Below are 144,179 nucleotides of genomic sequence, written 5' to 3' on the forward strand. Positions count from 1 at the left end.
AAGGCACAGTTTTTTTGCACAAACTGTGATCTGGTGCAGCTTAATGAGCTGTGGAGGCTTGCTGGAGCAGCCACAGAGCATGAAGTTCAGTGAAGTTTGTACAAGTGACTGCTGGATTGCAGAGTGTCATCAAAGCCAGAGTCCTGTCTTCACCTTCTCTGTCTCTTTCTTCCACAGTGATATGCTTTATTTACAGGGAAGAGGAGAGAGTCAAGTTGCTGGTTGTGAGCTGGCTTGCTGTAGGATCAGGAAGTGCCCTTCTGTGTTTAGGAAAATGCTGATTATAGACAGTGAGTGCCAGGATAGCCAATAGTAGTCATAGTGTTGGCTGGAGGGTCACCTTGTCATCTAGTAGAAATGCCTTTCTGCTGATACTTGAATAATGCTTCCCCTTATCTAATTTCTTGGTGTGTACAGAGAGTAAAAATGTTTGATAACTGACATCTTAAAGTGCAGTTAAGTATTAATATAAAAACATATATAATGTTTTTATATTCCATTGGTTTATTTTCTTATTGTGGTCCTTCTAACATATCATAATAATTGGGGAACCCATGCTGTAAGATGCTTAAATTTATAATGTTGAAAAAATTTGAATATATGACGGTCCCATAATTGACAACCAGTAAATAAAATATTGGGTGAAGAATATCGGAATTATGTATTTCAACTATGGCTGAAACCTCTGCTGCAAGTCTTACCAGTTTGCATCACATTACAATATATGATTCTATTAAATTAACTGCTAAACTGGATGCTGAGAAGGGGTTTTTTTTTGTGTGTATAGATGAATTCTGCTACTGCTGGCATTGGCAGCGTGGGCAATGTCTGAAACCAGACCTGTTTGTTAGATGCCTGTTGTGCTGGTTTCTTTGTCAGAGGCACAGATGTCAGAGGAAGGGATCAGGTGTTGCTCTGTGAAATAATGTGCATTCATGATGTTGGGAGCTTGACCCTGCCCTTGCTGTGTGGGGTAGGACACTGCCTTAGCACTGGAGAAGATTTGTCTGCGTGGCACCTGGTGTGCATTGGGGGCCCAGCCTTTTGTGACATGGGCAGTTCTTTGCTGTACAGAGGAGGTGTATGGTGAGTAGTAATGTGATGCATGTGATGGTGTCTCTTTCAGTCCCTCGATCTGAAATGGAGGTTGCACAAGCACTGTGCCATAGCCAGAGCTGAGTATTTCCTCCCCGCGTGCATCCTCTTCTTCCTGCCTCTCCCAGCCACTTCCAGAAGCCAGGCTGAGTTACTGTAAGCCCCAGACAGAGAAAAGATGTGAGCCATTCATGTGATTTTTTTTTCTAAATAACCAGCGTTCTTCAGAGTGTGAGAAAAGCAAAGGAAGCCAGTTAGTGCTGTGTATTGATAATTATTGATTCTTCTGCAGAAATCAATGAGTACCATTAGGTACTCCTTTGCATCCAGGAATCCATTGTAAGCTGGTTTGTCAGGCAAGTACACAGGGAAAGTACTGATACTCTTTCAGCATGGTTCAAGTCAGTGCTGTATGAAAAGCCTTGGTTCATTCTGATGAGCTTATTCATCCACTCAGGATTCATGTTGAGCTAGGTATCTAGTATTTCCGCTTGCTCAGGCTCCCAGGGGATCCACAGTGTGATGCGAGCAAAGGGTGAAGGGAAGCAAGGATGGCGTCATCTCTCCAGTGAGTTGTGTTTGTATTTGTCAATACAAAACAAGTTTGTTGTGCTGATGATGCAATTTTTATCCTCCAGAGGAAGAGCTAAGTTATGTTTTCTTGCTCACACTTTCTTAGAATAGGTAGACTAGACTGGATACCTGCCTATCTCATCCTTGCAGAGGAAGTAGATGTTGAGATACATCTCTTAAGGCTTTGGAGGTCAGAATAATCATTTGACAAAAGCATCCAAGAGTAGTTCTTACTCGCTTGGCATGGTATAATGATTGGAATATAATCATGTTTTCTTGCAGTGGAGATGGTGGATTTTAGTTTGGATGTGTTCCTTTAAAGACTGAGAACCATTGTAGGTGGAGGAGTTTTATACACTGGAATAGAGCAATGGTGTCAGATGGCTGATTGATGTGCCTCTTGTTTCAGACAGCCATGAAGTGATGCCCACTTCAGAAGAGCAGCAGTAATTGTGAGGTCTGGGATAGATATTAATATGTGTCATCTATTCTGTCAGTTAACACTTGTGAAAGATTCTACCTTAAATTACTCCTTGTGGAGCTGATGTTACTGTTTCTTAACTTCTTTTGTTACCCTGTTTTCTTCTATACCAACAGGGCTGTGCTTCCCGTGCTGCTGCTCTTAAGGTTGGGCTCAGGATGCTGTTGCTGGAAACTGCAGAGCTTTGTTTGTTGAAGTGAGGTGCCTTGGAGTCAGCTGGAGGATACGTCCTTTCTGCACAGAAAATAAGAAACCCCTCTGTCTGAATCTCACTGCTGAGTAGGCTGGCTGGATTAGTGTTCGCCTTGATATCTTTCTCTTAGAGTATGAAAGGTTTGGATGTTTTTGGCTGAATCTTTGTGACCAGTGATTTTGTAAAGGATTTTGCCTTGTTTTAGAATGCAGGGATGTGTGGATTTGTGAATGTACTTGAATTGAGGGGCACCAGAAGATGAGGATTAACAAATTTGAGGTTTAAAAGGACTATATGCATGGATGGTGGGTGGGTAATCTTTGGCTTCAATTTAAGCCATGCATTTAATTTCTGCATTTGTAGGCAGGGAACTTCTCAAATCCTATCTGACTCATACAATACTGCATGTATACATTAACATGCAATGAGCTGCACAAATGTGTTGTTTTTGGAAACTGTTCACCTGTAAAAACAAGGCCACATCTGAGCTGAGACAGCCCTCTCTTAAGACAGGCTTCTTTTTTGTAGCCTGTTTCAGCGAGTTGAAGAAGACTTGTGCATACTGGGCTCAACAACTATTGCTGCTTGTAAAGGTGTTGCTTCTGGTATACTTTTCTCATTTGAAAGGAGTACTACTTTTAGACTGTGAATTTTGAGGGTGTACTGAGTCTCAAATAGAATTATGGAAATCAGAGTTGCTGTGATGACTGTTGTTGTATTAGATCTGGTGATGACTTGCCTCAGTAGTTTACTATTTATTGTAGTTAAGGCAACCTGCCTTGGGGATGACTTCTATGAAGTTGCTTAGAAAAATCAACACTAGACACTTGGCATATTGGTGGGGAGTAAAAGTTGCTATAATGCAGTTCAAGTTCAGTTTTTTACTTCTAGAGATAAATGCTGAAATTCCCACTACTTAATTGGCTGCAGCTAGGAGTGTCTCAGCAGCTGGGGTCAGTTTGACCTGGTTTGTTCACTGTTTCTATTATCTGAAATGCGTGCAACATGTTAGCCCAGCCGCCCCTCCTCCAGCCTTACCTAGGCATTATTTCACCAGTGTTTTCTCATTCTGGGGTGATTTGGGCATTTGATAAGCTTAATATCCTTTCCCCCTTCCCCCCCACAATTCTGGAAGATGTTGACCTAGTTTGCAGACATAAATTGTACATTATATCAAGGCCTCATCATGGGTGTGTAGTAATTCCACTGATTTATTCTGTTTGTAGATGCTGTGACAATGGAGTTAAGCTGCTTTGAAGTACCTCTTTATGTAAGTCCAACAACACTAGGCTTCTGCCTGGAGAGTTTTTTTTTTTTGGGTAATAGCTCATTCAAAATCAGGATGAATGAAACAAAATCCATTCTCTGGTTTTCTGAGACTGCAGGCTGTTGAACGTTGCTGTCTGATGAGGCATGTGTGAAAGGAATAATTTCCAGTAGTGCAGCTCAGCTGTCTGAAGGAAGTTTTAAATTATTTCCCCTTTGTGATAATTATTTTGTTCTCCTTTAGTATTCTCAATTGCAGTTTTCAACTGCAGTTTTACTGCCTGTGAAGGTGTGAAGAGACATCTCTCATTCACTCTCCCACAATTTTTAGTTGTTTTTTTCCTTACAAAATTCCAATCTACGATTCTTTCAGTTTCCACAAATAAGGAAATTTTGTGTTTAGTAAAAAAATAAGTTGAAATGTATAACCAAATTGATATTTTTTCTGCAAAACCTGAAATACTTGCTTAAAATAGATGAACTCCAAGTTAAAAAACAAGTAGTAACATGAGTGAAGACATATGTTAGATAACTTAAATTTATTTCAGGCCTTCAAGGGGATGTGATTGTGAGTATTAAAACTTGGGAACTCTAACAGTTATTATTGAAAAAAGCAATTGTGTTTTTTCTACCTGTTCTGCTTTGCAATGAGAGTAGCAGGAGTACATGGATGATGCCTAGTGGGAAGATGAGAGAACACTGAATGGTTTTCAAAAGGGGGGTAGAAGATGAAACAAAGACAGAAACAAAACAATTATCTGCTCATTGTTGTGAGATGGGGATGGAAAAGGAGGAATACAAATAATCTCTACCCTGGAGTATTGAAGGAATATATGATTGGTAATGCACCAGCATGATTTTTCATTGTATTTGTCAGCTTCAGACTTGGAACCTCAGGCTTGCAAAAATTAGATGCAGTATCTTCAAAGGCATCGGAAGAAAAGTATTTTTGAGGCCTGCTCATGTGATATTTATTGTGTGGTGCAAGATTTTAAAAACAAATTTTTATAGGAAAAGTTATAAGGGACATAGTGATACCTGATCTGACTTATCTGGTATCTTCCCATAATAAGGTAACTGACCACTTTGCAAAGGGCAGTGCAGTGGTTTTAATCCAGGTTGCTGAAAATGAAACATTTGATACTGCATCTTGCAGGAAATTCTTATGGACGATAAAGGAGGAGAAGATTAATATAAAGAGATAAAGATATACGGGTACTGCAAGAACTCTTAGGCTAGAGAGAGCGATATGACAAGTGATAGTCCTTAGGTGTCATACTTAAGGCTACTTTAGTACTTTGATTATAACCCTATGAGTCAGATGTAGGCTTGCAAAATATATGTAAATTTATTGACATCGTAATTTTGGGAGATGCTGCTTAGTACCGAGAAGAATTCAGTAATTATATGGAAAGATTGAATTTTCCCACCTGTTATTTATACCAGTAAAAGGGTGGAAAGAATGGTAAAACTGTGCATTTGAAGACTAATAATGGTACATCTCTTATGAACAAGGGACTGACTGGGGAAGGCTTGGAGTGTATTAGTCACTTGTTGTGTGGTGGATGGGAAAATGTGATTTTAGTTGAGAACATTCACTCCAAGCTTTGCACAAGTGAGAGTCTGTATCAGATCTAAGCTTTGCTGGTTGTCATCCTGTGCTTTGATAATTTTCCAGTTGTGGTCTTCAGCCTCTCACCAACCCAGGTGGGTAAATCCCAGAGGGGACTCATAACTTGCTAGAAACCCAGTGAGAGCAGTCTGAATTGTCACCAACTCATTTTCTTGTGGGGGCAGCAGATGGAGATGGTGTCTTTCTTCTGGATCCCCAGTGTACTAACATGCCTGAGGTTAGTGGAGAAAAATGGACTACCAGGGACTTGCAGTGGGAGCACCTGGGATGAGTCTCCCAGAACCTGTGATTGTAGTAATTTTTTAACAGTCTCCCATATTTATTTCTGTGTGTATGCATGGGAAAGATGAAAAGTTTTCTTTCAACCCGCATTTGAAACTTGGAGAAATCTTAGCAGACCTTATACTGATCATTTGATGTTGATGTACTTTATCTAATGAGTTGGTGTCTGAAAGTGTTCCAGCTTCACAATCTTGCCCATCACAGTACTGTTCATAAGCAAAGTGCCTTTGCAGTGTGTTTGGGAAGATCAAAGATTTCTGACTGTCCTGAAAAAGTCCTTGAGTGAGGGCAGTTATCTTCTTTAGTTAGATCCAATTATTTCATAAGTTCTGGAAACTCCTTTCAACAGCTTCTGCTTTATTTGTGTGACTTTGTTGGAAAACAATCAAATCAGCATTTAAATTAAACATGAAAGCCCTTTCTGACTATTCAGTTCCTTTGTCAGTTTTCATTAAGCAGTTCTCTGACAAGCTGAGCTTGTCTAAATGCTGTTCCATCTCCATTGCCTGAATGCTGCTTTCATGTCCCATAAGCTGGGATAGAGAAACCTCTCTGGAAAAATGAGGGAACATGACAAATACTTGCACTGTTGTGAATTTAGGTATTTCTTTAATGTATTCTAGTCCCTTCTAGAAGGCCACAGTGGAACTCCAGGATACCATGTCATGGTAATTGCACACTGTTCACATGCAACTTCAAAGATGTCAGCACGTGGTTCTAACACATTGTTTTCCACAAGAAAAGTGGAAGAGATCAAAAGATTAGGAAGTAATCTCTTCTTTCCAGCTTTTGTGAAAACACAGGTTTTGTTCATTGAGAGAGGGAGAAATCTGCTGTATGCTGGGTCCAAAATTCGGATGCTTTTCACACTGTATGTAAACATTCTTAGCATCTATATCCACTGGATTTTACCCTCTTCTTTGTGGTAAGAATGCCTGTTTTGAGAGGCTTGTATTTCATGTCAGATTATCTGAGAATAACTGCAGTTTTGTGTTTATAATACACATTTTTAAAGATTATATGCAGGGTACTTTGTTGCCTCACTGTATGTGGGCAGCTGTTAACACAGCTGGAGCATGTGTCCATACAGTGTGGCTACTTCAAACTGAAACACTTGAGCATGAAGTGTGACACTGAATTACTGAATTTCTTGGCAAATCTAAAATAGTATGTGTAATCTTCTTGGCCTAGTGATTGCTGCTCTGTTTTGTCACATGAGAGGGAATGCTTTCTGAAAGCTCAAGGACCTTGCTGATTTCATATAATTTTTGTGAAATATAATTTAAAAATACTCTATCCAATTACTCCATTTTGAAAATGCACTATTTAATACACTTCTTCTGTATTGAATTTTGGTGGCAGCGGTACATTAAAATCTAATTACAACACACATCTATGCCATGATTTAAAAAAATATTTGAAGCACATTTCCTCAGTTAATTTTAGGAGCCTGTTTCTGGCTTGTAGACAGCAAATTACTGTTAACCATTCTACAGAATTACTCTTTATAAGCCAATTTAATTTTCAGGATTAAGTAGCCAAGAATACACCGTCAGTTCATAGACATCTCTTTTTTCAATACTAATAATACATCATTTGAGTATATAGAACTTTAATGTAAGTAGCTTTTGCTATCCTAAGTTATACTTTTTTTTTAACTGATACAAATAAAATTATATTTAGCCAATTCTATCTATAAGAAGAGCGGCAAGCTCACTTTTTAATTTAATTGTGTGCTAAAGACAGTATGTGGAATAAGACCTCACTATCTTCAGGCAGACACTGGTCTCATTGTAGATGGAAAAAAGGCTATTCATGAAAAATGAAGATAAAAGCAAAATATTTGATGAAACACTCTTCAGATGTTAAAGAATTTATGTATGTCAGTTGTTCCTCCTATTGTAAGCAGTTTTTAATGTGGAGAAACAAATCTGGAAAATCATGGAAAATCATTCCTTCTTATTTAATGGTAGGTAACTGGATTTTATTAGTTTTAAAGAAATGTTACTGATTACCAACTTTGATCTTTGACATTGGCAAAGAAATACATTACTGCCATGGGGCAAACATACTGTGGAAGTAGTGAGCTCCCAAGAGCAATAAATAAGTGTTCTCAGAAGTTTGTAAATTATTCCCTGCTGGGAGCCTTATAAATGTTTTCCATGGAAGCAGGAGAGATAAATAAATAAATGCTGAGCCACAGGGTATATTCCCAGCAGTTTCGTGAAGACACCAAAGGGATCTCATCTCCCCAGGAGATGGTGCTGAAGGTTGTGTATCTGTCTTTCCAAAGGAACTTTTGGATGTTAATCCTTTGGGAAGAGGCAGAAACACAGGCTCCTGCCTTTGAGGCTCAAGATCTCCTGGAAATTAAAACTTCCACTTGCTCTTATGCTGCAAGGTGCTTACTATTCTCAAAATGTATATTCCTAAGGTATTGCATGCTCTGGAGCTGGCTTAAAGTCTTCAAGGTCTGAGCTTAATTAACTTCTCTTGTGTTCTGTTATACAAAGTTTCCCTCTTAAGGTGTCCCTGCTCCAATATTTTTACCTGGGGATAGTTTTGTATCTGATGCTGTTACAGCTTCCTGGGTGAAGCGTAGGTGCCAAGGAAAGAGAGAGGTGCTTAATGCTGATGTACGGAAGTATTCCTATAAGGAAGTTCTGGAGGGTTTCTCTGGCTGGATTGGGAAAGGCAGAGAGTAGGCTGTGGCACCAGGCTGCTCACAGCCATGGTGTCTGAGGGCCTGGAGACTCTCAGACTTTGGATAAGCTTTGCCTGGGCTGGGTCTGCAAGGTGCCAAACACTATTCCAGCATGCTTTTGCATGATTTGAGTGGGAAGAGGCAGTAGGATGTAGGTATTGATTGTAAGTAGCTGATTGTCTCCCTTGCCAAGCTGTCTTCATTCCTGTTCCTTCATGCTGCAGTTGATGTTTGGAGAGGAGTGGAAAGAGATAATTTTCCATGGTTGGATACAGCTTTTCTATTTGTTGCTCTTGCCAGGTATTCAGTGTATTCTAGCCAGCTCCTTGTGGAAAGAAGATGATTTCTAGCCTGTCTTGTCCATTCTGTGCTTTCACGTTCTTTGCTCTTGCAGTGGGTCTGGCCATAATTCTGGGCCTATCTGTGTATTCTATGAGGCTGAAATGACTGTCTTACATAGACTTCAAAACACAAAAAGTAAGCGTGGTTTAAAATGTAAACGTGTATTGGCCTTTCAGCATGCCTTTGCTAATGCACAGGGCTGTGTTGGCCTGATCCAGCTCTGGGAGTCAGGAGTAATTTGTTGTTATCTGCTCTGGGAGCTTGGTCAGGTCCATCATGGGAAGCCTGCATGGGAATGCACAAAAGAGTATGCACAGGCTGGCCTCTGGATGCAGGCTTGCTGCCAGAATCAGACTAAGAAAATGTATCTGAAAGAATGGGACCTGTTTTAAAAGATATGAAAGAAAAGAATGGGTGCTTCAAAGGGTGTCCATCAGCAGGCAGATAATTTTTGTTCCACTGGTATATTAATTTTTTTCCCCTCAGTCCTTAAACTGAGATTTTTCTGGGCAGGGACTTTGTGCTTACATGTTTTTGTGTAGTGTCTGGAACAGCAGAGCCCTGATATTACATAGGACATGAAAATAATAACTAGTCTGATTTGTATATTTTAAATCAAATCAACTGAAAGAGATTACTCCTTTTCTTTTAGTTAGCAGTTGCATGTCAGAAGGGAAATTAATTTTCTTATTGCAGAAATTTTCTGACCTATGTTAACAGCTCTTTCTTACGCTTCCTAATTCCACTGTATTACTTTACGCATGAACATAAGTTGTTGTGTCCCTGGCAGCAAAACACTGAATGATATTTTCAGTGATAGACAAGTAAGAACATTAATGTATGTTTTGGCAATGGGTTTAAAATTTTTTCTATTTCTTCTGCTTTCTCCCCTCTCCTTTCTGATAAAAGCATTCCAGATATTTTTATTTTTATCCACTGCTTCTGGAATTAAAAGATGTCCCATTTATTTATTTATTTATTACTTGTTTATGTTATGTTGTTGGGACTCTGAAAATTTTTCTCCAACTTAGCTGTTGTCACAGTTTGATAATAAGCTAAACACAGCTTTAAGGCCAGTGTGGCAAGGTAAGGAAAATAAAGTCAGTTTGATGTAAAGTGATGATTTCCTATAGACTTGCTCAGTGGTTCAGATTGTTTTAAAACCACTGGTAGATTAATTCTGCACAAATGGTCAGTTCGATGACTGTCTGTCATACTGCTGCTGACATAGAGCAGGCAGAAAAACCACAAAGCCAGCATAAGCTTTGTATCATATGTTCTCACTGATGCCTTAGGATTTTAGCTTTTACATTTTTCATATATTTGTAATCCTGCAGTTCTTTAGTGTATAACTCTAAACTCCATAGAGAGTGTTAGCTATTGCTTTCCCATTTTGATCAGACAAAACAATTCCTCTCCAGGCCAGGGAATCAAGGACAGCTCACTGTCTCAGACCCTGAGAAATGTAAACAAAAGTGAGTTGTGGGGAGCGAATTTGGGGTAAACTACTTCATTACCTGAAACAGTAATTGGAGGATTAACCCCCAAAATGCAAGTGAACCAAACTTATAAAAGTGTGAAAACCTGTGACCGATCGTCCATTTTTTGGGTGTAACCCCTGGAGAGGCTTTGTCTGCCCTAAATGTACCTGAAGGCCCTTCAATAAATATGACTGCTTTTTGTTGCCTTAATTTTGTCTAGCCTCTGTTTTTAGGTAGCCCCACAAGGCATCATCACTAATTCAGCAAAAATGAGATTATGTTCCCAGGTCTGACATGGGTCAGGTTAGTGTGGCTGGATGTTGCTTATGGTGACATGGAAGTGGTATTGCTGCCACCTGTATCTTAAATTGAGTAAAAGACACCATCTCCATCTGCTGCCCCCACAAGAAAATGAGTTGAGAGGGTTAAACAGAAGAAACAGGAACTAAAGAGAATAAACTCCTCAGGAGTGAGGAGGACAATTTTTTTGTGATATCATAATGCCATAGAAAATAAAGACCTGGAAAGCATCTGGACATATTGCATGTGCACTGAATGAAAAGCATATGTCTAATACATGATTTTTAAAGTGGGTAATATTAGAGGCAGCTTAAGAGTGCGCAGTAGTGTAGAGACTTGCAGACATAAGTATATCATGACCTGTTACTTTGTTTCTTCTTTTTAGAGGAATTTTTTTCTTTCTTTTATTATTTTTTTTTAATTCAGTTGGATTCTAATTCCTTTTGCTGGAGGCAAATCTTACAGTTCTCAACAAAACCCCTTGTTTTTCTGTCTGTGTCTCTGAAAAGAGTGAACCTTTGTTGAGGCTAGTGAGGAGGTAGAAGGTGTAACTCATTTTGAGACATCAGCTTTGGGTAAAAGCCAGTGTATGCAATTTCAGAAACTTCCAATACAGCAGATGCATTTCAGTCTGTCACTGAAAGGGGAGTATTGCAATAAGCTTGATTGAAAACCCACAAGGTTTAAGGATGGTCTCCTATTAAACGCCGACAACATAAAACAATCCTTTATCTCTCTTCCCCGAATCAAGACCAAAGACTTGTTAAGCCGTTAAAGAAGCACAAAGTATGTACCAGGTGCAGAAGGTGGGAAAGGCTAGACAGGGATTTTTTGGGTGGGAGGTAGTTCACAGTGCTGTGTGTTAGGGGACTGTGTGAGTGGTGTTTTCAAGCAGGGTGGGGAAAATTCATCTCTGAGGAGTAAACTTGGGCGGCTTTTATCCTGCTTTGATGCAGGGGAGTCAGCTAGTTAATTTGTCAGTATCTCCTCCATCCTTCTTTACTTGGAGTGTACTTCTGTAGTCAGTTTGGATGTAACAGAGTGCTTAATTTTTTTCCAGTTTATGTGGGCTACTTAGTCAAAAAGGTGGCTCTAAGTTCTACCAGTACTTACTTTTTCTTTTAAAAAGGCACTGCATCTGAACCAAAATGAGGAGCTTCCTGCTTTTTCATATCAAAAGAGGGAAGCTTATCTGTCTTCATTAGGAAATATCTCTTTTGGTGCTTTTCTATTCAGGACTGTGCTGGGACCTTGCTAGAGGAATCCTTCAGATTTTGTTTTGGTGGTCACTGAACACTTCCTTTTCTCACTTTTTTGATAAGAACAGAGAGCTGCCTCAGCTGCAAGTCAGTGGACTTCCTGTGTGCTCTTTTGCCTTAAGCACCTGTGGGGGTGATACTTCTTACTTGTGCCTGGAGGTGTCTGTGCGAATGCATCCTCTGCATTTCTCAGAAACCTACCACATACTGAAGAAATACCTACAGGTAGTTGATGCATAAAGCTGATGTGGTTTGGAGAACCTGCTGTGGTGCATTTCCCACATGTTGGCTGTGTCCTTTCCACAGGTTCAGGGGCTGAAGACCGGCCTTGCGCAAATGAGTGAGGTTCTCTGGGTGCTGGTGGAGTTGTGCATATGAATCAACAGAGGACTGGCTCTTCTAGAAGCAACTCTGCATGCATACTTAATTTTTATAAAAGTGTATGTGTGGGCTTTTGGACAATATGTAATATTAAATATAACTCTTATCAACACATACTTATCTCCAAGTATGTATGTAGAATTATGCTTATTGCATTACTCTGGATAGAAAAAAAAAATAATACTCAGTTGATTCTTCCCCATAGTTATTAAATGGGGGGAAGATCCACCCTGTTTTTGTTTTGGATATTTTTAGCTATACAGCTAGAAAGTTAATGCTTCTAGAGAAATGTTCAGCTTTTATCTCTTTTTTTTTTTTTTTTTCCAGTTTGTAACTTCTTTCCTTTCCTGCATGCAGTTTCATTATGTGCTGAATCCCATTGCATTCAATTCAGTTGGAGTGCAGGCTTTCTTAAGCAAATCCATAACTGCACTTACTGCAATCTGTAGACAAGATCTGTCTGGTGGACACTATAAAAACATCACAGAACATTGGAAAGGCATATTTATAACTTTTTTCTTGCTATTAATGTTTGGATTTGATTGATTTCTGTTCATTTAGAATTTCCTTACTGCTAAAATTTCCCTATTTTAGCATCTTTAGGTAAAAGTGTTCACAGTTGCAGGTGAGTTGCAGAAGGACTGTTAAAACTGTATGGCTGCTACTGTTCTTGTCCAGGCACAAGTAAAATGTAAACATTTTCTGCAGTGAGTCTTGTCAACAGTGAAAAAATATTTATGTGAAATTGCAGTGGCCAGTAGCAGCTGACATAGAGGAAAATATTCCTATTATTGCTGGCAATACTTCGAGATTTGCATTTACTTCAATGTGTTGGGACTTGTCTTTTGGGAATAATTAAGCCATTGTTTTACCCCAGCACATAAATATTTTTCTTACAGCATGTAATTACAAATTATTGGTAATTACTGGTATTTGTTTGCCCTGTTACATTTAAAGATGATATCCTTGAAAACCCTGGATAAAACATTACTTCTCAAACTATTATGCTACATGCTTAGTTTGGTAAGGAAATTTTTAGCGTACTTTAGAATGTGTTATTTTTATGGTAAAAAGCTGCTGAGAAAGTAGATTTATCCAGGCTATGTATACAAGGATAGAGAGCATTTGCTGAAATTAAGCATGGTGGCCTAGATCTGAAAGTCCTCTAAAGATCTTTTTGTGTTGCACCTGTTTTGCTGGGGCAGGTTCCTGGTGAGGAAGATGGTGGTTTTCACAGTGGAAGAAGCTCAGTTCACATTAATTGTCAGTTATTTATTGAGGCATGAAGTATCTTGCAGCAGACTAGGGATGAGGCACAGTAGAAGTGCCATGGTCAAACCTTCAGCCCCTCCTGCTGCCATGTTTCAGCTGTGAGAGATTGCTACCCACATGTCCTCCTTCTCCTCACAAAGCCTGCCTCAGTCCCTTGCTAGGAGGCAGAACAGGGTCAGATGAGTGTCTGGAGGTGGAAGCTCTCCCAAGTCTGGCCTTTGCTGCTTCCTACCCAGGACATGGGGTTCAGTGGACTCTGCTGCTGCACATGGTCAGTTCTCAAGTGCCCTAGACAAACCAAGGGAAAATGTATGTTTGAAAAACCTGATTTGTGACACTGAAAGAGTGCAAAGATCTGTAAATCTTACTAAAAACACAAACCTTGCTAATCTCCTCCCTGCCATTGCTAGGACAGTGTCTTCTCTGGTAAAAAAAGGTAGGCTTTACTTTATGGATCCCAGAGAGGTAAAAATTAACACTTCCTCTGCCACAGGTTTAATGTGTTCAGAGTTGAGTCTGTGTCTCGCTTAAGGTCCCTTTTAACTGCAGTGTCTTCTCCCCAATTCCTGTGTATGCTTTTCTGGTTTTTATTTGAAGGATTACAATGACAATCTTGGCTTTCATTAAATCAGTGTCAAAACTCCTCTTGGCTGCTTCTTGAGAGCTTCTCCCATGTTTTTTTTCTTCTGTTTTGTGGTATCTTTTTGCAGTCAAAGGTATTGATGCAGCTGCCTGAAGTTCTCTGCTGTGACTCAGGGGTCCAGAGGGCAAAGAGATGATTTGGGAGTTGTGGCCTCAAGCGCCCATGTGGAAGAAATTCTGCTGTGCTCCTGTTTATGAGGCAGCTGTCAGCTGAACCCACTGGAGCAGACTGTGGAGGACCTTCAGAGACTTATCCTATTCCTATCTCCCAGAATAGCCATCCACATTATTACTCAACAGACCAAAATGGCTATTCATAACTACAGTATTTTTTTTTAAAGACTGTTTTAATAACAACAGTAAAAGCAGGAACTGCAATAATAATAACAACACATTCTGGTTAGAATAGTGCAAAACCCAAAAAGAAATAGGAGAAAACACTCTGAAGCTATAATAACACTTCAGGCCACTAAAAAGATGGGTGTTTTCAATGTTTGGGGATGACAGGTATGTTTGCTCTTGATACTGAACTCAATGTTGTTTATATTTGTCCTATCTGAGGAAGATTTGTGCTTGAAACCAGCCTTTGCCTCTTCACCCCAGTTCATTAGATTCATCTGCATTGAAGAGGAAAACACATGCAGAATTTACATTGTTATAAGTGATGAGAAAGATGTCCTTGGGGAAGGCAGGGCAAGATATGAAATTGTTGAATGTGGCAAGAGTCAGCAGTAAAGTGTTTGGCTTATAATGAACAGGGTAAGGACAGTCAGAGGCATAAATGTGGTTTTCAGCCACAGAATTTTCTGTGCTACTGTTTTGTGCTTTGTTTTTTTACAAGACTTGTTTCTGGAGCCAGTGGAGTCAGTGCTGTGGTAACTGTTTTGAATAGAGCAGGGCAGGCATCTTTGGAAATATGGCTCAGCTATTCTTCTGTAGCATATTTTCTGCCAGATTTTGGGGCAATTCTGCCTTATTTAGAATAACTGTGGCAGTCAGGAACTGTGCTGTAGCACACTGTCCTCCTCCTCAAGGAAATGCAGCTTGATCTAAATTTCCTCCCTCAGACTTGTCAGACATTTGTTATTGTTTGCAGCTTCTTAGATCCTTTTCCTGTTCTTTTTTAAAGCTATTGTATGACAGGCTTTTCTTGGCTGGTTGCTTTCTACTTACTATAAAGAAACCCACAGACAGATATCTGGGAACTAGTGTTCTTTGAAACCATTTGTAGAATTGCATTGGTGGTTCTTTTTGAAAACTAAGTCTAAGATAATTTAAATCACTTCTGATTTTTTTATTTTTTAAAACAAAACTTGCTTTTGTAAACAACAAAATATTTAGATTCATGTTATTCTGGTGCATTTTAAATAAAAAAGCCAATTATATTTGTGTGAGATAAGATGAAAGAAATTGCTTGAAAGACGTTATTTAAAGGCATTATTTTAAGACATTATTTAAAGACATTATTTTAAAATCAGCTTTGCTATTGCAGGCATAAAACCAGTATTGTTTTCTAAGTGGAAGTAGGAAACTGAAGATTTGTCACTATATCAGAGCCTCTGTATAGTAGAGTTATAAAGATTACAATAAACTTAGACCTGAATTATACATCAGTGGTGTGTTGAAGATGAGAAATTTACTGGATGTTTCAGAATGCACTTTCAATTTCAGGGACAAGTGACTATAAATGCAAAATTTGACAAAGACATTTACCTCCCAGTGGATGCTGAGTTTTACTTTGTTTATGATGGATCCCTGAAGACACACATAATGTTTGCTGAGCAAGTTAGTGACAACACTCTTCAGTCCATAGTTCCAGGTGAGCCTTAGTTCATGTTTATATTTTTCCACTCTTTGCTCTACCCCAACCCCATTTCAAAGCTGGGCATGACTGGACAGTTTAATAGAATTGTTTTATGTCTCTGTAATGGGGAAAATGCAGGGATTTGAATGATGGCCTTTAGGATCCAGGCTAAGTTTGAGTCTCCATAGATGATCCTGCCTTTTGTAGCAATCCATGCCAACACAATATCGGATTAATCTTTACTGGACTTGCACTATGGGTCGTGCATTAAAGTGCAGTCTTCAGGGATGGCATAATTTTTAATGTGACTTGATTCTGTGCCACAACTGTTTGCCTCTGGTAATCCTAACACCTGCAAAAGTCCTGTTATTTCTGAGCCTTCTGTTGGTGCAGCTGTCAGCCTGGCTTGCAAGACCCTCCTGCTTGTGATGCTCGGAGCTCTACTGGAGCTGCACATGGTACAGAAGTGTCTGGGAAACTGTTCCAGGGTGCCTTGCTGCAAACAAGGGAGACTTGTGTTGCCTCCCGTCTGGCTTTCTGCCTTGGGCTTGTCTCCCTCGTGGATGTAACATACACCCTGCTTGTCACCTTTATTGTGTGCTTTGTGACCTTTTCATTTGTGTGAGTAGGAGGCTATAAGATGTGGTGTACCTGTGCAATAGGATCTCTTTGTTTTCTCTTGTGTTCTAAAGGGGATTTAGAGTCTGAAAGTAAGTGTAGAGTGTAAAAAAGTAAAGGTCATTGCTGTTACATAGTGGCCCCTCTGAACCTGTAAATGCTAAATAATTGTCATGGATTACAACTGGGGAAAATGCAATGCTGGGGCTTGTTCCAAGTGGGTTTTAATTTTGTTTTCAAGATCTCAGCATATTCTGTGACACTGTTAAATGGTTGCTTCTAGGGTAGGAACAAAAGCAGATGGCTACAGGCAACACTTATTCATGACAAAAGGCACGAACAGATTAAAATAAAATGTGACGTTAAACTATATCCCTGCTGATATTAGTCTTATTTTATGGTAGCCAAATTGCACATAAGGGAACACAGAGTGCTTTAAAAACAACTACAGTTGTGGTAAGTACATGCTTCCTTCTGCAGTTATTTGATTGCACATGTACTCGTAGCTTTTCAGAGTACCTTGGAAAATTTAAACTTGTGCCCTTAGTACATCATGGTTAACTGTCCAGTAAGAGGTACAGCTTGACCTCTTTTAGATATCCTATTTTAGGCGTCCACCCCGCCTTAGATGTCAAAGGAGTAGGAGGGAAAGGCAAAATGCTGAAGAGCTTAAAGGGACGAACTCCCTTGGACTTTGAGGGTCCCAGTTGTAAGTAACAGAATTGATACAGCATTTAGTCAAGTTTGCCAAGACTCTGAAGTTTATTAGTTAAAAGTTTCTGGGTTTTGCCTGGGTAAATACAAAATCAGTTTTAGTAAATAGATGTATTACACAGAATTAATTTTGCAGGCCACAACTGCTTTTCAAGAGCATCTAATTTTTCTTAATGCTTATCCAAGAATCTTCAATTCTTTCCACTGTGGTTAAAGAACTCTAACTTAAAAAGACTGCTTCTAGAATTAATTGAGTTGGTATAATTGGGAAGACTGTCAGTTCAAGTCTAGTTGAATCCAAGTTCATCAGTGTAAAATACTTGGTGGATATCCTAAGACAAATCAATATAATGAAAAGGAAGAATAAAATAGTTCTGAATGAGCAGCCACAGCTCTTAGAGGCGGATGAAAATGAAAAATAACTAATGTATTTTCTGAACACAGAAGTGATTAATTTACATTATAATTACAGGCCATGGATACCAAGAAGCAGTTTCTGTGTCTGTGTTATTGTACATGGTGAGTTTCTCACCTGTGGTCCTTGGCAGCTGTCCTATCACGGAGAGAATCTGTCATGCAAGTTGTCTCGCTTTCTGGTTGATCACATAGAATGTGTCACCACTACTAGTCACAAGGTGTTGTTGAATAAGTTTGGGCTAAGGATGAGAGATCTGCAATTACTGGATAATGACTTGATGATGGCTGTTGCTTACGAAAAGTTGCCTTCAACCTGGAACATCCTTGGAAGCTGCCCAGAAGGTGGTAGAGTTTTGTTTGAAGTTAGAAAGCTTTTAACAGTGGTGTGGTGCACAGTTCAGAGCAGAATATCTCACTGTTTGGTCCAGTTTCTTTACTCTTATGCCTAATTTTGTGGTTAATATGAAAAATTGTTCAAGTGCGAGAGGGATAATCAGAGATTTGGTTTGTGCTCAGAGAGTTAAAAAGGATAATGATGGTTACTGTACCTCTGTCTCCCTAGAAGGTTTTTCTGCCTTGACTCACTGTGAACGCAGTTCTTTATTTATAATTAGAGCTGTTTTTAAAAGAAGCAAGGACTGTACCATAAAGCTTTGCAGCCATAATTCTAACCAAGTGAGATATTTTTTCTTTGGAGAAAAGATAAAATATCCTTCATTTATGACTATGGTCATTCTTTGGGAAAAATATCATTAAACAAATTTATAAGTGTTTTTTTTTTAATTGTAGAGGAAGTGGAATGAAAATACCTGTGAAACTTTATGTTAAGGTATGCTACTGAAAAATTTCATAACAAAATCAGGTGGGATTTTCCTAGTTTCAGGTTTCATTGCAAACAAAAAACTGTAGTTAGGATTTGCTGAAGAATATATTTTTCTTTTGCAGAGTGAGCTGATTTATAGCTGAGGGTGGAAACTGTGTTATACTTGATAGCTTCACATGTTTTTAATTGAAAATTTGGTAGTTTTGGCTTTTTTCCTTTTAGTACTTTAAATTGCTGAAAATTAGAAGACAGGCAGTTTCCATGTCAGCCAAACTGAAAGAGATGCATGCAAGCTTTTGGGAAATAAAAACACATCAGTTAAGCTCATTTATTTGGGTAAGGGCTTTTTTCACATCTTAAATCTTTCTAATTCTTAATGACAGATAACTTGAAATCTGAAGAATGGTTTTTATCTGTCTGTTGCAAACAACCCCTTTAACAGATGTAGAACCAAATACCAAGTCTCATTGAAATATTGGCTAGACAGGAGAGGAAAAAAAAAAAAGCCATTTGTTGTTTCATTTTGATGTGGAGTAAATATTTGCTCAACTTCTGGAAAAACTGTTGTGTTTTAGCAATGAAGACTTTGTATGAAAGCCTGAAGGCTGTAGTTTTGTTCACAGGCTTATCTAAGATTTTCACCAGCTGAAACGCAACCCAGAAGCATGAGCAGGATGCTAGGGGTACTGACAGATGCTTGGGCATAGCCAGCTGGGTACCTGCTTGCTTGAAATGGGAAGGGTTATCCTGGTTGTTTTGTAGGCCCAGGGAGTCAGAGATCATCTCAACCAGTATCAGAGTAAGCTCTGCCAGGGCAACTGCTATCCACATTGCAAAATTTCTTAATTTTCAGTTGTGCTAATTGTTAATTTTCAGGTGTACTGCAATGTTGATATGGAAAAAGAATATGTTGCTCTTGCAAGACTTTTGTAGATCTTGTATTTTTTGTTTCTTTGTATTTTTCATAATTTGTTCACTTTTCAAATTAAAATACTATACATAAGTGAAATTTCATTGCAGTCAAAACTGTTGGGATATGTGCCCCTATTGCCATACAGAGTCTTTTTGAACATTTGAAGTGTTAGACAAGCATGTCATCAGCATTCTGCGGTGGGGTTGCTTCGTGGGCACAGTTACACTTAAAGAAGTGTCATCTCTTTTTGTACAACAGATGCTGCTCTCAAATGAAGCCAGGGTCTTTTGCCTGGTTTCTGAATAAACAAAACAAATTTTTGGGACCTGGTAGCAGTGCTCATTTACAGTGGGATCTGTCAGTGCACTCCTGCCTGGGTAGTGCTTGGGCCCACTCTCGATAGAGGGCTCCTGAATGCTTTCCGGACAGCTTTTCCTTCAGCACAAGGGAGGCTCCTCCTTCCCTGTGTCTGTCTCTGAGGTCCAGGCTTGGGCTGGGCCTCATATCTATTTTGCTCTCCTCTAGACGGTTTGTATAATTTTTCTTTAACTTCTGTATCCTTTCTCTCTCCTTTCTGAAAGTGTAGTTTTGATCCTCTCTCCTGACTCTGAGAAGCACTGACTGGAGTTGCTTCCTTCTGCTGTCCCCATCACTGTGTTTTTGTCCCCAAAGCCAAGAAAGCCAAGCAAAGCTGAGGGTTGCCTGTGGCTGAGGGAGACCTGTGCATTGAGGTGGAGGACAGGGAGGGAGAAGGGATGGACTGAGACTGTAGAGCTTCAGATGTCTCAGCACATGAGGAGAAGTCCTTCATCTTCAACAGTGAGGTGATCAAGGGTTATCCCTGTACTCTTCTACATGCTCTGAAAGTTCAAAATGGGTGAGAAACAGGATCTAGAAATTTATGCATATTTAGAAGTAGAACGAGAACTTTCCCTACCTGCTGTCCCTACAACTCCTTGTACCAAAGACTGGAGGTGTCTTGACACTTGACATTGTCAGGATGCTCTTTTTAATACGGATGTTATGAAAGGTGTGGGTGCTATCATCCATCACTGCTTAACAGAAGTGATTCAGTCAATTTTCACAGCTGCAGGGCTATTTTTGTTGGGAAAAATACTTTTGAGTGGAGAAAACTATTGCATCATCTGCTGTTTTTTGACTTTATTCATTTTTATGAGGATTTAGAAACGTAAGGGTTGATGGAAAGACAGGAACTCTTTAGTCAGAGGAGTTTTGGTATTTGGGAAAAGTGTTTGTATTCCTTTTATAAGGTGTAAGAAGGTTTGGATAAAGAGAGCCAAGAGATTGTCTAGAGAGCATTGCAAATAATTCAGGAATTTAGTGTAGTTGCACAGGTCAGGAGTTATTGGTCACATTATAGGAAGCTGAACAAAAGAAACAAGAAAGCATGACCCTTTTTGTAATCCTCACTTGTAATAGATGTCTGTGTGACAGCTGTGACAAGAGCTGCTCACTCCCAAAGTGGTCAGACGTTGAGATCAGCATCTTGGTGCTAGAGAAAACTGGGGACTCAGCAAAGGTGCTATACTTAGACATTTATTTGTTGGTGGGTTTCAGGAAGGAGGGGTAGGGAGGAGGGAGAGGGAGAAGCTGATTTTGTTTATTGATAAAGGATATTTTCCTTCTGAACTGGATTATTCAGTTTTTGGAGAGAATCAGTATTAAATAATAAGCTAAAGAAATTGTTAGTGCTGCTAGAAAAAAAAAAGATAAGTACTTTTTTGTTTAAAAAAAAAAAAAAGGAAAGATGCAAAGAAGGAAGAGAGGAAAGAAAAAATAAAGACTAAAAAGCATCTTCCCTGCAGTTTTTTATCCTTGACAAACACAAGTTTACATTTCTCATCTGTCAGAGGGCGAGTGGGAGCATAGGAGGGCTCTTTGCAAGCAGTGCACTTTATGGACAAGAAGCTGAGGACAACTCAGTTTCTGGTTGTTTTAGGGGCACTGTCAAGAGAGTGAGTTCATGTTGTCTGGGTTACTTAACTGTGCTGGTAAACAAAGAAGAACACTTGCTTCCAGCTTTGCCACCATTTACAGTTATTTTCAAGAGGAAGACTGCTCTTTTAGGTTTTTGTCTATTAATAGAAGCAATAGTGTTACAGCCTGAATTAAGAAAACTAATTGTGGATCGTAGAGAAGGAAACAGTGTTTAGTTCCCTTTTGTGAACAAGGAGATCATAAATGCATTGTAATTGTTTTCTAGGGCTAGGTCTTGTTGAATGAACTGAGCTACCATGTTGCTTTACCTGTTGCTTTAGAGTCTGCCTTTGGGGGACACTTTCCCATTTTCTGTGGCACTTTTTCCTTTATGGCCCTTGCCCTCCCCTTTTCTTTGTAATTAATGTTACTCCTTTCACTTGGTATTGCACATATTTCTTCTAAAGTGCACAAGCTCAAATGTGATTGATGCCTGTCAGGGTTTTGATGTAAGTTAAAGAAAATTCTGTCTGTGTCTTCTCTTCATCTGGAATTTTAGATTACTTTTTTTTTCCATGGAAGGAAATGGAGAGGAGTGCAAAGTGCCTGTTCTCCTTCACAGAATTATAAAAACACTAGGAACAGTGGATAAGTGTGTCTAGGTCTGGTGAGATTTGTGAGGAGAGGTAATTATATTTAGGTCAGAGAATTCAGGGAGTTAGAGAAACAGATAAATCTTTGGCTCAGTAGGAGTTTGTCCTTTTGGAAACTGTGCCTGGCAGAGAGAGGAGGATGCTAGCCTGTGTGTTGTGAAGCAGATGAGTGTCTTCTAGAGCCTGCTGCAGACCCAGAAACCTGCATGGGGCAAGATATTGTCAAGGACACTTCAAGCGATGGATTTCCAGCAAGTGTATGATTCTCATCTCCTTGTCAGTGGAAATAACGGCAGAGAGGAGGCATTTGAGATCCCTTTGACCATGAAGACGCTTTTTGGGTAAAGCACTGAGCACTTGGAGATACGCAGAGTGATAGGAGTGACTACTCTAAGAGATGATACAGGAGATGAGGTTTCCTATTGAAGGTGGTATAAAGAAGAGGGGCTCTGGAGCTGCTCTACTGCTGAAGAGACCAGATACAAAGCTGTGTCCTGGCCCAGACCTCAGCCTTCAATCGGCACTGGGCTGGAGAGCCCTGCTCTCCTCCTGGCTGAAAGGGTGTCCCAGCTTGGTGGTGCTCAACAAACAAGTGTCTTACACCAGACACCTTGAGGGAGTGTTTGGCTATATTATTAAAGGATGAGGAATATCCCTCCCAGCAACAGACACCATCTCCTGTAGTGTTTTGCATCATAGCTGGGGTCACCCAATCAGTAGAATCAGCTGGAACTTCATCTGAGGTTTAGGTGTGGCACCATGATGCATGGGGCTGGTGGATGGGAGCCTTTTCTAGCCCTCCTGCTGCTAAAACTGCTGGGGCAGACTCTCTTTGCAATGGACCTTTACCTTCTCTCCTCTCCTTTTCTTCTGATGCCATTCTCTGGGAGTTGGTTCATGTGGGTGTGCTCTCAGATGGTCTGTCACATACCTGACTTCAAGCATTGCAGCCTGATGTCCCTTAACAAAACCAGTTGTGTGGGTTTTTGCACCAGTGGGGTGCACTGGAGACAGCTTTATAAATAATCTCATTCCTAATGGGGAAACGAAAAAATTAGCAATAATGTATAAAAGTATGAAGCCAGGAAAAAAAATTGATTTGTCAGCCAGTTTTAATGTCTCCCTGCTTTTCATTCTTGGAGTTTTTAGTCTCTTTCCAGGAAATGAATGAGATTCAGAGCCCAGAAGGGGCTTAGTCATTTCTGTCAGAGAGAAATATTTCGTTTAACTTGTTTTTTTGGACATAGGAAGGGATTCAGGTACAAGGAAGAACAAAAGGATTTTTTTTTAATGTTTAAAACAGACTGTTTGGCTCAGCTCTGTGTAACCCAAACAGAATGTTTTGGCTGGAAAACAGGGATGCAATGCAAAATAGTCTTGATAGTGCCTGTTATTTACAGCTCCACTTACCTTGCAGTAGCTGACCCTGTCTGAATCAGCCAGCAATGTGTCCTTCAAATCACAGGAGTGGTTTCGTTTGTGCATTGATGCAAAATAGCATTTTATACAATTTAAATATGAATACGTTGAAGAAGTCTTATTTTTTCCTTATTTTGTTCCAGCTTACCACAGAATGCAGTTGAATTATGTTGGGTTTTTTCCCACAATATGGGTCTGTGTGTATGTTTATTTCTGGATAGTTTTATTTCTGTTGTGTTTTCTTTGTGGTTCCCCCCTCCCTGCCTTTATGCCACACTTGAATTCTTCCCCAAGGGAATGGGAAAATAAAGTGAAAAATGTAGGAAAATGCCACTTGTTTTGCCACAGAGAGGAAGTATAAGAGAAGGTGGTAAAAGAAGAGAACTGAAACTAGAAATTGTTCTTAAGGGAAAGAACTGCTAACTTCCTGTTGTTTCAGAACTTTACCATCTTTTAATGAAAATCTTTTCTTTATAGGCAGGTTTGTTTAAAAAGCTTATTATCAGTCATCACGTCTTTTTGATTTTTTTTTTCCCGGTATTGTTAATTCTGGAATAGGACAACAGCAGATTTTGGATGTAAGTATCCCTGGAGGTGACCAGGTCTAGTGTTCCTGGAGGTGATCTGGTCCTACCCTCCACCTGGAGCCCAGCTAGCTTTAGAGTTGTCTCAGGTTGCTAAGGATCAGGTTTTGAACACCTCCAAGGACAGATAGTTTGTAACCTCTCTGGGACACCTGTCCCAGTGCTTCACCGTCCTTGTGGCAAAAAATCCTTGTACTGAAGAGCATACTTACCGTTCCATTTATCCTTCTGAGTAGACAGTTCGAATTTCAGATTTTACTGTAGTGAAAGTATTAGTAATTGCTTTATGCTGTCAGTTTCTGTTCACTCCTGGGCAAGCCACGTAGGACTAGTAAGAAGAGAGTAGCCCAGCAAACACATCATGTAGACAGGTAAAGGACGGGGAGGAATGTGAGTGCTGTTTCTGACTAAGTGTATCAGGGCTGAAAAGAGACAGTGAACCTGCTGGGTGGTTCAGCTACCACGTGCATTCAAGCTGGCCATGAACAAATTTAGCATAAGGTTAGATGGAGGTTGTTAGGTTAGGCAGATAAAGATCAGTTACTAGACTATTTGTGGTGAGATAGTAGAAGTTATTGGTTTAGATGGCAGTTTCAGAAGACTAAGATTAATTACTGTTATTTTTAAAACTTGTTCTTTTGCAGCAGTCTTAATAATACTGCATTGTTTGTAAGATTTGGCTGCCAGAAGAGTAACTTTATTTGCTGCAGCATTGGAGCAGAGAGAAGGCTATTCCTCATCAGTGAGAGGGCTTTCTAAGGGCCCCATTTTTTTGCTGAGTGGGAAAGTGCTAATCTTATCATCCTCAGAGCAAGCTTATCATCTTTTTTTTTTTTTTTTCACTGTTACAGTATACATTGAAACCCAGTGGCCACAGGCCAACATTCAGAGTAAAGTTTGCCTTTTTGTTTCAATGCATTTAGTCTGAGGATTGAGGTTGCATCTACAGATATTTGGCATGCTTAATACTGAATGATGTATTTGCATGTGCTTTAATTAGATTAATTTGTCTGCTGTCTTGTTACTAACAATGTAGTGTAGTGTAGTGTGGTCTAGTTGGAAGCATCTGAAGTGTCGCTGCAGGCCCCCAGCCAGGTAATAATTAGCATTGACTCCATGATTACAGAAGGCTGATCAACTGCTTTATTATATCATCCTATACTATTATACTATACTTATTAAGAAACTCAGTAACCCTTCCAGCCAGTCTGATACAGCTTTGACCTAATTGGTCAATCAATCCAAACACCATCCACTGTCCAGTTAAGAAATCACCCTTTGGTAAAGAAATCTCCATGGCACATTCCACATGTGCACAACAGCAGGTGCAACAAGTGGAGATAAGAATTGTTTCTCATTCTTTCCTCTGATCTTCTCACAGCCTTCCCTGGGAAAATGCCTGGGAAAGTCTGTGCCTGCTCTCTGTAGCCAGAGAGCTGCTGCCACACTGAAGAACATAGCTTGATGTCTAAAGTGTGACTTTAGCAGAGTTTCAGTATTCCAGATCAAGGAACAATTCTGAAAACTTTTTTTTTTTTTTGCTGTGAATGCATAATATTTGTTCAGGGTGTACATTTTGAACCACATAATTTCCTGGGTATTTAAACTTGAACTCCCTGGTGTACATATAAACACTCCAGACAAGGTTTTCTGCTGGGGTCCAGATGGGTGGCACAGCCTTGATTGAGTCTGCTGAAGTCCTTTCAGAGGAGACTCTGAAGTACAGAAATAGCAATGGGCCAGTGCTGTCTATGCAAAGCACAGATGATGTTATCAATTTCTATTCAGATATACAGCTAGGGAAAGGGAAGATACTGGCACACATTTTCATACTGTGTCTGAATTGTTAGGTCGTTCTCCGAGCAAGTGAGAGATCCGGGCTTTGAGCATTGTTTTTCACTTCTGACGACAGTATAATGAGAAAGGCATCCATATCTAAACAGCAGAGACTTTTATTGTTGCATTGTAGTCAGTCTGCTGTTTTCTTGGTATTCTGCCCTGCATCCCCGGGATTTCCCTCTGCACCATGCCCTATTTTCAATGACTCTGCAATGGAGGGAGCAGGGTATGCTTCCATCAGATAAGCGGAGGAAATTTGAAGCTGTATGTGTTCAAATCACATCTGGCGGAGGGGGAAATTGTACTGTGGTCTCTCATTTTTGAAGCAGCACATCATCCACAGGTTTTGGGAAGCCTTAACTGTGCTTATTTAAATGTTCCTCCATAGAAGAAGGTCTCAGATCCAGGCAGACCAAGGCGTTTGATGAGTAGTGTTTGACTGGGCTTTGAAACAGTGAGTTTAAGTCAGATCATCTGGGCTGTGTTGGTTAAGAGCAGGTTAGATGGTGCTTTGAGAAACTTCCTTTCTGAGGCAGGGTCTTTGGAATTAAACTTTGAACTTTAATTTTGATCCAGGCCTTTCTGTGGTTCCATGTTGCTTATGGTTCCATTTAACAAAGCAGTCTACAAATGCTTGAGTTGGATTCAGTGGCATAAAGGTTGAACGTGCTTGAAAACTTTGAAACATCTGTGCTATCTCATTTCATGGATGTGTAAATGCTATAGATCACATTAGTGTCGGTAACTAAAATGTAGCAATGATCATCCTTTCCAAAGACTGAAATTAGAAACATTTTGTAGACCTTGGAGGGAAAAAACACACCCTGATTCATTACTTTCCTCTGTGGCCTTGGATCCTACAGCAGTTCCTGTGCCCAGATGGACATATATTTTCCTATAATCTGAAATGGGAAGACCAAGAAAAAATTTAAAAAGACTGAAACCTGCGGAGAAAATTGTTGCATAGGCAGGCTAGCAGGTCACATATTGGCTAGCCACAGTAACATGAAGTTTAAAAAAATAGTGGTGTGACATTTTATATGTGTGTTCCACAAATACTTAGGTACATATTATGTAAATGTTTAGTGATATTCTGGTATAAAGAATTCTCCCTGTGTCTTGTTAATGTGTCTACTTCTGTTAGAACTGCAATAAAAATAGTTTTCAGACACTACATTCAGGTGTGCTGGCTGTTAAAGTGCTAGAGTCTGTGCCCTGAAGCTCCCTTTTACTCTGATGCCTGGAATTTCTTTCATTTATTGAAGGAAGCATGGCATGTTTTTCTGGGATTTGACTGTCTGGAAGTTTTGATTCCACTTGAAATGGAAAGGTAAAAAGTCTGGATGGTTGCCACTAAATACTCAATACCAAATACTCAGATAAAAAACTGTATCACCAGCAGAGATCCTACAGTGATTTTCCCTCTGTAGTAGTAGGGAAAGTTCCTTAAGTTCCTTGCAATGCTGGTTCTGTGAGATGTGGAGATAAATAATTTTTTGGAATATAATACCACTCTAAGTCCAACAGTTTTGAAAGAGGCTAATGACTTTTCCTCCATTGCCTCCAGAGAAGACATTCAGCTTCGTGGAAGGCAGCTCTTCTCTTAGAATGTCCAGAGAGGATGTATTTGGCTGAGACATGACAGCAGCCTTCATCAGCCTTTCCTTTTGTAAAAGGAAGCTGTGAAGGGAAAGAAATGGAAATTTCAGTGACATTTCTTAAATCACTGGAAACCTAACATATTTTAGCTGATTGTTCTGAAATCTGTAGAGCAATGGTCCCTAAATACTTGACCCTCGTGAAGGAACCCTTATGTTTAATTTCATACCATAATATCAGTGTAAGAAACTGGTTGAGTGGCACTTGAGAATATTTTATTTATTGCCTTTAAATTGTAGAGACATTTTGAGAATGTATGTATTAAGGCAGATAAATCCTTCCTTGAAGACAGGCCAGGGAATGGTGTGAATGATTATTCAGCATCTAGTGACTAAGTCATGGTTGTGTACTCTGTTATTTTAAACTTCACCCCATTGAACTTGATGATTATGTGCTAAAAAGTGGAGAGGAGAGGAAGGATTGGCACATGAAGTCACCTTTTGAGAAGAGAGAAGCAGGAATTATCCGGCATATTCTACATATGTGTATGTTATTTTATAGCTTATATTACATACAGAGAATGAGAGAAATAATAATTAACAGCTGGAATTAGATAATTTTCTTTGACAAAAGAAATTATATAGCATTTAGATATTCTTTAGCTCTGTATATGCAATTAAGTATGTAACTGCTGTTTTCAGTGAAAGACCTGAAGTCTTCTGCCAAAAGAATTTTGTAAGTCTGAACCTGAGCTGTGTTATTTCTGCAGATGATAGTAAGTGTCTTTGGATGCTTGCCAGCAAGTGAAATGCTTGGGTTTGTTACTGATGATTTTGATCTGCTTGCTGTATTTTTTTAAGAGCCTGAACGAAGAGAAACTCTTCTCCACCTTGTGATGAAGTTGGGCTTGGTTAAGTTTTCCCTGTTCTTGGCAGCCCAGCCTGGAGGGTCATCAGCATTAGCATTACCTAATGAGGATGGAGCAACACCATTAGATTTGGCTTTACAGAATGGACACTCCAAACTTGTTGAGATCTTTATAAAGTGTGTATAATGGTGTGCCCTTTCCTATGAAAATGTCTTGTCATATAAGGGGTATGGGGAGTACTGTTGTTTATCTGGAGAGAGTTGCCTATTTTGTGCTGGTTTCTGCTGCTTTTTGCCAGTATTATCATTTTAAATGGTAAATTTGCATTTACAATTGAAGGAAGTTTATTACTTGTGTCCTTCATTGCATTTGAAATTAATTAATAGTCAATTAAATGATAGAGGATCAGCTGCACCATCAGGTACCTTTCTCAGCACTGTATCAGCTGAATCCTGACACACTAAAAAACAAGTAAAAACATTTCTTAAAAATATATATAAAGAAATATTTATATATGAACAGAACCATAGCACCTGACTTCTGCAAAACCTCAGCAGACTTTGTGACCCCTCTAAAGCTCAAGTTTGAACAAAAAAATAAGGGAGATTCAGCCACAAAGATAGTGATGCAGTTATGACTCTGTTTTGCCAGAGAGCTGCCACACTGATAAATGACTTAAAGGACAAGTGCTTTCTGGCACCTTTCAGCTGTCTGGAGCTCTGTCTGTCCAGTCCTGAGGAGCTGCATGGGGTGTCTAGGGTACCAAATGGTAAGCATCAGACACCTCTTCTTACTCTTGGCTTTTCTTTGCAAATAGAAATACGCAAGATTCGGGATATATTTTTATTTTGGTATGTGGTTCTTTCAGTTCTGGCTCCATGGAGCCTGTAGTTTATGTAAGACTTATCTGTCCTTCAGCTTAAAAAAATACAGCATGGGTACAGTACATTATGTTATGACTGTCTCATTTGTTTGTTATGTCCAAACAATACTGTATTCCCTTGAGATACTTTCTGTTTTTCACTCTTGTGGGATAACAAATCTGCTAGCTGCCAGTTGTGTCCTATTGCTATATATAGCAACATTGACAGGAAAAGGTACTATTGCTCATTTGCAGCAATAAGGAGAAATACGTATTGTCACAGCTTGTTCGTTCTGGCTTCTTTAAGTAGTAAGTAACTGTCTAGAGCTAAAATTGTTTTTTTCCAGTTGATAGCTAGAAGTAGCTCTGTGTTCTTCAGGCTGAAAAAAGTAATTGGTATGTTTTTGTTTGCCCAGCTGTGTTTTCAGTGGATGTTTCAGATTTTCTGACTCTGTTTTTTGCAGTGGGTGTGTTGGGGTCCTGACAGGTTGTGCTGAAGGCAAGCTAGAAGCTCACTGTGGCAGTGCTTTCATTCTTCCTGTGCAGAGAGCATCTTCTCTGGCTAAAAGAGTGTGTAATTTCAGCTTCCAGGGCAGTCAGTCGCTTGACATTTCAGGAGCGGCGATCAGCAAGGGTTCCTGCATGCAGTTTGTTCATTCATCTGGAACTGTGGCGCTGACATTCAGTCACACTGCGCAGCACTTGCTGGAGTCAGACATTAAGCTCTTCAGAAAATATTTCTGGGAAAGACCTCTTCTTTACCAAGTACCACAGACTTTTTTCATGATTTCCAGCTGTAGACTTTTCAGGCTGGATTTGTTTTCATTGAATAGCCTTTTAATTTAAGCTGCCGTGTCACTGATCACCAGTATAATTTTGTGATCACTGTTGTGGGTTTCTCCTTTGTGTAGGTGTGGTACATTGTTATGTCTGAAGCTGGAGCATAAGAGGTGTTGAGAACTTTGTAAAAGCCTCTTTTGCCTCCCAGGTTGTTTTTTAATCATATTGGACTCTAAAGGGAGTATCTTTCCCTGAAATCTCTGTGTCTTCAATTGCATTTCCATTGTATTCATGTTTGTATTTTGAAATATTTAATTTAGTTCCATTCTTCCGGTAGTGTAATGCCTGGGAGCCTTTATCAAGAGCCAACCCTGGTCTATTATTTACAACAGAAATACAGAGTACAGACTTTTCCTACAGTGTTTAGTTTAGTTTTTCTTATTTAATGTAAAATGTCTGAAGCACCGTTGTCATATCCTTCAGGACATCTCTTGATTCAAGAAAATAAGAGAATGCTTGAACGTATGAATTCTTTAATAGCAATGCAGATGCTTACCTGTATTTTTAGATTAAGACTATACAACATACATAAAACTAGTGAGCTAAAAATACACTAAAAGTTGGCTTTTTTTCTGGTGTTGAAATTCAGCTTTTCTTTTCCATTCTTAGCTTTGGGTTTCCTCATTTGTACACTGATTTTCCTTTTATTACCTTTATTTCATACTGCATTTTTTTAAACTTAGAAAATTATTTATATGTTATGTTTAATATAGAAACTTAAGGTGCAGCATAGTGTATAGTCTTTATGTATAATCTTATGTAACTACATTCTTGAGATTCTGATTTGTTTCAAGACAAAAAAGTTACTCTCTGTAGCCTGCAGAATCCCTGCAATTTGTGTGTGGCTTTTCCATTAACAATAATGAACTCAAAAGGAAAACCAAAACTACAATCAAGAATGCATTGTTATTTATATGATTGCCTTTTTCTTGCACTCACAAAGTCATTGTTTTTCATTCGGGCTTTGAAATGGAAAAAGAAAGTGTGGCATGTTAGGTATTTTGAAAGACAAAGACCCTGAAAAGCTAGAAAATTCTGCATTTGGTATTTTCAGGAAGAAGCCTACTGCCCTGGATTGCCCTGCCCTTTTGCCATTCTTCTAGTTGCAGCAGTCTAGGTTCTATTGTGGGGACCTTACTCCCCTCCTGCTTAGCATCAGTGCTGCAGCACTTTCAATCAAACAGGAATAGACCAGAATAATTGGGAAGATCACATGGTTAAGTTAATTTCTTATACGCAAGTTATTGTGTTGAGAATATGTATTATGTCCAAAAGGAAAGGTAAAATTAATTTTACTTCTGTTGCAAACAAGAATTTTGAGCTCTTCAGTTGTATTCAAAGCACTGAGAGGCAATTATAGATTTTTGGTAGGTATTAGAGATTTCACAGTACATGGTTTTTTTTAAATAGAGGTCGAGTTTACTGCTGTCCTGGAATATTCATTTACTCTACAGTAGACTAAGGCTGTATGTCTTGAGACTGTATAAATGACCACATTGCTACTTTATGCTTGAGTCAGAAAGCCATGAACTGAAGAAAGGGAGCTTTGTCTCAGTTATGGTGGCATGTAGTGTTGGATTTGTGTGAGATGATTGCCTCAGACAGCAGCACATCTATTCATGCAAGAAAAGCATTAATCTTTCCAAAGTATATTCTTCGCTCTCTGCTGTGTCGGTTCTTTCAATTCCTGTTCAATTCCTTAAAAGCTAAGGAAGTAATGGAAAAGTTAAAACAAGATGTCAGTAAGCTAAAGTCACTTGTATGGGAGCCATGCCTTTATTCAGCAGTTTAGAAAGTGGAAACCCTGTGGCCACTCTAGGCAACAGAGATGGGGGAGATAGTTGAAATTGCTGAAAAATAATGTGGAATTGCTTAAATTCTGTGTGACCTTCTTGGGGCAGAGATTGCTGTGTGGTAGGGGTGCCTGCCCGTGGGATGATGTGGTTGGTTCATTGTGCACCTCCAGTGGAGACCTAGATAGCAGGAGAGGGTGATCCATGAGTCTGTCTGAGCTGCTGCAGGCAGCACAGCCAGTGCAGGGCAGAGGTCCTCTGTGAGAGGAAGGGAGATCTGGGGACTGATGGGCACAGTTGAAATGTGTAGGGTAATGAAAGAAACCAGAAAGGGCAAGCCAGGATAATAATCCAAAATGACTAAGATAGTTTATGATCATCTAAGTATTTTTTTTTGCCTGGTGATGTACAGATTTAATAGTTCCCCAACTTTCTTTTGACTTTTTCTGCCTGACAGGTGTTCAAGTGGGAAACTGCCTAGCACAGCAAGAGATGAGCAGAGAAAAATGCAACTTGCCCCACTGAGGTGGGGCTTCATGGCTTTTGAATGAGTTTGGCTGGAATATTCAGCCCAGGGTCATCCCTGGCTTTTTCTTTTGTGTTCAGGTTACCATGTCTTGTCTCTGTTTGCAGCTCTTGGTAGTTGGCAAATACGCAGGCAGTCTACTAGAGGGAAAGACTAGAAGCAAGCAGAATAGTAGATGAAAGGACAAAAAAGAATCAATTCTTTCTTCCTCTCACTTTGTTTTTAATTTCTGAGAGTAATTTCTAAAATAGGAGACTGTGTCCCAGCCCCCTCTTCCTTTTGAGCAGGAGTGATGTAGCTGGTGTGTATCTGAGTGAGGGAGCAGCCTGGCCAGGGGCTACAGACATGGGGAGGGGAGTGTCGCCCGGCTTCCAGACTGCGTCTATCATGTAGTTAGCGTTTAGTCCTAGTTTATTCTCTTTGTATTACTTATCCATCAAAATTGCTTGCTTTACAGGGATGCTTTTAATGTAAACTAGAATTCTGAATAGAGCTGTTGCACAAAGCTGTTGTGCTGCTTTTCTCATAGAGAAGAAGGTTGTAAGCAGTGAAGTGCAAATTGTAAATCTGTTCCTTTAGAACTTTCATGTATTGTAAGCAAGAGGTGATTTCTCTCTGTAGTTAAAAATATTTTATTGGTTTTCCTCTTGAGGGATTGCTGTCAGTTTCCTCTGGAAGGTAGCCTATAAAATATTCCTTGTGGAATTTCTCTCAGTCATTTAGTATTGCTCATAACATAAGTGTTCATCAGTCTTCTATATTGTTCTTGAGTTTTCAGATAAATGTCATGGGCATCAAATACAGTTACTGTAATTTTGATTTTTTTAATAGAGTATTAATTCAAATGAAGCTGAGACAGTGGAAGGTCCAAAAATACCCTGCAGTACAGCACGCTCTGTAGAAGTTACAATGTTTTTATTCCATAATGTGGCAATCTTTCAAAGCTCTAGAAAGTTGGCACAGATTATTTATTCAGAAAGATCATGTTTCGTATGGTTTTAGAGACCTGTTAGTAGAGAACAGTGGTATAGGTAAGTCATACATTAAATGAGTTTTGTAAATCATTATAGTGCCTACAGAGCATCGGTTTTCCAATGTTAGACTGAAACTGTTCACAAAATATTATTACGTTTATAGTGACTGGAAAAGCCTTAACTGATTCCATTTTAAGGGCTAGAAAGATGTCAGGTGGTTCCAGGAGAGGGCAGTGTTTAACTGAATGAACTCTCCTGCAAATTCCAGTAAAGCCTAATGTTAATAAAGGTAGGAGCAGAGTAATGATTTGTATGGATAGTTCTGGGATCCAGCCTAAACTTCTTAATGCGGCAAAATCCTCATTTGTTTCCATTAGCTGTTCACTATTTTGGTGAGCAGTTTACCTCTGCAAGGATTGTGGGACTGGGCTTGCGGGTGAGAATGCTCTTTCATTACCAAAATACCCCCCTGTGTACCTCAGACTGAGCATGTCTTAGAGCTGGAGAGAAAATCACAAAAAAGTATCATTCTTCAGCATCAGAAGTATGAGACTTGGGGACTTTTTTTATCTGATTCTTAGGAATTAATTAGAAGTTTTTATTGGTTGTTCATTTGTTTATGTGGCTGGCATTGTATGTTTGGATAAAGCAACAAGCTGAAAATTTAGAGCTCTGTGAGAGGCTCGGTCTTGCTCTTCAGTATCTGCTAGAGACAACCTTACTTGAGGGCAGCAGAAATCTGAGCACCTGCATGAACTGCTGACAGGATCAGGACCAGGACCTGGTGCAGAGAAAGGATGGGGACTAGTTTGAGGGACATCAGCTAGTAACTTCAAGTGAATGGGTGAAATAGGGACACAGTCATGAATTTAAATGTGTATGCTGCCATTACTAGTGCTGAAGAAATAGGTTTATACCCAGCTTTTCTGTCCATCTTCAGGCAACAAGTATTCTGCCATTAGGAGTTAAATTTGCAGAGAAATAAGCAGTTGTTAGCAGTTTCAAGCTACATATCTGTAATTGTAAGTACAAGTGAGAATTTATTATATGGGTTTTGTGAATGACCTTGGTGATAAAGTGTGAAAATGCATTTACTCTGGGGGTTCACCAGAGTACTGTACTCTGATCAGGGTGGCCTTTATGCTGCTCCTTGGGGATATAAAGTGAATGGCTTTCACTGGCAGCATGATATGTGGCAGTCACTTGGCCAGTGTGACTTGTAGGTGATGATTACTTTCATATTTTTCACAAAAAAGCAGCTTAACTTCGTCTGACTTGCACAAGCAGAATGCAAACATCAATGGGTATTCACAGCCCAGAGAGAGAGAGAGCATGAGAATCTCTGGTTCAGAACATCTGCTCTCATTTTGGACTCTGATAAGCAGCAGAGATATTTGGCATAGGCAGACCTCGCTATATGTGTTTTCAATGGAAGCTGTATACTTTTGTGCCTTCATGCATCAGAGTTACTTTGCATATTAAAAAAAAAAAAAATCATTTCAACACCTGGAAAAGCATGTGTTCTGGTTTGAAAGTAAAACCAGTGAGAGACTCCAAGTCAGAAATACAATTTATTGGGAAAAGGGAAAAGAAACAAAATACATGCAATAATACAAAAGGAAAACTGCTGACAAAGTCAGAATACACCTTGACACCCCTTTGGTCAGTGTGTTGGTAGTAGTCCAAACTGGAGTGGCTGCAGTCCTCCTAGAGTGGCAGATGTGGTTCTGTTGGACCAGTGGTCCTGTAGAAAAGGTGTAGTTGGTCCAGTGGGAAACCCCAGCTGTGTCTTCTTGGGAACCTGTGGGAAGGCTACCTCTCTGTCCAAAACCTCAGAATATATCTAGGTGGGGATGCTTAACTCCTCCCCCCTGGGCAGAGCATCTCACAATGGGCTGATGTCATTCTGAGTCATGCGGTGGGTCCTAGAACATAAGCCAATTGCTGCTACAGTATATATTGTCTAGAGAAAATGGCTTTTTATTTCTGATAATTGTGGAACTGAATAATAATAATGCCAAGTGCATGTCAATACTGAAAAAAAATCTTCTCATGGAAGAGAAGATTGTGCACTTACAGTTACAGAAGAAATAGTATGTTCCTACTAGCTGAATGGTGGTGTCTGGAATCTTTAGTTTGACAGCACCAGGGTTTTTGTGCTCTGTGGTTGTGCTGTATTAGAGTGCAAGGGGAGATATATACATGAGTGCTGCAGGATTTAATTAAGGAGAGTGGATTAATTTAAAATGAATGACTGTGGTACTGATCAACAGTCAGTCCTAACTCCTGCCAATGTCCAGGGGCCCTGCTGAAGTCATTGCAATGGGCACATAACTGCATGCCAGAATTTCATGTCCAAGAGACCTGCCTGTCAGATTATGTGATTTAGGTAACAGGCAGCTGTCTTTAAATTGTTTTGTCCCCAAGATGCATTGATAAAACTTTTTTTTTAGACCTTGAGTGTATACTTTGTTCAAAGCCAGTAAAAGTCCCCATACTCCACATACCTGAAGGCACCCTATACTGCCTGCTGAAGCATACTTAGTTTAACTGTTTCCTGGAGCTGGAGAAATAAAGAGGGTATCTGAGAACACATATGAACCTAGAATTGAAAGATTCAGTATAAAATGAAGCATATTTATTTACCATGATGACTCTGTCTATATAATTTCAGTTTAATTTTATTTTAAAATATGTTTACTAAACAATAATGTTCCTGGAAGCATGAATGATGCTTGTGTTTATTTACATACCTGCATCCAAGTTACTCTTCTTTGCTGTTTCACAGTAGTCCTTCAGGCTGCATTTGGGCAGAACTTGAATAGTGTGGGAGGTAGTTTTTTTGGTGGTTTTTTTTGGTATTGCTGTGTCCTTCTCCACATCTCTTGGAAGAAAATATAAACCAAAACCCAAACAAACAAAAAAAGGAGCAACAGTGAAGTGAAGATTTTTTTTATTTCTTGGGTCAAAAATGCAAAGTCTAATTTTAGAAAATGCATGACATCCTTGCAGAAGAAAAGCGGAGTTCAGCTGCTCTGTGGCATTGGTGTGAGGCACAGTCCTTGAGCTGTTGATTTTCTGAGTGTGTGGGGGTTAATCAGCCCAAACATAACTGTGACAACAACACAGCACTTGTGCATCCAGCTTGCATGCTGCCCACAGGATCACTGCTGCGGGGAGATTCATGGGCTGCCCATGTCCATTGTTCTGCTTGCCTGCCTGCATCTTGTGTCTCTTTCCTATCTGAAAAAGGAGAGAAACCAGCAGCAAAAACCAAAGCAGACCCAGGCTGAATTTTCTTGTTATTAAAGACAGCAGTCTTTGCTCTTGCAGGTCCTGTGAGCTTGGCTTCTGATGAGTTGTCCCAGGATGATATGAAGGTACAGATTTTGCCTTTTACCAATAGCTAAGCTTTATTTCGGCTGAGAAGCAGAAACCTCTGCGTGCCTATCTGAGCTAAGAAATAAATTCTAGCCTGTCAGGCAACACTTCCTGCTATTTCTATGCTGCAGGAGTAGTTATGTGTGTAGATGATAATTATTTGAAAGAACCTGTTATGTAGTTGTGGGTTGGAATGCTGGGTTGCAGAAGCAAGCTCTGCTTTTGGACCAGAAAGCTCTTGTATTTATGGTGAAGCTTAGTGCCTTTAGGGAGCTTGAAGCTGCCAGTTTGGGGTCAGTACCAGACTTACATCTAACATAAGTTTCATCCTTGAGACAGCATGGTTCATTACATCTGAGGAGTTAGTCTCTGAGGGAGACCTTGTTGGTAACTGAGTCTTCAACAGGATGTAAATGGGAATAATGCTTGATGAAAAAAAATACTGCATGTTCCCATTGTCATCTACTTGGAGGTATCTAAACAGCTTTTGGGAGAGACCAAAATATGTGAGAAGTGCCATTACAACTGTATTTCTGTCAGTTGTATTTGATCTCTAGTCTTATATTCTGCTTTTTATTTGTATGTATTTGTTTACAAAACTGCAAAATCTTTGTCTTGGTATTTCTTAAACACCTTTAAAACAGGAGCGTGATTAGTACCTCAGTGGGTATGAAGCTAAAATAGTAATTTAGGTTGAGAGAAACAAAATCTGATCAAACCAGGTCAATCTGGTAAAAGTGATATCAATACCAAGTGACTACTGTTTGTTTTGGGTTCTTTTAATAACATTTGAATGTAGTGGAATATTGCTGAGCTGACACATTAGGTAATTTTTATAAATGTGGTGACTATTTAGGCTTTTTTTATTTGGTTGCTTGGGTTTTTTAAATTTTTATTGCCAGCTGTGAGGAAGATTGAGGAAGATTTGTTTGGAATTCACATGTTGGTGTTGTAATCTGTGACATCTCAGAATTAAATCTGCAGTATGCACACATTTTGGAGTCTATACTGAAAGTGTGTGTTGGAGCAGAGTGTTGCAGCTCATGATTCTTGCTGGGGGGAAAAGATTCTGGTCCCATACTGATTGTCTCTTGTTTTGATCTAGCAGAAAGGCTATAATGAATCTTTAATGAATTAACTGAACTGTGACATTTCTACAGGTGTGAACAGCTCAAGCATTAGAAATATTTCTAATCTTAGAAAATATTGCTGTTTTCTCCATAGCACTGTATATTGGCTTGTCAGAGCACAATTAAACTTTGTAAGAGGCTGAAAATCGAAATATGTATGGGAAGTAAGATATGATTTGGTCTCTTTTTTGATTATGGTTAGGATTTGAGTCCTTAGGGTTCATTTGCATATGAAAGTAGCATGCCATCTCAATTGCATTTATGAGAATGGCTAAAATGAAGTGGCTGCTGCTTGATAATGTTTGAACTGAATTCTGAAAGCCTATAGCATAGTTTGCAACTAAGCATAAATACAGTCCAGTGTTTATCTTCAGAAATAGCTCATTTTTTTTGTTTCTAGCTTTTGGGAAACTCTGGCATTCCTTCTAAAGAAAATGAAGATTGTGTCTTGTAGGCCATAGGTAAGAAAGAATTAAAAATTTTTACCTCCCAAAAGCTGCTGATAGGTAATGTCATGTCAGTTACACACAAGAGAGTTTCTTTAAAAGAGGTGAAGGTAATTGACATTGCAGAGTTAACCTGCTGAAAGATCAGCCAGTTGTGTATCTATGTCGAAGAGGGAACCTCTTTTGTCTCTAGCATACATAGATGGTGTATCCAATAGTATCCAGTGATATCAGGACTTTTCAGTAATGTGTTAGGTGTTGTAGGAACAACCACCCTGAAAATAATATCTGATAGAGCAAACATATGTAACTGAAGCCATATATGTGACTGAAGGTGAAATGAAGTCTATAGAAATGTTTAAATGACACAGTGAGTTGTGGGCCTGGTAGGATAATATAGCCAACTATGCTAGACAGCACATTTAGAGACTGAAACTCCACTGGAAAGGTGTTTTCAAGCACTGTGGAAAGCTACAAGAGCAATATGCAAACATGGGCTTGTGAAAAGCACAGCAAGTTGGAAAATACAATGTGTAACTAAACTGTGCAAGTGGGAGCTGCTGTGCTGGGCAGAGACTGCCAATCTGACATCACTGGCCTGTGGTCCAGTGCTGAGCTCAGAAAGAGCAGCCCAAATGGAGGCATTCTGTGTGCAGATTTTGGTGCTGCAAAGTGAAGATTCATTTTGTGTGTGCAGAAAGGAAGGGGACAGATGTGCATGCATAGAGGGGATATATGTTAGAGGGAAATGAGCTGACATAAACTCAGAGACAGTCCTAAGATAAGAAGCTGGCAGATTATTTTATTGCCTCTCAGTAAATCACATCTAGTTCTTTATTGTTTTAGTTACTGTTATGCCAAATACCTGTACTTCAACTATTTGATGATGATTTTCTCACTGTCCCATAGAGGGAATATGAGAGCACCATAAGGGAATTGGGACTAGTAGCAAACATCCTAATAATCACAGTCATTCTAACTGTAGTGGTACTGTAGTAGGACACCGTACCACTCTTTGCCTTGCTCAAAAATGCAAGGTATGTGGGATGTTAGTGCCCATGTGTTCAAATCTGTTTTGTCAAGCAAGACGAAAGTATTGGACTGTATCTCAGTGTAGGAGTGTGTGGAGCCACTGGAGAGTGATTATGGTTTGTTAATATGAAAGCCACATTTGCTCTGGTCTTTGTTCCAGTTATACCATTTGGACAGAACATAAAATAATTTAGAAGCTGACAAAGTAGAAGTTCTCTACCCTAAAATGATAGCTGATATTTCTTTTTCTTACTCCTGAAATGCTTTTTCCTTCTAAGGCATCATTTGCACAGAATTGCTTGTGACAGCTGAAACAGAAGCCAGGCCCTCTGGCTTCAGACGTGCTCATTCTCTGATTCTTGGTTAGGCAGATGCATTAGATCCTGAGTCCTCTTGGAGGAACAAGCAAGTGACTTTGGCCATGGTTCATACTATTAGGAGTGGTAGTGCAGATTTGTACAGGAGCTAAGAGTGTAAAAAGAGTGGTGAATTTGCATATGATTTGGACAAGTTTTAGGTGCTTAAAATTTGATTTAAATAAATTTTCTTAGGCATATTCTTTGCATATAAAGTAAAATTATTATGTGTAGATATACATATATGTGTTCATACATGTATGTATGTGAAGTGTGACCTGAGCACAGGATCATCTTGTATTAAACAAAAAAAACAAAACAAAACAAAACAAAAAAAAAAAAGAAAAAAAAACCACCAAAAAAACCCAAAAAAACAACAAAAAAAAAACTTCCTTCTTGTAACACCTATATGAGAAAGAACCAACCCTCTGTTGCCCTTCTTAATTACTTTAGACTTGTTTCTGGAAAAACTGCAATGAAATAATTTCTACTCATTTCAGAAGTTTCTTTAACTGAGAGTTTGACTGCCCTATGTAAGGACAGGGGCATGGACTCACTGCTGGCCACACTGTGGGCTGTCCTTGCCCATCTCTGGGTTGTGCACTCAAGTTGGCCGAAGCACTCATCCCATAGACATCACTGGGATTTTGGCATTGACTTCAGCAGTGCCTGAAAGGCTTCCTGTGAGCTCTCTGTATGAGATCTGATGGGGCTGAATTGCAGGCTAGGGAATGAGTGGGCTGTTGGGTGTGCAATAAAAAGTGGAAGTGGGGAGGGATGAAGAAGGATGGAAATAGACTTTGGTGACAGCCAGAAATTTTTAAGTTTACCGAAGCTGTATTTACTAGTTTATTTCAATGTAAAAATCAGCATATGTTCTAACCTGACTCATTTAACCATATTGCTAAATATCATGGTTTTCTTACTGTGAACTGTTTTAAAATATTCTAAAAAAGAAAAAAGTTTGCTTGTCAGTGCTGTTAAATTACAGTGGTTTTGGCAGGAAAAGCACACAGTGGAGGATAAGAAGAGAAATTCAAACAGTTGTCAGTGGAGGAGAGGGAAACAGCTAAAGGGGATTGAATGAAAAAGAATAATTAGAAACAAGCAAACTCTGGAATCTCACTAGTAGCTGGATGTACAAATCAAAGAGTACTTGTGAGAGTGAGAATGCGAGTGCTCTTTGAATGGGGGTACAAAGTCCCCCATGTCTGTTTCTCACTTCTTTTCCTATGTGATTCTTGCTTTAGAAATCTCCACAAAAAAATCAATGTTGTCATTGAATGGTTTTCATTGGAAGGAACCTTTGAAGTAGCAGTGGCTACTGGAAGGGCTCTCTGATACTTACCTCTTCGAGCCAGGTCTCATAAGCTCTCAGGGATAAGTACCACACCCAAGATAGCTCAGCTACCTCAGATGGCATAAAAGTAGCAGGATGGCTTCTGTGACAGTGTTGGAAACAGAAAAGTTTTAATAAAAGGCAAAATAACAAAGCTCTTTACAGAGAAAAACTGAGAAAGGGCAAGAGGTTCTTGCTCCTGCTAAAACACTTCACAGAAGCGATTACTTCTTTTGTTCACTTCTTTTTCTAGTGAATTGCTTAGGCGGGACTTTTTGGCTTCTGTCCAATTGTCTATCCTTAAGTTTGAGGTGAAGTCCCCAAGGTCCTATGAGGTGTCTTTTAACCAAATTGAGGAGAAAAGCTTCTGGGCTTTTTTCCTTTTTAAGGAGACAAAAGGTAATTGTTCACTCCGTCAACAGGGGGCACATTCCTACATCTCTCCTGTTCCTGCTGTTTTTGTTCTTCCTCAGACATCCCTTTCAAGCATGTTGATCATTATGGCTCTTTCTCACCAAAGTCTATTTCCATCCTTCTTCATCCCTCCCCACTTCCACTTTTTATTGCACACCCAACAGCCCATTCATTCCCTAGCCTGCAATTCAGCCCCATCAGATCTCATACAGAGAGCTCACAGGAAGCCTTTCAGGCACTGCTGAGGTCAATGCCAAAATCCCAGTGATGTCTATGGGATGAGTGCTTCGGCCAACTTGAGTGCACAACCCAGAGATGGGCAAGGACAGCCCACAGTGTGGCCAGCAGTGAGTCCATGCCCCAGTCCTTACAAAGTTTGGGAAGTGCCTTTGCAGAAGTGCTTTCAGCATTTGATAGGATGCTAAAAGGGCACCACTCTCCTTGCTCCCTGTTTTCTTCATCTTTGGATTGGGACCTGGCTACCTTAGGTACCAGGTCTAGTATTGAGTCTTGTAGTTTGGTTTTGAGAATTGTAGTTCAGATTTTTTGTGTTAAATGTTTCTCATCCTCCAGGATCTCTGAAAAGCCTCAGGGATATCAATCCAGGGAGTGTGATGGGCCAATAAGAAGCCAAGAAGATGATGAGTTTTGGATTTGCACTATTTAAGAACGGAGAAGTAGGAGAAGGGCACAACAAGATGCTAGACCATGCTTAACAGGAGGCTGTAAGGAGACACTCCAGCGCTAGTGATACCTGCTGGTGTTCTTTCCCCTCTTTCTGTCTCCTTTGGAAATTGTTAGAGATCTGGTTTATGTTTACAAAAGAAAAAACTGCTAAATAAAACCCAAAACCAACCAACCAAACCTCCCCCACCCATGCATTCTTTTTCTTTTTTTTTTATTTAAGGTAAATGTGCTGGAAATATTGAGAGAAAATCAATATCTGTTGTGAAGAATGAATAAAAGAAATAAATGGAAAGCAACAAAAAAAAAAAAAAAAAAAAAAAAAAAAAAAAAAAAAAAAAAAAAAAGTATTTTCCCGCTTTCAATATTATGCATGTGTTTTATTGCCAGGCATTGTCATCCTCAGAATCCGCAGCCCTGTACATTTTGGGAAAAGTCTAGGAGGTGACAGCTGTATGCTGTTACTGCTGGGCATGTAACAGTGTGAGCAGGGCATGGGTTTTTGCACATTTATAGTTCCTTTCTGTTCTTCATAGCTGGGTGGGAAAGATAATGTTCACAGGGCCATTTATAAAGCTGCAAAATTTTCTATTTTCCATTAAGAAAAGAGAACCAAACGCCCAGTTTTTCTTCCAAGGAACTACAGCTTTCCTCCCCCCCCAAACTTCAGGAAGGGATGATGATGATAATTTTTCAAAATAATTTCCATGATCTCCTCCTTATATTACCAGCAACCTAGTGGTGTCTGTCTCTTTTATTCTGTTTGCTCTGCCAGTGATGAAAAACTCCTGGAAGCCAAGTTTTGCCAGAGATAAAATTACTGATGCCAAATTTTTTGGCAGTTCACTGTGTGACTAGGTATCTACAAAGTATTTTTAGTAGAGTCTGCCCTTTGATTTTCATGATTCCACAGAAATCCCCATTTAACTACAGATCAGTTTAAGGAACAGAACATAATTGCCTTAATGATCTTTTCAATATACCAGTAGACCTATACTGAAATATGCAGAAAAATCTGCTTTCAGTGTTGCTGTTTTGTTCTTTTCTTTGATTAGATTTCCTCACCGTGCTGGGTAAGACTTAAAAGTGGTAATTTTTTTTCTTTCAAGATAGAAAAAAGCAGATAGAAAAACTCCTGCTGTCTGGAATTCTACCTTTGTGCAGTTTTTGTATTTTATGTACTTACTGTGCTCATATATTTTGTTCTTTTTTTTTTTTTTTTTCCCTTCTGGGATTTTTGGGGCAGAATGTTTGCATTTGGAACTGTTTGAAGTCAAATGTGCCTGTTTTGACATTGGAACGATAGGAAATAATTTTATGGCTACTGATAAGTAAGAGTGAAAGTTAGTGTGTTAAGTGTTGCCTATTTGAGACAGTTACAGGAATCCTCTGATTCAGGCTGTGCAGATCTTTTCTGTTTGTGGTCGTTTTTATATTCTTTTGGCAGCTTTCCATCCTATCTTTGCTTTATCTTTGCTTTGAGAGGGGTGGAGTGATCCAGAATAGCATTTCTAGTCCAGGACCTGCTTCAGTTTCTCTCCTTAACAGATATCTAACAAGACTTTGGGCATATCACTTATCTTTTCTCTGCAACTCATTTTTTTCCTGAAAGAAAGGACTGTAGAGAGCATGGTAATAAAGAGGCACTACAGTACTTGGATGATTTGAGATACGCAAATACTCAGACTGGTTGTGCCAAAGAAGTTCAGTTTGTGGTAAAGGAAGATTTAAACCCCTAGATTTTAGTCTAAAGGTAAATGATTTGAAAGTTGCAGCGAGAAACAACAACTGGAGAAAATTGCACAGTTACCACTGCAGCTAATGATGGTGACAATTGCAGTCTGGGATTTTGGGCTGAAGCTTGGACATCTTTGTGCTGCTTCTTCCACTTCGCAGAATCTTTGCATAGCTCCTTGCACTAGAGACGTACCTTGGGGTTGGTCTGTCACAATACTGCCAGCAACAACCTTTAAACAACATTTAAACATGACAATAACTTATTTCAGTAGACAAAAATATTCACATTTGTTTGGAGTGTCTATAAAAATGCAGTATTGAAAACTGCAGGATACTTAAGAGCTGCAGAAGATGCAGGAAGTCACATTTTCCTGGGAAAATGTTCCATTTATGCTTAATAAATGATAAATAATAAAATGTTTAATTAAAAAGCTAGGGAGAAATCTGGAAGAAGCAGCATTAGGCATTGAAAGAAGCTTGTTCTTGTTGCTTGGAGTTTCCTCCACTCTTGATCTTCTAAGGCATTATAATTCAAGTTAACCTCAAAAAGAAGAAAGAAAGAAAGAAAGAAAAATCAACAAGCTACAAACATATGGTTTCTGGCTTCCCAGAACTTGTTTTATTCCTCTGCCTAAAATCCCAAACAAATTTGCTCGACAAAATAACCCTCCATAAAGGCGCTGTTTAAAAATTGATGTTTAAATTACCTTTTTTTTGGTCAGTCTTCTGCCCAGTTACTTTTCATGCTAACATAAATGAGCAATCTGGGATGTATCTAATGTCAAGTTACTCTGTGAATGTGAAATATAACCCAAAAATATATTGTGAATTAAACAGTTGTAGTCTTGAGAGTCCACACAAGAAAACATTTCTCAGCTCTCTTCCTCCTCAAGAGACAGCCTTCCTTTGAAGCCTTCCCTGAAACATAGAAAATTGGATTTTTAGTGAGGTGGGTCTTTGGTGAACTTTTTGGCATCACAGTCTGCCAGTGTGAGTGTAGACTCAGTAACCAAGTCATTGGCACAACTTCAGTAGAAGCGAGGTCCAAGTCAAACTTTGGTTTACTTTCACATGAGGCAATACGCATGCTCCCTGTTCCTGCTCTCACAGGCCTCCACAGAGCTGAAACAAGGAAGGCTAATCCCTTAGTCCTCGTGCTTTTGCAAATAATATCTTATTTTCATCGGGGAGCTTTTCATCAGGATACTGAACAAAAAAGTGATGGGCTTTCCACCCACATTTGTTCTGTGTTTCCCAGCTAGTCTTTTGATCTGAATAGATACTGGACAAGGAGATAATTTAGACAAATTATCTCTATATGTGTTTTGCTTACTGGTTGTTTCAAGAGTCAGGGCATACTGACCGCGGCCATGTGAAAGTAATATTAATGAGCTTCTTATCCTAAACTGATCTTGCTTGCTACCCTAGAGTGATCTTGGTGTTTTATAAAAAGGAAAAAAAAAAGTAAATACCTGCCATCAGTCATGAAGCAGACATCAGAAAGGTCTGGGCTGGAGGAATGCTGTGAAATCCTAACAGCGCATGAGTGAAGTGGGCAACATGGTGAGTTTGACACAAAACCCAAGGTGAGGCAGTGTGTGTGTCCATGGGCTCTTTGGGGTTACATTGAGTCAGTATTAGGCACAGGTCATGTTCTTGCCTAAGTTTTGTAAAAATATTGAGCCCTTCTCTATCCCAGTCTGGTCAGTGTTTTCCAAGGATCTTGGAGTCCTAGTACAGTTTGTGCAAAGCTGTTTCTTTTAAAATTGTGAAGGTACACTGATTTTTAGTTTATCAGCGAAACAAGCCTGAAGTACCACTGCTTACAAACAGCTGCTTTTCAAAAGAGGTACCTATGGCTAAGACCTCTTTGTAGGCGAATGCATCATTCATTGACTATCACAAACATCATATTTTTATAATTTGTAACAGTGTTATTCTTGTTATAGGTTATTCTTGTTCTAAGTGTAGGTGTCACCCTGCTTTCAAAGAAAGCATTAGAAAAGCACCCTTAACAATTAATTTAGTAATTCACATTACAATTAGAAATGTATCTGCTGGGGAATAGTAAGAAAGTCAATAGAAATTTAGATAGCATGGTCTTCCCTCAGTCTGGATGATTTGCTGCAACACAGTGATTCCATATGCCTTGTCTGGGAATGATAAGAAGAACCATTTGGAAGTAAATGCAATTAAGCATGAAAACTCTTGGACTGGCAGTCGAGCTTAAAGCAATCCAGAAAGCAGTGCACACAAATTGCCTCTGCTTTTCCCGCAGCCTGCCATGATTGCTGAGTGTTTTAGTAAACTTGCTGTATGTCTTAAAAGAGTGCTTTTGGAGATGGATAGGGTGCTCTGCTGCTCTCAATAGAGTGTCTGTGAAGGCAGCAGCTGTTCTGTGGTCCTTTCCAGGCTAGTGTCCAAAAATTGCACAAATAGGTAAATGAAAAACTGACCCAAATTTCTAGTACTGTATGGTTATCTTCTATTTTTCATTATTATTTCTGTTATCTGTCTACAAAGATCTACAGAAGATCTATTTGGTACAGTGAGAGAAGTCCCAAATGTGGGTGAGTTCAGCTGTTTGAATGGAAGAGTGAAGAACAGAGCATGAGGGGGACATGAGAGCAGGAGGTTTGTGGGCTGGTGGTCAGGGCCATTTAATCTCATGTCAGAATGCTTTGAAACCTAAGTTACCCAGGCCTGTGCTTTTCTGGGAGTGCAAATTCTGCTGCTTTAAACTTGTAGTGGGAGGAAGAGGCTCTGTGATGCTGAATGGTTATGATCCTCCACCCTCTTGAAACCTGTGGCTTCATCAGGGTTGAAAGCATGGAAAACAGGCATATTCCTCATTAATGTGTATAAATTATGAAAGGGTAGGTGTCAAGAGGATGGATCAGGCTCTTCTTAATGGTGACAGGCAATAGGACAAGAGGCTGTGGGCAGAAACGGATGCACAGGAAGTTCTACCTGAATTTGAGGAAGGACTTCACTGTATGGGTGACTGTACAATGTAACAGATTGCCCAGAGGGTGTGGAGTCTCCCTTGCTGCAGATACTCAAGAACCATATGTGCTCAATCCTGTGCCATGTGCTCTGGAATGATTCTGCCTGAGCAGTGGGATTGGACCAGGTGACCATTGTGGTCCCTCCCAACCTGACCCATCCTGGGGTTCTGTGATTGTGTTTGCAAGGAAAGCATGCAGTGCAAGAAACTCTGCGTTCTTCCTTCCCCTGCCCTTCCCAGCTCTGATCCCCTCTGAGTGATGATGCAGTGTGGGTGGGTTGCCACAGGGTGCTGGAGAGGGAGATGGAATCCATCAAATATTGCCATAACATTGGGTAGTGATGATGGACAGAGGCTGCCTGCCTGGACCATTTGAAATCCACTGCTGAACAATTTAAATCCCAAACTGCTGTGTTACTTGTGAGAGACTTCTGCTTGCAAAATAAGAAAATAATTGGCCAGTTCCTTAAACAAAATGCCTGAATCTCCCATCAGAAACTTAGCAATAAGGAGGATCATAAGAACAGGTAAAGGAGGTTATCAACTAAGATCTCAAGAATCTGGGCTTGGTCCTATGTTCTTTAGTGATTGGTTCATCAATGATTTGGGAAAGGGAGAGGGAGAGAATAGTGATGTGGCAAAGCTTTTCTAACTATTCCTGTATAGACTTCCATAAGAAAGACCCTGGTCTTTACTAGAGAAGAGAAATGGTAAAATGGCTTGTCACAGACAAGCCATCTTTCAAGACCTATGAGGACGTTGACAGCCACAGTCTGCATAGCCATTGCATCATTGTTGTGGGCAAATAAAGTGTTACAGTTGGAGGGTGCTTGGTGCCTGGCATCTAGTTGGTAATGTTTTCCTTTTAGTTGCCTTTAATTCATATTTGCTGAGTCTTTTTAAGTCTAATGTTGGGTAATGCAGATAGTTTGTGTAGGTACATTGTCTGATCCTCTCTGTGGGAAGATATGCTCTAATGAATAAGAACAATGGAGTGAAGAAGCTAGGGAAGCGTCATGTGCCTGTGGATCACAGAGACCAGTGGTGAAGATCACCTAACCCTTTCTACACCATTTTATCTTGTCAGATGCTTTGAAGTACTTTGGGAAAGGATTGCAGGCTCTGCTGGGCCTGGGACACAATCAAGCTGGGGAAATCAATTTAATTGCTGATACCAAGGGAGACTCTTCCCAGAGCAAAGTGAACAGGCAGAGCTTTTGACAGAGCTTTTGTTCAGGTAGCTCTCATTCTACCTGCGTCTGAAAGTGACCCTCTTCAACTCTGTTTGTGGTTGTTAACCGCATTTTCCATCCTGTATATGTCCCTTCTCCACCTGGGGAGGGGATGGTGGCTCAGGGTTGTTCCCTTCTGCTCTGCCTGAGAGAGAGAACTGCCAGCTGTGGTTTAGCAGTGTTTGGGAGAGGCAGCCCACTCGGTACCATAGTGCTGTTCACTGCACATGCAGGGAGGCAGCAGTGCTCTTGCATGGAGTCTGTGGATGTGGTGACATTCCTTTGCTTCCTTCTGTCTTGCCATGAACCACAGGAATGGTCTGACAATAGACAATACACTGTACTGTCTCTGAAAAACATTTAGATTTTTTGAACATATTTAGGTAAACATTGGTTGAAAAAATTTAAAGCATTACATTATTTATCAAAAGTGTTAGCCCTAGATAATACACATAAACCCCCACAGTTGTTCTTTATCTTCCCACCTGTACCTTGGTGAAGGTACAGATAATGAAAAATATTTTGTCAGTGGAAAGAGAGGTTAATATTTTCCAGCTAAAAGCACCTTTTATCTCATAAGCAGCCAGATCTCTGCAGCAGCTACCTGCAAATGCCACTACTTTGGAAGGAAGGAGTGGCAGGTGAAAAGTGGGTTGGATCACCCTAAAAAGTGCAAGAAACAAAATATTTTTAGTCAAAGACTGTAGGGCAAAGCCCTTCTTTGTGGCAAAGAACAGCATGACATCTTTCATGGCTGCATAAAGGAGTTTTACAAATAAGAAAAAAGAAGTCTTTCACAAGACCCAAACAGAGCAAGTAATGTGAGTGATATTCAATTAACCCTTCAAAAGTAGGGGTTAAGATTGATAATTTATCTGCACTTTCAGACTGGGATTGACAAATTCCTGTGCAAGATCCTATTCAGGAGAGGTTGCAGTGTGCAGGTGAAAAGCCTAAGAACTTGGACAAAAAAGAGATTATAAACAGCAGGAGTGCATGATCAGGGTTTATTACTGCAGAAATTTAGTTGTTGGATTCTCTGAGAATTATGTAATAGGGTTGCTGTTGAAAAATTATTTAACAATCTTAATTACTCATTTGCGTTAGAATTTTAAATGAATGTGGCTTGTTTAAGGAAGGGAGGACAGGCAATAACTGAGCAGTCAGTGCAAACATTTATGCAGTGTACAGAGGTCATTCAGGAAAGTAAATGTCTCAGCATGTAAAATATTTTAGTTCCATTAAATACATTGGCTTCATTTCATCATGTTGAGTGTTTTGTTCAGCTCTAGTTACCCCCCTCCCCCGAACTAAACAGAAGTCCAGAAAGACCAATGAGAATGAGTTCTTTTAGCTGAATCTGTAAGTGAAAAAAAAGCCAGATTTGCAGAAAAGATTCACAAATTGAGGTATCATAGAATTAAGCAAATGTTACCATTTCTCATAAAACAGAACAAAGGAATAATTGATGAAATTGAAAGATGAGAAATTTTACAACAGCTCTCTACATTTAAACTGCCATTTGTCCATGGAACACTGCCATTTGTGCATGTCTGAAATGAAAACTTTTATTCTGGCTGGCATTAAATAGCCAGTGAGCCAGATAGCACACTTGTGTAGGGAAAATTACTGTGTAGGAAATCTCTGTTGGAGTAGTTGGGAAGGCTTTCCTTGATATGCTCTGTCCTATCCATTTCTCAAACTGTGGCCATGGTGGGAGGCAGGCGAGTGCCCTGGGTGGTGTGCAGGTGGGAAGGAGTACATCAGTGTCTGCATTTCTGTATGCCTAGGGGATTTATATGTGCAATTTGATCCTGACATTCCAGGAAGTGGAGATATTTTGAAGTGGATGCTTAAAGTATGTATTTATATCCTCCCTGTATTTTCCATTGTCTGTTGTTATTCCCGGGGCTGTTAATTATACATATAAATCAAACAAAATCTCTGTGAGTGCCTAATATTTAAAGTGAAAGTCTAAGGCTTCCAGTGTCTGGGATGAATTATTCTTTTCAGGCCTAACAAAGCTGGCAGAACTTCAGTTAAGGGACGATGATGTATTTCAACAGTGTTATGTAATTTGTGCACTTTATGAAGGGCTTGTATAATTATTTTATCCCTGAAAATATGATGAATATTTTTCTAATGGGTTTTGAATTAAATTTGCATTTGAATTGCATTACTTCCTTCAACAAATACATTGTTATCACTGACTGAAATGTGGATCAAAGAATCACTTGAAACATAATACGGAAGTAGCACTGCGGACCCTAGCAGCCTGAAAAATAATTGAAGTGAAGTAAGGAATGTTAACAAGCTCAAATGTCATCATCTTCCAAAACCTGACATTTAAGCTGATCCACATTCCCTCTCCTCCTTTATGTGGAATACAAAACCACATACATTGTGGGGTAACTAAAAGAAATGTTTGCTGGAGTTGGTTAAGAAACAGTGGACATGTTATTTTGTATTAGCTCTTGTATAGCCACATATAAGCCTGCTTGAAAAAAAATGAAGTTTTTGTAGTGTAAAGATGTTGGGGGAAGGGATAATGAGCTCCTACTGAATACTAATTGCCTATGAGTTGTTCAGGGAGACTGTATAAGAATGAAAGATTTGTTGTAAATTAGTCACTAGCTGTATTGTGCATTGCAGTGAGGTTAGACAGGGCTGTAAAGGTGCCAGCTCTACAAAATCCTGATGATTCACTGTCTAACTTGGTGACTGTGTGAAGGAGAAATTACTGTGCAGACTAAATATTATTGGAAAAAAATACTCATCTAATGACAGTGTAATCTTTCTTCATGACACTTAAGCTTTAAGCTCATTTGGGCTATAAAGATGGAAGTGACAGATTCTGAGTGAGTTATCACTGCTTTTCCAGCTGCAACATCCCAAGGTCTGCCAAAATTACAAACACTGAGAGAAGGCGTATTGCTCTGGAGTGATATAGACCCAGCAGATTGATTAGTCCTCATAGCTTGGTGTTCATCTTTGGCTTCCTTAGTTCCAGCATTTTACCTGACCTTAATTTGAGATCTTCTAACCCCCTTTGTTTTAACATGGAAACAAAGCTTTGCAACAGTTTATTTACTTTTGTGAACTATTTTCTCTTTCCTTACCCGGCTCCTATTGTTTTCATTTGCATCAAAATGGAAAGGTGAGTTAATGATTCATTGGCACACAATGACCTTTCAAATAGCTCTGGACCACTATGCAGCAGCTCAGCTCGAAGCTCTCATACTTCAGCCTTCTTGCTTGTATGAAGAGGGTCCCACAGAGAGCCAGCCAGAGTAATGACACTCAAATATGGCTAGATGTCATCCTCCTTTATTGTCTAATTTTTTCATATTTTATACCTTATTGCCTTACATAATACAATAGCTAATTAACATTCATTGGCTAATATAATATAATTACATATACAAGTCACTTATTGATTGGCTGTTATACTACAAGCGTCTGATCAGGTTATAGTATATATATAGATATAGTATATATGACAGTTTTCGGCATCCAGCATTGATCCAGTATTTGTACAAAGATTATTGTCTTCTCAAGGACGTCCTAAATACTTCTAAAGTAACTAAAGTATCTCTGTAATCTGCAGGCCAGGGTTGTCCAGTTCCTGCAAAGAAATACCATCAAGGATATCGTGCCCTTGTTCCATGAGAAATTCCTCTACACTTCTGCTTTAATATTTGCAGCCTGATCTGTCTACATGCCTAGACGCCTGAAGAGGGCAAACATTTACAGCTTCTCCCTCCCCTGTGTTTAGTGGGCAATTTGATCCTTCTTCGTCCATTCGTTTATTCCACATTACTCTTAGCCTTGATTTGCTATTGAGAACAACAAAGCACAACTTTGGGAATTTGCTCTCTGTTGATTTAGCAGAAGAATGGACTCAGACTCTGATTCACCTTTTAATTACTCTTGGCCTTCCTTACCTAAAATGAGGATTCGAAGGAGGGCATCCAAACCAGGTAGAAAAAGCTATCTTCTTTTAAATGACTCTTACTTTACAGCTCTGCCTCCTTTTCATTTTCTGCTTCTGTGAAGGTTGCTCTATAAACAGCTTGTGTGAGCTGGATTTTCTTTCTATCAAAAGTCCACCTCACTGTTTTTTATGCCTTTTTAGATAATGGAGTTGGAATTCTTTAAGTAAAAAGAAAGTATTTTTTCTCCAGATTATGTACTGTTCTTTACAATTTTTTTTATTTCTTTACTCTTTCAAGGCTTTTTTTTTTTCCTTCTTGATGTATGTGTAGCTCTCACTGAACAACTCTGGCACCCTGGAGCTGCATGGGATGGCAGCAGCTGAAAAAGTTCTGCTGATTGCAATTATTTTCATTTAGGAAGAATTTGGTCATTCAGTTATGCCTCAACAGCTAACAGGTTTCTGGATTTTTTTTTTAATTATGAGAAAAATCATACCAGAATGCAGTGAAAAATGAAATGGGTCAGTTGCTGTCTTTGCGCAGTTAGACATTATCTTTCTTTGTGGAGAAATCTTTGGGAGGTAGGGATTATAAATGCTGTCAGTATGGGAAAGGGGAGTTTTAAGGAGGCTCAGTGACAGTGACTGGTAAGTTTATGTAAGGAAGAACTATGATTGGAAATTTTAATGAGGAAAGAAAAAATTTTACTACCTATAAAAGGCAAAGAATGAAGACAAAGAATGGCAAAAAAAAAGTATGATTTCTGCTTCCTTTCATAGAATTGGGAGGTTTTTTTGTGTTTCAGAAAGGGAAAAAAAAAACAAATCAGAGAAGATGCATCAGTGTCATTAAATACAGTAAGCCAAGAAAATAATTTTCACACAGACTGAGACCTAGTTTAGAGTGGAAAATGTGTACAGAATGCATGTTTTAATGTGCAAGGCACTTCCTCAACTTTTTCTTTCTTTTCTTGGGGAAATCCAGTATTTCCCATCTGCACAGGAGTTTCTGCAGTGTGTATGAATGCACATGCAATTTGCAGAGATGAAATGAGTTGCAAGTTGTGCAGTATGTGTTTACTCCATCTCAAAGGAGAACTCATTTTATCTGTAAATGCTGTAGCTGTGTGCTTATCCTTCATTCACTTTTGTTTAGACAGATCTTTTTTAAATACTCCACCAGTTGTAAAGCACTTGATACAGATGTGATGTTTGTATGTTACAGTATTGCACCTTATTTTCCATCCCTGTTAATAGTATAACAAAACATATGGCTTGTACACTCAGCTGAACTTATATGTGGGGTTGTTGGAGCAAGAAAGTGCTTTTGTGTACCTATGCATATTTCAGTGGTAAAGTTCAAGGGTTCATTTGTGCTTGGTGGATTGAAATTCTGTGTGTTGATGTGGTGGGATAAGTGCCTTTGCAAGGGGAGAGCAAGCTCATGACCTAAGCCCGTGATCTCTGTTTTTTTTCTGCAAGTGTTTGAACATGACCAGTTGATCTTGGCATGCAGGTGTGGGGCACCTAGCTCATGGCTGCATTTCATTTCTACAGGGGTTCAGGTCTCAGTGAACAAGAGACTTGCAGTGCCTGGCAGGAAACAGTGCAGGGTTCTTCCAGACACTCCATAAACCATGAATCTGTGCTGGGTGCTCCAGCTGTTCTGGACCATGAAATTTCAACTGCCACCTTTCCCCTCTGAAACATCAGGCTGTTGGTATCCTGACCTAGGGTTGCTTCTCTTGGGAGGCTGGGGACCTGTGCAGACTGTCTCACTCTTTGGAATGGAGAGTCAAAGTTATCACACACCACTTCCCACCATGTACCTCAGTGTTTTCACATTTTAAGGCCCAAAGTTTCATCGCTGCTCAGGAACCTTTCAGGCTGTGAGCAGCCCCTGCCCTTCCCCTGAACTCCTGGAGTCTGTCAGGAGCCCAAGTGCAGCCTTCTCTCCTTTGGGACATGCATTGCGGATTGCCCCCTCCTGCTGAAGCTGCTGGGCATGGAATATTTAAAGGGTAATTAGGCTATACAGAAAATGTGAACATGACTCTGTCTTAGGGATTTGACTGGGGAGAGGATCTAGGATTTTCTCCTTGTTGCAAGACACCAAATGTATTTATTTTGTTTTTTTATGTGAAATTGTCACCAGGCATAATCCTTACTCTGCACAGTCCTACCTGCTCAGAGACAGTGACCCTCTCAGCCATTTTGTGAGCTTTAAAAACTTTCAGGGATGCTGAGAATATCTGTCTCTGATTAGTTACACACTGAGTCCACTCACGCAGAGGTGTGAAGTGAAACCAAACATGCCATATCATGGGAAAGTTTTTTTTTGAGGGTTTTTTGTTTTGTTTTGTTTTGTTTTGGTTTGGTTTTTTTTGTTTTTTTTGTTTTTTTTTTTTTTTTTTTTTTTTTTTTTGTTTTTTTGTTTTTTTGTTTTTGTATACTGTTCTATAAAATGAGACACCAGCTTATTTCTGTTGGCATATTTGTTTGTGTAGTAGGTAAGGTGCCTTCTTCAGGGAGGGAGTCAGGACTGTGAATTCTGCATTGAAAACGGATGCTTTCTTACCTCCCACATTTAGGTGGCCAAGACCAAAGTCAGATTGACAAGTGATTTTATTCTTAGTGGCTACTTTAGGACTGCATCTTGAACATGTTGGCATTATTTTACAGCATCTATATGCCTGATCCCCCTTGTTTAGTGTATAGGTAACAAATGCTTTAGTTTCAACTTTGTTGATAAAGATAGTTAAATGTTCATATATGACAATCGCACTTCAAAGCCTACCTAATTTACCCTCCATGTAGCGTTATTTCCAAGTACTTGCTTAATTTTGCTGTCAGGAGAAGTTGTGCTATCTGAATGAAGGCCTAAGAAACCTCAGTTAAGGGTGCAGTTCTCCCCCTGAAACTGATAGTATGGTTCATGTCTATACATGTGCATGTCATTACATTTGGACCCATGCTAGGAACTTCTTTCTTAAATTCACATGACTTGTTTTTAGGGCAGTGTATCTGCAGTCCTGCATGACCCATGCACTTAGCTGTCTGTATTTTTCACTGGCTTCCAATTATACATTAACCCCTGCTCAGATTGCTGGGGGTAAATGTGATGAGCTATCTGAAAACTATTCATTGTATCTAGAGAAGGGAATTTTCAATTTCTTTCCTGGCTCTTGGCTTGGTCATGTTGATGAATTTAACTGCTTTTTTGCTGTGTGTTCTCCCATGAAACAAGTTAAGTTTTGAAAAAAAAAAATCATTGTTTATGTTCTTGCCATTTTCTGACACAGGCCATTCAAGACTATACATTTTCTTTCACAAACATAAGACATGTTTTTAATTACTGCTATGGTGATAATGTGTCTTTTTAAAGTTATAGTATTTGTATAAGCTTTGTGGATGGCAAAATACACAGATCTGGCGGTATAACTCTACAATATTAGAGAAGGTGTATAGAACTTGTGCCTAGTTAGTCTTTGATCAAGGTCTTTCATTTTACACATGTTTGGAGATTATTCTTCCCAGCATGACATGAAATAACACATACATCTGTCTTGACTGTTTATCAGGCAGATGGCAGAGAGCCACAAGGTCTTCTAAAGAAGGCATGTCTATTCTTTTTCTGTGATCACAGTATAGAGCCAGTGGGTGTTTAGTTCTGGCAGAAGGATTAGCTTGTTGAGCTGTGCTTGCTAGGTTGTTTCAGTAGCAAAGCTAATTCTCCTCTGTTCTATTCAGGTCATTCTTACTTTAGTAAGCATCTTGAAATCCATTTCCAATACCTTACAGAACCTAAACTCTTCTAGGGACACCTCTGCCAGTTTGCTCTGGCAGTCCTGTCTTTTTCAAACTATGCTGAATTTTTGCATCTTTTGCAAAATTTTGCAATTTTGAGTGCCCAAGGGAGATTTTTGAGACAATTTATTTGAAAATGGATTTTGTTAATATTCTTCATCTTTTAGGCAAGTGCAGCATTGCTGCATATTACTGCTGGTGCCTATTATGCTGAACTGTTACCTGCTGCCATGTTAACCTGGAGGGAAAGGTCTGCTGATGGTCCAAGATCAAGAGCACGTGTTGTAGGAGTGCAGTGTGTGATCTGGACATTTGTCACTTTTTAAACTATGTGGGCCTTTCCGGTGGAAATAAGTTACTAGCACAGTCAATGTGTAATTAATATTGCTCTCCCCCACATTCAGCAAGGCTTTAAACTTCTCATTGTACAAAGTTAGTTTGATGTCATTCCTTCACATGTTTGAAATTGAGGGGGCAAGGGGTAGAGTGAGACTAAAGAGGAACAGTGGGGTCATAGCGCCATTGCACTCAATGATCTTGAAGGTCTTTTCAATATACATAATTCTATAATTCTGTGAAGCCTGAAATAATTTGTTACCATTTAAAATGCCAACAAATATTTATTTAGTCATCTCACATTTAACCACAGGCTCACTGGAACATCTCCAGGAAAACATGTGACATTTAATGCAGAAAATTAATAAGGGTTTACAGACTGAAGATACTGCAGGTAGCATTTTGTGCTATAGCTTGTACTTGCAGCATCTTTCTCCAGAATTTGTTACTTAGGTTTTTACTCTTGTACAGAATTTTAAAATAATGTAACATGTTATTAGAAGGAAGATTTAGGTTCTTTCTGGCTTGGGATGTTGCAGTCCACTAAGTGATTGTGAAGACCCCATGTGACATCCCACCCTGGAGGGGAAGAGATGACCCAAGATGCTCATAGATGCTCATGGTCAAAATGAATGGCAAAAATCAGAGAGCCCACAAAGCTTACACAATTTTAGTAGTAAATTATAACATGGTATAGAAATTTTTATAAGGCAGTTCCTGATGTCCTCCTGATGTCCTTCCTGATGGGTTTTGCATAAAGAGGTGGTTGAAAGGGAAGCAAGAGAGAGTGAGATGTATTAAAGAGGAGGAGAGAGAATGAAAGGGGGATCACCAGTTCCAGCTTCAGTGTCAGTCCAGCTAGTGGGGTGTCCAGAATCCTGGGGCTCTTGTACAGCCCAGCTTTGGAAGAGTATGTTTATTTAGATATTTTTTTCACACCCAGGAGCTAAGTTTCTTGCTTTCTATACAAATGAGTTATCATGCATAATCCATTTTTCTAGACCTTCCTGGAACTGGTTAAGAGGGCTTTGGGGGCCTTATGTTGTTTTGACCCCTCCTCTACAGTCCATGCCTACTTCTTTACTTCATTCCTGCACTTGAGCTGTATTGTGTTGTGCTTATCTCCAGGATCCAGAAGAAGGATAATTGTCTCAGAAAAGCGCTGCCCTACCTCTTTGAGCCACATCCTGTTCCTTCTCACAGCATGTCATTACGGACAATCCTTGGCTGGCTCCACAGCTGTCTCTATTGGTGTTTGAGAAATACACATCAGCCCCCTTATCTTTGAGGTTTCTGTATCCCAGCAGTGGGCACTATTGCTGAAGTCAAGAAACTGACTTTTATACTCAGGTTTACACTGTAATGTGGGAATCCCTAATGCCTGGGCTGTTTTTCATGGGTATGTGCCAGCCTAGCACTGGAGATGTACACCACCCTTGCCTGTTGTACCCAGTGGGTTTATATATGAGAGGGAGTGCAGGCTAGGGAAGGCATTAAGCATACAAGAAGAGATGGAGACACTGACACTTACTTTTTTGCCTGGTTGTTGGTTTAAGACCAACCCTTGGAAAGCTTTATTTGCCACAAGAAAGTACTGTCATTTTTGCCAAATCACATTTCCATACGATGTGAGCTGCCAGAGTTTGATGAGCTGCTGTAGAAAACAATGCTTTTATATTATTTATAAACAAAGGCTTTGAGATCTTGTCGGACATAAGGAAATGGTTTGCCGCTTTAGCAGTTCTCAATATGAGAGTCACTAAAATCATGTTAAAATTCTTGCATTGATGGAGAAACAAAATGAGATGCGTAAGGATGTTTTAGTGGTATGAGATCCCACAAGGCTTGCCAGGACTTGAAACCAGATATTCATAGTGTGCCATTTCTAAATAGGAATTTCTATCTTTCTCTAAGTATAGAGGTTACTTGTTGCGGCTCATTTGGGGGGACCCCCTAAGCTGTGAGTTCGCTGGTAGCAGCAGGCAGGCAAGGAGACTCCACACGGCTTCTGAGGATGCCAATTAGATGAGGGTTTATTGGGGGTCCTACCCCTGGGAAGCAGCATGGTTTCTGAGGGAGAAGGGGGTAAGGGGAGGGTGGGGGAAAGGGGAGGGAGAAAGAGGGGCCAAGAGAGCACCAGCCACGAGAGCCGGCTAAGAGAGTGAGCGCCGTCCCCCCAGCACACTTAACAGGGAGATTCAAAGTGGGCGCGGAGTAAGATTGGGCCAATGGGATTACAGACACGATACTTCAGGGGAGGATCACAGGCTTGGAATAAACCATACATTTTCGAGGGGTGAGACAAAGCACACCATTTGACTAAAATATAACACCACAGTTACTGTTCTTCGGCTTTATGAGATAGAATCTTAAAACTAAATAAAAGCTGTGGTGTATAATTGCAGATTTGGCAGTGGTCTGGAACTTTTTTTTCAAAGCAACAAATGCACCAGACCTTAACAAGTGTTTCTAATCCAGTTGTATTATTTCATTATGGATTTTCTTGGATTCTAATTCCTATAAGCATCTTGGATGGGCTTGAGCAACTTGATCTAATGAAAGATGTCCCTGGGCATGGCTGGGGGGGGTTGGACTAGATAGCCTTTAAACTTTTCTTTCAACCCAAACCATGCTATATGGCTCTGTGACCTTCCAAAAGCAGTTGTGTTGCTATATTTATATAATGTGAGGAAAGTTGTTAGTGATATCTTTTCCTTTACACCTCTGTAGAAAATAAATTTCTGATGCAGCATAAAAACTATTTAAAAAATAATATTCAATAACAGACAAACTCAAATTAAATTTATCGAGTTGTTTGATTTTGGATATTTTGCTGGGTGCAATAGTTTCCTCTATCACATCATTCTTATGCTAGTGTGTCTCCATTCACTTCCAATGGCAATGCTTGACTTACAGCATTTTAAGGAAAACTGCATTATGACTGTGATTTTTTTCTTAGCCTATTTTCACACAGTCTACAACAAGCCTGGTTTTGTGCTTCGTTAAATTTTTCTTGTTTTATATTCAGAAGATAACCCAGTTCAAATGCTGGACTGGTACATGCTCTTTATTCTTGTAGCCAGTTTTAAGAGAAGTGGGCCTGTAGGACAGGATTTCTGCTGCATAAAATGCACAGCTCATCCAGCTTTTTTATTATTTGTAGTCATGAGCACACTTTTGAAAACTAAACTCTGGATTTCTGTTAATGATCTCTGGTGAAACTGGTCAAAAGCAGATCAGATGCAGTATTCATCCTAACATCCTCTTCATGGATCAAGTCTTGCTTGATTGCTGTCACTCTGTAAAGGCAGTATTAGTGGTACTTTATTTATATATCTTTTGCAATTTTATTGCTGGGGTTTTTGTTTTGGTTTGTGGTTTTGTTTGTTTGTTTGGCTTTGTTTTAAGAACTGTAATCTGATTTCTTGGTTTAAGATTAGTATTTATGTGGCTGCCAGTAAGTAGAATGCTTTAGGAGAGTCATTATTTGACGGCAATTAAACAATATTTCATTTATTTAATGTATCAGATGTCAGGTATTAATGTATAGGCAGAATCATGCATAGTTCTTCCCAGTCCATAAATCTTGTCCTGTGTTCTTCTGCAACCGCAAATCTCTGCAAAGTTCTGTTTAGGTGGAAAATAGAAGCTTTTGCTAACCAAACAGAGGATAATTTATTTTTTTATTTATATGAATGATTCTGTGGTACCCTTGAGAGTCTTGTCAGCTACAGGCTTCCTGGAACAATGTTGGGCAGTTATGAAATGAGCACATTTTGGTACAGTCGCACAAATATTACTCAAATTGTAATGCTAAGATTTGGATCTTAATGCTTAACATTGTTATTTTATGGTAGTGTATATACATGAGAAGGAAATGGTTTGAGATTTAATGGAAAAATTCCCATACTTTTTATTTTCCAGAGCACAGACCCTCTACCCTTGATGTTCTTAGGAAATTGAAGTCTACCCCTACTTTCTTTGCTGCAACCAGACTTTCTCCCATGCTGAGTGGAAGTGATGAAGTATATGCAAATTGCATGGTAGTAGACCAAGTAAGCTTATATTTGAACTTCTGGCTATTTTTTCTTCATCTTCTGTTAATTTAGTTGCATGATAGTAGGATCTTCTGGATCTGTCAGCAGTGCTGTCAATTAATAAAATTCTAAACTAAAACCACTAATCTCTTACTCTACTCAGCTGTATTTTGTAACCTTTTTATGAGGTCTCTTTTAACAGATTCAGTCAATTATAGGAATTACTCTCCTTAGCCTGCAGGAAGACCTCTAAGGCAGGCTGTCTGTTCTGTGTTTTGATGAGCTAAACAGCATGTGCTTCTTTACAGTATTGCTTGTTCATGTGCATTTCAGATTTCTGAATTTTATGTACATTCACAGTTTAGACGAATTTGCTGGATAATTTCAGAAGCTAATTATAAGCTAACAGTGAGGCTTACAGGCTCAACAAAAACAAGATATTGGTGAAAAGGTGATGTCCTATAACTGTCATGGAACCTTCTGATATTGGAGATCCTCACTTGTATTCCTGTCTCTGATTTGTCACCAACACTGGAGATGACCTAAAGTGTCATTTTACATCACTGGGTTGTACCTGGAATCTTCCCTCCTTGGTCACACTCAGATACCATAATTTAGGCCATGAGCATGAATCTGACTAGTCACAACTTGTGTGTAGTGTCTAGGTCTAGCTAAAGAGATGCCAGATTCTGGTGGTGTGTACCTATTTTTCAGTGATGCTTTAAGATATTTATTTATTTGTAACCTGCTTTGAGCTCTCCCTTGCCTGAAAGTTGGAATATAGGAGTAAGAAATTATCAGATGATGTTAGAAGTCTGATATTTTACAAGTGTGGTTTCTTTCCCCCTTTCTTAGCCTCCTGCCCATCCCTACTCCATTCCCTGAAACGTTTCACCCACTACATTCACTGCAGATCCAGTTCATGTGTGTTCAAAATGCACTGAAGAGATGTAATATATATTACAGATAAATGTATGTAATAATGACGCATGCATGAGCAGCTGTCAGGTGACTAAAAAATGTAGTATTTGAACAATATTGAGGTTGGAAGGACACAGATGCAGAACTGTTTCTCCATCACAGATGGAGATGTTACCCAAGTGTATTGCTCAGGGGGCCTCCAGCTTGGGTGCCTAACCTTTGCTCACTATGTGGCCACATTCTACTTTTTAAAATTGCTGACTGGGGCCAAATTCTCCCTTAAGCACCACTCAGCAGGAGCCAGAGTGGCTGCTGGAGAAGGTCTCTCTGGTGCTGAGGAGGAAGACTGCCCAGACAGGAATAACTTTTCAGGGAGGAACAGCTGCATAAGACCTGGGAAAAGCATTTTACCTTTGTGCATGTCATGTGCACACCACAACAGAAGTATTTCCAGACTTGCATGCACTATATCTTTGAATGCAAATTTGGGCTGCTGTAAAAATGCCAGCAGTTCTTCCTGTCTTTTACTAAGAGAAGCATAATTAAGATGGGGATGAAAGCACATCTCAAGAGGACTAGAAAAGAGGAAGTCAGCAATCAGAAACACCAGAGCTTTGGAGATGCTTGCAATCTTTCCTTTACTCTTGCTTTTATACAGGTGCTTCTTGGAGATTGAGTGTTTTAACTAGCAATGTGACTTTTCAATATTATTCAGTATCTAATTGCATGACTGTTGCCTCTAGCTAAAAGACTAATGGTGAACTGTATTTTAGTATCTTCTGCAGAGTCAACTGGAAATTATTTGTGACTAGAGTCTAAATTCTGATCCCTGTACCTGAGAAAATAGAATTTCCAAATCCATTCCTGTCTTTGTGCAAAAGGAGAGGTGCTTCAGGCCCTGAATTGCTTAATGGCAATAAATAAGAGTAATTTCCCTTCCTCCCCTCGAGAAACTCTGTTCCAGGTCATGTATATTTATCTCAAAGCTTAGGAAACTGGTGCTGAAAAACTAGAAGTGCATGGTGTGTAGGCTGATTTTTCCAAATTAAATTGCACAACGTTTGAATTCTCTTCCATATGTCTCCCACACTAATGTATTATACATATTTTTGCTCAGCTTAAGGGTAGTATTTAATGAAATCTATAAATATTTGTATCAATACATTTAATAAAAAATATAAATATGAGTGAGAAATTCAGCAGACTTGGAAATCCCAATTCATTACTGCTCTAATTAGGGAAAAAATTAATGCAAAGTCTAGAATCCCTTAGTTATATAAATTGCCTTAAATTCATGTGATGTAGAAAGTAATAGGGAAAATTCCCACAAAACATATAGCCATAAATAAAATGGCAAACTTCTCAGGTCCTTGTTTCCTGATAATATATCTTGTTGTTGCCTCTTACCAGCATTCATTTGTTACCTGCAGGCTGGACACTTAAAGACTAACTACATTCATGGAGATGGTGTCAGCAGTGAAATGTGTCTGAACCCCGCCAACTCAATCCCGGTGGGTAAGAGCTCTTCATCTCCCTCCCTTGAGGAGAATGACCGATTTATGTATCTTCCAAATGAAGAAAGTCAAAGGCCAGTAAAAAAAGAAGAAAAGGCAGGATTAAGACATGCCATTTCACCTTCTCATCTGTATGTAGCAGATTCATCTCTTCCATTCAAGACCCATGGATTTGCTAAGGATCGGGGCCAACTTTATGCTGACCTGAAAAGAAGAAGGTATGGAGGTATTGACTTGATGGTATGGCCAGAATAAGGATTATTTATAACCACCTTTTCTTTAAAAAGGTGAAGCAGAATGTGAAGTAATAACTAGTATTATTGGGATGAAATCTCTTGTTTTTCATCACTAATATTTATTGTCCTAATAATCTATTTTCATAAAATAGCTGTGAAGACATTTTTAACCCATAAAAGTGTCTTCTCGGTAAATGTATCTTGAATGCAAATGGATACTTTTATACCTTTATTTCTTGTATGCAAATACTCTTAACAAAATTAAAAAAAAAATCAGCTCTTCACTGTCACTGACATTGTGGCATTTTTGACAGATGACAGAATTCCACTGTGGTTCTCCTCAGTTATATTTTCCATTAAGAAAATTGTCCAAAATCTGTTGAAGTTTCTGGGAACCTTTCAAGTCTTAAATAGGCCTTTAGAAGGACTGTGTTACTCCTGATTGCATAGGTATTTACACAATGCAGGGTGTAGCTGCTGCTTATGACAGGTTCAGACTGTTTTCTTCTCTATTGCTGTTACACAAGGTTTGCTGCCATTTATCTGAAGACCCTCCTCCAAATGGCTTCAGAAATGCAAAGAGCTTTGGAGATGGAACTATAATTTTGGTCATTAAACTTAGGTTTTTAACAATTAATTTAAAAATTAAACGATTTAACAATACATTTTCTTGATGAAAAAGCTTTATTGCTTCTCTGAATAGATAAGAATCCTTCTTACGCAGGAGGAAATCTTAATTTTTCTCCCACATTTTGGAGAGTAATAGGACTAGTTGGAGGTAGAGCATCAGATCTATGTAAAAACAGTAAGGAAGAGAAGGGTCAGTCAATTATTATTTAAAGTGGGCAATAAGGTTTTCTCTACCTTTATTTTGAGTTTATTATGCAACTATGAAGTCCCACTAGCAGGAATATTTAACAGAAATATAATAAATATCAGACAGAGTTTTTCTTTCACACTCTTTTTTTTTGGTGGTGTTGTTGTTGTTTGAGGTTTTTTTGGTTTGCTTTTTTCTTGGTAGCTATAGGGATGTCCTTTAGAATACTATAATCTTACTGTGCCTCTAGTCAGAAACATTTTTATCCTATGTATTTTTAGATAGTGCACCCTTTTAAAGACCTTGGTTAGGTACTTGTATGAGAACTTCTAAGAGTATATATAAATTTTCAGAGTCATGTGATTTACCTTAGTATGTCATATGACATATGTAATTGATCCAAATATTATGCATAAAACAAGACTAGTAGTATGTAATTCTATTTTTAAAACAGCTTTTTATGTCAGAGAAGTTCCCTAGAGAAGTTACCACAGTAAGTCATGGATACTTACCTGTTGACATAGACATGTATTGCTTTTCAATTTTAATGTGTGACAGTAACTGATAATGCATTTATAGAAGTTGTTTTTGAGATGTCATGTGGGCTATTATTTGGAAACATTGCAAAATATTGTCCCCAGAATTGTAATATGGAAGTAGTTTCAGACAGTAGCGATAGATTTGTGCTTCAAAAAAGTAGTGATGTGTGAAGGAATTTTGGTACTCTTATTCCTGGTAGGAACTCTGGCTATTTAGACATACCACACATAATTTAAAGTTTTATGTTGTAAGGCTGGAATGTTATTGCAAGCAGTCAACCATTCCTTTCAGACACTCTGATGAAGAGACCATGAACTTGCTTTTGCAGGTAACAGGCCTCATCCTGGGAAACTCTGATACTGCTGAGCAACCTTGGTGCACTCTCCTCTTCAGGAACCCTTTCCAACAAAATAGTCTCTATGTGTTTGACATACAGACTTAGCCAGAGATTTTTCAGTCTGTTCCTCTCCATGCTTTTAGATGTCTATCTTTTGAACTGAACCTCATAAACTATCCCAAGACCCTCCTTAATCTCTTTTTGGTGTTTTTCTCTTCTGTCTTCTGTCGTGAAGTCACAGATGTAGATAAAAATATGTCTGTTAACAGCCATGTCGTATCTTCCAAATACACGCACGTGCAAAATATCCATCTATACTCATGTATACTGAGATCTGAGGGAGTTTTCTTAATTCCCCTTATTGTCTCAGTTCTCCTTATCTTCTTTGAAGAGAGACAGGTTTATTCGTGGAACAAAACATCTCATTTTTTGAGAGATGCTGAACATGTGTCTAAAACTCATGATCCAGAAGTGGCTGGCTGTGGTGGAAGTGTGTGATCATGGGTGATGCAGATATCTCCATTGCAGATCTGCAAGAATGCGTCAGAGGGATCCTGGACAGGGAAACTGACTGCCTTTGACCAGGTGGCTGCAGACCTGAGAGACACCTCAGGGCATGGTTTACCTGACATGATCATGGGCTGTCATTGGTCAGAGGATTCAGCTGTATCTTTGCTTATTGCATTAAGGTTGAAGTAAATTGCTATAAGGAATTCAGGAAAGTTGAAGACTTTGTTGTCTTCTTCAGTTCAAGTCTCGATGACCTTGAAGTAGACAACGGAAGTGGAGGTGTGTCGGACAGATCCCATGTTCACTACCGTCCCCTCAGCTCTTCACAGGCCATGGCTTCTAGCAGAGATGGACTGGACTCACCTACCAGTCTGCAGCCCAAGGTATTTGACCCTGTCTTGGTTTGAACTTCCTTTTAAGTAAATCGCTGAAACTATGCCAGAAACTATCTGAATCTGAAGGAGAAAGATGAGTTCCCAGTTGGCAGTGCTAGTATCTCCAGGGTCCACTAGCATTGAGTTGTGAAGCTGAAACTCCCTGGGTGTGGCTAGGCTGGGCAGCTGTCATGAAAAATGTCCATCGGTGATTTGCCTCAGCTTTAAAAAACACACCATCTATCAGAAGTGTTTCAAAGGAAATATTTCAGGTTCAGTGAATCAGCATTTTTTAACCAAAATATACTTAGTGAGAAAATGTTTAACCAGCTTTAGTTATGTGAAAGAGTAATGCTTTGTAAAGTGTAAAACTGGCCTGCTGCCTGTTTTAAAACAATTTCTACACTCAGGGAAATTCAGTTGGGATGTCCATTGATCGATGATCTTTGTTATGGTTATCTGTCTACGTTAATTTTCATTAGACCATGGTGCCATTTCTGAGATCTTCAGACACATACAATAACAAGAGTTATTTCATGTCTGCAGAGATTCTTTATGATTTTTGAGATGCATTTGTTGCCACTGTAGAATTTTATCTGACCTTCAGCAAATGATTTCATGAGGGGAAAAAAGAGTTCAGCAAAAACTACGATAGGGCTACTTTAAAAAACAATAAGGTAAGCACTTTACAGGAATAGTCTCTATTTATAAAGTGTAAATGATGTATCAAAAATCAGGGGGTTTCCTTTCAGGTCTTATTGTTGAGATATTTGGTAACTGGAAAATATTTTCAAATATCATAATGATAAAAAAAGCAAAAAACAACATAGAGAAAAGAAAAGAGGTCAACTCCTTTCTTTGGAAACTCTGACATCAGCAATTACTAAGGCATGGCCAAAGTCTCCATGAAATGTTCTTCAAGTATTAAAGTACTAAGATTAATGCCTTCCTTGGTAAAAGAAGATAGCTTGGTCATCAGAAATAATGGCCAACAATACTGTGTGGATGTCGCCTGTTACCAAATTGGAGAAGAATGTAAACTTTCTTTTAATCTCTTAGTTTAACTTGCATGCACAACTTATTTCCCATAGTGTACAAAATTTTATCATGGTGGAAGTAGGACAGACTTCCTAAGAATTCACATGAAGTTGTCAAAAATTCAACTTGAAGCCAAGAAAATTTATGCGAATGGTTAGCTGTTCCTAATTTATTTTGTTTCTATTGCTGATGAATTTCAAAATTACACAAGATTTCATTTGCTGGAATTTCTCATAGGAATGCACAGCGTTTGGGATTCGTTCACGGTCCTATTCCTACTCCTCATCCAAAGGTTTGGTAGGAAGACCTCACATTCCTTGTGACTTTGCAGTTGGGGATTCAAATGAAGGTCAGTTCTTTGGCTTTACATTATTCAATACCTGCCTGCTTTAGGTCCAAAGCTGATGATGTTCCTTTACAGAGCTCACCAGTGTGTATGTTTGGTAGCCTTCTGGGCTAGTAGTAACTACTAGATGGTAGCCCTACCATCGTCCCTCAATTTTCTCCCATCTACAGCCCTGTCATGCACCCATCATGCCCATGATACAGCGACTGTCCTTGACAGGGCATACAAACGGAGAGAGCAATAGCCACAAAAACTAATGCAGACAAGGGCAGTAATCCTCTTATCGGAAGATCCTTACCCTAGCCTCCTGCTAAATATCTGACAGAGACCAGGAGGAAGCTCAGAATGACACAGAAGAGGCACCAAAGAGGACAGAAGGTTCCAGCTTCCCACAGATCCTAAGCAATCTCTGAAACATAGGTGGGCTGTGGTATCTCTCCAGGCTGGAAAGCAAAACCCATCCACTTCATCAAGTAGAGTCAGAGATGTCTCTGCAAGAAGCTTGTAATTTTTTATGACTTGTTTCTGACATGCTTTATTTCCAGACGTGTCGTTTCATATTTAGAAGACAACACACACTTTTCTCAGTGAGGGTATGGGTTATATTTAAAAACCATGCAAAGTGTGAAATAAATACACTGTGCTTTTCATACAGCTCACAACACTTAAAAAACACTTGCATTTCATTTGACCTCTGTCTCAGTAAGCCTGTCCATTGCCTGTCCAGGGCAAGAGACAGGACATGTGAGCCACAGTGAACAAAATGGATTGGACACCTGGAGAAGTCTTGGATGCTATATCATTGGAAGTGTTCAAGGCCAGGTTGAATGGGGCTTTGAGCAACCTTGTCTAGTGGTGACATCTCTGCCTGTGGCAGAGGGGTTGGAAGTAGATAGAATAATGTAATTAAGGTTGGACATGACTCCATGGTCTACTCATTCAATGAGGAAATTTTTCTTGATATCCAGCCTGAACCTCCCTTGGAGCAGCTTGAGGCTGTTTTCTTTTGTGCTGTCACTTGTTGACTTGGAGAACAGGCTGACCCCCACCTGGCTACACACTCATTTTAGGCAGTTGTAGAGAGTGAGAAGGTCTCTCCTGAGCTTCCTTTTCTCCAGGCTAAACAACCCCAGCTCCGTCAGCTGCTCCTCATAGGACTTACTTTCTAGACCCTTCACCAGCTCTGTTGCCCTTCTCTAGAATGCTCCGGCACTTCAGTGTCCTTGGAGTGAGGGGCCTAAAACTGAATACAAGGTTTGAGGTGTGGCCTCACCTATACTGAGTACAGAGGAACAATCCCTGCCCTGCTCCTGCTGGCCACACTATTGCTGGTACAGGCCAGGATGCCACTGGCCTTCTTGGCCACCTGGGCACTGCTGGCTCATGTTCAGCTGCTGTCACCAGCACCCCCAGGGCCTTTTCCTGTGGGCAGCTTTCCAGCCACTCTGCCCCAGCCTGTGGCACTGCCTGGGGTTGTTGTGACCCCAGGGCAGGACCCAGCACTGGGCCTTGTTGAACCTCACACCACTGGCCTCAGCCCATGATCCAGCCTGTCCAGATCCCTCTGCAGAGCATTCCTGCCCTCCCGGAGATCAGCACTCCCACCCAGCTTTGTGATGTCTATGAACTGACTGAGCGTGCGCTCAGTGTCCTCACCCAGATCAGCATTAAAGATACTAATGCTGCCCCCTAAGGAACAGCGTTGTGGACAGACTCAAAAGTGGATATAACTCCATTCACCACCACTCTCTGGGCCCAGCTATTCAGACAGTTTTTTATCCAGCAGAGTGCACCTGTCCAAGCCATGAACTGCCAGCTTCTTCAGGAGATGCTGGCTGGGCCTGATGCCCTGGTTGTCCTATATGTGCCAGTCATCACACTCAAGATACTCTGTTCCATAACCTCCCCCAGCACTGAGGTCACCAAGGTCAGGCTGACAGGCTGTAGTTCCCCAGATCCTGCTTCTGACCCTTCTTGTAGGTGGGCACCACACTTGCAAATCTCCAGTTATCTGGGGTGTCCCTGGTTAACTAGAACTGATAATAAGTGATGCAGAGTGGCTTGGCAAGCTCTTCTGCCAGCTCCCTCAGTACTCCAATGATCTTTGAGATCCTTTCCAACCCTAACCACTCTGATTCTTTGACATTCAATGTGAAAACATACAAAAAGTATAAAAATGTTGTCATTAACTTTGAAAGCATTTAACAACTTCAAAAACTGTTGTAGGGGTGAGAGATACAATGTCTGCAGGCTTCCTTTTTCCTAAGAAACTGAATTAAGCAGTGCAGCAAATAACTTCTTTGATGTTACTCAAACTCACTGTATGATTTCATGTCACCTTGTAAGGAGGAGTAAGTATTGCAGCCTGCAGCATGCAGCTGTGTTGTATTTTCCTCCATCTCCTGAAGTGTTTGTAAGCATTTATATTCAACACTTTAGGTGAGAAGTCCTTGAAAAAAACAAGGCAGAAGAAAAAGCTAGAAGTATGTCACAGAATTAAAAGCTAGCAGAATAGTAAAGCCCTGTATCATGCTTAAAGTAAAAACAATTCCTTTGACACCACAGCCAAGGGACTTTGTTGGTGTCACAGCCCCTTAAGTTTCACCCAGACACCATTACTTGCCCTGACTTGGTATGGGCTTGGGTCCATTTCTTTTTCATTCTTTATCCCCTTCCTTCTGGGACAGTCAGTGTTGGACCTTTACATGTGTTGTGGAGAAGGTGGAAACCCATTCTTGTCCAGACTTTAGAAGCAGGGTGTTCTACGCTTGCACCACAGATGCGGTGTAACGCTGGGAGGGAGCATGGTGGTCTGCTGAGCTTCCTGCTGGCACTTCCTTCCACCAGCACCTCCTGCATTGTGCCTCTTTTTGCCAGCATTTTGCAAAGATGGGAGCATTGAACACATTGGCAGCTGGCAGTGGTGATTATTATTTGTGTAAGGCACACCTGTGCTCGCTTTGAGCAGTTTTGTCTGGGTATGGAACTAGCCCAGGAGCTTGGTCCAAGAAGCTGACTCAGATAGTTCATCCTGATCTCTGTGGACTGTAGTGGGATTATGTCTGGGCCTGTGCAGGAGTCTGCACATGGAAGACCTGCTGCTTCACCTCTGCCTAACTGCCAACACTTTGGACGTCTTGCTTAGGGTTTATCTATGCAAGAAGGAGTGCAGCTGCCTTTGCACATTGTAAAAAAATCTAAGCCAAAGATGAATTCAGAATGACAACAGGATGTTTTTTCCCCCACAAAATATGAGAAAAAAAGAGGCAAAACACCATCCTTTTCTTGTGGAAACTTTAAAATATGCTCAGATTTAAAACATACTATCTGCCTTTATTTGAGAGGTATTACCAGGCTGTAACAGTGAAAGATTTGTGCCTGCTCTGTAGATGGTGGCTTGTGAACAGTGGTTCATTCCTCCTCCAACCCTTACACTCTCTAAATCTGTGTCTCAGTTCCACGATGCTGTTTTGCATGAGGTCCTCTTCATCTCCCATGACACATGGTGTTGGTTTCTTACAGAAGCATCCTGTGGCACAGGTTGTGCCTGACAACTAACTGAAATGCCCTTTTTGTTTTGATGCCTCTTTGGTAAATATTCTAGCTCTTGTCTCTGATGTCCATATTTGTCTGAAGAGATGTGGATTCAGCAAAGGGTGTTTAAGCCTGTATCTAACATCAAAGAAAGCATAGTCTGGTACTTTGACTTAGGCAAGCACTTACCTTTCTGAACCATACCTGTGGTAGCTTTGCTAAAAACGTCTGTAAAAGGGAGTGGCTTTTTATTTGAAAATGGTAGTATTCTCTATAGTTTTGGGCTTATTTTCTTCCAAAACTACCCAACTGAGTTGTTTATCTTTTATTTTGCTTTTTAGAGAGCTTGTGAAAAGTATCTCCTTGGGTCATCTGTTTATAGGATCATAGAATTGTAGAAGATACAAATTTGTTGCACATTAAACATCCTAGGCAGTACAAGGATTTTTTTTTTTTTTTTTTGGATAAAGCTGCATAAGATGTGTAACTGCAAATGTTAGAAGAATGTCATTAAGACATTTTATAGCAAATTATATGAAAAGCAAAATTAAGGGAGAGTCATTGAAATCTGTGTTGTTAAGAAAAACAAAAGAAATAATTTTTGGTATTCTTAAAAACAGACTGTTTGCAGAGACTGGCATTCATTGATACCCTTCTTAGTTCTGGCAGAACCTGTCAACTAAAAGCTTAGTAGGAAGTGGTCTTAACCTAGAAAAAACTGTTTCTAATGTATGTTTGTTTTTGCCTTCCTAATTTTCAAATGATTTTGCAACCCCTTAATGGTAGGCTTATGGCTTGGTGGAGGTCAAGCGTTTCAAATAAACCTGATGACTTTGCAGTCTGAATGCCCTGTGGCTGTTTGTGTCTTGCAGAGCAAGTGTACAGCCTGCCTGAGCAGTCCCAGGAACAAAGGTACGCACGCGTGTGTCACGGAGAGCTGGGAGCAGGTCTGTGCAAGAATGCCATCTAGGGAGCTGTGTGGGGAAGAGACCTTCCATGTGGGTTTTGACCAGTTGTCAAAACTGTTTGACCATGGTTTCTGTGAACTCATGCCTAAACTGTGTGCCAGGCTTAACCCATCTCTCACCACACACATCCTGCAGCAGGGATTTACTGTAGGATGTGCAAAGTAGGGATGGGCTCCTGCCTGCTGCTGGAGCTCCAGTCCCCTGTAGCACTGTCCAAACCACTGCAGTAAAAGAAGGGGAGTTTTTGATACCAAGTGTAATCTAGGCAAGCTTGTTACACATTGCATGTGCAGGGTGCTTTTTGGAAAGTGTTACTTCTTTTTGTATAGGGATAGGAATCTTTCGTAATGCGTTAAACCCACAACAAAGCATGTAATTGTAAATGTTAGGTGAAACAAGCACTGTCCAGATTCTGCTAAATGTTAATTAAAGGAGTGTTGCCACTGGAATGAGGAACATTTTTTCACTGGTCTATGTTTTAGAATTCAGGAAGAGGAATGGAATAAATATGTTGTACCCTTAAAAAACGAGTCTGAAAAATATAAAGTGAGTCGGACTTTCAGCTTTCTGATGAACAGGATGACCAACACACGGAATAAATACAAGGTAATTTGGGATTTATGTCCATTTTATTATGTATGATTATGCCACTGTAATTAAACGAATTATAGATGGAAGCTGATTTTTTATGATAATTTAAAGATAAATTGTTTGTTACAAAACCACAAAAGTCACAGGAAGACTACTTTCACTTTTTTAAAAATTTAAAACATATGCAGGTTACGCTGAAATGGCCTTTGTATGAAAAACCAGCTTTCCTTTGATGTCATTAGTAATTCTGTTTGGTGATTTAGCCAATATTTAAATATATGAATTACATTTGAGAAATATTTTATTTGTTAAATAAAATTAAGATATATGGGCCTGTTCTTAGAATTGCTCTCAAAAAGTAATTGAGTATGTAAACTTCTACATTAGGTTGTAATTAGTTGAATTTGCCTTTTTTGAAGTTAATGGGACTTCTTGCATAAGTAAACATGGTGTAGTGTTAAAGAGTGTGAAAATTTAGTCTGCACAGCCAAACAGGCCTGCTATGAAAGGTAGAATCCAACACAGTAGTTTAATTCTAAGACATCCTAATTTTAGATTAATGACATCAGTTAGCAGCTTGAAAGGCAGGCTTGGCCTACAGGCTCTTTCTGGGTGGCCTTTTGATGGTTTTGCAGGCTCCCTAATATGCCCTCCTGTGCTCCAGGACATCCTAACATACATGAATTTGAAGGTGTTTATCTGAGGCAGTACCTTCAAGAGTGTCAGAACTGACCATGTCTGATCGTGCATCTTGTGCCTCTGTGTTCTCCTAAAGTATAACAGTCAGTAACTGTAAGCTATACGTATAGTTATGCCAACAAAGGGTACTGGAAAAATAGGCAGAATTTATTAAATTTTTTTCCACTCATTTAAAACAGGTTGTTTCTAATGTCTTCCAAGACCTAAAGGCAGCTTGTCTAAATTTGCATAACTGCACCTCTATCTGCAAAGAACGTATAGAGAATATATGCAGTGTGTACAGTGAATCAACAACTTGTTTACTGTCCTTCCCCTTTTTTTAGATTTTTAAAATGTATTTCTGCCAGTCTTCCTTGATAATGCTTCCAGGCCTAGCTGTCAGTAAAAACAATGCTTATATGATTTTAGGGCTTCAGCAACATTGGGTATAAGAGTACAGTATGCTGTTGCAAGTCTTCCAGGACAGGGATTAAGTATTCTAGAATCACTTGGTTTTATAAGAGAATATTTTATTCTCTTTAAGATTGAATAACTTTATTAATTAATAAATTTGTTTATTTGTTTATTTACTTTCCTGCCTCTGTTTTTGGGGATGAAGACAAAAAATAAAGATACCAAAGATAAGGAGAAACCAACCAGGCACAATTTTACAAATGGGACTTTCCCAGGAATTATCCCATGTATGGTCTGTGAAAAGGGCCTCCTAGGAAAGGAGTCACTGCAGTGTTCTTGTAAGTAGCTGTTGGGTTTTACTTTTGCATTTACAGTGCTCTGAATGCTGTTCTGACATCCTGGTTCAGTGTGTTGTTGAAACCTTGTCATCATTTGGTGATGACAAGGTTTCAAACCTTCCATTTATGTAATGAGCTGAGATTGACAAGGGAAAGGGAGGAAGGACAGCAGGGAACAGATTCAGAAAGAACCTTGTCGATCCCCTAGCCCTAGCAGATTAGGCAGAAACTTCCTTCTAGCCTGTATCTGTACATCAAAGAATCCTGGGGATCACTTTAGTGAGTGAACCTGAAAAAGGAAAAACTGAACCCTCAGAGTACATTTTTTGCAGACTGGTGACCCTGTTTGGTACCAGGATTTGAAACATACTTTCTCTTTCAGATTGCAGTATGATTGTGCATAAAAGCTGCAAGGAGTGTGCGCCTGTGTGCACCAAGGTAACCTCCTACGCTGATCTTACTAGAGGCTACTTGCTTTCCAAGGGGCTGGAAATGTGATCAAGGAAAAAAGAAAATACATACAGTCTGCCCAGACCCAGTGTCTGTGTGTGAAGGGCTGCAAGGGTGTCAAAATGGCTAATGTGAGCAACAGAGCAAACACTTTGCTCTGTGTGCTTCAATAACAATTTTTAGTTGGGGTCGAAAATGAGTTTCAAGAAGTATTTATATTTTTGAAGGTTTGCGAGCTCAGACTGTGAAAGGTGTGCCTGGAGGGTTACAGAACAGATTGAAAAGAAAGGCTTCTCAAAACTCCAGAGAGAAAGGACCCTTGTGTACCGGGGGGGGATTCCATAAGTTTGGAATAATGGAAAGCAGAGATGGAAGAGGCTCTGGCCTCTACCTAGCCACCCACCCTTGGGTTGGCTAGGTAACAATTTGGGCAGATATTTGTTCTAGGTAACAATTTGAGCAGATCTTTGTTTCACCCATTCTGGGAAATCTCTGCAGGAGGAGACTCCACAGCTGCCTGCCTAGGCAGTTGCTCCCAGTGTTCAGCTGCTTCTGAGCAGGGTAAAACCAGCACTAGAGCTGATGGATACTATCTTAACAGTTAAGAAGGAATGCGTGCATGGTGAGGTTATCATAACAAAGACATAATCTTGAAAACCAGATGTGTAAGGCTACTGCCCTCAAGAATTAAAATAAGACTCAAAGAGAAATGTGCCACAATGATGCAGGTAATTTTTCACATTTGTGGAGTGTGTCTTTGTAGTGTAGCTGGGTTTTGCATCATGGTGGCTTTCAAGGAGAGCATGATTCCATACTGATTCTTTGGCATAAATAAGCCTTATACTGTACATAAATCAAATGGGTTTAATTTTATTTATAATTTTCACGTCATGGTCTTGCACTAATTTCTGGGAAGCTTTAGGCTGAACTGACAGCTTTGGTTCCTGGGGACGGTGGGTTACTTGCAAGAGGACACAAGAGCCCTCAACTCATCTCAGCAAGAATTCAGTGCAGGAAATGTTCACTGACCCACCTGAAGTGAAGTATATGCCGAAGCACAGCAGGTTTTTGGTACAGATTTTGCAGAAGTCCACTTCAGAATGGGGGAGTAATTCTGCCTTTGGTACCCATGCTTCAGATAGTGTACTACCACAAATGCTTTGATCTTATTTAAGTATTAAGCCCTGAATGTGCACTTTCCTTGCAGCCTTTGCAGGCAATACTCATATAGAGAAAGTAGAATGTTGTAACTCAGTCTGCTTAGAATAAATAGTTTCATATTGTAGTAGAAATAGTATTCTACTTTGAATTTTAGGAAGGAATTAGTACCAGAATTTAGGACCACTTTCTTGTAGCCCATTGTGTGATGGTATATGTGAATGAGTTACTGACTTGACTGTTAAGTGTATTATCAGCTATGTGATTTCAAAAAAATCTTTTTTTCAGAAATCCCAGGAGAAATACTATAATAAAAACAAGCTCCAAGTTGGTGTAACAAGTAAGTTAGGTATAAACCTAGCATTTCTAAGGTAGGCCTTGATTAAAAATCATGGGACTGACAGCATGAACTTTCCCATGTAATTTCTCTGCTTTTAATTTTTATTTCAGTATCTGTAAGAAAAGGTGTGTGTTTCTAATATGAATGGATTTTTTTGAGAAATCACTGTTGAATTAACTCATCCTCTGCTAAAATGAGTGTGAATTTACTATATTTTCAGTGAAAACAAACAAAAAAAAAACCAGTACTCAGTTCTGTCTATGTCATTTATCTTGTGCAGAAGTATTTGCACACCTATAGAGCATGTATGATTTGAAATTATGTCCTTATCAAATGATAGCCACTCTGGGGCTATTCTGCATTGCCTACAGGCTTATTTTTATATTCTGTGAGAGAGCATTGTGGTCATGTACCTTGGCAAGTGGGCATTCTTGATGCCTAATGTAGGTCAATATGAACACCAGAGAGCATTTCTCAGTATAAGTGTGCTATTGATGACATACTCTGTCAAACAATGACAAACTCATTGTTTGTCAAAATATTGTGTTGTGCTTTGCCTCACAGATTCTCTACCTGGAGACATTTCGCAGATGGTGCTATCCTCAGTGCATCCTTCTTTCTCTGTGCCAATCGGACTGTCTCTTGGAAAGAGGGAAGCCTCACAACAGCCCTACCTCTTGTCCAAAAGTGTCCCCAGTGCCAGTTTGGAAAGGTAGAGGGGCAGGTGCCAATGGACTATGCTAAATACAGCCTTCAGGATTTCTAGGAAGATTAAAGCCGTGAAATAAATGTGGTTTTTCTTTTTTTTTATTTCTGCTCTAGAAAAGCTACACAATTTTCTAGACAAGACTCTGAGACTAGCACCTGGAAGTCCAAGTCACAGTCAGAAGAGATGTTACAAGCATTAGGGACCTTTTCTTCAATGGATGCTTTTATGATGGAAGGTGAGAATATCGCACAGATATTGCATCTTACAGCTAGTATTGGAAAGTGAAAACCAGAAAAAGTCTTTAGCTGATTTAGGAAGACACTTCATCTTCTCAAAGAAGAGCACTTGTTTTTGATAATTACAGTTGCATACCTCTTTAAAATGATGAAATCAAATACGTTAGTCTTAAAAGAGAACTTTTCCTTTCTTCCTTGTAACTAACTATTTTATAACTTTTGGAATATTTTAGTATTTTAGTATGTTTAGTATGTTATTACCATTTTAAAGTAACAGGGATAAATGTGCTGGCATCCTTTGCACTCATCCAGGTGACTCTGTTGACAGTGTCCATTGCAAATTGTAAACCTGTAACACTTGTATTTCCTCAGTAGCTCAAATTCTTAACTCCTACTGATGAACTGTGCTCTTACAATAGATGCATAGCCTTATGGAGCAAATAGAAATAGATTTTTTCTGTAGCTAGGTGTGAGATTGAATTTGAAAGCTGAAGGGCTTTCATTCACATAGGATGGTGCACATACCACTCACTGGACAGCTGCTATTGGAAATGTTGTATTTTATTTTTAAACTTTAAAAGGTTTGTTCAAGCAAAGAGTTATAAAAAGGATTTAATTTGAGGAAAGAAGAGTGTTTTTGACCTATTCTCCTCCCCTTCTGTCACAAAAGCAATTCAACACTTTGGTAATAATGACGTCTGGCAAACTTTGCTGTAGTAAAGACAGTGCCAGTGTTTGCAGAAGTCTTACCTATAGTTCATCTCTGTGATGTGTTCCCCTTACTATATGAATAGTTCTGCATGTGCCAAGGGACTTCCCTTACTCTTTATATATATGGTATTAAAGAAATACAAATTTTGTCATAGATGATGTGGATTTGTCTCAGTGGACTGATCTCTGCACAGATGCAGAAGAGTTTGAGGCAGAATCCTGGAGTCTTGTTGTGGATCCGATGTTCTGCAGCAAGCAAGAAAAGGATGTCGTCAAGCGGCAGGATGTCATATTTGGTCAGTATTTCAAAACTGTGTGTAGGTTTAAATGCAATTTGGTGTATCAGATAGAGAGGGAACCTGCATGGTTTATGGCCAGAAGAATGAATGCTTCAACTGAAAAACAACAAGAAAGTTCAAAGAACATTTTTATCATAAAATATACTATCTCCTAATCTAAGGAAATTGATAATAGTGGCTACAAGAAACATACCTAGTCTGTTCACAGAATGGTTGAAATTGGAAGGGGCCTCATCCAATCCTCAGCTCAAGCTATTATGACCACAACTTGTTCAGTGGGATATGGAGAGAATTGTGTCAGAGTCAGATAAATAAAGTCTTCCTACTGACATAATTGACTAGGTTTGAGGCTCACACAGAAAAAGGAATTATGACTGTGTATTTGATAGACTAAAGTCTGTCTTATAAGGTGTTCAAAATATTCAGGTAATTACTACACTATACTTTTTTCTTTTATACCGCAGAGCTGATGCAAACAGAAGTACATCACATCCATACCCTGTTCATTATGTCTGAAATATTCAGGAAAGGGATGAAGGAAGAACTGCAGCTTGACCACGGCATGGTGGACAGAATATTTCCCTGCTTAGATGAGCTACTGGAGGTGCACAGGCAATTCTTCGGCAGAATGAAGGACAGGCGGCAGGAATCATGTACGGCAGGGAGCAAGCGTAATTTTGTCATCAGTAGAATTGGAGACATCCTTGTACAGCAGGTAGAAGCATCAGTTCTGTTAATCCTTTAAGTGCTCAGGCTTCCAAATTTAAACAATTTTTTTACTCCAAAACTTCTAGGGCAAGAAGACAATTATGGTTGCCTCAAAAAGATTCAAAACCTGTCCTCCCCTGATTATTTCAGGATGAAATAGCAATGCGAAAAGATATCATTATTGTCAAGTAACTGTGGTGAACTTGGGGTCGACTTCTCCCTATGTGGTATGAGTGACAAGGAAAGTGATGAACTTGGTCATGTTTGCAGTAGAAGGCTGCTGTCATACTACGAACTGCAAAAAAAAGAAGTAATGGATTCACTTTGTCAGCTGAGGAGAGATGTGAAGAACTGATGATGGAAAGGAAACTACCCATTAATTTCTTGTAGTAATTTGGCATCCCAGATCAGTTACATTCCAGGTTACTGCTCAGTAGGGAAGGTGTGGCTGAAGAATAGCTAACTGATGGCTTGGCATTCATACCTCAGTTCCTTGTGAAAGGGAGTTGTAGCTTTTCATCTTCTGTCAGTCTTTTTTCACTCCACTGAAATCAAGAGTTGAGCTTTTACCTTGTCCAGAAGCAAGGTGGAGATCAGACAAAAGTAAATGAACCTCAGAGGATTGTGTTTGAAAAGAGGTGAAGGAAATGTTATAATGTTCTAGCTGTTACTGGCAAGAGTACAGTGAAGGTTGCTTGTGCTCCCTCCAGCCTGTGTTCTCTTCTTGCTCCTATAAACAGCTAGCCTATTTTCATTCTCTAGTGACAGGCCTTGTTAGTGAAATTCAGAGAACTTGATAAACCAGTAATGTAAAAGTTCCCTATTTGTACAAAATTCACTAGTTAAAGGTATACACTTTCCTGTCAGATAGAATATTGAGCACAATTCACTTATTAATTTCTTCAGTTTTCAGAGGAAAATGCAACTAAAATGGAGAAAATATATGGAGAGTTTTGTAGCCATCAGAAAGAAGCTGTTAATCTCTTCAAAGAGCTGCAACAAAACAAGAAGTTCCAGAATTTTATTAAAGTAAGTTAATGTGGAATCATGAGCAGTATTGACAAAATGCTCAGGAAAAAGGTGCATAGCTATTAGTTAGATTTAGGGTTGGAATTATATTCAGTAACTCATTTTAAATGGCTAATAAAAATGGCAGAAGTTTTTTCTCCTTAGCTAGTCAGCTGATAAATCACAGGTTTTTTTCAAATTTAGAATGCTTTGGCATCCAGTGTGTATTACACACATGTTCCTGTTACAGTACGCCTCATCCCTCAGCACAGTAACTGTTCCTTGGGGATGGTTCTGATTACGCAGCATTTGTTTTAACTTATTCTAATGCTTTTAGATCATATTTCTTATTAGTCAATTGGTGGTTTGATATGCTTTTACTACCTAAGGTATATATTTATATCTGTGCAGCTGAGAAATAGTAACCTGTTGGCACGACGCCGAGGAATCCCTGAATGCATTTTGCTTGTCACCCAGCGAATCACCAAATACCCTGTTCTGGTTGAAAGGATAATGCAATACTCAAAAGGTAAATAAAAGCTAAAGGCTTGCTTCATGTCTGAAATCCTAGCACACTTCTAACATAAGGAATTTGCACAACTACAGTATCACAAAAGATTAAATTCACCACTCTGTTGAGATACAACCAGAGCAACATAAATACCTACTGTTCAGGCAAATGTCACCTTAACAGGGCTGTCTGGTCTATATAGGTCTTGTCAAGGGTGAGTTGTGAAGATTTCTGATATTCCAGCCAGGTAGGCCATAGAAGTCCAGAAGTGCATAACTTGTTTTAGGAATAGACCTTGACTAAAGTATGTGAACTAGCTCAGATGCACGTGTACCTTTGGAATTAATTCTGGAGGAGTCTTTTCTTAGTAGGGCTAAACAAAAATTTTGTAAATTGCTCTCTGTTTTTTCAGGCAAAGCTTGAATGTCCTCTGGAACTTAGTAGAACATTTTACAGTTACTATTAACTTACAGATATTGCCCCCCAAATGGGCACTAAATGAGCATTGTAGAAAGTTGCATATACAATACAAATCCTTTGTACTTGCAATCCTGTTTCAAGGGTTCTTTTACTTAGCCAGAAAAATAATATACTATATGATTTACTTAGCTGCTAATTTTTTTAAATTCTTGCACCTCATAAATATTCAACATGTTGTTTTGGTTAATGAATAAATCTGAGGTACAGGTAATCTTTTAATAGGCGAGTCAAAGATATATACCTCTAAGAATTCTAGTAAGGTGGTTTGCAAGGTTAAACTTAAATTAACAAAGTTATCAATTTAAGGTTTGCATCATGCTGATTGTTTCCAGAAAGCAAGGAATTATTTCTTCTCTTGAACATGGCTGACTAGTATAATGTTGTTTATTTTTTGTTTCGTACAGAAGGAACAGAAGAACATAAAGACTTGTGCAAAGCCCTTCGTCTAATTAAGGATATAATAGCAGCAGTAGATTTGAAAGTGAATGAGTATGAGAAAAAGCAAAAGCTGTTGGAAATTCTCTGTAGAACTGAAAACAAAACATATACAAAGCTGAAAAATGGCCATGTCTTTAGGAAGCAAGACTTGATGAAGAAAGAGAGGATACTTCTTCATGAAGGTTTAGTGTATTGGAAGACAGCGACTGGTCGGTTCAAAGGTATTTCATCTGAGCAGTAAAGTCCTTTAACTCTTTATTTCCAAATAACATTCGAAGACTAGTTAAAGAATGAAAATACTTTCTTGTGCTATATTGCAAATAAGAATATCTGAGGTAATGGTACTGCCAATGTCCCACTAATTTCTGGATGGTCAGTTCCAGAAGCTGCCACGATTTGTGAGTAATCTGCATAAGAACACAAGTTCACATACAATACCATCTGCATTTCTTCTTCCAATCCCCTCCTTCCAGTTTTTTGTTTTTCAATTTCATTTAATAATATAATGTTTTGACTTGTACATTTTTGTTGATCACAGTATTTGCCATTGAAAATAGCTTATTAACAATTCAGTGGTAATGAGACATCCATAGTAGAAAAGAAATTCTGAAACCACATTTGGCTGGAGCACAATTTTTACATGCAAGCTCAGATTTTGATTTTTGGTGTTAATCATGTATTAGGGGTTGGGTTTTATCATAGCCTACTAGTTTCTGCTGTATGACTTTATAAAGCTTTCTGTTGACCATTATTCTAGAAATGCTTGTAATGTAGAAAAGTGTAATGCTGTGAGTGTATGTTACAGCACAGACAAAGCAAGTGTAGTAAGCAGAAGCAAGGTTATGTGAGATAGTTTTTGCCAGGCTTAGGGAAGGTGTACTGTCATTGGTGCAAGGATTTCTTCTTTCCCTGGGTCTGTGTTCCAGCATGGTGCACTTTCCTGGGAGATAACAAGCAGGGATGTGCAAGTGCTTCATGCAGGCCATGGGTTAATTCAGATATTTCCTGTCTAGTTTACTGTAGGATTCTACAAGATATTTCTTCATTGGGGCTTCTCCCTTTATAAAGTAAGAATTTAATACTGATTGCACTAATTTTAATTATAAGCCATTATTTTCCTTTTCTCATTTTAAGACACCTTAGCTCTGCTTCTAACTGATGTACTACTGTTCTTACAAGAAAAGGATCAAAAATACATCTTTGCAGCTGTTGTGAGTACATGATCAGATATTTTAACACATACATTGCACATTTCTCAAAAATTTGGTCCTTATCCAGCTCATTCCCACGTAACTTATTTTTTTCTAAAATATTGGTATTTTATGTCAGTATATAGAAAATTAAATTTGTTTTCAAAAGTAAATATTTTTTGTGGAGAAGGATAAAAATAACAGAATTATATCTTTAATGTTGTGCCTTACATGACTGTGAAGGCGGGAAGTAATGCAAACTCTTTCAGTTGTCTAATATAAATTTTAATTTTTTGTTCCATAAAACAAACAGAAGAACAATTATTACTGCAAATATAGTAGTAAACACACATAAAAGATATGAAAGGTCATGGAAAGAAGTTCCCAAACTATATAAATATAAACATTATATTAATATTGTGTCTCAGTATCAGTGAGCCTCTGAGAATTTCTTTTTAGCACATATCTAGTGCTTAATTTGTTCATTAAAAGTGTAACATTTTAAAAGAATGTCTGATTACTCAAAACTTTCAGTAGTCTGACTATATCAGGACTAGTGTAGTCCAATGAATTGAAAAATCATGTTATTCCTAGAGTGTGGTGTTTTATAAGAAAGTAATCTATTATGTGTGTGCTTTGACTTTCCTCCAGGACCAGAAGCCTTCAGTTATCTCCCTTCAGAAGCTCATCGTAAGAGAAGTAGCCAATGAAGAAAGGGGGATGTTTCTGATCAGTGCTTCATCTGCAGGGCCTGAGATGTATGAGATTCACACAAGCTCTAAAGAAGAACGTAACAACTGGATGAGGCATATTCAAGAGGCAGTGGAAAGGTGGGGAAAAAGGGGTTTGGTTTTCATGCTGGTAGTCCAAAGCAGATGGGAGGTTGGTTGGATATTCATGGCAGCATATTCTTTGCTCTGCATTGTACTGGGTCCATCTGTGAGTTTGTGTTTTCCTCTGAGCTCCAGGTGCTAAAACCTCTTCATCACTTCTGCCACACTTCCCGTATTCCTCCTGGTTTCCCAATGAATCAGCAGACCCTTCCTGTTCCTCATTAGACATCCTTACCAGCCATTGTACCAGCCTTCCCTCACCTTTGCCTTTGGCACTGGCTGCCTTCCAGAGTCCTGCAGGTGTCCATACAACCATTTTGAGGAAATAACAAATCATGTCTGTTATCTTGGCATCAGCTCATTAAGAATGGTAGGGAAAACATTGCTTCTGATGGTCCCAAGCTTACGCCTGGGGCAGCAGACCTGTGGGTGTACACTAGCCACTCACACTGCACAGTGCAGCCTTACCAGAGTAATAGAAGTCCTTCAGTATGCTTGATGTCCACTTACCACTCCTTAAAGAGACAGACAAATGGCATGCTTCTGGATGGTTGCAAAGGGTGCTGGTGTTGTGTTCTGTTTATTGTGAACATAACATTGTATTGAAGATGAATATATGATGTGCAGATTTTGCTTTATCCACCTTTGTCTTTTATCTTGGAAGTTGTCCAGAGGAAGAAGAAGAAATGAAAATGAGTGAATCTGATGAGGACAGACGTATTGCCGAGGCCAAGGCATACAGAATTCAGAAATATCAAGGTGTGGTACCTTTCCTATCACCCTGAGAGCTCTGGCATCCTCAGAATTCAGGATGAATTAGTCACGCGCCCATACTGGCTGGTGTGTTCAAAATGACTCAACAGTCAGAGTCAGAGCAGAGACAAATGAGGTGGTCTGATAGTATAATGTGGGTGTAGTGAAAGAGAAGCATGTTTTTTTCCAAACATTTTAATGTTTTTGCTACATTACTATAACTTAAAAATAAAAATCAATGTTTTCAAAACGAACACTGAATTACACAGATTAGCATCAGGACCTGGTAGTTCTGAATTTGTGAAATACCTTGAATCTTCAAAGTTGTGTGGCTTTGTGCTTTTTTACGGCACTTTGCCCTTTGCTGCTATTATTTTTATCTGCAAATATAGCTAATAAGGATAAATTCTGCTTCGTTGGTGCCCCTGCATCTAACTCCCACATCTTTATACTGCTGTGAGGAGAGAAATTGCAGCAATGTCTGTCCTATTGAGAGCCACAGGGAAGGACATCTTCTGCTGAAAGTAGGTGTTCTCTGAGGTTGAGACTCTGAGTTATTAGCACACACAAGCCAAGTGCTTTTCCAGGAGGTAGAACTAATATGTTGTTGTGAGAAAATTGAAGTAATGAGGGCCAGAGAGGGCAGCCAAAGCCCTACCCTGATGTAGTAGGGCTTTGGCCTAGACTCTGCCAGGCTGTGTGTTAGCTTTCATTTGGACAGACTATGGGATGAACTCGGATAATTTTGGGTCCTGGCCACTTAAAAGAAGCTTAACTTGAATTAGCATTTTCTACATGGCATAAAGATTAGAAAGGTGGATGGGGAGCATGCTTTCCCTGAAGGATAAAAAATGATAATACAGTTTTCAATTTTACACTGTTCAATTTTGGTTGACAGAATCACTGAGTAACCAGGACCAGCAAATTTGCTGTAATTTAGAAGAGAAGTTGCGTATCTATGCAGAACTGGGATATATGTGTGGGTTTGACGATGTCCATGTAGAACCTCACCTACTTATCAAACCTGATTCTGGAGAAACTCCACAGGCTGCTTCACTGCTGGCAGCAGCACTCAGAGAAGGTGAGTTTGCATGGGAAGAGTGGATTGGTGGCTCTTCACATGGGCAGATATTTTATGGTAACCAAGTGTAGGCATGCTGCCTTGTGTTGGAATTCTGTCAAGTCTCAAGAAGTGGCAGCGTCAAAAATTGCCAAAGGGCATAGAAGAAAAATCTGTCACGTTTATTTTTGTCAGATACAGGAGATGGTACCTGCCAGATTGTAAAATAATGGATATGTTTAGGGCATAGCATCAAATATAAGCAGGCAGAGGCATGGTGATAGGTTGTTAGCTGTCCTTACAGTACGGCTCCATGAAGCACAGCAGGGGTTGCAGTATGATATTGCAACTGGTCCCCAACCTTCACCTACCTTGGCTGATTTTGATGTCACTTCAGAATCCTGTATGATGACATACAGAGCAAATCAAATTTCTACCAAGAAACACCTACCAGAATTGCTGTAGGAGCCCTGTTTTTTTCTGCCTGCTACCCAACAGGGTGTTGGTAGATGGCTGCACCATCTACAGTGCTGTTGTACAAAGGAAGAAAGGGAATGGTATTTTAGATATTTTAGATTGCCTGGTTGGAACTAAACTTCTTCAACTCAGTGGAAAAGAGCCCTGGTAAACTGAGACCTGATTTTAGCACCACCTAAACTGAGAACTGTGTGCTACTAACAACATTTCAACCTATAAAGCAGTGGAGCTTGGTCTTCATAATCATTATAAAGTCAAAGGGCATTTTATTGATAAAATTGATTAAACTTGTGTAGGGTACTGTAAGTCAGTGATGAAAGAGAAAATACTTAAAATGGTAGCCTATACTTATTACACACCTTATTCTGCCCACTTCTTTATTTTTCACTTTCTCTTATGCTGTTGTTGATGTTGATGATGTCTTAGATTTTGGGACTCTACAACACTCTGTGGGAACTTACAATTGTTTACATTGTAGACAATTTGTGAGGATTATTTTCCAGGATGGAAATACTGAGTCCCTGAGCTAATAGCAGACTCTATGTGAATAGAGCATTGCTCACTGTAGAGAAGGACAGAATTACGTAGTGCTTAAGCAAGTTAGAGATACACAAATCCATGTGATGAGATGGGATAAATCCAAGGCTGCTCAGCAAGCTGGCCAATGTCACCGGTATTTTCTGTCAACTTTGAAAGTTACAGTGATCAGGAGAGGTTCCTGCTGACTTGAAGAAAGCAAGCCTCACACTCCAGGAAGGAATATATAGAGACCAAAAACCAGTCAGTCTTACCAGCATCTCTGAGATAATTCTCCTGGAAGGTATTTCCAAGAACCTGAAAGACAGGAAGATGATTTAGAACAGCTGTCACAGATTAACTATTGCAAGTTATGTCTGACTAACCTGACAGGTTTTATGGTGAGAGAAGGGTGCATGTTAGTTACCTTGACATCTCTCAGACCTCCAACACTGTTTGCACTGGCTGTAGAGTCCTTAGTTCTGAATTGATGTAAACTGCTTAACTGGGTGGAAGACAGGCTGGACTGCTGGGCTTAAGGGGCCAGTCATATGACATCCAGTTGGTATCATGTTATTAGGGGATTCTCTTAGGGGGTGTATCCTGAGACTGGTAGTGTTCAACATATTTATTAATGCAGTTAACCTCGGGATTGAGTACACTCTTAGCAAGCCCATGACTGTCACGAAGAGAGGTGGAGCATTCAGTGAGCTGGAGAGACCTCTACAGATTGGGAAAACAGGAAGAGGAACACCTAGACATTTGACAAAGACAAATGCAGAGTCCTGTGTCTCGTGATGTGTTGGTACAGATGACACTGATGAGGTAGAAAATACCTTTGTAGAGGTGGACCTGGGAGTCCTACTCGACAGCAGGTTGACCATGAGGCAGCAGTTGCCCTTGTGGCAAAGATGGCCAACTGCTTCCTGGGCTGCTGCAGTAGGAGGAGAGTTGCCAGCAAGTTGAGGGAGGTGATTCTTCCTCTTCTTAACACTGGTGAGTCCTATCTGGGCTGCCATGATGAATGCTGCACTTTTCCTGGCCAAGAGTGACATTGACAAAGTAGAACAAATCCAGTGGAAGGCACCAGAATGACTAGAGGGCTGGAGGACATGATGTCTGAGGAGAAGCTGAGGTAGCTGTCTTGGTGGGACACAGCTGTCCACAGCAGCTTAATGGGAGGATATAGAGAAGCCGTATGTTTGCAGAGGCACATGACAATAAAAGAACACATGGACAAGAGACAATAGTCCTGTGGTGAAACACAGGCAATTCCAATTAACTAAAATGAAAAATTAAATGCCATGACAGTGTTAAATAACTGGAACAGGTTTCTCAGGGAGACTTTGAAGTTTCCATCTTTGGAGGCATTAAAGGCTTGTTGTGCAAAGCTTTGAGCAACACAATTTAGACTGACCAGGTTTTAATGAAGTGCAGGACTAGGTGACCTCTGAAAGTCACAAGCTAAATTATTCCATGGTCAATCAATTCTATGTTATTGAGGAACTTAGTGCATTCATGTGCGAAGGAGCTATTTAAGGGGTGTCTGTAATTCTGCATGTTTTCCTCTTTAGTTGAAAGTCTCCACAACGCTGTAACAGCATCACAAGTGAGTGAAACATACAGATTACCAGAGGAAAGTACTGAGGAAATAAGTGTGAAACATAGATTCACTACCAATGAAATACTGGAATCTGTTCTGGGTGGTGAGTAAAATTTGATGCTTTTACATCTTTAGAGTGCTAAAACAATTGATGCCAGATTGGTTTTTTGGAAAGCCTCCATGGTCTAGGACAGAATCAATAGAAAATAATGTAATAGAAGTTGTCTTTAGGCAAATGCTCAGGTAGTGTAAATTGTTACATAACTTTGTTGAAAATACACTTTCTTGTCATTGTTGTTCGGCTCTGCACAAAGTCTATATTGCAATATAGGCCATTTGTCTTTTTGTCAGGAGGCTTGAAAACTGGGATTGATATTCCAATAATTTCAGCTGCAAGGGGTAGCATTAACTTCTCACAAACATCTTCAAAATTGTGAATAAAGTTGTATAAAAAACATTCCTACAGAGCATTTTTAGTGTTATGGTTACACTAAAAATGTAACTCCAGTCTTTTATAAATGAAATAGTGCTAATTTGTAAGGTAGAAAAACTGCGTTGAGCCATATGTGCTATCATGGCTTGCAAATTTGTTTTTCCCCAGCCTAGGATCCACTATGTGGCTACAAACTATAAAAATCACTTTCTTACCATCCAGAGTAGCTGTAAAAAAGCATGCTCTTTGTTTTTCTAGCTAATATATGCTTTGATACCTTTCTTATTCATTTTCTTGGGGCTTTATTTGTCAGATGCAGAAAGAAAAGAAATTGAAGAATCACCAGAAATTGATCTCAGTGTTGAAAAGGAAATGGCAGGTGCCGATCTTGAGGATAAGGTATTGTAACCAGTTTTTCTTTCTGCATTGCACACAGCAGTTTGGGCCCTCTGCATGTACATGCTATTCAAATTTTTATGGGGATTTTCAATCAGATCAAGGTAATTCAGTCTAATAGTGGTCACAGCAATTAATAATAAAATTCTTAAAAGCAATCATGAACAATCCAAGCACAGAATGATTTTTCTGCAAGGCTTAAATAACAGGCAGTGTTTTCAAACCACTTGTATGGGCTGTTCCTGTTCACAGGATGATGAAGGTCTCCTGCAGCTAATGCAAGGAACATTTGTGCATTGGAAGAACTTCATCCTGAGAACAAGCACATAAGATAGGATGGATGTTTTTACACCAGCTTGCTTCAGCATTTGAATCAAAACAAAATGGGGTAATTAGAGAATAGAAGAGAAAGTGCCCATTTTGCAAAGTCCTATAGCTGATAAGCAAATCTGGGGAGAAAAGCAGAATCAAAAATCAGTTCTGGACAAGACTAGGAATGACAAATTTTATGTAGCAGCAGAGTGTTGGAGTAAGCAACATGAATTACTGTGTGAAAATAAAGTGAACTGTTACAGTGTAGTTCTTAGGTGGAGAATAAGAATCACAAAAGGAATAAAGGGGAGAGACAAGAATGTAAGATACAGACTTTGAAATGGAAAGAAAACTGTCTGTTTTTGAATCAGGTACTGTACTGTCTTTGAATCAGGTCTGAAAGAGGCCTTGTGAGCCTGAAACCTTGCGTTTGTTTGTTTTCTATATTGAGAATGCTCTTGCTAATACACTAATCTCTTTATAACCTCACCTTATGCTTAGCACTAGATCATCTTATCAGACTGCTGATAGAAGGGAGGAGGAGGAAGAATGTGAGTGGAAAAAATAGTTTGAAAACTGAAGTCCCAGTGAGGGAGCAGGTGAAGAGGAATAGAACCTAGAGAAGGTAGAGGGGCTCTGATATAAGCCACTAAAAATTGCAGTAGCTCTACATGAAAACTTTGCCATTGAGGTTATAGAGAAGGTGGAGCTGGGCTTTTTTCAGAGGTGCACAGCAAAAGGATGAGTGTCCAAGGTTACAAGTTGCAGCAAGGGAAATTCTGAGTGTATATAAGGAAAAAAAAAAATCAGTGCAAGGATGATCAAGGAGCAATGTTTGTCCAAAGAGGTTGTGGGGGTCTCTACTATTGGAGGTTTACTGGATTTGACAGGAGAAGGCCTTCAGCAACCTCCTCTAACTCTGAAGCTATGCCTATTCATAACAGTCGTTATCCTGTTATTTATGTCCTATTGTATGGGCAAGGTATATGTCATGTCTTCGGATACCATGTCAGAAACAGACTTACCAGGAGGTGGCAGAATGAGCAAAGAAAACAGGCAAGGCAAGGGCTTTCCAGGGAGGTGGGTGTGCAGTCCCATGGTTGTGGAGTGACAGCTCTGGACTCAGCCCAACTAGCTTGGGAAAACAGGAGCTGGATAGGGGGCAAGCGTTCCTAGCTTGGAGGTTAAAAGAGCTTTGGAAGGAAGAACATTGTCCCTGCAAAATGAGGGGTCCCCAGTGGGCAGCTGTGAAAAGTGATCCCCATCTTGTCTCCCCTGCTCCTGCCTTTTAAGTGTATCTCCACAGGCATTGTTCAAAGCACAGTGCAGCCTGCCCTGGAATCTGACCATCCTCATCTCTCTGAACCAAGGTGATCAAGAACAGTGGCAGAGAGGTGACGGTGGCCTTCAGCACAGTTAAACGCCTGAAATTACTTCTTCACTCCTAGCTGGACTTGCAGAGCATGTGCCAGCTCAGCTAAACCTGCCTCAGCCTTATGTCCTAGTGCTCAAGTGGTGCTGCAGTGAGGGGACCATGGGCACTGGGACTGGCCACTTGGTCAAGCTCCTTGGTCAAGCCAATGCCAGATAAACCTTTCCCCTGTGCACACCTGTTTTCAAATTAAAAAGGGCTTAAAAACCTTAAAGAAATGATGCTCTTGTTCAGTGTGCTGGCTCTCCTTTGTACACTCTTTTTCACCCTTCCAGCATTACCTTCTTTCTCTCCCTCTTGGCCCTGTACTGCCTCCTTACCCACTGCTCACCATCCAGCTATGGAAAAGCAGAGCTATCTTGAGTCCATTCTTGTGCTGCACAAAGACATCTGTGCAAAATCCTCTGCTTTCACAGCAGAGCTGAATTTTTCTATGGCTTGTGGATACAGTGAGGAGGAGGAGGTGAAGATGTGGAGGGGGAGTGGAAGGAAATACTGACGAGATATATTGAGAGAAAGAACAGTGGAGGAAATGATGCAGCTGGTACTCCCTTTGCCCCATAGGTGTCTGTGTTGGGTTGTGTTCAGGGGGCTGGTCTTTCTCATTTTCATTTTCAGTTATTGCATCTAAATGTAGCAGATGCTTTGCTCCCTGTGGTGGAAAATGAGACTCAGTAGAGAACTTAAGAGAATCAGAGAGAAAACAAATATTCCCAAACTCTCCTCAGCTTATTTGAAAAAAAAAAAAAAAAAAAAAAAAAAAAAAGAAACAACATACAGACATACAGGAAGTCTTTTCAGCACAGTCTTAGAAGGGATTGTATTTGAAACAGTCCCCACCATTTCATCTTATCTTTCTCAGAGGAGCTTTCTTCATGCTGAAGGGATTGTGGGTAGCTTCACCCCATAAATTTAGAGAGCTACTTAGGAAAAAGGAGCAGGATGGAAAGTGTGAAGTGGCTGTGCCTTGCTGCAGAGGAAAGTAGTGACCATGCTGGTGCCTTTTGTAGAGCGTACTGGGCACAGTATCTCACAGGGCACCTAAGGCATTTTTGGGATCCAATAACATGACTTCTTGCTAGTTTCGTAGTTCATTATTATCTCTGTTTTTGAAGAGTCTTATGCTGTTTTGTCCTACTGTAAGTAATCTAAACCCACTGTGCTGTATATACAGAAGTCTGGTTACGGTATTTCAAAACTGTCAAGTAAACAAATAATGAATTGAAATGTCTTTTCTGTGTAGCATTACTCACAAGAGATTAAAATTGTAGATGAAATAGTTTTATTTGTATAGTTGTGTTCAGAATCTCTAGTAATTTCCATGGAAACTCCATTATTCATGTACTCTTAGTCTTTACAGATTGTTGCTTCTGTCTTAATATACCCACATAAAGGGTTGACTCAGTACACATTTCCTAGCCACATGTCCACACTAGTTTTAAAAAAAATTACATTGATGATTCAACTTTAAAATTTAAAACAACCTTTTAAAGCTACATGTGTTTATTTTAGGGAGGAAGTATGAATTTTTCAGGATCTACGGGGACAGAGGTGAGTTAATTTAAACTTCAGACAGAATGTAGTAGCTATTTAGTTAGCAGTGGTCAAACCTTTGAAAATCCTTCTCTTTTATTTTCTAGATTGTACAAGCAATCCAGAATTTAACCCGTCTCTTATACAGCATGCAGGTGACTACTCCACTATTAACTTCAAAGAGTAATTAATTTGTCCTAATAATTTACTTTTAAAGAGTTGTTTTCATGTTGTCCTACTTTTTGACATTATGTTAATTGGTCCTGATCTCTTCTGACTGTTGCATAAGTTGTCACAGAATATAGTTTTATTCTACATCAGTGGTAGGTTTCTTTTAAGAACTGAATAATATTAACCTGCATGGAGATCAGTCCCTCCTCCCAAAGAGGATGTCTGTACAGTCCAAAAACCTAACAGGAAAGTAAAATGATGGCTCCACTTGAACTGATGTCATTCTGCATCAGATTTCTGAAATGATAGTTCAAAAAATTGAAAAAATTTCGTATTTTGATTAGATTGTTCTCCTGGCTAGTAGTAAGCAGTAACTTTGCCAGGTAGCTCAGGTAGCAAATTCAGCCCATTTTAGATGCTTAAATCTTACTTACTTTGGGCCTTACTTACTTTACTTACTTACTACACTTACTGTAGGGACTTAGTATGAAGTATTTGCTTCTTTTATGCTAAGCTTGAATGTCTTGACTTATTTCTTCTTATTTAGCTGCACTTTTATAATTCTATTTTTAAAAGTTTCATTTGAGTATACATAATTTTTAGACTCTCTTGACCTTAGCATATTTCATAATAATCCTGGATACCTTGGGCTTAGAAGTTAAGTGTATTGAAACAATACAAAAGCAAAATAAAAATCCTGTAACTCAGGCAAACATTTTTGAGTAATTGAAAAACAAATAGGGACAGTAAAGTAAGGTTTAGGATCATGTCTCAATTACTCAGAGCATGAATGGGCACTCAGGTGCTGAGAAACAAGCAGAGGATCTTGTCCTGTTTACAAGTCGCTGGAACTGACCCAATGCTGGAGGAAGAGGGAAAGAAAGTGCAGATGGCACATTGCATTAAAAACTTTCTGGGGTGGACAGCACACCCACTGCCACGTGGGGCTATGTGAGTTCTTTGGGAATGTCTGCTGAAATAGATTCCCATGTCAGCTCTTGAACATAGTGCAATAAGTGCTTCAGCAGATCTGGGGTTTTCTTGCTTTTCTTTCTTCTTAATCCCAACCATTTGTTTTTGCATTATTGGAGGTTGTCACAACCTTTAATGCAAACAATGTCACAACATCCTTGTGAAGGATGGAATATAGAACTCTGGGCTGTAAAATAGGAACATCAAATGTGAAACCATTCCTATACTGCAGGTTTATGCTTGCACTGAGACCACGGTCATGTGTGTGTAGTACGGTCCTGGTGACAAGGCTGTGTTGGCAGGTGCCTGTAGGACTGGTGTTAGTTGGACTGCAGTGTTGCAGGTTAGCAAGGAGAGCCTTAAAGACAGAGTGAACTCTCTTAGAAACAATACAGTTTTATGTGTAGAAGTCACAGCTGTGTTAGGAATACTTGGGTGAGTATAACATTCCCAATGCCTTATGGGACCATTTCAACCATGAAATATCGTTTTTCCTGTGTGTCTTTACATCCTCTGACAGAACAGGACCCCAGCTGTAATTGAAGTGCATATGCACAGTTGTAACATAAACATGTATAATAATACTAAGTGTAAACCAGAAGCTTTGTAAAGTGCTCAAAAGAGTTGAGTTTTATTTTAGAAATACCTCTATGTAAAGGTATTATCACAGAATTTTATCTATTTGTTTGAGGAATAACCTCCCAAAAAAGTTCAAGCATTTTTATATAATGATTCTATGTAAAAATACAGAAATGGATGAATGCTGATATTTAAACATTTGTGACTGATTTTGTTGTGGTGTCTAGGCAGCACTGGCTATCCAGGACAGCCACAAAGAACTCCATAGGTTACTACTGCAAGAGATTGAAAAGACCAATTGGAGCCATGGTTCTCAGCTGAACCTTGTTTTGGAACAAGAGAAATATCAGAATCTGGAAAAACAAAGGGTGGAACTGGCCAACGTACACAGAATGAAGCAGCAGTTTCAGCAAGAGCAGCAGCGGTGGCTGTATGAATGTGACCAGCAGCAGCGGGAGCAGGAGGCAAGGGCAAGCCGGCTAGAGCAGAGGGAACGGGAGTGCAAGGCCAAGGAAGCGCTGCTGGAGCAGAGCCGACTGAGACTGGCGCTGCAGCTGCAGGAGTACCAGCAGAGTCTGGAGAGGCTCCAGGAAGGCCAGAAAATGGTGGAGAGAGAAAGAGACAGGGTGAAAATGCAGAAGAAACTCATGTGGCACAGGAAGCATGGTCAGCAAAACAGCCTGTTTTCACACACAGGGGACTATGAGGTTTGTTACAACCCATTGTAATTATACCTCTGATTGGATTCCTAGAGACCTGCCTTGATGAATAAGCCAGGATGTCTGAGTTTTGCTTGTTCATAACGTAATGAGTGAGCATGTGGGAAGCTGAGATTCAGGCATATCTAAGCATTTTCTTTGAATGTCATGAAGTTTAAGTAGGGAAGGTGCAAAGTCCTGCCCCTGGGAAGGAACAACCCCATGCATGGGGTGGATGCTGGGGATCACCTACTGGAAATCAGCTTGACTCTCTAAAGCTGCCTGAAAGGAGGTTGTGGCAAGATGGGAGTCAGCCTCTTTTACCAGGCAACTAGTAAAAGGACGAGAGGAAATGGCCTTGAGCTGTGACATGAAGGTTTGGTTTGGACATAGGGAAGAATTTCTTTGCTAAAGGGTGGTCAGGCATTGAAACAAGGCTGCCTACGGAGGTGGTGGAATCACTGTCCGTGGAAGTGTTCAAGAAGTGACTGGACATGGTAGTTAGTGGTATGATTTAGTTGATGTGATGGTGGTGTGTTGGGTCAAATGTTGGACTTAATGATCTTGGAGATTTTTTCCAACCTTTATGATTCTATGATTCTGTGAAAAGGACCTGGGAGTCCTGATGTAGAACAAGAGCAAACAACGTGCCCTTCTGCAGAGATGGCACACAGTCTCCAGGGCTGCACTGGGTAAAGTATTGCTGGTAGGTCAAATGAGGGGATCCTTCCTCTCTGCTCTGGACACACCTGGAGTCTGGCTCCCCCAGTACAAGAAAGGCATAGAGCTGTGTGGTGGAGAGGAGGTAGAGACAGGAAGATGGATGTCTGGTAAAGTGCCTGTTTGAGAGGCAGGGACATCTCTCCAGTAAGGAAAGCTGAGACTGTTCAACCTGGAGAAGAAATGGTTCTTATTAACAGGGGTTCCTTTTAATGTATAAAAATACCTAAATGGTATTTAGATATACCTGGCTCCATCTCTAAAGGAGATGGAGCCAGGTTCTTTTCAGTGGCACCCAGTGACAGAACCAGAGATAATGGGTACAAACAAAAACACCAAAGATTTGTTTTGAACATTAGAAAACTATTTTTTCTTGTGAGGGTGATGGAGCCTTGGCATAGGTTGCCCAGGGAAGTTGTGGTGTCTCTAGCATTGGAGATACTCAAAAGCCACCTGGACATAGTCCTTGGCAACTGTCTCTATGTGGCCCTGCTTCAGCAGGGGGGTTAGACCAGATGTCTTCTAGAGGTCCTTTCCAACCTCAACCATTCTAAGGTCCTTTCCAACCTCAACCATTTTAAGCTAGATAGCCTACAAAACCCAAACTTAGGCAGATGTTTATTAAATTGAGAAGACAGAAATTATGAGAATCTGTGTTTTATTCTGCTTTGCTACTGTGTTTGTAAGATACATTGTGTCACTGCATCTTGAAAAAATTTAATTATTGTAATGCTTATATAATATAAATAATATATAATATAAAGCACTTAATGAAGTTTTTGGTAGCTATTCTTCTTCCTGGACCACTAGCTCCAGGGAGGAAAAGGTGCACCTCCAGACAAACATCAGGCTCTTGTGAACTCCACATATCAGGCCCTGGTCTCCTGTTCCCTGAAACAAGCAGCCCCCTAGGGGAAGAGGTTGGTGTGTGGCTCCATCCCTGACAGAATAAATCCTTGGAGATGATTATTATTTGGGGGTGCAGTTTAAAGTAGCCCTGAAGCTGCTTAAGTGTTTAATAATAAAAATGATTAAGTTTTTGTTGAGAGTGAAGGATGCAGTCTGCCTCTGGACTCAGCTGTCTGGGTGCTCACCTGCCAGGTGGGTTCTCATCTCTAATACGTGATTTGTGGTTGATTTCCATAACTGTTCTCTAAAGCACCTGAAAATCAAAACATTTTGTCTGGCTTTTCCACATATGGAAAGCTCACTGACCCAAACAGCTTCTTTTTCCCCTCAGGTTCTCATGTTCACAAGAAAATCTGTAGGGCCTTTCTTCAAGCCATCACCTCCATAGTTTTTCAGCTGGCAACTCACCCATGACCATTTGGCATCTAAGATTGTGTCTGCCTGAGGGGTTAAAGGATTGGCCTCTGACCTCCCCCTTTTCATCCGGCTTTTGTGATCACAGTGTCAACATGACTTACCCATATATACTTGCTAGCCCAAACAACGAAGACACTTTCTACTAGCATAGCATGTGCTGCAGTTTTGACTTGTTTGGCAGTGCTTAAGAAGTGGATGATAAAACCAGAACTGAAGTTTCCCATCAGCTTTAAGGGATGCGAATTCTGAAATCTTTTGAGAAGGGGAAGTTGAAGGATAATAGTCTGATACAGGGATATCTGGATTGCACAGAGAGGCAAAATAATTCAATGCTGAGTGTCAGAGATTAATAGTTTTTGTAATCGAATATTTCATTTGTAAGTCTACTTGTATTTTTTTTTTCAAGTAGACTACATGGCTTTGAATCCATCCAGACCTTAAGATTGTTTTTCTTCTGTGTTTCCACTACCATACTCTGTGCAGCAGTGGAACAGGTTAAGTGATTGTCAATCAGCTGGTATTACCCTCCCAATATTTTTGTATTACACACAGCCTAGATAGTTCTGTGTGATCAAACAATGCAAAAACTCATTCTAAAACTCCCACTTTTTTTTTTTTTTTTTTTTTTTTTTTTTTTTTTTTTTTTTTTTTTTTTTTTTTTTTTTTTTTTTGAGAGAGAGATTTGCCTTAATAAACTCCTGCAGACAAAGAGTCTGCAGGAGTTGCATTTTCTGCCCTTGGGAGCCACAGCTTGCTTGCTAAAGCTGTTTGCCATCCCCAGTTTTGCTGTTGCAGCCCTGTTCTCTGTGATTGCCTGTCTGTGTGAGGTACAGTGTTATTTTTGGATTGCAGAGTATACAGATTTACATATGGGAAGTGGTATTTTGTTGAGCCATGAGGCAAAATATTAACCCTCTAGAAGAAGTCAGCAGAGCTCTATGCATCCCGGATAGTGGTCCTTTTTTATCTGTTACTTTGCAGTTATTAGATCTTTCAAGGTGAGCTAAGACCAGATCTGCTAAGTTATTGCTGTTTATTCCTGAATGCACATCAAATTTAATGTGTTTTGAGGTTAACCTCTGGCAGATTAGATGACTATTTGCTATAAATCCCCATTCTGTCTGGCAGTTAATTTTCTGCATCCTGGTATAAGGATTCTTCAGAATGATGCTTACAGTCATACACTTCAATTTTACATAGTGAGAAGCAGGGAGTTGGACTCCATTATTCTTTTGAGTCCTTTCCAACGTGACATACTCTATGATTCTCTGGTTCTGTTACTTAACAAAGGTGAAAATAAAATTCTCTGTTTTGTTTTTTGCTGTTTTTTTTCCTGTTCTGCAGATAATGGGACATAATCAATTGGACAGCTTACATGGTGAAAATGCATTCTACTTCAATGAAGCTGTAGTGTGTGTGTCTCTAAGAAGAATCAACAGATCAAATTCTTCTCTTGTTTATGAGGATTGTGTGTATCGGATGAACATCTCAAATTCTGATGTAGCAGGGACTAATGAAAATCAGGTGGACCTCAAAATGGACACTTCTTGTCAGCCAGCATTAACGAGTGCACTGTGGAAATCCACTGGTCCTTACCAGCAGATGTCTTATTCCTGCAAAAGCAACAAGGATTCATTTAATAATGGTAATTAATAGTTTATTTAATTAAGAAGTAGTACAGGCAGTTTGCCCTCTCTCTGGCTGAATAGTCCTGGGAACAAAGACAACTTGACAGTAGTGGAAACAAAGATGTTTCTTTGCAAGATTTTTGTTGATACGTGAGGAAATCAGCCAAACAGAAATACAGAAAATTACAGAAATACAGAAAATTACTGAAAACACCCACAAAACTCCGTTTTGTGTCTGCATAATAATATTCAGAATGTGTTTTTCTCTCAGTCTTTTCCCAAAGCTTTTTGACCTATTTTTTGTGAGCAGAAATCACTCTTCTTCGAGTGCATTTTTTTGATTGTTTGAGAACATATGTGCAGTACTTGAGGATTTCTGGTTAGAATAACTTTTGATTTCCTGTCTTAGAATGATAATCCATGTTCAAACGCCCTTTTCTTGCTTCACTGAGGAATGAAAATATCTTGAACGGTCTGTGGACAGAGAATTGTATCACTTCTAAGGAACAATATAATCTAATAATATAGTAAGTTGCTTCAGTAACTCTTACTGCATTACCTTTCTTGATTCTTTCATTTTACCAGTACTCCCAAAGATATGTAGGCTGCATGGCAGTTACTTATGGTGGCTACCAAAATGGGTAGAAGAGGCTGCCTATCTGAGCACTGCATGCACTGAAAGTTCCTTGAAGGTCTTAAAAACTTATGAGAAACTCTAAACTAGATTTATTTCTCATTTTGCACAATATTAGTTTTGATCTAACTTATTTCATTAGTGTGCGTAGACCAGGATGTAAAAACACAACAGCTAAAATTCTTGGGGGCCAAGGTGCACTTTTGGTGTAATAGATTAAATTATTTGGTGGGGTTTTCTCCACAGTTGTGAAATTCAGGAGAAGTGGAATGTCAACGCTTCAGCAGTGCCTGAGCTCCCATTTTTCTGCAGTTGACAGTGCAGAATAGCATCTGTTCTCACACCAGCTTCACGCAGGTCAGGTCACAGCAAAGACAGTGGGCAGCAGAATTAGGAATTGAAAACATACACAGGTACAATGGTTAATTGTCTTACATTTGTGATTAAGGAACTTGCTCCTTAGTACTCCTTTGTAATGTATTAAACAGGCATCTAGTACAGCCTTACTAGTCTTTGATATGTGGACTGCCAAAACAGCATGTTATAATCAAAGGCAGGGCAGGCTAGTCACATCACCACAATCAGCAAACCAAGCTGATTAGTAAAAGAGATTAATATTTCTAAAAATGCCTAAATAAGTAGCCTGTGAAACTTGTTCTGGTTTGGCTGCAGTTGTCACTTTAGTTAGTACAAATTTGAAAAGGAACACATATGTGGGTTTAAACCTCTCAAAAGTGGCTTAGCCTGCATGGCAAACATACAGATAAAAACTAACCAGGATACTTTCTGTTGAGCCCACATAAGAACATCTTTTTTAATTAAACTGGCTTGTACCAGTTAAATTGCACTGATTCTAAGATAAGCTGGTGGAGCGTCTGTGTCTCAAGACACAATGGACCAGCTTTGTGTTCAGCTGTTGTCAATGAATACAGTGTAGACATCCTTCTCTTGCCCTGGTAACAGGGTGCCAAGGCAGTTCTAGCACTCCTGGGGACAAGCTCTGGCTACAGAGCCCGCCCAAGAGGCCAGTGTAAGTCTCTCTGACCAAGCTGTGTTGGCAAAATGTGCAATGCCTGGGTGATGCTACGAGGCACCTTATGCAAAGGAGTGAAGCAAATCCTTGCAGTATTCTTATAGTTCAGATGATGCTGTGAAGCCTACCACTGCATTGCTGGAGCAGGCAGGGCTGGAAGCCTCCCCCCAGAGAGATGTGACATCACATTCCATAGCTGCATTTGTAATTGAGAAGTTGACAAGAATTTTATGCTCTGATCATGCAGTGCATGAGTCTGCATGATTCAGACTTGCTTCTATCTTGCATCAGGACCACTGTACAGGGAAGGTCTGGGTTATGAGAAGAGTGCTGAATTTCCACAAGGTACTATGCACATGGTAATGATACGAATCACTTGTTCCTAAGCAATGTCAATCAAATTGAACAATGCAAACATTTCATACTAAGAAACTGATTTTCCTGTTCTTGAGTATTTTTGGTCATGTTTTCTTCCCCAGAGAGTTTAGCAGAGTTTCAGAAAATTTCCAACCTTGTGCCTCTGCTTTCTGACACCTCTGCAGGATATAGTCAGTTCCAATCACTTTGAAGGAAAATCAACTTAAGTGCAATGAGGGAAAGAACTTAAAAGTTAGCTGAAATCTTCAGTATTTTCATGTGGATGACTGTTTCATGGCATTTTCTTGCATTTCCATGTATTTTACAGCTAGCTTTGTGTCTAAAGTCTCATAATCATCTTTAAAAAAACTTTCTTAATTAATTTGTCAACATAGAACTAAGAAACAAATACTTGGTTTACTGCATGGTTTACTGCTTATAGCCATGCACCGCATACATACATGCCCAGAACCTAATATATGATTAAAATTTTGTGTTCACACAAAATAAATTTCTTGGGTTTGATTAACTTTCACAGAAATATTAGGCATTTTGTAAGAGGTCTGCTCTGTCAAAAAAACCCACTTAAATTATTTAAAGAGAAGCACCATCTAAATTCATTTCCAAGGTGTTAATCACACTGCATTCTACCATATGTTAAGTACTATTCAATTAAGCTTCATAAATATACAGAAATGGAAATGGCTATATTACTGTAGTGCATAATTTTACATTCATATTTCCTAAGGTAAGACATAGGTCTCTTCACATAGCTAACATCATGATTATATATCATTGTTCTATGTGTATGGGAGGGAACTTCAGTAAAGACCTTCAGGCAAGTTCCCACTGAACTGAAACTGGCATAAGTCACCTCACTAGAAAAGGTGTGTCAGTCAACAGGAGGAAAATATGATTGAAAGAAAAATGTGTTAATGCTTTACAGTAATGGTTATGAAATTATCTGCATGAAAGAAGCAAGTACTTTGGCTAATTAGGAAGGAGGGGAAGTATAAGTTTTGTGTCAGACTAGACTGAGAATTGAATAATTAGTCTTGCATTTAATTGACATATCAGGTTAACTAGCCAAAGTGATGCCTGAGGATTTACCTATGGATTCACCTCTTTGATTTCAGGAATCAGGGCAATTTTAATTCTTTGAAGCTTTGAAGGGAACTGCATTGTTTGCTGCTGCTACCTTAACTTCATTCATTCAGACATTGTACTACAGAAGTAGAATTAAAAGTGATAGGTCTGGAAAGCTGCTGAAACTTGAATGTGGGATGGTTTTAACTCAGACATTTAGTATGAAGGACCTATATATGTGACTAAGTGAAAAACATAGTTTAAATCTTTATGGGGAACATAGAAAAACCTGTGATTTTCATAAACAGCCAAATGCACACCCAAGGAGCATAAAAAGACTCTATTTGACTAATGTAATTTACATGTTTTTTAAAGGACAGAAATTTGTACATATATGAGTATAAGCAAATGAGACAGTTTGATTTTGGAAAAATAATTTATTTATAGTGGCTTTCATCAAAGTAAGTGGTTTCTAGAGATGTAGAATATTTAATTTGCAACAGAAAAAGCAAAGATTCCAGAAACAATGTGTCGTATCCTATGATTCTGTATAGTTTATATGAAATTTCCTTCATGTTCCCTAAGGCAGATTATGATAATAATGATTACTCTGTTGAACCTGTTCTTAAAACCGTATATCAGATTCATTTACTTTGGTTTCCCATTGTTAATTTAGATGGCGTTTAGAACAATGCATTTTTGTCTGTGCTGGTTTGGGCTGAAATAGAGTTAATTTTCCTCACAGTGGCTACTATGGGGCTGTGTTTTGGATTTGTTATGAACTCAGGGTTGATAATACAGAAGTGTTTTTGTTATTGCTGAGCAGTGCTTGCACAAAGCTAAGGCCTTTTCTGCTTTTGGTACTGCCACACTGGGGAGGGGACTGGAGGTGCTTGGCAGGTTGGGAGGAGCCAGAGCCAGGACAGGTGACCCCAACTGACCAAAGGGATACTCCAGACCATGTGGCACCAAGCTCAGTGTATAAAACGAGGGAAAGAAGCAGGAAAGGAGGGGACATTTGTGGTAATGTCATTTGTCTTCCCAAGTAACCACATAAACCAGGCATGATGGGGCTCGGCTCTCCTGGAGATGGCTGAACACCTGCCTGCTCATGGGAAGCACTGAATTAATTCCTTGGTTTGTTTTGCTTGTGTGAACAGCCTTTGCTTTCCCTATTAAACTGTCTTTCTCAGCCCATGAGCTCTCCAGCTTTTACCCTTCTGATTCTCTCCCCAGTCCTTTTGGTAGGAGAGGGCTGTGTGGGGCTTGCTTTCTGGCTGGGGTGAAACCACCACTAAGGCTACCTTAGCTAATATAAGGTGTGGCCTAATGATGTTGCATAAAACTATCTGCTCTATGTTTGCATCAGGGAAGTTGAAAACAATAGACCTGTCTCTTTTCTCATATTTATGTTAAGGTGAATTTGTTGCAGTCAGGAGAGATATACAATGTAAAACTGATCCAAGTGTGATAAAAAATAGGTGAAATATGCTTTACACTACAGTGTTAAAAAGCCATCTGAAGTGGTACAGGCTCTTTGTCTATGCTTCCGACTCAACACAGGGTTTTGGCAAGGAGCAAATTTCAGTAACTCAGGGCGTTATTCAGATAGCATAGCTACTGCTGCCAGTGCTGGAGGTGGCTGATGGGATCCAATGATGAGGACTTAGTTGAGTAAGATTGCTTTCATCACTTGGAACCTGGTAAATAATGATTAGCAAAACCCCCCAAGAAGTCACCACAGTTCTGCATATGTAATCATTGTAAGTTAATTTTTATATTGTTGTTGCTGAAAGAACTCAGTACATCTGATTTTTCTGACCTAGAATGTAACTGTATCCCATACAGCACACACTTCAAAACAGCATCATTCAGAATCAGTGACAGACCAGCCCCATACCACCTGCAGAATTGCATGTGAAGATATGTTTCAACCTTTTTTTTTTTTCTGGTATGGCTAATAATATTTTTAATAGTGCCGTTTTTTTTCACTGTCCCATAGTGACCAAATTCTTTCTGACTTTCTTTCACTTGGAAAGAGAGAAATTTTTAAAAAGGCCAGGATGATATGACCCATGGAGCTCTCAGTTTGTCAGTGAACCTCCTGAGCAGGTGTGATATTTTGAGCTACTTAAATTTTTTTGTCTTTTTTAATTGAATAAAGAGTAAGATGCCAAATTGAGAACAATTCTAAATTGTTTTTTTTGTCCTCAACCTATCCCTACTACTGTAAGTGTGGATGGCTACACAGGTAAGCGCAGAGCCCATTCAATGCTCAGTGTAAGTTATACTGAGAATAAAATTAAATGGAAATATATAAGAATATGAAGTCGAGCAACATCAGCACTAGCATCTTCCAAGTTCAAAATCTCATTGATGTATTAGGACAATTAAGCTGTTAATTTTGATTCTGCAACAGACATCAGCAAATTTTCCTCTCCTCCATACCACAAAACACTGATTTTCATGCTCTGCTGGAAGATTTCCGTGTCTCTGAGATGCTTGGAGGAAATGAATCAGAGAGGAAGTATTTTTTTTTCTCTAGGGAATAACACTGCTGTTTGTTTAAAGCAAACGGCAAAAGGGATTAAATCACATGGCAGTGTGATACCAAAGTGAAAAATATGTCATATGTCACCTGCAATTACTATATTTCAAGTAACACTTGCTTTTCACCTCTGTAGCAGTCAGATTTTGTTGTTCTGTTGTTCATGATTTTCTCATGGCAAAACACTTTTCTCATTTCTTAAAATAACCACAGTAGATGCAGTACTATAATATAACCCTTTAATTAAGACAGCTAATGATATTCTGGTTTTATTTTGTACATTAATGTAAGTAATGCCTATCCTGTGTAATGCCTGTCTGATTTTATTCTTTCTATTCTCTTCTCCTTTAGAATTCGTTCATTTGTGGATGGAAGTTTATAATAGTGTACATCTTTAAGGTTTTGAACAGAGTAAAAAAGATTGCCTGTCTGTCTTTTGAGGTACTACTGGTGTTGGTGTAAATCTGCACACCACATTCAGGCTTTCATTGACTGCAGACTTATTAAACAGCAACAGGATGATGGCTGAATCTTTCCAATTTTTTTCACACTTATGGTTCCACCAACTTCAGTGTAGTGTTTGTGGAGTCAGTGGAATTAGTTGCATCAATGAAATTGGATGATCCCCCTTATCTGCAGATTTATTCTTTACTTAGATTTTGTTTTTCCAGTAGGTAGAGGTTTCAGGAAAATAGAAGAATGAAAGGAGAACATTTCAAAGCAGAAAACCATGTGCAGAGGGTTTTTAGCCAGACAACTGGTTTATAGTGAGCTGGATCCTGTGCTCCAGCTCAGTGATGTACAGAGATGTAATTTGGATAGCAAGTCTGCAGGGAAAGAGGTGATCTCTCAGGAAAAGGGCCACAAAACAACAGTCTTGCTGGCTGTTTGATGTCAAGAAGATTCCTAGGGAGGTCTTTGTTTTTCTTGCGAAATGCTCTCTGTGGGTGGAGACCTGGCTGCAGTGCCCTGCTTTAGTACATTCAAATATTTTGTATGTATTTTGTAATGAAGTTACAGCCTGAAATAGATGCACTAGTGTAAATAAATAATTCATTCTAATAGCTGAGAGAAGCTGTTTATGGGATCAAATTTTGCAAGATACTGAGTATGGAAACACACCCTGTAAAACCATGTAGCTGAATTACCAAGTGTATCTGTCTGGCTTATTTTGAAAAGTACAATCCCATTTTAATTATTTAGTATAATACTTTACATATTCCAAGAAATGGCCTGTAGCATGTTGTACAAAAATAATGAAGTGTTAGTAATATGAAACCTCCTCAGCATCACCTGCTGTTAAATATTTATTAAGACACTGGGAAGATTATTCTGCTGGTATTCATCACAGCAGCACCAAACTGCCTTCCAGTAAATTTCATTGACTGTCACCAAACTGGTAGAGGAGATTTCATGGAGTATCTTACCCCTTGCCAGATGCTGTAGAAAATTTCTTTTTAGTGGGGCAGTAGAGAGGAGGAGCCTTGGTGCTGCTATGGAAGTTGTTTATAGTTTAATCAAATAGGATGACTTCCAACAATCATCTGCTGAGGTGAGTGATCCTCAGAAGTCTGATCTAGAACTGGGACATAAATTATAAAAAAAATAGGTATAGTATTTCTGTATTTGCTTAGGATCTGTTGTAGAAAAATCAAACCCATGTAATTTAAAAGTCATTGAATATATTCCATGATAAAGAATAAATGAGAGACAGGGAAAACAGGGTATTTGGCAAGGATGGGGTTTTTTTTCTCTTTATTAATTGAACTTGAAAATATAAGGGTAATTGTTGCTGACCGAAAAACTGCAGGGAAGCTGTCTTCTATGCAGAGCAACTTGCCATTGAAGCACAGTGTCACTGGGGAGGGGATGAAGGTCTGAGGAAGGCTCCTGCATTAAACACAGGCAGTTTAGAGCTGAAGTGAAAAGGAATACAGGCAGGTGTGTTAAAACTTGTAGTAAAGGTGAGGCAGAAGGAGAAGGAGATGAATTCGAGCTTAAGGGTAAGACCAGTGTTGCTCATACAAGGGAGAAGTGGGAGCAGAAGTGAGGAAAGCGGATCCAAGTGCTCTCTATGCACTCGTGGGATGGACACACATACTTATTTGATAATTGTGGGGTTTCATGGTTTTGATGTACAATTTTTTCTTCTTATGCAAACTGTTTTCATGCAGTTACATGTTCACAGAGCTTTTAGCAAACAGTTAAAAAGGGCATTAATTTCAAAATACTCAATCACACTGAAAATTCCTATGCTTAAAATGCAACATATGGGTAATGTGCAACTTTTCCAGTTTTTTCTTGATTTTTTCAAGGACTCCAAGAAGAAAACATGAGCACATATACTTCCTGCCAAAAATGAATAAAAATGGCTGTGCTAATACTCAATATGCAATCAAAAATTCGTGAATATTTCCCTCAGTTTTGACCTTGGGAGAGAACAAGTATCTCTGTGACTATAGATAAGAGGCTTCTCTCAGATGCTCACTCATGTAGTCATGCTTGACTTTTTCCCTGTATTAATCAACAACAGCAGCTTTTATTAGAGGGTAAGATTAGTATGTAATTGATTTGAAACAGGTGCTTTGCCTGATTTTTTCTTCTGCAGCAATTCTGTATATTGACTTAGTGCTCTTCTGCTGCTCTCTGAGTTTTGATCTCGTCAGCTTTTATGAGTAAGAAGTGGTGGATCTGGTCTGTTGTTGGGAAATTACCCTATAAAACCAAAGTGCTTAGGAGGAGACTTGAGTGTTTTATAAATTACCTCACCCTTTTGGCTTTTGTAACAGAGTTGTGCCCTTCTGCTACTCAAGAAAATGTTTGCCAAAGTCCAGAGCACACTTCTTTATGTTGCACCTGAAATACTGGCCAAATGCTGGGGACTAAATTGATTTTTTGCCAAGGTCTTTGATTTCTTGTTTATTTCAAAGTGAAAAAAACCCAACAAAGCAACCTGCAACCAAAGAGTGTCCATAAAATGAGGCAGAATTAATCAACACTCTAACATCTGTCTGTGGTAGCAGCTCAAAGGAGAAGTTTTGATGTGTAAATGTCCCCTTGTGTTTCAAAGGGAATGACCTCATGTTCCAGAGACTGTTTTTTCAGGGTTAATGCTAGCTGTTTCTCTTTTTTTGGGAGGGAAGGAGATAAAACCTCACTGCAGTGTTTTATCTTCAGGGTGCAGACTGGGACAGTGGGGATGTGCTGGCAGGCAGCAGAAAGGGGAGCTGGTTCATTGTCCCTTGAGTCCTTGGTAGTGCTGTTTGCGTCTGTAACTTTATGGGGTTTCTGTTTCTCTATTAAACATTCAAGAAGGAGCGTTCCCTACTGATGGCAGTTTGTTTTGACTTCAGCCTACTGGCCAAATGACTTCAGCAGATGATGGGCTAGGAGGAAATGGTTGCAGCCCACTTCATTTACACCCGCATTAGACACCTGAAAGAGGAGGCTGTGGGGGTTTTCAGTGCTTCCCTACTACTGTTGTCAGTGGGCAGGAGAGTTGCTCTGCCCCTGGAGAGGTGCTCTGTGTGGGTGTGCTTCTGCCCAGGGTGGGACAGTGGCCCTGGGGCGGCAGCTGGTCACGTTCCTTATGATCCTGTGTAGGAAGAGAGTTCTTGGGGTTTTATGGTTCTTTCCTCTTGATCATTAGAGTGCAGCTGTGTTTAATGAGCTAGAAAAGAAGTAGGTCAATAAAACATGTGTTCATTGTTAGCAGAATACCTGTTGGATCACGTGTTTGTCTGTAATTGACCATCTAAATCTTCAAAGCTTAGCACAAAGACAATTTAATAGGGAATTCATACTTAAATAAATTAATAATAAGCAGAGGCAGACAGCTGTCAAGGCAGTCTGCCATCCCAAGGTGAGATTGTGGGTATTTAATGCACTGACAAATTATTATTTCAAGTCAGACCTATTTTTAAGTCTCTGTTATTGATATGCAGTAGAAAAACAGCATGCCAAAGATAGTTTAGAACCCGTGTGCTTTAAAAACCAATACAACTCAAAACATAGCCATGTAACTATGTTAAAATGTTAAGCAATCTAATCAAATTTAATCAGCATGCTATGAATTTGATGTCAAAGTGACACTATCAGTATTTGAGCTTGAGTTAGTTTTAAAATATTTTCTTTGGTAAACACCAGTGTTAGAAATAGTATGTTTACTGGGCCTTAATAAAAGAAAAATGACTGCATCATCATATTACTCCAAAATCTGGAGTGTGAGTTGGAACTTTATGATAAATGCCATTTTGGTGGAATAAATATGTATTTTGTGTTTCTTGTGCCAAGAATTAGTTCCAAATTGTCTAGACAGAACTTCTCCAAAGGCTTATGAGTCAAAACCTGAAAATGGAACTGCATTGTTTTACCTAAGCCAGCGACTACACAGAGTAGAAACATGCAGAATAATGGTAATCCCAGTAATTTTACTATGATCAAAAATGCAGCATACAGATGTAGAGAAGAGTTATGTTGCAGACCTTATTCATCATAGACTTTGAATTCTTTCTGTTCTCTGTCTTGTAACAGAAAATGCACCAAAAGCTGCTAAGACAAATTAATGTAGGATCTCTTCTGAAATAATTCCTCATCTGCTTTTTGTGGAAAAATCTCTTACTTATGAAGGTGCTTCTTTGCTTAAGAAATACAGCGGCTTCTTTTTTAGAGGCTTGGCCTGGTCAAAAGTAAATAACAGCATTACAATTCCCAGACCGATTTTCTTGCCTTATTCAGTCAGCTGGGAAACAGATTAGGCTCCTCTTTCCCTGGTAGCTTTAGGGTCAAAATATTTTTTCCCAGTGTTTTTTTTGAGACCCACTACCAAATTCAGTTCCTGCTGTGAAATCAGCTTTATGAAGGGCCTGGTTTGTTGATGGTATGTGAGATCTCAACTGCCAGTGAATCTGCTGGGAATTGTCCTCAATTCATCAAGGCTCACACATAACTTTTCTATAGCAAGTGTTCTGTTCTGAATGAGTAGCAGCAGTATCTTGGTTGTTACAGGGTGATGCCCTGACATTCCTGGTGGCCAGTACCACTGCATGGTATGCCTTTTCTTTTACTAGCTTTAAACAAACTGCAGTATGGAAAATCCCTTGCAATTTGGGAAAGTCTTAGTAGGCATTAAAAAAAGCAATCAAAACTGGTCATGGTGCCTTTCATGGTGAGGAGAGAGGCTGAGGTGTTTGGAGCTCCCGGGGGAATCTGCTGTCTGTTGCTAATGAATCTGCATGGAAACCGCTGGGAGCATCATTAGAGACAAAGAGCTGCCGTGGGATTTGCCAGTGGGTTTTTCAGTGGATCCCATGGGAGTTAGGCTGCCATTTGCTGTTGAACTGTGGTGGCAAATAAGAGCCTGTTACCCTTGAATTCCTTTGAATATCCCAGACCCGATAGACTTAGCACTGGTTGTTAGGTGTCTGCTTGTGCTTTGCATTATGCATGAGTGCCAGTGTGGGGATTAAATAGAGCAGCTCTGCCATTTCAAATAGTTGTGGCCTGAAGCTGATGTGTCAGCTGTCAGTCCAAATGAACTAGGTACCAGTTGTTGTAAGTATGTGTAAAACCGAAACCTAACTCTATCTATTATTTCAGAAGGTTAGTGGTCTTGTGACTCTTCAATGCATTGGTTGCTAAAAGTGGCATAAATCACTCTTCATTTAATGCAGTTTTATTTTGTGAAGAGGGCGAGTGTGACAGATCTCGGAGAGTCACAGCAAGGTAATTGTCTGCAAAATCCATGTGGTGTGTTCCTTCTACTCCCCCCCGCCCTTTTTTTTTTCCACTTTTTTCTTCCCCCTTTTTTCCCCCCTTCCATTTTAGAAATGACTAAGAAGTAAAAAAAGTAAGCAGCCTGGCCTGACCTGAGAGGTAACCCAACTTTGAGGAGGAGTTTGAATCCAAGGCTTTCTGAGATCCCTTCCAACTTGAATTATCCTGTGATGCTGTGAAACCAGGGTCAGAACTGAAGGAGGAACACTAAGGGCTTTCTGTTCAAAACACAGAGACTTGAGAGGTTTTTTGCTTGGAGTGTTTTTTAGTGTCCTGGTTCTCCTGTCCTTCCCATAATCTTCACTGTGTGCACTCTAGCTTTAACGTCAAGAGCTCTGATCCTGGGGGAGAGAGAGGAGGGGTGAAGGGGGTGAAGGAGAAAATTTGTGGCATTTATTTGATGTGGAAGTGCTTACATCCTATGACAACAGACAGGAGGTGAGAATCAGTGTGACTAATGAGTTGTTTACTTGGCTTTTGTATCCCCTGCCCCTCCAGGTACATGGGCTGTGTTTGTTTTTATGTGTTTGTTTATATATGACAAATTCCTGCAAATACCATTCCTTTGTCCTTCATCTTGTCAGCAGTTTGTGAGATACTAGTAATCCTGTCTCTTAGTGCTGTGGAAAAGGTAGGGTAGTTAGGATGCAGAATGCTACTTGTTTTTGCTTTCTTTTCCTGTACAATAGCACCATGTTTTTAGCCAGCAGCTGTCCTTTCTCAGAGTTTGGACCCAGACCCTGTTTGGAAAACTAGGTCCCCTTATAAACTCTCTTGAGAACTGATCCCACGTATGACAGGCCTGCCATCTGCCATTATTTTTATATTGAGGTGGTCTAAAAAAGTATGGAAAGAGTAGAGTGCCTCTCTGCAGTTTCCTGATACTTGTCCTCATGGTACCAGACCTAAACCCAAGGAAAATGGGGAGAAAATTGAATTTGTTTTCAGTGTTGAATTTGACAGTGATTTGACACAAGACAATTTGGGATTGGATCCAGAATTTGTTAGAAACAGCCTCTAACTACTTTTGCAAAAATTGGTGGGGAAGACTGCTGGGAATGCCTGGGGTTTCTTTATTCAAAGAAATGGTCTTAGCTGAGATTAAAAGGAGTAAAAGCTGTACTTCAGGAGTATTTAATACTGAGGTGTGGCACAGGCTACAGGTCCCAAAAAGGCTGAAATGCTGTCACAGATTACCTAATGTTTGGTCACCAGCCTCAAGCATGCCCTTTTTTGCCTAGGGTGTTTGACCAGCCTAACTTTGAAAGAGTGGATTTCTCTGGTCTGCTGTTCACTTTTACCTAGGATATCCATGGTGCAGTTGCAGATCTGGCTTGTTCTTAAGGAAGGACTTACCTGTAATATTGTAGGAAAAACATATTTTATATAAGTGAGAAACAGGTAAAGGGGTTTTCAGTTTGCCCATAAATTCTGGGGTCCAGGGTACAGAGAGATGCTGACAACTCTTGGATGGTGCAAAAGTGGGAGGGAGCAGAAAGCTGTGTCAAGGAAGGGTCTGAGCTACAGCTTAGTTTTGTTAAAGCTTTGGAAATAGGGAGTATTTTCTGCATTTATCTAACTATGAAAGAAAAACAGTGTAAATGAGCAAGTGGATGGCTATGGCCAGGTACAGTCCTCTCCACGAGGGTGTGGGAGCACGGCAGCAGGCAGAGCCCAGCCCGGGCAGCAAGGGTGTGGGCAGGGGCTGTACCCCAGCTTTTGTTGGGTGCTGGTCTGGTGGGTGCTGGTCTGGTGGGCGTGCTGTTGAGCCAAACACAGCCTGCCAGAGAGAACATCTGTCTGTAGCTTGGAGGAGAGCAGAAAAAAGGGTAAGTAAATGCTGAATTTAAACCAAGGGGATAACACAGAACTTATTTTATGGCTGATGTTGACAGGTGAATTACAATCACATTAAAGGAAGCTCATAAAAGGCCAGTGGTCTATATGTGCCTGACTCTTGATCCATAGTGAATTCTGACGTTTGCCTCAGTGCAGCAGAGAATGGGCCTGGAGAGGGACTGGGGAGTTTCCATGGGTGCCCCAACTGCTAGGAGATCATGGGAGAGCTTCTTGGGTGTTGCTTTCTGATAGCAGCCCCTTTGCCTTGCTGTCTGCACAAATAATCAATTTGTTTTCCTTTTTTATTTTCATTAAGCATCCTCAGCTCTCAGAGTTAGTAGACAGCAGTTGATGCTTTCAATCCTGGTTTCAGAGGTTTCCTCTTTGTTTTGGGAGAGCATTTCAAGAGGAAGATTTCTCCCACCTTTCTCCTGCTTGGTGACAAGGACAACTGAGTTTCCCCATGCTATACCAAAGAGCTCAGGGAAGGCTTCTTGTCTGCTGTGCTGTACTGTACTGCATTACAACCAAGGCTGACTGGCAGTTCAGTCCACTTTTCCCAGTCTCCCTCCACCTGAAACTGTTGTTACCGTTTCTAGCACTTCTTCCACACTTCACATGCATCTACCCTTGGGGCACATCACACTGCTGCCTGTGATACCAGCTGGTCTGCTGGCTCAGCTGCTTCCAGCATGGCACTGGGCAGAGAGACAGCAGCCACCCTCCCCAATGGCAGGCTGAGTGTGTTGGCCCTGGGGACACATTGTGCTTTTATTAGGCAGTCTGTGTTGAGTGCCACCTGTAGTGCATCCAAAACCAGACCCTTCTCTCCTCAGTTAGATTAAGCACAATCCTTTCCAGCCTGAAGCCACTTGGCACCCCAGCAGCAGCTGTGCTGTTACCTCCTGGGTGCTCTCCTGCTGTTCAGGTTTCCCAGATGCAATGTATTTAGGGAAAAAAAAAAAAAAAAAGAAGCTGAACTAGTGATAAATAATTTATTTTGATAGTGACAGGATCTGATTTGTTTTTCCAGAATGCTTACAGTTTCCACTGCTTAGCTCTGATGCTTGTAGTTATAACAGTTAATGAGAAATTATTTGGAAGCAGCTACTGTTTTAATTGGTAAAGCAATTACTGTTTAGTTTTGATGGTGGAAAATAATTGCATGTAAGGTGTTTATTTTCTATGTATTTTCAAATTTGTAATTAGGCTTCTCAAATTATGTACTTCATAAACTTTGGAAACAGATCTTTCAAATAAGTGTTTACTCCCTGGTATTCTTATGTACATAACTTGGGTAATGTGAATAGACTCAGAGGACTTAAAAGAAATATTAATGTAGGTAAAATTACCTGCAAATGCAAGTGTTTAGAAGTTGAGGAACTTCTGCTGGTAGGGCTCTTTTAAATAAATAAACAAACCAAATGCATCCAGTTTTCATAAAGACAAGCAGATAAATTTTTGCTTTCTTCTGTGGACTCCAAGTTGCAATCTTTTTCTAATATAACCATCAAAAATAAATAAATGCAGACATCATCTTCAAAAAATGAGTCCTGTTTGACTAAGTTAGGGAGTTAAGACTTTCTGTATTATGTATTGCAAGTAATTCACTTGCAATCAAGACTTAGTCTGGATTTTCATCAAGACTGAAACTTAATCCAGTATAAAACAGTAAAAGAAAGACAACTGAAGACTAATTTTTTTAACATTCTGTGTCATTCCACTATGACTAAGCTCATTTATAAATACCTTGCTCCTGCCATTGACTCTGCAGTCTTGGCAGCAAGACTAAGATGCATGTAGTTTATGCTGGGAGCTGCAGCCCCAAAGCCTCTTTGCTCCCCCCAGCTTTGAAAATATCAAAGAGGAGAAGATGCTGGAGGTAGAGGCTGCAATATGATGTGTTCCCACATGCCCATTGCATAATCATCCCACACTGCTCCACACACCCCATGCCAGGAAGCAGCCAGAGAGCTTAGGCTTTTCAGGGTGCCAGAAAGCTTGTTTTGCCTTGAACTCCTGCCTCAGTGAACAAGACTGGTGAAAGTCACATATATTTGGGGAATGCCAAATGTGGGCATGTGTCATTATGAATTGCTACCAGTTAAGTGACATGATGTGTAAAAACGCAAATAGATATTTCATAGTAGATTTCCATTGCACATACATGTGAGAAATAGGGACCAGAGCAAGCATGAAATGTCTCTTCAGCTCTGCATGAGTGATCAAGGCTCAAAGAACCCCAGTTCTTGGTTTGTGTGCTTCTGGCATTACCATGCTGTACAAGGAGTTCAAAGCTCCCTTTCTTTCTACAGAGTCCTTTTTTTGAGAGGGAAGAATGAAAATTTAACCCTCCTGTTGTAATAGAAGAGTTGGTCAGGCTAAGATTACAGTGAAAAGTATTGCAGCATATCCATTTCAGATATTTTTCATTGCTATGCATGAGGATACACATTCTTTGTTACGCAGCTTGTTTTTATGGCAAAGTTGCTTTGAAGAAATACAGATGTAGAAAAGCCAACTACTGAGATGCAGGTCCTGAGGGCCCAGAGTGCTACAAAATGCTGACTAGGGATAAGACCCAACTGTAGCCATGTTGTTTTGGTTTATAAAGCAACCAAACTATGGGTCAGCATAGAAGTGTTCATTGTGGACTGCTGGAAAACAAATACCTGATTCTCTACATTTGTGGGAGAAAATTGGAAAGATAACAAGATCCTTGTGAAATAATGTTCTAGTGTTTGGATGCAAGTGTTTCTCTCCATGTCACACCAAAAAGATCAAGACAGAATAGAGTAGGTAGGTTGTGTCAATAAACACAGGTAAACTTGGTAGAAAAAGCTGAATGCAAGTACCAGCCATGTAGACTTTGCTCACTTAATTCTTTTGCATCCATTAATGGAAGGCTTGCAAATAAAATCCTGTGTAATGATGAAAACTGTGTTAATGTTACAACTGTATTATTATTAACAAAAGTACTGATTATATGCTATGCATTTTCCTCCAGCTCAATTCTGAACTCATTTATGTATTTCCATTATTGTGTGTCTGTTTAGTAAAGTATGGCAATGCATTTATAATTATTTTTATTACTTGAATAGATTTCTCTTAACTTTGTGTGAGGTACCTCTCACCTGTAGTATAATTTATTCTAGAGTACTGTCTTCCTTTCCAGACAGATGCAGCAAACTAGAAAATGGTGTTAATGAAAACATCAGAATTTGCCCTTTTTGATGGCTTAGGCATGGCAGAAAATGCATTGTCCTTCTCTTGTGTGTTACAGATCTGAACACATCACAGACCCATAGTTCCCAGACAAGTGTTCCAAACCAGGGATCCATCCAGTCACCACAGGTAGATGAACTGCTGCTGAACCACCAGCCTGAGAGCCTGCAGGATGCAGAAAGTGGAGCCAGAGTAGAGGAAAAGATTGTTTACCTCTGATAACTTGTTTTCTAATCTCAGTAGCACTTAGGAAAGATAACTGTGTTTGCTTTTCTAAATTTCTTAGTCATTCTCTGTATGACCATCTGGCTTTAAGGGTAGTATTTAATAGTAAATGCAAAATTTTCCCTGTGATAAATATAGCAAGTAAGTTATTTTAAAGCCTTTGTTGTATAATCTTTAATGTATGACATGATTTCAAATGCTTTGCAAGAAGCAATGAGTATCAGGGGAGACATAACATTCTGAAATTGTAAAGGTGCCACCAAGGACTGTAAAAACTAGTGTTGATTTTCGCGAGTCTTCTTCTTAGAAGGATGAGCTAAGAGAGATGGATCTGCTATGTGAGATTTCAGAGTGTGTATCAGTAACAGTTGTGATATAACATGAGAAGACAGCAATGTAACAATGATGGCTCGAGTCTTTGCTGAAATGTGCTATATACCCTTAGCTGTTGGGTCATTTTCCTTATCTTCTAGCTCAGGAACTGCTCAGAAGGGGATGTTTTTTATGGTCTGAGCATAATTGCATAATAGTAAATGTTTTTTCATGTCCCAAAGCTTATTATAATTTTGATACTACTGCCAATTTCTGTGCAGAGATGCACTAAATCATTGATTGTATTATGACTGTTCCTCATTTTAGTAAGTGTCCTTACACATTAAAATTTACCAGATGAAACCATCTCACTGGTCAAAAGAAAAGAAAGGGGATAAATAGTAGGCTTCAGTTAATTGAACTCTTCTGAATCTCCACTGCTTTCCTGTGTAGAAATCAGATAGCTTTCTGCTTTCAGATTCATGGGATTCTCTGTCTTAGGCAGTAAGAAACTTGTTTTGTGCCTTTTTGTCTTTCTGAAAAATTTGTACACTTCTGTCAAACTAAATAAATGTTCTGTGCATTTCTAGAAAACTGTAATTTTGATTCATTGTGAGATCCTCCAGAGAAATTAAAAAAAAACCATCCAGGTCTTGTTTGCACTGAGCTCTTTTGCAGATGTGTGTTGCTTGTCCAGGATAGTCAAAGCTGTGTATTTCAGCTGGCAAAACCAAGGATGTGCCTATCATCGCTTAGCAAGGCTGATGGCATTGGCAGAGATGCAGCAGAAATGCAGCTGCACAGCTCCTGAATGCTGCTGCAGAGCTGCCTCACATCTGCCCAGCTCAAGGAGCAGAGGAGCGCAGGATTGCTCCCACCCATTTGACTGGGTCAGCCCCAGGTGCCAGTGGTTTCCATTTTACCCTAAGCCTTGTGTTGTGCAACATCTTTTGCAGGGCACAGAGTTTTAGATGTGTGCATTTATCAGCAAGGACTTCCTGACTGAGAAGGCTTCTCTTCCAGGGACTTGGGTGCTTCAGGGATATCTTAAAGCATCTTTCTGAGCTGCATCTTATTGGACTCCAGAGTAGTTGTTCACTTGGTATCTTGGGCAAACAACCGAGCACCTGGTGTGATGAGCAGGACGTGATTCTCAGCTGTATTAACTGATGTGCAAATGCCATCAGAGAAAGACTGGGCCTGCAGATGTGGTTTCCAGTGTCTGCGTTCAGCCTTCAAGACTCCTGCTAACCTGACAGCACTTTAAAAATATGTCTCTTTATAAAAGAAAAAAACCCCTCTTTTAGAATTTTTAGAATTGTTTTATCTTCTTTCCTTTTCACAATTAGATTAAAATTAAAATGTGGATCCAGCTTCTCTTAAGGGCCCTGCAGTGGTAACAAAGAGTCAGCAATGAATTCAGTGTTGCCACCTGAACAGCTTTTTGGCAAATTTCTGAGTAGCCAGACTAATTTCTTGGGATGCTATATACTCCAGGATATGTGCCTTGCCCGGAGACCCATGGGAAATTGAGAAAAAATGAGCAGTTTTCTCCACAGTTACTCTCTCTGCATTTTATTATGCCTTGGCTGAAACATCTGGCATTGATTACTGTCAAATCCAAGCTGCTGGATGGATTGCTGCTGTCCCAGTTTGGTGTGGGAATTCCCACATAAGTATCTTGCCACTGAGAAAGGAAGAGATGATACTGCTTCTGCCATCAGTTTTAATTGAGGGGCTGGGAGCTGAAAAGTGGCTGGCCCAGACTTCAGCTATAGTGCAAATTAGACAGCATCTTATTTTGCTCACCTGTGTTTACAGTAAAACTTCTGGCATTTCAGAAAGGCAAAGGCAGGAAACAGGTGGCCTCTAAATTTAGGTATTTTAATTGTAGAAAATGTTTAAAGTATAGGCCAGTATGGTCTTGGCAGGTGCTCTTTATAACAAGATGTATTATGCACCCCTGAACTCTGTCCATTATTTAGGCATTTCTTAATACTTAGCAGAATTTAAACACAGCCCCAGTGAGACTCAGCTATTTTAGCAGTCTGTGTTTTCAGTTACTGCCAGGCATATATTAATGCTGGGTTGTCTTTTTTAATTAGAAAAATATATTCAGAAATTCTCTTCACCTTTTTTATATTATTTTGAAGCTGGCCTACTTGCAAAGCCTGTTGTTTTTCACTCATCCCATATATTGTGTTTTCTTTTTGCTACGCTTCTCAAAGCATCTTGCCTCTGAAAACTCAGAATCTAATTTAGTCATTAATTTCAGTGCTTAAATTAAAGGAACAGTTGCTGTACTACAAATATCCATGGCACCAGGATGAGGTTTGTTTGGTTTTTTTTCTTATTTTAATTTTTTTTCTCCATCTTCTAACAAAGAAGGGATTTCTTTGCTGTAATGCCTTGACTTTTCCAGTATTCTCTCCTTAATGTTGTATGCTAGTAAAGTTGTCATATCAAGCAACTTCAAAAGACTTTTAAGAGAAACTTGCAACAAATCTTTTCTTCAGCAAGTCTACAGTAATGGTAGAGAAGAAATTAATGAAGAGCTTGAGCTTACAGTGTGCTGGATCCAGAACTTTGGATTTGTGCATTCAGTCATTTGTAGAATGAGGACAAAAGGGAGCAAATTCTTCACTTGGGTGCTGTTTAAGTATTAAGGTAAACAACACATTTATCTGCATTTCTAAAAGATTTTTCACAAAGGTCATACATGTTATTTTCAAATTACTAAATTAAGTACAGATTAGGCTATCAGCAAAACTCCCCAAAGTTTGTTTACTGAAATGATTGAAAAAACCATATTGATGTTCCATGTAAGGAACACAAATAATTTTAGTTAGAGAGGGCTGTTAGCTGCATTAATTTATATGCCACCCACTTAGTTCAAAAAAGTCAGTAAGATTTTTTGCTGCATCTTAATCATGTAGGTGCCTGTTTTGTAATGTGCCATATTGCTGTTAAAAACATTTTTGCAGTGTGATAGTGTTCATTGAAAGAAAAAGACACTATGCTTTGGTAAATAACATGTGCAACTTGCTCAGGCTGAATTTTGAAAGCAATGAAGAGTTGCAGATGAGGCAGTTTTCCTTGTGCATTTGATGACAAAATGGGGAAATAGCGTGATTATTGATGACTAATGGGGAATAGTGTTTGGATAACTTCTAATGAAGATTCTGTTAGACAAGAATTCCAACCCCAAATCCTTCCCATCCAAAACCTTCATTGTGCCCAGTTTATATTACAGAAACAGCACAGGTTGTAGAGCATTAGCATACTGAAACAGGCTGGATGTCTGCTTTTACAGAATTGTGGACCTGCAGTTGATTTCTTCCATTTTTCCAAGGCAAATGGATACATTTGTTGTTTTCTCATCCCTAGTAAATGTTTGTATGTAGAAGCACTGCAAAAATAACTATGAATATTCATCATACTCTTAGTCATAAGGACAGCTACGTGTTAACCTCCAAAAAGATTTTTCTGAATTGCTGCAAAATACTGAGATAGGTCTGTGAGGATGGCCTGAATTTAATGGCTTGAATTTTGCATAAAGGCTCCCTTTGGCAGACTGACGTCAAAGAGTGTTTCATTTCTTCAATATAAAGGAAAACCCTCAAAAGATAACCTTTGAGGCATTATTCTGAAGTGAGGCTGGCATTATTCTAAAGTATTGGCATCAATCCAGCCCTTTGCTCTGAAAACGTGCATCAGACAATAATCTACTAGATTTCTATAAGGAGCTCATCAAAGGCTACACGAGAAGCTCATCAAAGGCTTCCACATTGTGGAAGAATTTGCAAGGGTGTGAAATGATCCATGTATCTCACCTGGAAATGTCAATGTTTTTCCCTGACATGCAGAGCAGTGTTGGAAGCAGCTCTATGCAGGTCGGTAGTTGGGTCACAAATTCCCAGAGAGCTATGTTTCTTATTCCATGGATCATCTCTGCTGAAGTTTCTTCCTCTTCTCCTCATTCCATCTCAGGCCCAGATCAGGATGTTGCCACCTCTTACATGGAAAGGTTCTGCCAGAGGGGTGTCTGCAGCACCCACCAAATTCTCAGTTTGAGTCTTGAAATATCCTGGTGGAGACTAGGAGAAGAGAAAAGAAACATGAAAAAGCTGTTCTGGGTGTAGAAAAAGCAGGAAGGGTGTCCACTCTAATTAGATGTTTCTAAGCTCCTTCATGGAACAAGCTTTTTTATTCAGAGAGAAAAAAAAAAAAACAAACCTCTATTTATCACACTGCTATTGATTCCAGTGCCAGAAAGAGCAAGTACCCTACATATACAAAAAGGACAGTGAGGCACTTAAGTTCAAACAAAGAATTTCTCCTGTGGAGGCTTAACAGACCCAAGGGAAATTTCTTATAAGATTTCTGTAAAACTGCCAAGCCATACTACAAGAGCTACGCAGAGGCATGAACCTTTTGCTCACCCAGGTTACCACTGCTGATAACAAAGACAGACATGGGTAAACAATTGCATGAATTGAAGACAGCTTGTGAAGGTCAGTGTGAGTCCTGGCCTTCCCATGCAAGTGAACAAACAGGATGCCTGCATTCCCTGTGTCTAGCTCATTGAAGATGCTCAGGCCAAGCTGTGAACCCACTTGTGCTCCTTTTGAGTAGTACAAGAAACATGAGAAATTGGTGTTGCTCCTAGTTAAAGTAAGTAATGCCCCATTTGAAATGAAAACTGTCCCCATTTCCTATGGGGCAGCTGTCCTAGCATTGTTGAATGAATGCTAAAGCAAGCCATTAAAGCTCAATTCCAGATACAAAGCAGACAAGTGGACAAAAATAACTTTATTAGCACTGAGCATCTCCTGCTTTCAGTCAGTGGAGGCTAACTATCCTTATCCTCTGGGGTTTCTTTTCAACTTTTAATTAAGGAGCAAGTTTTCACAGTGTCCTACTCAAATTGTCAATGAAAAGAAAAACATTAAGATTGAAACCTACAAGGATAGTCCTCTGGATGGCCACTGAGGGAAATGCTGGATGCTGAGGGAAGGGCTCCAGCTCTGGGGTTTGTACATAAATATCATCAGTTCCATGGTGCTGGGAGTTTGGTAATCCATAAAACCAAACCTGGCTGTGGGACCGAGCCCTTTGGTGTCACTGAAACTGATGCCTGGGAGCATGGCTGCATGTTCAATCTTGCTTTGCCACACAGCAGAGTAGTGGGGCCCTGGGATACCTGTGCATCACTCAGGTCACCCCCCTGCCTGGCTCCCATCCCTTCAGTACCTATCTTGAAGCTGGATGGTTGTGTGCAGCCTGTGAGAGATGGCTTGCAGTCTTGGGAAACCTCTCTTGGCATATAAAATAAATGCTGAGCACTGAAAGACATTTCATACAAAGTAATTATTGACAGGAGGTAGGATGTATCTGCTGTTTTAATGGAAGTCACCATTTGCACAGCAGAAGTTCAATTTCTAATCCTGACTCCAGCTGTTCTCATTTAATTTACAGCATAATTCTTCAAAGGGATCAGGATAACAACTTTCAAGAACAAGATATGGACCCACTAAAAGGCAAAGAAATTTAGTTTATTGGTAAATGGTTGGTTACTTCTGCTTGTCCTACAAGCAGTACTGTTGGAATCTCATGAACTAAAATACTTCCAACATATTTCTCAAGGATACTGATCATGTGTAACAGCATGATTTGCAGACACCAAACACAAAATATTCTTCTTTCTGGGAAATTTGAAGTTCAGAACACCTGGACTATGGAAATTCACCAGAAAGCAGTCCTTCCATCTATAATTTCAATTAAATGGAAGTCAACTATGCTCACCACTTAATTTCACAATTGCCTTCTGATAAGCATAAACATTTCCCTAAACATTGGTCAGATGCTTCCAACCTATTATTTCTGCCACTACCATAAACAGTTCTGGGGTAATTATAAAGATGGGCCTGAAAGAGATGTCAGATATTTGGAACATGCAAACCTGGATCCAAGCTTGACAGACTCAGACAAAATGCTTCACTTCCACATAAAGTTAGATTATGAACTGTCAGACAAAGTGATAGGGACTCAAAAATAAGTGACTGTAGAAATAAGCAGCACAAGCAATAGTGGAAACTACTTCTTTTGAACTGCATTCAGGGAGTCACTGACAAAAACACATGTATAGGTATTCTGTGAAATTACATTATTATAACTATGATGTCTTATTATTTGATTAATAAGGATTTTGTTAATGTGTATTAAGTGTATAATTAAACTACTGGGTAGCTCTAGTGATGAAAGTAAAGCTGAATAAAATGGACTGGGGTATAAAATTTTATGGACAGGTAGCAGGAAGTATTTTCATGGATTGAGAGCCCATAGTGGGCAGAGAAGGAGAATAAGATTACATTGTCTAATCTCCTGGAGATAGTCTTGCCTTTTTCTGTCTACTGCTGTATCACGACTGCCTCCCCAACACAAAATCAGGGTTCTCTGGGCCCTTTGCAGCAAGCATCTGGCCTGGGTTTCTCTCCCCAGGGGCAGAGATGTTAGGGTGTGGGGATCCCACAGATGGGCCCCATTCTGGTGAGGATGGCTTCCCCATGCTACCAGCAGCCCCTCTGTGCTAAAAGAGGGATTTTACTCTGTATTGTAGAGAAACTATGCCCTACACATATCACACACTCAGCCTCATGTATTTGGTGCTCTCTTTCGTGTTGCCATGTAATAAAAGGCAATTGACAAGGATATGAAGTACTGCCTTCTAAAACACAACATCTCTGTGAAAATTCAAAATGTGTTCAAATTCTTGTGAAGTAACAAGGGTCAAGTATAGTTATAATAATTAACAACATGTGTGTTGTTTAATCTTCAAAGCAAGCTTTACCTTTAGACGTCCATAATTTACTCAGTAAATATTGTTCCTCTTACTTCAAAAGGAAGCAATAATTAGATTATACCTGGACTCAGATTAACATTTAATTTGTGCATAGTTTCAGACTAACATAGTTGTTTGCATACAATAGCAAAATAATTATTTTTAACTCTGTATGCTGCCACTGTTTAAAGTTTTAATTTAATACCCAGAGGAAAGATATGGCAGAGTAAGAGATGCAAACACTCAGAGGTTTTCCAAGCTAACATTCCACTTGTCACTTGTGCAGCATCACAGACTAAAGTTGCCTGCTCCTTCCTTCTTCCCATCCACTGTTTCATCAAAATCCCTACTTAAGTCAATTGTCAGGGTTTTTTATGGAGGTTTTTGCTGTTTGTTTTTTTGATTGGTTGGGTGTTGTTTTTGGGTTTGGTTGGGCTTTTTAAAGTGAGTTTTTTGGGCCTTTTTTTTAATGTCTTGCTCTAGCCCAACCAAGGGAGCCTGACCTACAGGAGTCCTATGCTGGCCCCTTCCTACAGTCCCTGAGGAATAGGCCAGCTGGGCATGTGCAAAGTGGAAAACAGCTGAGATAGCAGTCCTTCCTGCTTTGAGGCTGGCCTAAAAGGATTTATCTAAACAGCCTCCCAGTGCTGTGCTGGCTATGGGAAAAGATGGCTTGTGAGCAATGGTTTGCAACTGACTTTTGGCCATCAGGACTACCTTCCCTAGGCAGGGCTGAGACAAGATTTTAATTCCTGGCAGGGAGTCCTGGCACTGTCATGTGTTGCATCCTGGGGGTTGGGTTTATATTAGGGGTTCTAATCTATGTTAGTTAGCCAAATCCTGTGTATCCCCATGCACCCCTTGTGTTTCCCCCCCTTCAGTGGCTGGCTCCGGGCTGCCTGCCATTGGAAGCCTCCCCCACCACTCCTGTGACCACTCCCCCGTCCAGTCCCAGGAAGTTCAGTGTCTGTTACCCCAACCCTGCATCCCCATTAGCCCAGGGACCTGGGAACCGCCCCAGCCCCGTCTCGGTTGGTCGCTGTTGCTGACGTCACTGCCACGGCAGCCGCCCCATTGGACAGGAGGCTGTGGATCCTCTCGCCCCGCCCCCCCATAAAACCCTACCCCGCCGGCACCTGGGCGCCATTTTCTCCCATGCGAGTGCCAGGAGCGGTTGCGTCTTTCCATCGAACCGCGCCACGTGACCAATAAACCGTTCCTGCCCAGCACGGAGTAAATGGACAAATTCCTTACCTCTTTACCGGATCCCTAGCGCACGGTTACAGTGGCTGGCCAGCCCATGCGCCTCAGACATGGAGCCGTGTCCAGGAACCCGCGGCAGAAAACCCTGGCAGCATGTGGAAGCTACGCCACAGCCGGGCTCCCAAGAGCTGCATGCAGCTGGGGGAAACAAAGCCACGCTACAGTCATGGTGGAGAAATCCAATCCAGTGCCTCCTTTAATGTAGCTGGGTATAAAAGAAAACTGAGAATGGGGGCTCATTGCCCACAGAATAACTGAAATAAGCAACTTTTCTATTAGCTGAAACAACCTCTCTTACTCCACCCTCTATCAACATCTAAATGATAGGGATTGCACCTTGCCAAAACATCTATTTGGAGCCTAAGCTGACAAGATAAGAGGACTAGTGAGATAAGAAATACACCACAGAAATTCTTATTTGCTATAAATATTTTCATAATCACCTTTATGATATGAGTTGCAGATGCTGCACTGCAAAACATTCCTATCCATTTTATGAAGCCTGAATTTTTTTTTAAACGTAAAAAAGTGGCAACAGTCTTCTTTCTAGGCTTTGAAAAAGAGTGTGTCTGCTTTAATGTGACTTAGCGCGAATGCTATTATACATTTTAATGAGGTAATGTATGAGGAGGGGTCAAGTAGAGCAAGGACTCATTCTGTTCACATCAGCACTGACACTACTTTGCTGGCACAGGAGTAGTTCTGCAGCCACAATTTGAATAAAATATGGAATGTAAAGTGCTGTATTGAATATTCCAAATCAGGATAGTCCGTTGAGCATTGTTGCCATGGGGACTGCGTGAAGGCTGGATTAATTAAGGCCTGAGCAGATGCTCTGGAGTATGTGGTGTCATTTATGCTTTCTGCTTGTAATTAAAGTGCATGTGTGTAGGGTGAGAAACCAGGGAAGAGAGAGATACCCACCTTAAATTTTGTGTGACAGCTTCTCAGGTAGTATGAATTATTGGTATATGAAAAGTGATTCCTCTACACATACTAAAAATGCAGATTAAAAAAGAAAGGAAAAAAGGGATAACCAAAATCAGCATCTAGCTGAGTCACTATGTTTAGTATTAGTATACCAGAATCAATGATACAAACTTCCCACCTTATTACTACAAGATTTAGGAATTCAAAAGAGCCATTTCATCTCTGGAATAGATTAAGATTAAAAAGTATCTTTTAATGTTATCATATAAAGCTAAAACTTATCATAGCCTTGAGGGGTATTTTTATGCATACACAATTTTATGCATGCAAAGAGAAAGGGGTTAGTTTATTCTAAGAGTGTGTATATAAAGTTAGGTCTCCTTTCTGGTTTTCAAGAGTCTGTCTGAGCTGCTGAGCTCAAAGGAAGCAGTGAAATAAAATTTCAGATCACTTTCCCTATGCTCAATAAGCATTTGCTGTTGTACCAGGGCTTGAAACCTTTAAGTCAATGTTAAATCTTTTCTGCTTTGCCTGATGTTGGGAGAGTAATGCCCAGTTTTTCATGAGTGCTTCAGCAAATGCCCTGAGCTTCACAGGGAATGTTTTTGGGGTATAAGGGATCACACCTTCCAAAGAGGGTGGTGAATATGGTGGTGGTCACCTACTCTTCCACGGCCACTCTTGTTCTCTCTCTACCTTTGCACAGGGACATGGAGATGCCCAATTTTTCACAGGCTCATTCAAAAACAAGAGAGAAGAAAAAATTCATAACTTATCCCATGAAAAAATAGTATATGAACTTTTTCTTTTGAGCTTTTAGAAGGGGAATACATTACCTCAGAGGAGCCATAGTTGTTGTGTGACTACCTGGTGGCATTGGAATCACAGCTGCTAGAAAAAGAAATGCAAAGAAGTGCTCACAGTGTTTCCTATGAGTACTCGATTGAAAATAAATCAACCTCTCAAAATTGCACACATATTGTACAGTGAAAGAAAAGTCATCACAGTGCTTCCAAGTGAAATTCTGCAGAAGCCCAACAGCTCCCTGTTTTAGGATGACAAGTTTCCCGCCTTTCATGATTAGAAGATGGGTTCCTACCATTCCTAGTAGTAAGACAAAATTAGTCATTTTAATCTAAATATGTAGAGGGCAAAAGCAAGGATATTAACTTGCTGAGTGCTATTAAATGAAATATTTCTGTAGGACAGTTATCATCCTGGCTCCTATTTTAAAAAATAATTTTTTAGGCACTCTTGGCAAACTTTTGTACCTGAGCCTGCTGCTTATAGAGCAATTAGAGTCTTGAAATTCCTTTTTTTTTTCAAAAAATAAAGTTATTTTTAGTGTAAAACTCTCTGAATTGACTGTGTGACTGTGGAATAAAAAGTGATGGATGTTTTCCTCCAGATTGTGAGAAAGAATAGTCAGGCTAATTAATGCTGAAGCATGTTTCTTTCCCAGGTGCTCAATCCTCTCTCTCTCTCTAATTTGCCTGCTAAATCTGCTGCACTTTCCTCCTGTTTCTTAATGTTTAAGGATTATCTCATATGCTCTCTTGGGAAATGTGGCTTGCTTAGGGTTATGGAAGTAATTAGAAAAGATTGCAGCCTGCTTTTTGAATGAGTCTGGATTTATTTCTGTTTTTCTTTTTGCTAATGAGAGGCTTGCTTGTTCTTGCTTTGATTTAGATTTTTTTTTTTTTTCAGAAAGAATAGTCTAATTCCCGATGTGAAAAAATAAATGTTTGAGTGAAAGTGAAAAATCCATAGAAATAGCTGGATGCTTTTGACCAAGTGAACATGCTTAAATAGACACCCTTTTAAATAGAAAGGACTGGAAAAGACTGGAGGTATTGATTCACTTACCATGTCACTAGGAACGTAAGAAGATAAATGAATAATCTAGGAAGAATATCCCCAGATTTGTGATGAAATCCAAGAAAATTTACACTTGTCTCTGCCCCAGCTCTGATTTTTGAAGCAAATGAAATCTGTACCCTCTCTATAAGTACATGTAGACTTGTCTCTTTAGACACATAGGACAGTTTCATCAAGAGTGTATTTTCTTACTCCAGGCTTTCCTTATGTGGAGAGTTTCTGAATACGTATATTTAGTTACCACCTACTTGATTTCAATGACAATTTAGATGTTTTGTCTGTTTTAGGTAAATGTCCAAATAAAATTTTGCCCTGGTCCCTGCTCCTTTGTTCTGGGGTTTTGGAAGTTGTTGGCTGATGTTACAGATACTTGCCATCTTTTCTATAAAGAACTATTTTACCCCTCCATTAGTAATACACAGTGGGATGCTGTTATGTTTTTATAATATTTTCTGGAAAGCCTCCCTAGAATTCATTATTAGATCACCCTCACATACTATTCCTCCTTCCTGGCCTTCAGATTAGTCCATATTTTCCCTGAGGTCCTTATTTGTCTGTCTTCCTGAATGAAACGGTAGCTGAGATAAGTCTTGAAATTACCTGTGTCTGAAGGACCTTGGAATATACCTACAACAACCAACACCTTTAAAAGGATTAGATGCCTTCAGCTAGGTATAACTCAGATAGCTGGGGAACCAGACAAATTTGTAGCCGTGACAACCTTAAGAAGCCTATGTGCCTTGGCAGGGAGAATGAGCTGTAGTGAGTGCCATACAGGTCTGTCTACAGTGTTTGTGGTTTCCAAACTAACTGGCTGAAATAGAGCTTGAATATTGGCAAGGCTTTTTGCATCTTACATGTAAAAAATGCCCAGGGATGTCTCAGGAACTGTTTAGTGCTAAAACTGTTACATAGGGCAGGCATTCATGTTCTGTATTTATGTCTTAATTTCTTTCCCTGGCACTTATTACTAAATTTATGACTGGACTTGTTTATCAAGACTTTTGACATGACTTCTGAAGTTACTCCTAAAATCAAAATGGATGAGGTATTTGTCAACAAAGAAAAATTCAAAGCCTTACATTTTGTTGAAATAATGCTGAACAGCAGGAGAAATCTGAGAGATCCAGACCCAAGGGACCTGGAGACCCAGAAAAGGAGTGGTGAGCCCCAGTGGAGCAGCCAGTAGGTCGAACAAAGCAATTATTTTTTTCCATTTGATACTTGTGAGGCTATTTTAAGATACTATGTCCAGCTAGGGGACCCAGCACAAGATAGTTACTGGAAACTGGAGCTCAGGAGTCCAGAGAAGGATGTGATGGGTGCCATACAAGAAGAGTTTAAGGTAACCCCAGTGGCTTGGTCCATGGATGACAGACCTGGGCTGGGATCTTACTGTTGTCTTCACCTGCCTAATGGGTAATAGAGAGGGAACTATAGAGGGGGAACTATATTTCTCTTAGAGTTGCCCAGTGGAAGGACAGGAGGCAACAGATGGGAACAGCAGCAAAGGCAATTCCTACTGCATTTAGAAGAAAAACTTTACCAAGGTGTAGAACACATGCTGAAACAGCTTGTACAGAGAGGCAGTGCCGTCTCTACCCCTAGATAGACATTTTCAAAATGTCTGTAGCCAAGGTCCTAGGTAGCAGGACTTAACCTGGAGTTAGCCATACTTTGAGAAGGAGATTGGATCAACTGCTTCTAGAGAACTCCTTCCACTAAGATTATTCTCTGATTCTGTGGGAATTGCTATTAAATTTAATCTGTCCTATCCCATGTATGATCATATCAAAGTTTTATTGTCCGTATTGTTCCATTACAGCCTTATGGTTCCATTTTGGGCTTTTACCACCTCCCTACCTCCGATTCTGATTTAGAAGCCATTTAACATACATTTAGTACTGTGAACAGATAAGTTTTTACTCTCATTTCAAATTACATCCTCTGCAATTACACAGAATTATTTTTTTAATCAATATAATGTGGATATTCTCAGCTCAGTCAGAGAGAAAGAGAAAGGTTTTCTAACCAGGCGAGAGCCTGGGAAGCAGTTGGGAAAGAATGTAAATAATTCTCTAATCCATCTTGTTGTTCACATTGTTTATAGATATGTTCTGCCACTGTGTGTCATTCACTGCACACCAGTGGTGTGAGATATTTTTACTCTAAGACCTATGAAATTAATCCGCACGATGTTCTCTATATATAGAGCAGTGCATTTGAAATAAATCAGAGTTCATTCTCTTTGCCTTCTAACTTGGAGTCTTTCGTTCCCGTCCTGCTCAACAGCGACAATACAATTCTAATGGTCACCATTCTTTACCCTGGATTTTATTATGCACTTACTGGTCTCTGAATAGAACAATATGTATCTGTGTTACCTTTAAATATAATGCCAAAATGGAGATTTGCTTTTCTGGATGATTTGTTTTGTTTCACTTTCAATTTTGCTAATCTTCTGAGGGCAGTAGATTCAGGAGGTGGCATGGAATATTTTCAGGAGGTGGACTGGAATATTTTGTCTTAAGATATCCTTAAGATATCTTGTACTCAAGAACACAAGCCTTGGCTTCACAGGCTATATAGAAATAATACCTAAGGCAACCAAGGATCTGTAACATGATAAACATCAGTCTACATTGTTTCACAGAATAAAATCTTAACTAACATAGATTTTGTTGCTGAAAACCTGTGATCTTAATAGGTATTTTTGCATGCCAGCTATGGTATATACTCAAAGCAATTTGTGCCTCTTTTTTTATAATTTAAATCCTACTAATTATTTTCAAAACAGAGTGTTGAATTTCAAGTTCTTTCACTTGCACCAACATGCAGTTTGAGGTTATGTAGGGTTTTCTTTAAGCTTTTAAAGAAATCTAATGAAACAAAGGGGAAGAGTGACACTGGCTTTAATGAGCCCAGCACAAATACCTTTGTGAACTTTTGGGAGAGTGTCAGCCAGATACACAGTTGTCCCCTTATTTACCAGGGACAGCAATAGCTTTTTGCACTAGTAGTGCAAAAGCTATTGCCAGATCCACATGTCACCCATGGGGGTGACAAAGACAGCAGGGGAATTTGGACCTTCTTCCACTGACCTTGATGGGGCTGCCTGGGACAGCTGGCTGCAGCCACAGCTCAGGGGTGAGTTTCTGCCTCCCAGGAGCAGCATAGAGATCCCTAGCTCCCATTTGGAGCTGCCAGAAAGCGATGAAGTGATGTTACTTAATGACCAGCTGGCCAGTGTGTGAGGAATTAGTTTTTCAAGGAGGTTAAAGAATTTGGCCACTTCTGCTGGGGCCAGCTCAGAAAGACAGATCTTGACAGCTGGACCTAGCACCAGCAAAAGGAATGTCTGATCCCACATGATGAGCATGGGGAGAAAATTTTCAGACTCCTCTTGCCACAGTGTGCACTTTCTACACTAGGGTTTAGCATGTAGCACTAGTAGATGCTGCTGAAGCTCAGGGCATGTGAGCAAAGACTCCAGCATTTGGGTACTGCACTGTTCTTAGCTCATGGCTTAAGGATAGGCTTTAGGAATGGATGCAATAGATTAGCAAATCATAGCAAAGAGGAGATGATGAGCTGTTTGACAGACATTAGTAACTGTTTTTTGAAAATCAAATCACCTCTGCTATTCTTTGGTTGAAGACTATGATGTCAGGGCTGCAGTGACCTGAGATGATGTAGTATTTGGCATTTTCAATATGTTTTTTCTCATTAATTGTGAAAGTTGGGGTTTTTCCACCTTGCTAAAGGAAAGAGCAAAGGCTAATGGGGGTATGTCTGGCATCTGCCACATCTGAGGATGAGGTACCCCATTTGTTCAGTTTCTTAAATGTTTGCACTTCTTTTGATATTCTATTATCAGTATCTGGGTGACTTTCTCTTTTGACAGCCAAGAAAAATTATTTGGAAAACAAAAGCAGTTACAAACACTAAAGATTCTTGTGAGTCTGGCCAACTTGCCCTAGCATAGTTGGGGAGATAGCTGCTTGCCTCTCCCCTTGAAACCCAAGTGGGCTAAGTTGTGAGAAAGAGAGAAAATAGGCACTGTTTAGTAGTGTTATATAATTCAACCATCCATTAGGCTAGAGGGAAATATGGGGCATTGTGCTTCCTGTCTTTCTGTGGTCCTAGAGGGTCAGGAAGGGTACAGTTTGCCTCATTCCTGACTCATCCTGGCCATTCCTTATGTGACCCTTCTCTCACCAGTTCTAGTTATCTGTGGGAAAATAGGGTGCATGATTAATCCTCCCTTGGGTTGCAGGTTGCAGGCCTGGGTGTCTTGCTGCAAGAAACAAACTTTATGCAACTGCAGGAGGAAGGGAAACTTATTTTCCCTTTATGCTTGAGAGTTGAAGAAGAACTGATTTACTAAAGCAAATAGTGACAGAGTTTTCAGCACCTGTGACTGATCTCAAAGGTCTGGTCCTATTCATCACAGAGCAATGTGATGAATAGCAACACTTCTTAGCACAGAGCCATTGGGAGGCCATGAATGCTGTAAAAGCAAGGACCTGTGGAAGCTTTAATGAAGTTCTTGAGGCCATTGAAGGGCTAACAGACAGGAAATCTTCTACATGGATTTCTCAAGACTCTCCTGTCTGCCTGATCACAGCCTAGCTCTTTAGCATGCCAGACTAGCAATTTTTTGGGAAGCACAGAGATAAGGTACACTCAGGGAAACAATTAATTCAAAGTCCTGCAGGTGTGTCCTTTCACACAAACAGGTACCTTTTACTAATAGAGAGGGAATACATATAAACAAACAGACAAAAGAAAATATGAAAAAAACACAGCCAACAGTAAACCTCCTGTACTTCCACTACCTGCAAGGGTTTTAACCCTATTTGCATAAGAAAGCTGACTCTTCTGCCTATAAGCATTCTCCCTTCTGCTGATTCAAATCAGCATTGTACTGGTCAGCTGGACCTGCTGACAGAGGAGGTATGAAAATTCAGGTGTATTGCTTTCTCTCTCTCTCTCTCTCTCTCACTCTATTTTCGGCTCTTTCTGCTCCCCTCTCTTTTCCTCTCCACCTCTGAATTTGCTTGTCTGACCATATTTCACTGAGCAGATATGGAACCAGTCTTGATTGATGCTGTTGTAAACCTGTAACTCTATCTTTGACCTCTATGAGTTCATCTCCAGAGAGTGACACATTTGTTCCAATAATTTGGCACTTCTCAAGCTACCTCCTGTCACCTCATGTGGGAGACATGAAATAACAAACTAGTGTCTCTGCTGAAATGCTTTCCCTCCATAGGGTATTCCTTGGTGAATTTATCTCAGGCTGGAGAAAAGAAAAAGAAAAGAAAAATATAATTGTTTCTGTTTTAGCAGTTTTTGGTTTTGTTACCTTTGAACACTCTCTGGGAACAAATACCTTTCTTCTTTATTTTCCTCTGGAGGCTTTCAGGAGACCTGCTTTCAGGCAGTTTAATGAGAAACAAGCCCCTGTTGACAATGTTTAAGGAATGTGATTAATTGCTTGATTTGAGAGTTGCAGTATGCTTCCATCTAATAACTAGAAGAGCAGGAGTAAGGGGCAGGAGTGTGACTTTTCAGCAGTGTATCTGTTCCTTGGTGCAAAATAAGCCCATGCATCCCCTCCTACACATCCTCAAGCTCTAAAATGTGATGCTGCAAACAGGCAATGGGACCCCTGTTTGGGTCCCACCCCTACATCTTTCTCTTGCAGATTTGCCATTTGGACATTTCTGTGCCTTGAAGACTCAGAGCTGTGCCTGCATACTGAATATCCAGGGAGGATCTGCCAGGTGTGTTGCAGCAGCCTTGCTACAGTGAAGCGAACAACAGCTTAAAAATCCTGTATTCATGGAGAATAGACTGCTCTCTGGTTCTCCCAGCTCTACTGAAAAGCAGCAGGGCAGGCTCAGATCACAGGCTGTAAATTTGCATGGGTTCAAGGATAAACCAAGTAAGTTCATGGTCCAGGATCACCAGGGTGTGAAGCTTGGTTCTGCTTGGGCCTGAGACCACCTGGCTGTGGGATCATTCCAGTTTCCTAAAGCAGAGCCTGGCACACTCCTACAAACAAGTGCCATAGAAGGAAAGAAGGCTAGCACCGGCTTGCCCCCATCACCAGGTCTCTTTAGAGATTAAAGAATCCTGGAAAATACTAACAGTAAATTGATGACCTTGGGACCTTCAGGGCATCACTTCTGGTACTCCTGCTTTCCTGATACATGATATTACTGGTAGTCCTGAGGTAGAGGAGACCCTTAGAAAGGGTCCTTGATATTTCAGAGGCCTGTTTCCTCAAGGAGTCAACTTCCCTCTGTCCATACAAAGATTTTCCACCACAGAAGCTGTGTCAAAAGTTCTGGGATCTATCAGCAGAGTTTGAACTTCTTCTGACCTGTCTGCTTAGAGCAGGGATGCATGCCCTGTACCTCAGCATTTTCTTTCTACACATGTAAACACTTTTAAAATTAATTTATCAGTTTCTTGTGAACAGCATGGCAAAAAGGCTTCGTGTTTGTATTTGATTGATGGCCTAGAAAATGAAGGGACAGTTATGATTCTTCTGGCCTAGAACAGACTGTCAGCAGAAATGTTGCCACTCATTTCAATGGGGACCAAGTCTTTGCCTTTGCCTGAAAGGAAGTGATCAAGCTTTGAGCTGGTTCTCTGAGGTCCTGGTTTTGCCCCTCAAACCAGGCCAGATTGGTTTCTGCCTGAGGAAGTGTCCTTCTCTGTGCTACTTTGGAGCTGGAACTGAATCACAGCATTGCTTTCCAAACAAGAACTCCCAAAGAACATGTATAGATTGAGTAAATGGTAATTCCTTATTGAAAAATTTGAGAGAGACACAGGGGAAAAAGTATCTTCTAGTTTTCTGCACAGTTTTAAACCATCATAAGGGACCAGGACATGAGTCCTTACCTCTAAGATAACTATTTTTTGGTTTTCTTAGGGACAGAATCACGGAATCACAGAACCACACAATCACAAGACCTTGGAAGAGACCTTCAAGATCATCGACTCCAACCCATGCCCTAGCACCTCAATTATACCATGACACCAAGCACCACATCCAGTTTTTTTTTAAACACATCCAGGGATGATGACTCCACCACCTCCCCAGGCAGACCATTCCAGTAACTTATCACTCTTTCAGTGAAAAACTTTTTCCTAATTTCTAACCTATATTTCCCTTGATCTAACTTGAGACTGTGTCCTCTTGTTCTGTCAGTTGCTGCCTGGAGAAAGAGACCAACCCCCACCTGACTACAACCACCTTTCAGGGAGTTGTAGAGAGTGATAAGGTCACATCTGAGTCTCCTTTTCTCCTGGCTAAACACCCCCAGATCCCTCAGTCGTTCCTCACAGCACTCATATTCCAAGCCCCTCACCAGCCTTGTTGCCCCCTCTGGATGCACTCAAGCATCTCAATGTCCTCCCTAAACTGAGGGACCAGAACTGGACACAGCAGTCAAGGTGTGGCCTCACCAGTGCCAAGTACAGGAGAAGAATGACCTCCCTGCTCCTGCTGGCCACACTATTCCTGACACAGGCCAGGATGCCCTTAGGCTTCTTGGCCACCAGGGCACACTACTGGCTCATGTCCAGTCAGCTGTCACCAGTACCCCCAGGTCCCTTTCCAGCCACACCGTCCCCAGCCTATAACATTGCAGGGGGTTATTGTGGCCAAATGCAGGACTCGGCACTTGGACTCATTAAATGTCACCTTATTGGACTCTGCCCATCCATCCAACCATTCCAGGTTTCTCTGCAGAGCCCTCCTACCTTCCAACAGATCGACACACGTTCCCACCTTAGTGTCATCTGCAAATTTACTAATGAAAGACTCAATCCATGTCATCAATAAAAATGCTGAACAGAACTGGTCCCAGCACAGAGCCCTGAGGAGCACCACTGGTGACTGGCCCCAGCTGGATGCAGCACCGTTCACCACCACCCTCTGGGCCCGGCCATTCAGCCAGTTCTGAACCCAGCAAAGAGTGCTCTTGTCCAAGCTGTGGGCTGCCAGCTTTTCCAGGAGTGTGCTGTGGGAGACTGTGTCAAAGGCCTTGCTGAAGTCCAGGTACACAACGTCCACAGCCTTTCCTGTATCCACCAGGGGGGTCACATGGTCATAAAAGGAGATCAGGTTGATCAAACACAACCTGCCCCTCCTAAACCCGTGCTGGCTGGGTCTGATATCCTGGCCATCCTGTAAGTGCTGTGTGATGAGACTCAGTATAAACTGTTCCATAACCTTGCCGGGTACTGAGGTCAGGATAACTGGCGTATACCTACCAGGATCCTCCTTCCCACCCTTTTTGTGAATGGGTGTCACATTGGCCAGTTTCCAGTCCTCTGGAACCTCACCAGTGAGCCGGGACTGTTGGTAAATGATGGAGAGTGGCTTCAGAAGCTCATCTGCCAGGTTCCTCATCACCCTGGGATGGATCCCATCTGGTCCCATGGATTTATGAACATCCAAACGGCTCAGCGGTTCTCTGACTGCCTCCTCTTGGATAATGGGGGGACCATTCTGCTCCCTGGCACCGTCAACGACCCCAAGAGAACAGTTGCCCTGGGGACAAGCTGTCTTTCCCACTAAAGACTGAGGCAAAGAAGGCGTTAAGCACTTTTGCCTTCTCCTCATCTGTAGTTACTAAGTTCCCTCCTTCATCCAGTAAAGAACAAAGTTAACCATTAATATATTTGTAAAAACATTTGCTATTATCCTGTACAGAAGTCACCATTTTAAGTTCAAACTGAGCTTTAGCCTCCCTAATTTTTTTCCTGCATGCTCTAGCAGCCCCCTTAAATACTTCCTGTGAGGCCTGACCCTCCTTCCAAAGGTGATACATCCTCCTAAGTTCCTTAAAAATCTCCTTGCCCATCCAGGCTGGACATTTGCCTCATCGACTTGTCTTTCGGCACGCAGGGACAGCCTATTCCTGTGCCCTCAAGATTTCTGTTTTGAAGCACGCCTACCTTCCCTGGACTCCTTTGTTTTTAAGGGCTGCTTCCCAAGGAACTCTCTGAATAAGTTTCCTAAGTAGGCCAAAGTCTGCCCTCCAGAAGTCCATTGTAAAAGTCTTAGTGATGTTCTTCCTGATTTCACCAAGTATCAAGAACTCCGTAATTGATACTTGATCACTATGACCCAAGTGGCCTCCAACACCACATCACCCACCAGCCCATCTCTATTTGAGAACAACAGTATAACATAGTTCCTCCTCTGGTGGGCTTACTCACCAGCTGTGTCCTCCACTTAACTCTAAAAACTTCCTGGACTGCCTCTTTTCTGTGGTATTAAGTTCCCAGCAGATGTCTGGTAGGTTAAAGTCACCTACAAGAGCAAGGGCTGGTGATCCTGAAACATTCTCCAGCTGCTTATAAAATAAGTTGTCCACCTCTTCTTCCTGGTTGGGTGGATGATAAAAGACTCCCAGTAGGATATCAGCCTTGCTGTCCTTCCCCTTAATTCTTACCCAAGGGACAGTCTGAAGTAATTTATTTCTTTCCACCGCTGTATTATGCTTGAGGGGAAAAAAAAAAAAAAAAAGCAAGAAACAAGTCTTCAAATATTCACTGGTTTTCACATTTGATTACTGGATGCCCAACATAATATGGTCCTTAAAATGGTGATTGACTAATCTGGATTGAGGAAATATGTTGGAAAAAGAGCTTCTGAAAGGCTAACATTTTCTCTCTCGCCACTGCTGGCACTTATTGACATGGAAAGCAAGAACTGTTATGAGGTAAATGCAAAGGCTGACATCTGACATGAAGAAAGCAGGGTGAAAAAACTCCAAACACAGGGTGTGAGGGAAAGGTGTGTCTAATACCGTTTGTCTCTGTTGTGCTGGATTAACTCACCCTAGTGTCTATTGCATGTATTTTAAAATTAGAAATGATACTGCAAAAATGCTACTGGAGCAGGCAGGAAGATTTTCAGAGCCAAATGTAGAGTCTGCTTCATTCATGGGACATTCATTAGGACTTAGGCACGCAGTAATTCTTAGTTATTAATATGTGATTCATTCTTCTGGTTGTATCATGCACAGTTACTTATGCTTTTGGGAAGAGTAAGCTCTGGCTGTAAAACATGGAGAGGTTTTACATTCATTCTTTTCTTTCACTGCATATGGATTGCAGAAAGCTCAGAAATCACATCCAGGAAAAAAAAATAAAAAAAAAAAATATATGTATGTATGTATGTATGTATGTATGTATGTATATGTATTATTTCTGTATTAATTATATCCCCTGTAAATGCTATGGCATACTTACAAAGCTTTGATTACTCATCCCACCCCAAGCTGAGAAACTGCTGATCCCCACAAAAATAAAAAGGGAAGACTTTGAAGTCTTCCAACATTGGCTTGTCATGGAGTGAATGAACTTGAAAGAGAAATGTAAACCCTTACTTCTGATATAGTAAAGAGCTGGCAAGTTCCTACATATTTTTACTCCCAGATGACATCATTTACTCTCCAGCAACTTGCAGCTTGTCTAGCACTGCAGTGTAAATTTAGCCATGACACATAGTGCTCATCACCTCAGAGAGTGTTTTCATGTCTTCCCATTCTGAATCCAGGATATCAACAACCTGCAGAGGAGATGGTGTATGAACCTGCAAGGGCAGATCTACAACCAGTGGGCATTCACATATCTCCCATGTAGTGGAGACAGAAGTTATGCTGATTTATACCCTTTGAGATTCTAGCCCAAGGTAATGGCAACTTCATTTCTGACTTTAATAGGAGCAGGCACTGGTGTTGGGAGTGAGGCTTCCTTCCACTAGAGAAAAACACAGCTGGAACACAAAGTTGAAGGAAGAGTAGCATTAAAAAACTGCCACAACAGCAGTGGTTAGATTTAAACACTGTGCACACCTTTAATGTTCCTAAGAGCCAAGTTTCTGATGTGTAAGTGCATTTTTTGTCTGATGCCAAGAAAACAGATGTGAGAGTTATTTCCTAATAGCCAAAGGCATTATCACATGACTAATTCAGCATGTTCCAAGACTGGGTGCCTGCCTAGGCATGTGATGGAAAGATGGGAGGAAATTGCCTGGCTATGTGGATTCCTTGTGGTAAGGCAAATGTAGCTCAGTGAAGCCCATGACTAACAAATACCAAGCATTCAACTTTTCAAATTATAGAATTGCAACACCCTGAAACCTGTTGATAAGCTTTCACAAAGCTTGGAATTTTTGGATGAAAGCAGAGCATTATAGGATTCAGAAAGAGAATTGAGTGGTGGCAAATAGGTGTGTGCCTTAGATGTTCTATTTTGGAATTAAGCCACAGCAAAATCCATTTGAGAGAATGTGTTCTGCTATTGTAACTGGTTTAAGAAGTAATGTTAAAAAACAGCCACTCTCTGCAGGTTGTTCTTTGTTTTGTAACTGCCATGAAATTCACGTGAAAGAATTTGGTGGTGCCACCTTCTGGCATGGAGCTGTGGGAGTAGATCACTCTCAGAACAAACTACTTCATAGACCATTAAACTAAATATTTTTCATATAAGAAAATATCTCAACATTAATGATGGAACTAGAACATCCTCCTCTGATTACCTTGCAATTTGTCATTCTCTAATTACCCAGTGAGGTACATCCTGCTGCTTCATCAACTCTTTGCAGCACTGTATATAGCTCTGCTGTTGGCTGCCTTCTTGTTTCTCTGCACCTCTTATCTCTGAGCATGCCTGGCCAGGAACAAAAATTTAACCCTGTCAGCTCTGCAATGTTTCCTGAGCTATGTCTGTGCTGCAGAATCACCTCATTCAGTCCAAGCTAAAATTTTGACTAGAGCTCTTTAAAACTGTACATTATTCAGATCCACAATGTACTCTTGTCTCTCTGCAGCCAGCACTTATTTCAATGTCTTTTGTCTCTTGTTTTTATATTTGGATTGCCAGGTTTTTGTCATAGAGCTGTGTGTGCTAGCTGTGTCCACCACATGGTTCTTGTTTGAGGATGGCAACTTACAAGTGCTACAATATTCACAGATGACAAATATCCATAGAGTAATGTTAAGTTTGTAGTTTAAGTGTGTATATCTAATCTGTGAGTCAAACTCATAGTGAGAAAGTTTGTTGATCTACATTCAGGGAAAATGCAAGGTACTTTTCATTGAAACTTATTCCCAAAAAGCCTAGCCTGTGGAGAGGCTTATATTATGCCCATAGGCATATGTTTAAAAACATCTCACCTTAATGCAAGGAAAAGTTAAAAGCTTTCCCTTTACTTCTTTTTATTCTACTTTTTATTTTTTATTCTTGCTTTTCCTTTTTTTTATTCTTATTCAATAAAAATGAGATATATATTCACAAATCTAAAATTCACCTGATATGATCTGACAAATCACACTTTTAAAAGGTTCCTGGTTTCATGAAAAGTCCATTAAAATAGCAGATAAAAACATTGCAGTGACATTGATTATTTTTCAATAGATTAAATTCAAGTCCCTGTAATATCATCTTTTGGTCAGCTAGCCGTAAAACTGCCTGTGGTGTAGAACCCCGGTATAATTTTCTTTATTTATTTACCTTTTATTTATATCAGATAGGTTGTGTAAGTCCCACACAGGAGGCAAATGAAAAAGACAGGCCAAGGAATCCCACCCATGTAGTGAGTCTATGATCTTTTATGAAAATATGAAGTTAATATGCCAACACTGCTGTGGGCATTTGGGGGACCCCCTTTGTAAGGCTGGTAGATACTGACAGGTGCAAGGAGAATTTTACACCTAGAATTGTTGTATTTTGCACTTCCTGAACAACCTGCATAGACACACAAGCTGGACTGGGTCTTCACCAGGACAAAGGTGGTGGTGTGAATTGTCACCTACAGGAAATGAAGAGCTTGGGGATGGTATTTTACCAAAACTGGGGTGAGGTGGCCTTCATGTTGTCTGAAGGAATGGAGAAAATAAAAAATTATCAACCTGAGGACAAAGAGAGACAACTAAAGGTATCACTCTGAGGAGCATAGGGGAAGCTAAGGACATAGGGGAACCTAGGGACATAGGCAGGTATGGGCTTGGTGACCATAAAACACAGCTTTGGCTATCCTCCTAAGCTGGAGAAGACAGGCCCTTGTGGAGTCTCAGAGATCTCAGAGGAGAGTGTAGCTGGTTTGGGAGATTTTTCACTTAAGGGTTTTTTGTAATGGTATCTGACCTCAAGTGTTTTATTTCATAAGGAAATGTAACAGTATATTTACACAGTCTCTGGAAAGGCTATTTGTATCTGCATGTCTGCTTCCTTCTTCCAATCCAAGGCCTCACAAACGTATTTTTTAGGACAGAACATTCAGCCTGTTGTAAGCTCAGATGAGCTTATGCTCAAGAGCCAGGACTGCATCTGAGAAATAGAGAATAGGAATCAGAGTTTTGGGCAGAGGTTGTATACCAGAGGCCCCAGGGTTAAAAGGAAGGTACCTAGACATGACTGGACTCAGAAGCTATCAGACACCCTGGGAAACAGGGATTAGATCTCCTAGTACCTAGGTGATGAGCAGTAAGGACATTTTGACAAATGCCATCACAGGGGAATCATTACTTGCAAAGCTGTTATTTCTGGTCTCATTTATAATAAAAGTGGCTACTTCAGAAGCATGTACAACATCCCATTTAAAATTCCCCATTTTAATAAACATATTGGCACTTGAAAGAAATTGCAGCTGCTTATGTTTTTGCCCTGCCACACCACTAGTGCCTGATGCTAGATTAATATGCCTGAGTACTAGTAGTCACTTGTCAAGAAACAGACTGTAGTGCTCCTGGAACTGCAGCAGCTGTCCTCAGTAATTTTTTTGCAAGAAGGAGACCAAAAAGCAAAGCTCATCAAAGGAGAAAAGTAAATGCAGTGCTAATATTCTCCATGACTCCCTTCCCTGCCTTCCTCTTGTTGCCATGTCCTCAAAGCTGCCACATCAGTGCAGATCCTCTGCAAAGGAATGCAAGCTGGTCTTGCATATGAGTCAGCAGCTTGTAGCTTTCTATACCATTCTCAGAGCCCTGGCAAGGGGGACAGCTCTTCTGCAAAATAGTCAGACATGTTGGGTAGTTTAGTTTCTATTCTTTTAAGCACCTTTTAAAATATGCTGTTGGATGATAGAACAGTAACTCACATTTGTTGTAACCCTGATGGTTTAAAGGCATGAGCAGGGCTTAGGAGGAACAATGCAGTGCGGCTGTCTGTAGAAGACTTTGAAGTGAATAATACTTTTGATTAAACACAGAGTTCACATCCTACCAGTTTTACCCCTGTTTTAATACTTAAAAATAATAGATTCATTAGGAAGCCTGTTGGTGTAACCAGTGGCATTTGTTGTATCTTGGTCCAAAGACATGTCACTCTTCTTAAGAAAATGACTAATTTTGGATGAAAACTTTAAGGATTCTTTTAAAAGTACTGCAGTGACCTTGTTTAAGTAGGAGATTTTTTTCATGCAGTGTGTTTCATCATTTCTGCTCTCATGCATCATTTTTCAAATCTTCCCTCATCAAATTACCATAGCTTTAGGGGTCCTGAAGAAATTAGTATAATCACTTACTGTAATTAAATGTTTCATATTTTATTAAACACTGCATGCAATATGCTGCATGGAGTTCTCATACAAAGCCTGCCATATATATGTATCTCTCACACACCTGATTGAATCAGTAATTGCAAAGATTTATTTCCCTCACATCTTTTGTGTTGCAGAGATGATGTATTTTATTGTGTCAGGGAGGATTTGTCATAGAAATTGGCAGCTGCCATGAATGGCCTCACCTGCATCAGAACATGAGGCAAAGAGAGACAATATGAAGTCATGTTGTATAGACATCAGCCTGCTCTTCTTAAGATGGAGAGATAAAAAAGGACTGAGTAGAGGCCCACAAAAACACAGAGCTTTGTTGTGCATCTTGGTAGAACCAGCAGTCCGCAGTTGTAGTTTTGAACATCTCTAAAAGGGAGTTTTCTTCCTTTATCCAGGACTTGGTCATCCAGGCTAAACAATTAAAATTGTCCATGTAAGTCTCAGAAAACTGTCAAGAAGTTAGGAGTTTGACATTAAATTATATTGCTGGGAGGATTTTGGTGCTCTCAGCTTTCAAAAGCTGAAGTGTCATTAGTGAATTTATGGGGTACTGTGGAAGAAAATTTTTGTTGTTGCAACATAAATTACTGAGAAGCCTGAAAGAACTAGTTCAGAAATAAACTAAGAGCCCACAACCATTAACTCATAAAACAAAGAGAGTGATGCTAGCTATAAATGCCTTATCTCCTGTGTTGGTCCTGAAGGACCTGCCTGGGAGTTCCTAGGAAGTGATGCTGTTGCTCTAGAGGGAATGAGGCCCTTCCCCACATTTATTTATTACTTTGGATTTTTTCTTTTCTTTGTTTTTGTTTTCTTTGTTTCCTTTTTTGTTTTTGTTTTTGTTTTTGTTTTTGTTTTTGTTTTGTTTTGTTTTCTTTATTTTCCAGATCTAATTTTCTTTATCTCCTGGGTGTAAAATAAAAAAGGAGAAACAATGTGAGAACCACATGAAATGTATTACTTGAAACCATGATCCCCATAGATAGAGGAAACCATGAAAGCAGATCTGTAAAAGAGAGAAAAACAAAAGAAAATTTAATAAGTTGCAACAGAGCAGGAAGTTCAGTGACATCAACAACAAGAGGAAAAAAAAAAAGAAAAAAAAATCAGAACTGTAAAATTCAGAATGACAGCAAAGAAACAACATGAAATATTTATTCCAGAACAGAAGGAGAAAAAATAAAGGAAAGAACAACAACAATAAAGGAGATATATTACAAGTTATCTTAAACATAATATTGAATCTATACCACCACACTAGTTTGCTCAGGACCTTTATTTTTCGACATCAGTACATTAAGCTCCGGATATTGTCTCAGAAACCTGAGCTAGGGTTGTGTACTCTGGCAATTGTGTCCACATCATTGCTCCTGAAGTCCTGGCTGTCCTCTTTGTTCATTGCCAAAAGTTCTCAGCCCTTCTTTGCAGCAGGGGAAACAGTCATAATTTAATTACATCACGCTGCTTGAGTTACAGGTTGCCATTATTGTTAACAAGCTGCTTTCCCATGATACTAAAAGTGTAATCCTGATGTCAAGGCTGAACTGGGAAGCAGGGACCCTGCCTACTCTACCCAGGCATACCCTTGGCCTGTTTTGGGATTATGGGTACATTTTACCATCTTCTTAGCAGGATGCATGTTATGATTGTGCTAGATGTACAATACAAGAAAATATATAAATGTCTTTGTGTGGATGCATATATATATATATACACATATATGAATACATAAAGTGTTGTATTTTTTGCCTTCTTGATGCTTAATGCAGATTGCTTGTATGAACGGAAAACCAAATTGCATCACCCATTGTTATTTGTGACTTAGTAGCTCTCTTTAAATTAGTAATACTCAGGAGACACCACACAGATATAGGACAGTTCCTAGATATTGTGAATCTCAGCAACGATCAGATCATGCTCTCCTGCAGTTCTGATCCATTCTGTTGTCTGTACTAGTGCTGGCTGGAGATGTCACGCCTCAGCACTGATGCCCATCCGTGCCTACACAGCTGGGTAAAGCAGGGAACAGAGATAAATTGCTTCCATCACTCACTCCTTCGCAGGTTTTTCACACAGGGAAAGCAGTTGAAAATGTCTTTCCTAGGCAAGAAATCCCATTTCCAATGTCAGTCCCATAATTAGACAGGAGAAAAAAGATTGGTGATTTCAAGCTTGGCACACACCTGCCAATGTCACTGCCAGCAAATCCGCCGTAGACAAAGACAGGGGCTGGGAAAGTTACTGGCTCAGCAGGTACTGATAAAATGCTAATTTTAACAGATCATATTTTTTAAAGCATTTGAAAACTACATTGTGGTCAGATGTCTTGTTGTGAGAGGGTTTTAATAAAATCTACAGCTTTACAGGTTTTCCTTATTATTTGCTGATCAAGCTGAGACTGAGTTTGTCACATATTTGTTTCTGTACAGTAAGCACCTAAACACACAGTGCACTGGAAACCTGAGTTGCCTTATGGAACAGCCCTGTAGAAAGCTTTTCAGAAGAATACAGGGCCAGCAATGGTGAGGCTGTACAAATGATATGATAAATTGATGGGTACCTTTTTTCCTCTGTGTTTGTATCACAACACACACACAGACAAGCAACCATGCTAAAGCACATTATTAAGATTGTCAATTAAACCAAATGTATGAAATGCCAGAATGAAGATCGCCTGTATGCTCTTGTTTCTGTTGCTCATTTACCTTATGCAGCATGCACAATTTTGAGAATGTCCTGTATTAATTTTCCCATATGCCTATGCCTTATTAAATGCACAGTATAGATGAGTCCCCTTAGTGAGCAATTATTCAGTGTTTTATTCCAGCCTTGCTATTTAATATGAGGTTTTACACCTTATTTATTACTCATGCCTATAAATCCTGCTGCAAGAATGAAGTTATTTAGTTCTTTATAGGCTTTTCTGTGGTACGTATAATTATGAAGCCTGAATGTTCTGCAAACAATAATGAATATATTCTTCCACTAGCTCTGTAGGATAATAGTAAGAGTTATCTCCATCTTAGAGTGGGCAATTTGAAGTACAGAATTAGTAGAATCAGGACTATGCCCTAAGTTTAGAGACTTAGTTTTGAGTATATGGACTACTAGACTACCTACTACAGACTTTCTGTGTCATTATTGGAACAACATGTGTTTCACCCTTGAAGGTGAAATGTGCAAATTAGATGCTGTTGGAAAAAACATATTGATGCTATGTATCTGAGGTTCATACTATGTTGTAGTTGGTGCCCAGATGGACAAAACACTCTTCCTTATAGTCAACTGCTTTTTGCATTAAGTATTTTTTTGGTCCCCTTACACAAAAGATGAATTTTAAAATGTTTTGCAGCCAATAGAGGATGAACAGTGAACAATTCCAGCTTAGGGCTTGGATCATGACCTGCTCACCCAATCTCCTCTTTTTCCCCACACCAAAATTCCAATCTCTCTTTTTGAGGTCCTCATGCTGACTGCGTCTTTCATCAGTCTAGTCACCAGTATTGTTACAGCCTACAAACGCAGCCATGAAATATAGCTTCTTACCCAAGGTTAAAAGGCAGCATTGGTGTGAGAAAAAATATTTACCAACTTCCCACTAAGACATTTAGGGTATAATTTAAAGTAAGATGCCTAAGTATTAGAAAAATATGCAGTATCCTTTCATCCATAGAATGGACAAAGAAAGGCTCTTTTAAGATGCAAATGAGTGAGATTCCTAATGAGCAAGTGTGTCTGTGGTGTCCCCAAGATCTGGGGTATCTTTTATTACAGTGGACACTAGTCCTTTGCTCCTGCCTCAGCCAAAACAGGTTCCTTGGTCTTATCAGGTCCTTTCCATCCCAAGCAAGGTGAGGGCAGGTGCTAAAGTATGTGCATCTTGCTAGAGTCCATCTTTTTTTCCTTGTGTCTAGTGTTCAGGGTTCTGAGTCCATGGTCATGGCAGGGAGAATAAGAGCTTTGTTCCCCCACTGGATTTTGTCAGTCAGCCACAGAAGATGGATGGACACAGGACCCAAGAGCTCAGCAAGTATGAACACCCCATGATGTGTGCAAGACAGTTTTTGCTTTAGCCTTCAGAATTTCACAATAAATAAATAAAATTAAGACCTCCATTTGGTAGGGGTGATTTTTGCCCACTTACAAACCAGACAAATTTGGGAACAATTTCCCAAGAAGGGAAAGCAGAAGAAAGCAATCTTATTCAACTTTTCAAATCTTGCCTAAAGGTTACAACATCTCGGTTGCCCAGAGCAAAGGCCTCAGAAAGACTTTTTTAACAAATGCAAAGATATCATCTCTAGTGTCATGGTTTAACCCCAACTAGCCTCACGCTGCCCCTTGCTCACTCTCCCACCAGTAAGACTGGGTAGAGAATTGAAAGGGTAAAAGCTGGGAAACTCATGGTTGGAGAAAAAGACAGTTTAATTGGGAAAGCAAAGGCCACACACACCAGCAAAGCAAAACAAAAAATTAATTCACTATTCACTCCTTCCCATGAGCAGGGAGGTGTTCAGCCAAAAGAGCAAGGCCCCATCAGATACGATGGTGATTTGGGAAGCAAACACCATTGCTCCAAATGTCTCCCCCCCCCGCCCCCAGCCCTTTTTCATTCTTCTGCCCATTTTATACACTGAGAATGATCTCACATGGTCTGGAATATCCCTTTGGTCAGTTGGGGTCACCTGTCCTGGCTCTGTCTCCTCCCAACCTGCCAAGCAACCCCACTTCCCTCCCCAGTGTGGCAGTACCAAAAGCAGAAAGCAGAAAAGGCCTTGTCTCTGCCCAGCAACAGCAAAAACATTTCTGTATTATCAACCCTGTGTTCAGCACAAATCCAGAACACA

General features: G+C 39.9%; 1 protein-coding gene across 1 annotated transcript; it reads left to right on the forward strand.

The window, feature by feature from the left end:
- Positions 1-3,564: 3,564 nt before the first annotated feature.
- ARHGEF28 (Rho guanine nucleotide exchange factor 28) lies at positions 3,565-114,479 on the forward strand. Its single transcript, XM_054003863.1, has 29 exons — positions 3,565-3,612; positions 38,000-38,060; positions 59,848-59,978; positions 62,312-62,613; positions 65,074-65,218; positions 66,485-66,596; positions 71,000-71,039; positions 71,578-71,701; positions 72,984-73,116; positions 73,499-73,554; positions 75,013-75,064; positions 75,629-75,776; positions 75,887-76,008; positions 76,876-77,016; positions 77,484-77,734; positions 78,634-78,756; positions 79,147-79,264; positions 80,131-80,385; positions 81,299-81,375; positions 82,006-82,184; positions 82,852-82,946; positions 83,839-84,021; positions 86,568-86,699; positions 87,343-87,428; positions 90,682-90,720; positions 90,810-90,857; positions 92,652-93,131; positions 96,513-96,813; positions 113,352-114,479. Exons 3-29 carry the CDS (start codon positions 59,928-59,930, stop codon positions 113,510-113,512), a joined length of 3,954 nt encoding a protein of 1,317 aa, XP_053859838.1. The 5' UTR covers positions 3,565-3,612; positions 38,000-38,060; positions 59,848-59,927; the 3' UTR covers positions 113,513-114,479.
- Positions 114,480-144,179: the final 29,700 nt, after the last annotated feature.

Source organism: Vidua macroura, chromosome Z (genome assembly GCF_024509145.1).
Source record: "Vidua macroura isolate BioBank_ID:100142 chromosome Z, ASM2450914v1, whole genome shotgun sequence".
NCBI classification, from domain to species: Eukaryota; Metazoa; Chordata; class Aves; order Passeriformes; family Viduidae; genus Vidua; species Vidua macroura.

Bases quoted from the DNA above. Each gene is read 5' to 3' on its own strand.
- ARHGEF28 (XM_054003863.1), top strand. From the start codon at position 59,928: ATGCTGAGTGGAAGTGATGAAGTATATGCAAATTGCATGGTAGTAGAC. The intron at 73,555-75,012 runs GTAACCTCCTAC...TCTTTTTTTCAG, and splicing joins GTGCGCCTGTGTGCACCAAG to AAATCCCAGGAGAAATACTA. The intron at 82,947-83,838 runs GTGTGGTACCTT...TTTGGTTGACAG, and splicing joins CAGAATTCAGAAATATCAAG to AATCACTGAGTAACCAGGAC.